This window comes from Cydia strobilella, chromosome Z, assembly GCF_947568885.1.
Source record: "Cydia strobilella chromosome Z, ilCydStro3.1, whole genome shotgun sequence".
Taxonomy (NCBI): domain Eukaryota; kingdom Metazoa; phylum Arthropoda; class Insecta; order Lepidoptera; family Tortricidae; genus Cydia; species Cydia strobilella.
The window spans coordinates 12918641-13062819 of record NC_086068.1 but is presented as its reverse complement, the minus strand read 5'-3'; the positions used below and the strand labels follow the sequence as shown (position 1 = coordinate 13062819).

At 36.9% G+C, this 144179-nt stretch overlaps 7 protein-coding genes across 13 annotated transcripts in view; 4 read left to right on the top strand and 3 right to left on the bottom strand.

Moving 5' to 3' along the window:
• Positions 1-5021, top strand: part of LOC134755100 (uncharacterized) — a 9549-nt gene extending 4528 nt beyond the window's left edge. Inside the window, exons 2-3 of the mRNA XM_063691578.1 lie at positions 4120-4180; positions 4260-5021. Of these exons, the coding sequence (XP_063547648.1) occupies positions 4120-4180; positions 4260-4846 (648 nt within the window). The 3' untranslated portion in view covers positions 4847-5021. The remainder of the gene's footprint in view (positions 1-4119; positions 4181-4259) is intronic.
• Positions 5022-5905: 884 nt separating this feature from the next.
• LOC134754609 (sodium/potassium/calcium exchanger 3-like) lies at positions 5906-19667 on the bottom strand. The gene is made up of 11 exons (XM_063690928.1): positions 19204-19667; positions 18210-18331; positions 15854-15956; positions 14352-14539; positions 13652-13799; positions 12004-12105; positions 11811-11939; positions 10961-11176; positions 10380-10481; positions 9192-9313; positions 5906-7974 (listed from the first exon to the last, which is right to left on the bottom strand). The coding sequence occupies exons 1-11, from the start codon at positions 19364-19366 to the stop codon at positions 7762-7764; spliced, it is 1608 nt and encodes a 535-aa protein (XP_063546998.1). The 5' UTR covers positions 19367-19667; the 3' UTR covers positions 5906-7761.
• Positions 19668-24901: 5234 nt separating this feature from the next.
• On the top strand, positions 24902-40107 carry LOC134754610 (sodium/potassium/calcium exchanger 3). The gene is made up of 10 exons (XM_063690929.1): positions 24902-25125; positions 32777-32965; positions 34235-34422; positions 35004-35190; positions 35335-35397; positions 35701-35999; positions 36246-36408; positions 37148-37249; positions 39384-39505; positions 39692-40107. Exons 1-10 carry the CDS (start codon positions 25107-25109, stop codon positions 39917-39919), a joined length of 1560 nt encoding a protein of 519 aa, XP_063546999.1. The 5' UTR covers positions 24902-25106; the 3' UTR covers positions 39920-40107.
• A 4163-nt stretch (positions 40108-44270) lies between these two features.
• Positions 44271-62113, bottom strand: LOC134754475 (sodium-coupled monocarboxylate transporter 1-like). The gene is made up of 13 exons (XM_063690809.1): positions 61807-62113; positions 61558-61717; positions 61133-61250; positions 60920-60987; positions 59439-59593; positions 55193-55333; positions 51879-52097; positions 50961-51088; positions 50724-50866; positions 50460-50644; positions 50060-50180; positions 44978-45118; positions 44271-44426 (listed from the first exon to the last, which is right to left on the bottom strand). Exons 1-13 carry the CDS (start codon positions 61989-61991, stop codon positions 44346-44348), a joined length of 1845 nt encoding a protein of 614 aa, XP_063546879.1. The 5' UTR covers positions 61992-62113; the 3' UTR covers positions 44271-44345.
• Positions 62114-62648: 535 nt separating this feature from the next.
• On the bottom strand, positions 62649-96179 carry LOC134754298 (voltage-gated potassium channel subunit beta-2). Of its 7 annotated transcripts, XM_063690534.1 has the most exons (19): positions 96162-96179; positions 93072-93166; positions 92487-92588; positions 92113-92241; positions 89865-89988; positions 87513-87651; positions 76620-76693; positions 76313-76546; positions 76012-76105; positions 72287-72429; positions 72129-72208; positions 71116-71248; positions 68692-68828; positions 66838-66934; positions 66621-66736; positions 65718-65854; positions 65338-65497; positions 65178-65244; positions 62649-64879 (listed from the first exon to the last, which is right to left on the bottom strand). In XM_063690534.1, the coding sequence occupies exons 2-17, from the start codon at positions 93078-93080 to the stop codon at positions 65389-65391; spliced, it is 1857 nt and encodes a 618-aa protein (XP_063546604.1). In that variant the 5' UTR covers positions 93081-93166; positions 96162-96179; the 3' UTR covers positions 62649-64879; positions 65178-65244; positions 65338-65388. The 7 variants fall into 7 exon arrangements, with proteins under 7 accessions (XP_063546604.1, XP_063546602.1, XP_063546603.1 ...); XM_063690532.1 differs by lacking the exons at positions 87513-87651; positions 89865-89988; positions 92113-92241; ... (1 more) ...; positions 93072-93166; positions 96162-96179 and adding exons at positions 72552-72578; positions 80171-80363; positions 80679-80768 and having other exon boundaries at positions 72287-72414; XM_063690533.1 differs by lacking the exons at positions 87513-87651; positions 89865-89988; positions 92113-92241; ... (1 more) ...; positions 93072-93166; positions 96162-96179 and adding exons at positions 72552-72578; positions 80171-80378; positions 80679-80693 and having other exon boundaries at positions 72287-72414.
• Positions 96180-103422: 7243 nt separating this feature from the next.
• Positions 103423-112691, top strand: LOC134754703 (uncharacterized). The gene is made up of 3 exons (XM_063691039.1): positions 103423-103588; positions 111463-111711; positions 111986-112691. Exons 1-3 carry the CDS (start codon positions 103516-103518, stop codon positions 112243-112245), a joined length of 582 nt encoding a protein of 193 aa, XP_063547109.1. The 5' UTR covers positions 103423-103515; the 3' UTR covers positions 112246-112691.
• A 10956-nt stretch (positions 112692-123647) lies between these two features.
• Positions 123648-143440, top strand: LOC134755033 (uncharacterized). The gene is made up of 11 exons (XM_063691511.1): positions 123648-124557; positions 127366-127515; positions 128886-129018; positions 131585-131747; positions 132237-132349; positions 132426-133183; positions 133574-133739; positions 134661-134824; positions 138061-138185; positions 140022-140234; positions 141124-143440. The coding sequence occupies exons 1-11, from the start codon at positions 124162-124164 to the stop codon at positions 141194-141196; spliced, it is 2454 nt and encodes an 817-aa protein (XP_063547581.1). The 5' UTR covers positions 123648-124161; the 3' UTR covers positions 141197-143440.
• Positions 143441-144179: the final 739 nt, after the last annotated feature.

The following is a 144179-nucleotide window of genomic DNA, read 5'->3' as shown; positions in this document are numbered from 1 at the left end:
CGATCGAATTCAGTCACGTCAGAAGCAATTAACATGAAATACTCGCAAATTGGCAATTACCGTGCTGTTAACGACGCAAGAATTATTCGCAAGCACGAATGCTCGATTTTTTACACCGCTTATTATCCATATAGATCACAATGTTATCATTCACTTGCGATACTTAGCGCAATAGGTACGTACTGATTTCCGTATCGAGTGTGTGTGTGCGTGTAGATTATAACATGTAGTAGACACGATATTTTACAATAAATAACTGTAGGTACCTACTTACGAGTGTAGGTAAATATTGTTCATTAACGAACAAGTACCTGAAGTATCAAGTACCTAACGTAACTAAAAGACCCCCTTTCTCTATCAGAGTTAATTTGCATCGCATGATTTTTTTGAAATTCGTCGATCAAAATTCTACTTCCCGTGAATTTCAAATGTTTCTAATAAACCACTTAAACCAGGTAGATAAGTACTCCTGAAACCTCCAAAATGCTTAAAATACGTGCAACGCGTGCACCGCTGCTACTATGTATATAAAAAGTGCGCAGTGTCAATTTTTATGGTAGAAATTATGAAAAGTAAGATGTTGTTAGTTAGTATATGTACAGTCGAGTTCATAAATCTGTGTACATTTCTTCACCTTAATCCATTGCAATAAGGTGAAAAAATGTATACATATTTATGAACTCAACTGTACATCTACACATAATAAAGCGAAAGAGGGTCGAAAGTCTGTACATGGAAGATATTCGAAAAAAAATTGACTGGGGATACTAAGAATCGATAACAGAACACGTTCCAATAGTTTTTAGAATTTTTGTCTGTTTGTCTGTTTATCTGTTTGTCTGTATATTTGACCGCGCATCAAATGAAAACGGCTGAACGGATTTTGATGCAAACTTTACTAATCTGTCGAAAAAAACCACGGTCAGGTTATAGGCTATAAAAAATTTTAAAATTTTATCCCTAAGGGGGTTAAAAAAGGGATGAAAGTTTGTATGGGGTTCAAGATTTATTTTAAGCTAGCAATTTGAAACTTCGTAAAAATATATATTATTGAAATACGAGTAATAATATAACTAATTTCAGCGTTTTTGAAAATTCATCCCCTAAGGAGGTGAAGGAGAGGTTGAAAGTTTGTATGGATATAAAAATGTTTTTCGAGTGCGTTACTTGAAACTTTGTATATAGGCATATTATTGGAAAAGTGATTTCAGCGTTATCAAGAATTCGTCCCCTAACGGGGTTAAGAGGGTTGAAAGTTTGAATCCATTACAAATGCTTTAAAACTTCTTAGAAAGGTATAATAGACGATTATAAAAAAAGTAATTTCGACTTTTTGGAAACTTAACGCCTCAGGGGGTCGAAAAGGGGATGACAGTTTGTCTTGGGGTGCAAATTTTATTTTAAGCTAGGAATTAGAAACTTTGCAAAAAGTTATTATATTAAAAAGCAAGAAAATTACTTTCAGCGTTTTTAAAAATTCTTCCCCCAGGGTGATGAAAAAGGGGTTAAAAACTTTATCTTGATAACTATATCATTTAAGATACTAGGCCAAGTTAGGTATCGTTTTTGTATAAATCGGGTATGCCGAATTCATTTATGATATCAAAATGACACCATTCCGGAGTGAAAACACAAAAAATATGAAAAAGTAATACCTTTTTTAATTCCTCTTCACGCTTAAACCACTGAACCAATTTAGTTTAATTTTGGTATAGAGATAGTTTGAGTCCTAGGGAAGTATATAGGATAGTTTTAATCTCAAACATCATCCCTTAAGGGTGTGAAAAGGGAGGTGGAAATTCATATGGGATTCAATAACCGCTGAACCGATTTAGATAAAATTTGGTATAGACTCCCGTAGAAGAACATAGGGTAGCTTTTATCCAAAAAAAATACTTTAAAACTGAAAAGGAAGGTGTAATATTGTAGGGGGAATCAATAACCGCCTGAACTGATTTACATGAAATCTACGTATACGTCTTTTGATTTAGTTGAAAATGATACTAAACGACTTAGAACCTAATCTTAAACATCCCCATCCCCCTACATCAGGTAGCTCCACTTCTTAAATACATCTTAGGAACACCAAGATTAATTCTGTCAAATACCTAATCGTAATTATATCGCATCCATATTCATACGTATCGCATCCTTTAAGCACTTAAGACGAAAGTGGAGGACCCGCGCGAAATCACCTTTTCATACAACTGTTAGTCTTCATTTTCCTCTCTTGATATTAACATCATTCAAAATATTTTGAAACAATTAGTTGTGTATCAACCACAGCTATGTCCCGTGTACGTTTGTGTTTTTGGAATTTTTAATTACTTATTATAAAAGTTAAAAGCATTAAAAAGTTTGTTTGAAATCAGTTTTTCGCTCCTAATTTTTACAATAATCAAAAAATCAAAAAAAGTCAAACGTAGAAAACGTACCGTTTAGCTATGGTAAATAAATATACATCAATTTATGTACCTAAACATATTTTCATAATATAGAGGAAAATGGAGACTGCGTTTGTATCGAGAAGCGGCCGTGTCCTTTCCTCTTAATAATGGCCACGAAGGTGGCTACTTTAAAAAAAAAAACATTATTCTATGTCAAAATATTTTGATCAGTACGGTTTTTACTCACTATTATTGTAGTACATCAATTTATGTACCTAAACATATTTTCATAATATAGAGGAAAATGGAGACTGCGTTTGTATGGAGAAGCGGCCGTGTCCTTTCCTCTTAATAATGGCCACGAAGGTGGCTACTTTAAAAAAAAAAAACATTATTCTATGTCAAAATATTTTGATCAGTACGGTTTTTACTCACTATTATTGTAGTACTGATCTAAATATTTTGAAATATGTCTCACGATAGTTTAAGTCTCGCAACGCATTGAGGCTACAAGGGGCACGGTCTCAGGAGTCTGAGAAAAGACCACTGTGAGAGACTCAGTGGCGCTCTAGCCAGGCAGGTCGCTTCGCTTTCGGCTGAAACGGCAAGCCAGCGCGTCTCGATTGTGATCCCAAAGACATCGTACGCAAAACATATGGAGGCGCAGATCCTGACGGAGTGTGGCGCCGGAGAAGCCGTGTTCATCCCGCGCATCCCCCTCATCCCGAACAATTTCCTGTTCCGCTTCAAGCGCCTACAGGTTCCTGTGAGCGTCTGCTTCGCCATGACCATCAATGCTTCGCCATGACCATCAACAAGTCGTAGGGGCAGACGCTGCGCGTCGCCGGCGTCATGCTTAGACTGATTTGACTGACGGCGACGGCGACGGCGAAGATGGCGACTTATCATCTTTTTCGTAACCATGCTATTATTTGACATTGTATATTTATTTCCCAATATTTATTTTACTTTGTGATGAATTTATTTTGCTATTGATATTTGACGATGATTTTTATCTGTATTGACATTTGTATATAATAGTTGACGATCATAATATAAATTCGTATAGATTAGCTTAAAATAATTTATAATGTAATTTAATATTATGAAATAAATAAATCTAAATCTAAATCTATACGTGCATATGTGGAAAATTTAAAGGGCCATATTAGGTATGTACTTGAAATACACAGTGTATTTTTCTATTGCAGCTATAACAACAAAAACCGAATTTTTCAGTAGACTAGGTATAATATATCACTGACTTCATGCTAATGATACGCATTTTATTTGTTCGATTTCCCAAACTCCGTGTGATGATAAAGAATACTGGATTGGTACGGAAACCTCGGGGAGCGATTCGACATGCACCTGGGCGGATTTTTACTTTATTAGAATGTACATATCGACTAAAGTTTATTCACATCCCACGACGATCAGAAATCCTGTTAACAATATTGGATTTCAATAAATGGCAGCAAAGTACACGAAATATAAAACTTATTATTCTACTAATTAGGATGTTCAGAAATATTACATAACAATAAGCTTACGGTTCGTTTATGTGTAGAGTTAAGTAAACTAAATGATTCAGTACGAGTATAGCCGCGTGCATCATACAGGAAGCGAAATACACGCTTGACACTCCTATTCGTAGTTTCTAAATAGGTACTATTAGTACGTTTCTTTTGTTTATTATAAGTTATCTAAGCATATATTTCTATTGTTTTAGGTCAATTGTTTGGAATTACCAAATTATAGTGCCGACACTTTAGCACGGACGTTTAATACAGGTAAATGTACTGCTTTTCCTAGTTCAATCCATTTGAATATTTATTGTATGTACTAACATGTGTATATTTGTATACTTAGGACGGCGTCTTCCGCGTCAGGTTGGCCCTATGTTTGTTCCGCCCACTACGGCTACATTTCTTAGCAGACCACTGATACACATCAACGAAATATCGCCTAGGATCGATCAACTTCTGCCCGAAGCCGACGACATAGTGAAGGAGCACGCGAAACTCGTGCAAGATATAAATAGCTTGAAACAACTCGTGTTTGTGTCCCCTTTCGCGGACGAGAACCGAGACTACGAAGATTCAATTTTCCATGAAATTATAGAGACTACTACACGGTTGCCGAGAACGAAGGCGACTACTACAACAAAACCGCCCCCAAAGACGACAAAGGCGAGCTCAATCCCCATCGTTCTTCTCGGAGGCGCCAGCAATCAGCGGCAAGTGGTTAAAAGTCAACCGATCAAGTTTCCTAAGACATCTTTAAGTTTGGTTGGAACTTCCGTATCGCCATTATTAAAACATCCCTATCCTTTTGTGATGCAAGAGACATCACGGAGACCTTTTAAAGTGTGCATGTCTACCATGCCTACCATGTACACCACCCCCCGACCACCCACTTTGTGGGAGCGGTTATTACGCTCCATCATCCCCAGATAGTTATTAAACATTAATTTTAGATTAGGTACCGTAAGATATGTATGTAAGAATGTATTTTTTCTCGTATTAATGTTATAGTAAGCTAGCCGCCGCTCATTGCTACTTGTTACCGTTTCATTGCGATGACATGGCCGGAATAATTGTGATTCAGTAATTAATAAATGAACAGAACGGATCCCATCGTTTTATTGTCGCGTTAGGATAGGTAGGAAGTGCTGCTTCCCTCCGTTATTTAATCAGCACCGATCAACTGCACCGGCGCGGCGGCGGTTACCGCACCGCCACCACCACCACCACCGTGTGCGCCGCACATTGTTGTCGCCGATCGCGTGTGCCACTTCTAATTACAGATGCCGATTATGTATTGTCTATTTTTTACACTTTTACGCGTCGGAATGGAAAAGTTGAACGTCTTATATGTTGTGACGATTGTGACGAAACTGACTTTTCAATGGTTGGTATCGATTTTAGCAACTACTGCGTTCTTTCACGATCACGATGAATGAAAAGAACGTACCGCTGAACAATTAAACTGACTCACGGTCTATTAACTTGTAAGTTTTATAATTAGTCATAATAATATGGCGCATGTTTCAGCTGTTATTTTAACGCGGTAATGAAATCATTCACTGGGAATGAATTAATCTGATAAAGCAATAATAGCGAACCGTTAGCGACGCACTGCGCGGTAGTGAAAGTCATTCACTTGTTCCCGGCTGAGTTTAATATTATAGGTACGTAGACGTAGCGTAGCTCGTCCGGGGCCTTGCATACCGAGCATCGCGGTTAATATGAGTATTACCAGTTAATATATAAGTAAGTAAGTAGCCAGTGTATTGATCCGTTTCTACAAGGCGCGCAACATATATCTGTAGTCTTAGAATATAGTGACCATTATGTCACTAAGACACATTTAGGAATGTTAGGATGTCAGTTAACACTGTTCTTTATATCACGTATTTGAAGTTATCCTGTTTACTTGCTTAATTTATTTTCAGACAATAATGTCTGAAGTATGTAGTATGATTTTGATTAATCAAAAAAAAAAAAAAACAAATATTGTTTGTCTTATTTTTATTGAAATCTTAAATTCCTTATCTGTAAATAATAACCCTAATACTAAATAAGTAAGTAAACATAAGGGTATGCCAAAGATACATTGATTGAGTAAGATGCGTAAAATCTAAGACAATTTCGTGCTTTGAATTTGACAGGTAAACGAGATGGCGCTGTACAGCTCCATACATTTTGCGGTAACTCTGATTGTCAAAAGTTGACGTTTGACAATTTAGTGACCGCAAAACAAAACATATGACGCAGTATAGCGCCATCTAGTTTGGATGTCAAACTAAGGGGGCACGTTTTTTCATAGTGTTTACCTCTCTATTACAATAGAGAGATATAATTCTCTTTGGTATGGCTAATACTATTAATGAAAGGTCAAATGGGTTTCAGGACTGAAATTTTGTAGTTTTCAATAACAATTTAAAAGTTGCCCATATATTGTCACACACGACATCTTTCATCACGCTTGCAAGGAAATTAATAGCTATAACAAAGTGTTGATTATAATATATACATATAAAAACGTCCGCCATATTGTTGAACTTATTAACATATTGTTAACATTCCAACTATTTAGCTTGATTTACAAAAAATATTCGACTTATAACCTCTTCAGACAGCATGACTTTCTTGTCATTAGAAAAAAACGTGACTACCTTGGAATCAGATATTGCTCGTAAATGGTGTTTTCCCAATATAAATTATTATGCTCGGTATAACGCCATTTACAAACAAGTTTTATGAAAAGTAATAAGATAATAAATAGGTAGGTAAGTCTCTGTATTCGTTCAGCCAAAGATAGATATAACTCCGTAATAGATGGAAAAAACGTGCCTCGAAAATCAAGAAAATTTGATTCTCGTTCAGAGGGCGCTACTAGTTTTGGCCTACAGTCGTATAGATGGCGTTGACGGTTTCGTTTGTTATTTAACAATTTTAACGCATATCAGTGACAGAACATGGGTCAAAATCATAAAAATAATTAATGCAAATAAAAAAAATCATTTATCTATATTTAAATACATTCTATCGTATTTTTATAAATCTTCATTTTTAGTTTTAAAGTATGTCGACAGATGGCAGTGAATTTACTGGGGTTACAAAATTTACTATGACAGTAACGCTTTAGTATCAGTTACTCTATGGTTCAGCTTATTGGATAATGCTTCGATATGATTTCCATTAATATTTCAATCGATTTATTTAGTTGGATAATTGTATGTTATAAGAAAAATTTCCAAAATTCATTTGGTTTACAAGAAATTGTCTATTGTGGTTACCAGAATCCTATAAATACTTGATGCATATAATTTATCCACATTCACTCCCTCTAGTGTTAGAAATAGTAACTTCAACAGCAACAATCAATAGCAACTATAAAATAACGTCGCATTTAACAGATAACAGTCTTGTCTGTTTGTCTATATATATTATTTTATATTAGTTATAGGGTGACTGCTATAGTTATTGTGGCCACTACAAAGTAATTTGCCACACCTAACAAATCAGTAAGAAACAAGCCAATAAAGCCTCTCTAGTTGCCAATAACTATAGCAGTCACCCTATTAGCATCTTATTTGATTTCTAAAATGATATTTGTAAAATCTTATAATAAAATAAAAAGAGGTGTACCGATACCGGTTATTCGGTCTCTGCATGAAACAGATGAATAAAAGAGGGGGAAATTTTACATTACAATTACATTTTACGACATCTTGAATAATCGTTTAAATAAATAGCAAATATTTCGGAAGCAGTTTAATTTTGCCTAAGTATTTTCGGAAAAGTGCGTCGAGTACTTATCTACCTTACGAGGAGTTTTAAAGAATGGAGAAGACAGGAACTTTTGTTCAATGCAGGCAGACGGGTAGGTTGACTGGGAAGAAGACGTTGAGCTCGATGAGCGCAGCGAGCACCAGGTAGCCGAGGTAGAGCGCCGCGCAGGCCACGCCGACCTTGCAGTCCAGCCGGAACTTGTTCAGCGCCAGCGACCCGTACAGGGCGAACAGCGTGGACAGCAGCGAGATGGCGCTGTACGACAAACCGCTAGAGTTTATTGCCACCTGGAATAAAACGTTCATAGTGTAGTAAACACAATTACTTACTTTTAGATCTGAGGGCTTACCGCGAACCACTTTGTTCGTTCGTTCGTCTATTTGCCTCTCTATCGCTCGGTCATGCAAAAGAACAGGCATAGAGGCATATAAAAAAAATTCGACTCGATAATCGTGGTAGGAACGGAGTTGAACCCTTAAGCTTTAGCTGAAACCGGCCGTTAAGTTATCATTATTTAAAAATATAGGTGAATCAATTACATACATTTTTTATTTTATCATGTACGTGGTCGTTTTGACGAAAATTTGGAGCAGAGTTAGAGCAAGGGTAGGTTCCTACATATAGGTCAATTTCACCAAACGAGCATTTTTATTACTTTCAGGGTACACATATTCATTAAATCTTGAAAGATATTTCAGTTTGAAAATTCATCCGGGCTAGGGAATTTTTCTGTACATGGGAATTGGACTTTGCTGGCACGGGAATCGGTTTTCTAAGATTTATATTTATTTAAACTTTGTTTTATTATTAATAAAATAATAAACTTATAGGATTATTAAGAACCTATTTCACATTTGAGATCTATTGCATGTTTTTAAAGCATAATATAAATAAAACTGATGATTTGAATAACCCCGGTGTGAAAGTGTGACTTCTTTATGAAAAAATAAAATAAATAGTACGTATTATCTTATCTGATGCTACCTTCCGATTTTCACCTCGGACAGAAAAACAATCGCGTTCAGAAAATGACCCATATACTATGTTGTACCTGCACATGGTAGAGTTCACATGAGACCGAACGCCAAGAAGTTGTTGAATAAAACTAGGAAAAATCATGTTTGAATCGATCATGTTGATTTTTCATTTCAACATTTCAACTACCTAGCTACCTACCAATCCTACCATTAATTGGTAAACTTATTCAACGCCAAGTTGCACTCGTAGCGCTACGTCGTAGACGATATTGTGTTTCCCGGAATTTCCGATATGTAGCGAAATGCTTCGTAGAGGCGTAACGACAATATTATGTCGAGATTAGCATTGACGCAAAGGGAATGACCGAATTTATATCATGACCGGGCGTAGTATCATTGCTATATCCGTATTCGCATAAGTAATTAGGTGCATAATGGTGAGAGAAGAACAAATTAATCTGGTTAAGTAATAGGAATATCCTGACATTGGAGTGTAAATCTAATCTATAAATCATTCGCCAAATTACCCAGTGATTTTTTGGTGAAGCTGGGTAGAATAGCGACTTCACGAGCCACGGCAACCCCAAACACAGAAGGATGTCGAACGTGTTCGAGCCGATCGTGTTGCTTATACCCATGGTGCCGTGCCCTGAAAGTAATTGAGAATTTTAACTATACTTACTCAATAACAATAAAATTAAATGGTACGAGTAGGTAGGCTTAATTATTCTTTAAGGAAGTTCCTACCAATCAATCCTAGGCGAAGGAATAGGGACAGGTGGGGTAAATATAAAATACGGGTAAAAATAAGACTAAGTTTTTAACACTCAAAACCTTATTCTATTTCATTCCTATTCCATTTAAAAAAAAGCCTTGTGTGTAGACTTCTTTTTAAATGGAATAGGAATGAAATATAATAAGGTACCTAGGTAGACCCAGTACCGGCCAATAATATATCACCTCTATGTTTTTACGGTATCACTTTTTTATATATTTGTGTGACTTCCACCTCACTGTTTAAGGTAGTCTAGTAGTATTCCTTTGTACGGGCGATGAGAAACTAACCTATACATATTGTTTACTCATACAAAAACACTCAAAGGTGATATATTATTGGCCGGTACTGACGGTACTGTACTTTATATAAAGTTGATGAATTATATATATGCTTATAAAGATGGTGAGAGGTTCTGCCGCGAGTTTAATGCAACCTAGGCGCTCAGGTGATACAAAACACATCTAACACAGCGCAATGAAAGCCACCTATCACATGCTTTCAGGTGCTTACATAATATGTGAAGAAGATAAGTAGGAAATATACTTGCTTTATACAATGGGATTATCAATATATTGAAATCAATTCGGTCTAGAGCAAGTTTGACTTGTACATACATTGAAGATAACTAATTATAGCAATCAACCGAAACACGTAATTCAAAATTATGCATGCTGAAGTGTGGTCTAGAGCAAGTTTGACTTGTACATACATTGAAGGTAACTAATTATAGCAATCAACCGAAACAGGTGTGGTGAGACGCAAACATTATAATCAAAATTTCGCTTCGATTTTCTATCGATAAAACTTGATGTAATCGTGTAACCGTAGGTATATTTCAGTTTTGAACTAGTGAAATGAAAACGGCTTCGATATGACGATATCCGATGTATTTTCTTGATTGCACTTTCTGCTTTCATCAAGTTTATTAGTTGTTTACCTTGTTTGGTTACGAGCACGCTGGACACGGCTTCGGGGAGGCTGGTGCCCGCGGCTAGGATCGTCAGCCCGGTGATGCTGTCGGGAACATCGAGAGTGTCACCTGACAATCACAGAATGTGATGACTGACTTATTTTTACTTAATCAATAATTAGGACAGGCCTTTAATCTATATCAAATTTATTGAACTTTTAGTCAACCGTCGACTATTCCAGTTATTTCAATAAAAATAATTGTCGTCGAATCAGAGGCTGACTGACTAACAATAAGTTTATTTATTGTATTACCTACTTAATAGAGCAAGAGATAACTTTATCGCTTAGAGTTGCAATTTATTGCAGTTTTTCTACTGCATCGTCGATTGTATAGGCTTTAGTTTTCAAGCTGAGCTAGTTGGAGATCCTACTGTAGACTGTATCAGAAACTGCAAACCGGAGGCGCTATTAAAAAGATCAGAACGCTTTTTAATGTTTATCTATTATCATCTCTATGGTCCTAGGCAGTAGATACATAAGGAACTAAAGAATAGGATTAGATTCGACCCGCTACTACTTAGCTTGAAAACTAAAGACTATACCTACCTATAATAGTGATGATCCAAGCTACTATATAAGAGACTCCGCCGATCCATGCGATGCACATGAGGAAGGTGAGCGGATAGAGAGAGCGGCGGCGGCGGCAGTCGGGCACGCTCAGCCACAGCAGCAGGCTGATGGGCCACGTCAACACCCACAACGCCTTGTGCCACCTCGATGATTTCTCCCCTGGCCACGGCCATATGGCACTGGAGTTCGACTCTGAATGAAATGCAGAATTATACTCGAAATTTCTTTTGAACTAGCTAAATATGATCATAGTCAAATTCAATCCGATCTTAAATTGAGATGTATCTGAAACGGCCTTAATGTATACGCGCCTTAAAGTAAAACTGAGTGAATATATAAAGTATAGTTGGTCAAACCAAATTGTCAGTAAGTAAGAACAAAAAGAACAATACTCTTCCCTTTCTTTTGAGTGCTAGTACTAGTGTATGACAAAGATAATATAATTCTCTCTGTCTATGTTTGAAATGAGACAGTCCTTTGACAAACTATAATTGGAATGATAATATTTTAAACATTCATCGTCATTTATATTGATTTATTAACAAATATTTGTGTTTATTTCATACATTTTGTATTAAATACAAGAAGTATATTTTTTTAATACTGCAATGCAATTGACATTTAATATCGATAATACTTGGTCTGAAAATTTGGAAGCTAATATGAGAGCTTTTAACTGAATAATATGACATATATGGCTGTTAGCCGTTGCTCGAAGTACAAATAAAAAAAATACTTTCCAACCTAGGGTGGGAAATGTAATAGGAGCGATGAAAAATATATTAAAAGTACAATCAAAATTTTTGTACAAGTACTAAGTACTCACCTGAGTCACTCGAATTGTGCCTTCTTGCCATTTCTATACCGTTTTCCAAGTCGAGACGATGATTTATTTTATTAAACGCGTTGTTGTTGTTATTGTTGTCTGTAACTACTGAATAGCTTTTCTCTGCACCTTAAACATTAAAATGTTAGAAATTGTCTCCATATACATACTTATGTATATTTGTGAAACATACCTTTAGCAAGAAGAGGGGTTATTTCACTATACATTTTAGGCTTATTCAAATAGCAACATCCACTTCTCACGAAGGATCCCAAACGCCCGTTGAATGCCATAGCTGTAAACAAATATTGTATCATTTATTTGTATACTTAATACTTATATTTAAGTCGTTAAGGGAGATCCTACATATGTGTATACACATAGTATACGCACAGGGTGTCCTTAGCCATTGGACAAAGTCGAAATGTACAGTCGAGTTCATAAATATGTATACATTTCTTCACCTTACTCCATTGCAATAAGGTGAAAAAATGTATACATATTTATGAACTCGACTGTACATATGCATTAGAGTAGGGTGCATTGGGGTAATTACGATATAAATTTTGACGAGTTGAGTAGACAACAGCATGTATTTCTGTTGCCGCTATAACAACAAATACTAAAAAGTACGGAACCCTCGGTGCGCGAGTCCGACTCGCACTTGGCCGGTTTTTTTTACTCATAATGTTATCACTGAGAATGTATCTGTGTCCATAATGTTGTTTGCATGAATTTCTTTATTGGATTGTAAGAAAAAAACACATCGTCTTCTAGCCTAACCTATCCGAGTCGGATCTGCCCCGGAAGGACTTGTTCGCTCGCTACGCTCGCTCACTGTCACCAGTGTCACGACTGTACCGATAATGTGCACCCCGATATCTCCAAGTACTGTAGGAATGTGTACTTATACTTTATGGGTTGTAGGAAAAAAAACAACCTCGAAGACTAAGGCGGGAGCTTTGCATAACCTATCCGAGTCGGATCTGCCCCGGAAGGTATTGTTCGCTCGCTACGCTCGCTCACTATGAGGGTCACTCACTTCGGTTCTGTGAGGGTCGAAAACAATATGTCGAATAATAATATATGCATAAATTTTAGTAATAGAGATATTTATGTAGAATGACATTATGAATATAATAAATTCGAAGTTCCAATGAGTATTGTTTAAAATGAAAATGTATAATGATTATTAGGATGTGAAATTGTATGAGATACATTTTCGGAGTTTAAATAATCGAATTTGCAATTTTATATGAACTTTGGCGCGCCCTTGCCTAATATAAGATAATAATAAGCCAATTATAGCCAATAAACTTGACATCGTGCTGATATTAAGAGCGATCGCAGCGCCGGGCCGTACACGTCGATGTCATGATGAGAATCTCGTGTAAGCCGAGAAGAACCAGTCAAGCAAGTATCTAGGCGAGACGAGATGGCGATTAGCTATGTGCCATATGGGACGTCGTTTATTCGAATAGTCGTGTCAGCGAACAGTCTCATAGCAAAGACCAAGACATAGTCTCGACCAACACCTAGAGAGGCTCTCGCTATATGGCTGGATCAAGGGTCAGATGTAGGCGTCAATCTTAGACACGGCGTGCGTGTAGTGCGTCGGTTCCTCTCTTTGTGGCCGTGCCGGCGGCACCCTAGGTAAAGTGTTTTTTAATGTGAATGTTTTTATATTTTACTTATATATTTAGGTACAATTATTATAAATAAACATAGCATAAGAAAGAAAATTAATAACGAGAATAATAAAAAAACATACTGGTACAGCCTTGCCAACCTTTTCTTTTTGAAATATTAAAATCGGGTAAACAAGGCAATAATTAATTTACCTAGTATGTAAAGAGTGTACATGAGCACGAGCATCAGCGCCTCGTACCAGAGCACCTTGTTGTCGAGGAGCGTGAGGATGAGCGCCACCACAGCCACGGCGTACATGAGGCAGTCGCGGGATACGGACCACCAGTCCAGCTCGACAGCCTGAATGTAGAACACTGTTAAGTTATTCGTTCTGCCAGCTTACTTTATGTTTTGATCCTTTTCGAGGATTTTAAAACGTTTCTTCATGACTATGATGAGAAAGTGACCTTTTCTTATGTTACGGTGTAATAATCCATACTAGAGTAGAGAAGACTGCAACGATTTTCGCAGTGCGAGTATTATTTATACGTCATAATTTCATAGAAGTTTGACGTTTAAAATAACACTTGCCCTGCGTGTGCTATCAAATTTTTTGCAGACTTTTGTTAGTCTAACTCTTCTAATATTATAAATACTCTTCACGCTTAAATCGCTAAACCGAGTTAGTTGAAATTTGGCGTAGAGCTAGTTTGAGTCCCGGAGAAGGACAGTAGTTTATTATATACATATTACCTACTATCAACTTTTGTTTGGTTCCAAGACAGTTGAAAACATTTTATAAACTGCGGGTTTTAACCTCCTTGCAAACATCGAGTCAGGAACGAAGAACTGCTTAATAATTTCAGGCGATATCGAATTAAGAACCACAACCATTATAAAATGGTGTGATACCTTCCCGGCGATAAAGCCGCAACAAGCGGGCACCGCGAGCACGTTGAACACGGCGGAGCCGACGACAGCGCCCACGCCCAGGTCGCCCTCGGTAACGAACGTGCCCACGCAGTTGATGAACAGCTCGGGGCTGGAACTGGCCGCCGCCATGAATGTCGCGCCGGCCACGTCCTCTTCCATCTCCAGTCCTGCCATACAAACGTTCCATATATACCAAGCCACTGCGACTACTTTTCATTTAATTTAGTTTGAGGTGGTGATCCTCGCTCTGAGTCGTACTTGGTCCAACAGGTCTCCATAGCAGTTCAGCGGGGGAACGCTGCAGGCATTATGGGGACCTTTGAGCCAGGTACGATGCAGGGGGTTATTTGTCACTTATTTTAGGCTAAGAATAAGTTAATTTTATTGGGTTTAATTATAGCTTTTTTTAATTATCATTAATATTTTGTGTATTCAGTATTTTGTAAATGTTTACTTCTTATCATTATTTAGTTTGTAGCAGCAATTTTATTTTAGTTCAATTCTTCAAATAAGAGTTTTTGTAACAAAACTTCCGTGAGAGTCGAGAGACACTGACATATTAAATATATTAAACCGGGTCACTCACGTATATTAAGTCGATGATAAACTTATAATGGGTTACATATATGGAAGTCGATGATTGCTCGACATGTTTCGCTCTATAACGAGTGCCTCGCCAACGCGTGCTCCCGTTGAATGCTCGTCGTAATGTAGCGAAACAAGTCGAGCAGTCGTCGACTTAATATACGTTAGTGACCCGGTTTAATAGAGTTTTTGTATTATTTATCTTGTATTGCATTTGGATAAAATACTTATGACAGCCCCTTAGCACTCAGAGACGTGCGTGTGAAAATATACTCATTAGGTAGGTATCAGGTAAACAGTAGGCAGCTACTTATAACTGGTCAAATATTAACTTCCCCTTCGATATATTCGTGAACGTAATCAATGTTAGGTACTAGATAAATAAGCATTTATTTACGTATATGACGATGTTGTAACATTGTATGTAATTAAGGATTGTACCAATTACCTACTGCAAAAGAGATGGCACGAAAGATCTCTGCGCGATTTTGACTCCGAATTTTCGGAGTCAAAATCTGGACATTATTGGGCTCATTCTACTCAGAATCGACAACATTCTCCATCCCACCATTAAAAAAGATGTCCCAGAACCCAAACACACCACGATCTGTGAGAATGAGGTGTTCAATACAAATATTATTTTATAAAACGCCCAAGTACTTAAAGGGGCCCACTGATTACCAGTCCGCCGGACGATATCAGCCTGTCAGTTAAAACAAAAAGTTGACAGTTTCGAACAACTGACAGGCCAGAGACTGCAGGCGGACTGGTAATCAGTGGGCCCCGTGGGTGGGTTAAATAATATACGCACCATGTACGTAACAGCGAAGTCATTGTTCAACAGTTCAACGAGCAACGAGGTTTGTTAAACTGGCGTTTTTGTGGAGGTTACTCACGTTCGCATATGATCTCGATCGCTGGCACGAAGTATTGTTCACACACCGCACCCAGCAGGAGAAAGCAATAGATCGCCAGAACACAATGTATTGCTATAAAACCCTATAACATAATTGTAATGATCTGAATCAAGTACGACACTTTATGAGGAGTATGTCAATATTATTTTAATTCGAGAAGGTATGGCATCATACTATGTATTAGGTAGGTAAAGTAGAAATACCTATTATTAGGTTACAATGAAAACTAATCTAGTTACAACACATCATACGTAAACAGCCGTCAAGCCGTTTTATTTATTCGGACTTAGACCGAGCCGTAATATATTATGTACAAATAAACTAAAGTCTTGCAAGTAAAGATTACATTGATTTAATGGAAATTGTGTGCTGTTATGCGTCAATAAACTTACTATGTAACACTAATGTTGTTTATTAAATGCAAATATGAATTAGAGGCCTAAAACATTGAAATCAAGGAAACAATACATTAATAATACTTTAATACATATTTATGTACTATCTTATTAAAATACGTACAAAAATATATGTAAAGTAAGGACGCTAGGCACGAAGCATTTCATACATTGCCCCTCTATTTCCTATCTGTATCGCAGGCGCAACATGTTGTTGTTGGTATATTGCTGATGCCCCGTCGATGATGCCGGCGCAATATAATTATGCGATGGAGATGGAAAATGGCGGGGAAATGTACGAAATTCATTATGCTGGGCGTCCAAATAGCAGTAGATTGAATGAAGAGAATCAGAATCATTTATTCGTAAAACATAGGTACAACTATTTGGTCTTATATACATGTTGTGGACATAGACATAGTATATAGTAGGTTGTGGAACGCTATGAAGGCGTATTACAATTATTTTATAATGTTTTATCATGCATAATAAAAGGTATAAATCATGTTACAATTCAAAAAACGCCTTTTCACCAGTGTCTGATCTACCAAACTTTGCTGGTATTGCCACAGATTAATAAATAGTTACTACGTGTATTGCTATTGTAATTGATGATGGGTTCCTTCTACATCGAGTGGTTTGGCAATCCTAGGAAACATGTATCTCCCAAGGCTCCCCAAAATGTATGCATACCTCCTGGTATTGCGCAAACTCGGATTAACTCATTTAGGACTAAATGAAGGAACTACTTAATAACTATTTCCAGCTTTCTGGGCATTAATTCCTCAAAACGCTTTTTTTAGGGTTCCGTAGTCAACTAGGAACCCTTATAGTTTCGCCATGTCCGTCTGTCTATCTGTCTGTCCGTCCGAGGTTTTGCTCTGTGATCGTAAGTGCTAGAAAGCTGCAATTTTGCATGGATATATAAATCAACAAATCCGACAGTCGTACAATAAAATCGAAAGAAAAATTTTTCTTAGGGAAGGTACCTCCCCTACACGTAAAGTGGGGGTGTATTTTTTTTTTTCGCTTCAACCCTACAGTATCGTTGGATAGGTCTTAAAAACGAATAAGTGGAATATTTTCAGAAATAATTGCTCCAAAAGAAAAAAAATGTGTAACCCTCCCCCTCTAAATTTAATAAAAACTAGCCAACATGATCAGTTATGCCGTTTTTGAGTTATCGCAAAAAGGCTCCCCTTTATAGTAAAAAGACGTACAGTCAAACGTTATTAAGACATTAAATGGGTTTTTTAAAGTTATTTGGCATTATTCATGTAAATAAAGTAAAATGTAAGATAAAGATAACAATTGCTTATTTTACTCATTCAATTGTTATTTCTCAAAAACAGTTTCATTGGCTTAATGAGTAATGCCATTGCCTATGGGCAGTTTTTGAGGACGACAAAGTAAAAATTTGAAAAGTAAGTCAATCTCGCTGATTTTCATACTTTATGGATCCCTCGTATTCGATATAAAAAGTAGATTTTTTAATTCGGGTGAAAGGCACCAAGCATCATTTGATCCCTTTGTTAACAATCTTCTATACCTAATTACCTACTAATAACTCCAGTTTAGCCTATTTGTGACAGAAGGGTAACGACGGAACCCTTCACTGAGCATGGCCCGACATGCTCTTGGCCAGTTTTTTGATCTAATTTGATAGGCCTAACACCTCACACTAAAGGGTTAAAGTGAAAATAGGTAGGTATCCATGCCAAATTGCAGCTTTCTAGCATTGACGATCACGGAGCAAAGCCTCGGACGGACAGACAGACAGATAGACGGACATGGCAAAAAAATTATAAATTGACTACGCTACGGAACCCTTAAATTTAACTCCGAACTGGAAAAATAATTTCCTTGGTCAATATTGTAGTCACAGATAGGTACCTACTTATTTTGTAACTTAATCGTGATTATCGTGAATACACACATACATGTTGCCTTTGAGGTCGAGTGAACCCGTCTGATGGGAACTCCAAAATGGCAGCGGGCGTGCAGTTCTTTTGCGGTTCGGCCACCGCCAGCAAGTGGCGGGACGAGTAGCTGCTGATGGACCCTGTAAACAGATTAACTGGTACATCGAGTCATATACAACATACTTAGTTGTTATTATACGTTTTACAACCAGGGAAAACAACGTTAAAATAAAGATGTTTGATGTACTTTTCTTACTAAGTATTTATTTTAATTTTTTGTTTGACATATCTGTGTCTGTTTAAGTAATTATTACCATTTTTTTAAACAGTTTTATTTAGCTTCAACGAGTATTTCCATTTCGATGACAATGTAATAATAGCTGATATGATGTGATGATGCAGTCGAAAGGTAGCCAACAGAACTACTTGTAGGAAAAAACTAACTCATCTGGTTTAGGCTCATTACAAAGGTCTCGAGGAGTAATAGTAGTGTGTGTCAGCAAAACATTTTGACAGTATAAGCGTTGCGAGGGTTTCAAGGCACGAGGGTTGAACAAGCTTTGCTACCGAGTGTAACGCATTTTTTTCACCACTTGAATGCGAGGAAACTACTAATATTAAAATATAACAAACTAAATCCGAATGAAAACGCTTTTAAATAATTATCATTCAAAATCATCATTTAAAAGTTAATTATCGCAGCCAACGTGAGGAAACAACTCCTCTTGTGCATAAAATGCAAATTACTCATCGTTATTAGAAGAAAGAGAGCCTTTACGAGTTGGTGTGGTGAAAAAAATAATATTACAAGTGAATCGGAGTTACGGAAGATTTATTTGTCTTACCCCTGTTTTCACCGTACTCCAACATAACATGAAATTACCTATACTTAGGTAGCTTGCCTAAACGTAATTTGGGTATTTGGTCCAAATTACGTTTAGGCAAGCTACCTAAGTATAGGTTATCAAGAAATAAAGTAAGTATTGTGCTAAAATGAACTAATAGGTATTACCTGAAGTTACGCTGAATTGTTTAATGGAAAGTTCTGGTGAAGTGCCCGTGACATTGCGAGCCAGCAAATAACAGGACGGCAAACCAAAGAACAGAACCACTCTTATAATTATTGCAACTCTACATTTACGCACTTGTCTAGTCCTTATTAACATGTTGGCCATTTAATATATATTAATATATAATTAGATCTTCGACTAGATAAAATTTTTGGTGATCACGTCACGATCCAAAAATATATTTAGCTTGTAGCTTTTGTCAAATAAAGAATTCAAAGAGTTTGTTGCATTTACAGCGCAACTGCATTGGTAAGGAAAGGACTAAAATGTATTTATTAATATTTATGTGTGATTGTCACAGGAGCCGAAGTGTTACTGAGACTAATTTCTTCAAGCCACCGAACGAGTAAACAAGTGTTGATATCGATAACATCATTATTATTACAAGTTTGATTCACGTATCCCTATCGCCGTTATCGATTCTAAAGTCAATAGAACCGAGGATATTCTCATGCAGGTAAATAAGTAGGTATTTATTTAAATATAGTCGATTTATGTAAGAGCAATGTTGCTGGTTTACCTATCTGCTACGCTACATTGCTCGTATCTAGAAGCGACATACTTAGGTATATTATGTACCTAACAATACATTTAATTAATTTAAATAAGGTCCATGGGGTCCCAGCGCGCACAAGTTGTTTGCAGAAATCGCGAAGCGTCTGGTTGACGTAACTGGTGACCGAAGAGCTGGCGGCTTCCTCGCACAACGTATCAGTATTGCGATACAGCGAGGAAATGCCACCAGCATCCTTGGTACAATTGGGCCTATTTTAGATTTAAGCTAGTTATTAATTTCGTTTACGTAGTACCACTGTATATATCTTGTATGTAAATAAAGCGTATTAAACTTTTTATAAGTATTTAAATAATAGGCAGTGTAAATACCTAAGAAATATGTTACTGACAATGACTAGGTATGTAAGTACTCTCGAACCGTTGGAAATTTGATATATTTATGAAAAAGCGGTGAAAATAAACATAATTATCGATCTTGTGATCATAATAGTTTGACCAAGTTTGACTGATAGTGGTAAAGCAACACAACCTCATTGACAGTGAAAAACTAGGTGACAGTCAAAAGAAAAAAAACAGGACGTGCGAGTCGGACTCGCCCACCGAGGGTTCCGTACGTTTTAGGGTTCCGTACCCAAAGGATAAAAACGGGACCCTATTACTGAGACTTCGCTGTCCGTCCGTTCGTCCGTCCGTCTGTCTGTCACCAGGCTGTATCTCATCAACCATGATAGCTAGACAGTTGAAATTTTCACAGATGATGTATTTCTGTTGCCGCTATACAAATATTAAAAATAGAATAAAGTAAATATTTAAGTGGGGCTCCCATACAAGAAACGTGATATTTTGCCGGTTTTTGCGTAATGGTACGGAACCCTTCGTGCGCGAGTCCGACTCGCACTTTGCTTACCAAAATTTGATTTATCGTGTTTCACTCAATGCAGTTCATATACTTATTTCATTGCTGCACAAAAATATCAAGCAAACCAGTGTGCTACCAAAGACAGATATAACTCCGTAATAGATGGATACAGTCTAAGGAAAAAACGTGCCTCGAAAATCACGAAAATTTGGTTCTCGATCAGATGGCGCCACTAGTTTTGGCCTACACTCGTATAGAGGGCGTTGACTGTTTCGTTTGTTATTTATAATTTTAACGCATACCAGTGAAAGAACATGGGTCAAAATCATATAAAAATAATTAATGCAAATAAAAAAAATCATTTATCCATATTTAAATACATTTTATCGTATTTTTATAAATATTTATTTTTAGTTTTAAAGTGTATCGACAGATGGCAGTGAATTTACTGGGGTTACAAAATTTACTATGACAGTACAGCTCTAGTATAAGTTACTCTAGCTACTTATTAATTGCTTATTGATTGAGTCATGATTGATGCCCGTTTCGCCGCTAATCAAATACATATTTTCATTGACCAAGTATACAAGTGTATATCGTTTGATTAAATGTTACCCATAAGATAATCTCATGAATCCAGTGCGATGATTGACATTTTTAATTGATGGTGTCAAGGATGAACTTAAATCCTATTGAAAAGACACGCTGTTAGTGTAATTATCAGTTACATGTAAAATTCCACTCAAATCATTGAAGCTTATCTGTAGATTAAACTCTTGAAGTGGGCAAGGAACTTTCCGCTGATTGAAAAGTTTACTCATGTAGTTATTAATACATTAAGCAATACCCATTCAATGTTTAATTATATAATGGACTTATTAAAATTACAATTTCTATAAGACGAGCTTTTCGAATGATAGACGACATTACACAAAATCATTGCAGGGCAAAATATGCTAAAATTACTGAATGAGTATGGCCTTAGTTTTAATGTTAATATCAACTCCATAGTTCACTAATATAATCTTACCGTGCGTGCGATGAAAACTCCGATGCCTATGACATAGGTAAGTATTTATTTTTGTTAAATTAGTAACTTAAAACATCTTAAAACGACCAAACGGTTAGCTGCGTTTTCGTGGTTGTTTGTATTTGTGTGGTTGCGGGCATGGCGCTATCTACTCGTATATACTTCTTCAAAGTATCTAGGTTTTTATTTATATTTCACAGACCGATTGACCTTCAAAATATTCTACACTATTTACACTACAGTTTTGTCTCTAAATAATAAATAAGGTACCTGCGCCAAAGAAGGCCCATCGTTTTTTAGGGTTCCGTACTCAGAGGGTAAAAAACAGGACCCTATTACTAAGACTCCGCAGTCCGTCCGTCTGTATGCCTGTCTGTCTGTCTGTCTGTCCGTCTGTCACCAGGCTGTATCTCATGAACCGTGATAGCTAGACAGTTGAAATTTTCACAAATGTATTTCTGTTGCCGCTATAACAACAAATACTAAAAATAGAATAAAATTAATATTTTAGTGTCCTATACAACAATAGTAGATTGTATGACTAGGGAATAAAATGATCCATTTTAGGCGAGGTGTGCATATCTACCCGAGCAGGAACGGCGAGGGTCGATAGGCACAGCGAGGTTAAAATGGGTTTTATTACCGAGTTATACACTCCACTCTTCACTTTGTATAAATAAAACAACAGGTATTAGGTATCTATATTTTATGAAATATTAAAAGTACAATTGGTACAATTTTTAATATGTAGAGCTATGTTTTTCCCGGGTAGATTAATTGTATTCTGAGTCAATTGGGGAGGCGAAAGAGGATTCCGGGCAGATTTATTGAATACTGATTCGATTCGGGAGTAAATGTAGGCGAAATCAAAAATATGTATACATATTTTCCCTAGGGGCTAAAATACGATTTTTGCCCGGCTTTGCAGGTCTAATATGAAGCACATTTAGAGCATGAGAAGTGAAAACGTGCTTGTTTTGCCGTTTTTTGCGTAATGGTACGGAACCCTTCGTGCGCGAGTCCGAATCGCACTTGTCTGGTATTTTATCTATGGTACGAGTGGACGCACGTAAAAATCCATTCTCACTTATAAAAGTATGATTTTTTTTAAGTAGGCAGGCTTAAGAACCGGTCCTTCTTAGGCGCAGCGCAGGTAAGTACCATAAACTGCTACTTACTGTACCTACTTACCTAGCTAAGCGGTCACAAAACAGAGCGTTAATTAAAATCGTCTAAAATCTAATTGGCATATTACAGAAATTCTACTTTATCCTCAATATTAATATAAAAACGGGCTATGTCATAGTTTGACATAGCCTATGTCAAACTATTGTTCGTTAACGAAAAGATTTAAAATATACGCAAACATTATTGTGGCCATCGAAATTATTATTGTGGCCATGGAAATTAGATAAATAAAAACCGGTCAAGTGCGAGTTAGTTTAACTCGCGCACCGAGGTAAGGGAGGGGGGTATGGTATTTTTTTTTCATATTTTCCAGTGGACTAGGACAGTGGTTTCAATTAAACTTTATTTACTTATGTAGTGATAACTGTTTTTCAATTACCTACCTAATTGTTATAAGTACTATAATTCTATAATTCTATATACATTACTCATGCTTTTCAACCACAACTTAAGATGGGTTCACCCAAAATTTTCTTGTTAATTGCTTTTTATTTCTGCGCCTTCTTAATAACAAAAATCCATGTCTGCATAAACACTAGTAGTCGAATTCGTTACTATGCAGCGCGGCGCCGGCGCCGCATACGGTCCAGCGACGACGGACGCGTTACTGCCAAATTTTCCGCACCGCATACATGTGGCCGGGCACTTCGGGTTGGCACAACTTGACGTCCCTTTGCGTGCACGACCACAGATCAGATAATGACTTGAATTTTGACAACCCCAAATAGCCGAAAGGGATAGTGCCATACATTAGAAAGGGACAACATGATTCGTCCCTGAATCGCTGTCAAACGGTAGTACTATTACTTATTCTGTGACAAAATGCAACATTCTCATCAGTTTTTGAAAAGTAAAAAAGAGCCTTTAAAGAGCTAAGTGTCTAACGCTCGAACGTCATGTCAAGGGAACTACAGACGTTGTAGGTGTACTGTTTGTTATTGTTACACAGCTTTGTTAAAAAAAATGTTTGATAAGTTTTGCATGGTATCTTCCCAATGTCTGTAAGTCAGGTTGATAAGTATTTTTCACCACACCAGCTGGTAAAGGCTCTCTTGTTACTTAAAGACTGATGAGAAAGTTTCATTTTATTCGCAAGAGTGCAAAGTAACTAGATGGAAATTTTGAGTCGTGTCCTCATTTTGGCTGGTGGAATTGACTATTAATTTTGAATGATAAATGTTTAACAGCGTTCATTTGGACTTGATTTGTAATGTTTTACAGTTAGTAGTTTCCTCGCGTTGGTGTGGTGAACATCTTTATTTTTATGTTCGGTGGCAAAGTTTGTTTAATCCTCGTGCCTTGAAACCCTCGCAACGCTCGCTACGCTCGTGGTTCAATTTTGGACTCTTTCGCTTGTTCGGTTGCTTGTTTGCTTAATATTGCTATATTAGCACGAGGGGTTAAACAACAACTTTGCACCCTTGTATAACGAATAACTAATCCTTTACAATGCGTACGAAATCCTACCTGAAGTGAAAAACCGAAAAATGGGACCTTCAAACTCCCCTCTATCCTCGCCCCCCCGGCTCAAGGGCTACAGCCTGGGACATTTGATATGTTCACCTCCTAACTAGTCCAAGCAAAGTTACGAAGTCAAAAATTGTGTTTCAAGCACATTTCCCTCCATAACTTTTTTTGTGCATTCTTTTGTCTGGCCTGGCCTACTGTGCTCATATGTGTTAAGTGAGTTTAATCATTATACCTACTTAAAGGTGCGTGTCGGCACGACATAAGACATGATCCGACAACAAAGAAAAAGGGCCGATCAAATTGACATTTGACCTACTGGATTATTGGTATCACTGCTCCGGCGGACTTAATTGTGTTAAATTTGCTCGAGTTTCATGACTGCTTTAGATTTTAGAATAAAGAGTACCTACCGGAATTTCTTGACGCGAAATAAAAAATACAATAATTATAAATCCATACACACTCACGATACTGTAATGTTAATGAGAGTAATGTAAGTATGTCTTGAAGAGCGGATAGGAGCCTGGTGTCAGCGTGGCTGCGGACACTGCCGTGCGTCCAGCTCACGCTCGCGCAGGGAGTCACTCCCGGACTGCGCCCGAAAGCCGGCCGACGTACGTGTATTGTATGGAAATAAGTAATTGGCCCCCGTATTCTTCTTTTGACGAGCTCTCCGGCGGCGGGACCATTATGTCCGTTCGAACGTGAGCGCCGGCATTCGGACGCTAGTGGCGACGCCCTCGGTCGCCTGCGCCGCGCTCCACAGTCCACACCACGTCAAAATGAATACCTCCGACCGAGGTACGACTCTTATCTTATCATCGAGGGTGACTTCGACGGCGACGGCATATGTTCTTCTACTTGACATACAAGGTTATATGGAAGGATGTCGGAAGTGCGTCCTTTTCCTCGTTAATAGCTAGGGCACTTACTACAGAGGAGTGAATTACTTAAATGCAGCTGAAGAAGCATATATCACCTGCTGTCCGAGTGGCGGCTATTGAAAGTGAATATAGTGGTTCGTGCGTGACTCCTGCCGGCCCCTGCTGAGGGCAATCGCCGTCGCCTTTGGCGGCTGGTATGTAGGGGATTCGAGGGTACTGCTACTCTTTTGAGGATCGTAAGTACAAAAGACTAAGGGCCACGCTATGTCGGACTAGGTGGAAGTTCATTAAAAATATATGAAAATGCTAATCAACCTATGTCAGGCGACCTATTCGTTTACATTTTCAAATACGAAGTTGGCGAATTGAAATAAACATTGTAACTACGAGAAGGTTATTGTTATTAATACGAGTAATTACAAAGATGTGCAATAGATCTTTTGCAATTATGTTCTGGTGTAGGGTGGGGCAACTACGATCGTATGCGACCATGCGGGCTGGCCTTTTTGTAAACGAATTAGCGTTGACGATTGCGTGGCAGCCAAATTGACACATTACCGTAGATCTATACCGGCGCACCTTTTTCAACAGCGTATTTGCTTTATTTATTGTGATGATTTAAAGAGGAGCGCCCAAAAAATAAGCGTTAACATTGCAGCATTGGTAAACACTGAACAGAAGCATATATCGCTTGTAGGTATTGGGACCATCCATCATCTTAACTGTATAAAGTTGATTATGCTTAGATTACTTGTTTCCTACTTTGGAGCAAGTCTTGTTTTTCCAATGACTGACACGCGAGCAGACCGCAGCCTGGCGTCCTGCTTCAGCTCCTAATTGCCCAGCCGGGGACGCTATTTCTAGACCAGGTTCGCTTCGAGTAGTTATCGGTGATGAGTGACTTCTCCAATCATACCTCTGAAATTTAGTCATTAATATCTACTTCCAATTGCGGCTCTTGGGGCCGACCGTGACCCAATTTGCTATATGAATTATACTACAAACAATTATTTATTACAATTTCCATGAGGTAAATTGAATTTTTATTGTAAAAACTTTCATAACTTTTCATTCTTAAATACGTATGTTATGTTCTTATCGCATATATACCTTACTTATTTGCGGTTTATGTTATAATTTACGATTTAGATTTTAAAATCCAAATTTCTTTTGGGCTATGGTAAATAGGTCGCTTTCATTATTAATTATATGTTTTCAATTTAAAAAAAAAACGAAATTCTTCACTGTTTGGATTGGAAATATCTAACGGGAGACAATTATTTTTCATAAAAATTAATTAAGGATTGCGGCATGTTTGTTAAGTCGAAGACGTGTCTGAGGTGGCAAATGTCTCAGTAAGGTAAATGTATTTGATTTGGCGCGATTAGGCCGACGCTCCTAAAGTCAGAAGGGGAGCCTCATCCGGTCGGTGCTCGCGCCAATTGTCAATTGGCTATCGCCGCCTCAGGGCTGTCAGCGCGCATGCGCAATGCTGAACTCCGCTGTCCTCACGTGACCTGCTCAACATTTAGAAAGATCAAACATCAAATTCCAGAATTTGCATGCCAGTAGCACCGTTAAAGACCACGGGGATCACCCACTACTGCTCTAGACTCATATAGAGCAGTTGACTACAAACTTTCCCAGACCAAAAGTCAAATTTGGGGACACGTTTTTCCCTTAGACTTTAGATCTTTGTAAATGACTAAACGGAAGGAGAATCATTCGCTTTTCAAACCGAATATTACTAAATATTAAAATATTATATTCAAATAATATCTTAATTTTACATATTATTTGACAAGATCAAGACAATCTTAATTTTACATGGTCTTGATCTTGCTTGCCTGCGCTTGGAACAAAATGCACTGCGAGTTTTTGATGTCAATTCAATTTGTCATATACATCAACATTTTCCCCACATTATTTAGAACTTTATTTCAAAGTGGTAGGGTTCAATTTTGCATATATTCTTATGTCGAATATAAAATTGGGTGCATAACAATGTATGAAGGTGCCATATGTTGGCTCCGTAGGGAATTTTCCTTACTTACTACTTAGTAAGTAGGTTATTTTGGTTTGAGCCAAAAATTAGAAAACGAAACCCTTAAATAGTTTCTTGTTTCTACCCTTTGATTGTATGTATATCTCAGCTCGAGCCTTATATTCAAAATCATGTGTACAATGTAAATGTATGAATGAAAACCGATTTCTATTCATATTATTCTTCTTCGTTATATACAGAACAACATATATACTCGTATATATTCTCAACGACTCTCAATTTACTCTTAATTCTAATCAAATCAATTAATATGAAACCGTCACCTAAGAAGTTACACTTTAATTCGGTTAAAATTAAAAACTAAATAAATATAAGGGCGCCTGCGCTTTCGTCTTAAGATACATGCTAATTAAAAGATTATTCATTCAGCCAAACCAAGCTCAATTCTCTGCAGTACATTGATTAATAATTTTTTCATCACACTTGCTCGAAAAGATCTTATTTCATGCAGGTGTACTGAAGGACAAATGCCTATATTGTTCCCGCGTGAGTTATGGATTCTGAAAAAAAAGCTATAACTCACTCGTGAGTTATAGCTTTTTTTAAATTATGTCACTAATGCATACGAACCAAGTAGGTATACCAGTTTTTCTTTGAAAATACTGACGTTCACAAATATATTTTTTTGTTTATGCTTTAAAAACTATTAAATATTTAATTTGGTCAATTTAATTGCCGTTTCAAATATTTTTACACATTTTTCAATTGTGGCTGAATGCCGATGGGTCTCCGATGCCTAAACTGCCAAAAAAAAATCTAAATGGCGGACAAATGTTTGAAATGTCACCGTATTTAAGAATGATTTCGCTTAAAATTTAGTTTTTTTTTCGCAAGTGTGATGAAAAACATTGTGTGTAACTCTGGGGGTAAGAATATTGTTACTCAAGTCTGTAATTCACTCCAGCCTGCGGCTGTCGTGAATATATTTGGCTCGTAAATTAATATTTCACTTACCCCCCACGTTGCACAATGTACTGATGTGAACTTGTTATTTGTTTTACAAGGGGGCAAAGTTGTTGTTAAACCTCTCGTGCTAATATTGATAACTGAGCAAGCGAAAAATTCAAAAATTGAACCACTCGCTTCGCTCAAATTTTGTGTTTCACCACACTAACGCAAGGAAAATACTAACTGTAAAATATCATACAAAATCAAACCAAATCCATTCGAAATGAATGTTATTCTCATTTCTACCAGCCCACATAAGGAAACTACTCAAAATATGCATTTGATTACTTTGCCACACATGTGGATAAAATGCTACTTTCGCATCAGTTTTTGAACAATCAATAGAGCCTTTACAAGCTGGTGTGGCAAAAAAATTTTTTTCACAGCATTCCATTATCATTTTCGTTGTAGATAAAGATGAGAAAGCATTCCATGGAATAATCTTTTAAGTAAGTCATCCGATCCGTTAGGCCGGTTAGGCATACGAGTTTAATTAATTTGCGAACTAAATTATTGTATTAAGGATGACTCACGCTAGACCGGGCCGGGGCCGGGCCGGAGCTTCTGGCGCTTCGTTTTCTATGGAAAGCACCTCGTGATCACCGATCAGCCGTCATAGAAAAGGGCTCGGCCCGGTCTAGCGTGACTTATCCTTTACTATCCCTCAGATTTAATAAGCAACATAAAATTGCAATCCACATGAACACCATGTTTTAAGCAAGCCAAGGACCGCACCTTGGAAGGCAATATACAATTTAATACTTTGTTGCTAGAGATCGTAGCATATACGAAGCCATTATAAATAAATATTAAGTATGTAGTTAATTACACAATGATACAATATATGTCGAATACTACTCTTCTATATTGCCAATTTGCCGTAACATTTGCACATTAAAGTTATCAATAAATCCTCGAGACGTTCTAAGGCTAAGTGTATGCTGACCTGCTGAGACGCAGGCGACGCAGTTCACGCAGCGCAGAGCAGATTTTGCAAAGTATGGAACGTCCTTGCGCTACCGCGTGCGTAACTAAAAGACGTTCTATACTTTTCATTTCTCATGCTCTAAAAGTGTGTCGTTGTTGTTCTAAAAAGTGTGCAGAAAATGATACGTTTGTGCTCTAGAGCACTGTACTCTCTTAGTACTTTTTTTACGATAAGCAATTAACATTAACATTTTGGTTTTGAATGGATTTGTTGTACAATTTCCATTCTGATAATTAACTACGCATTCCATAAATAACGATATTTTTACCTAAATTGTTAATTGAAAGTACCCTCAAGAAATACTACTGTAGTTTATACTTAGCCGTGTTTTTTTTAAATGCACATGTATTTTACTTTTCTCACCATTTCAGTCTATTGGTGCTCTCACTGCGTTCGAGCGCCAAATTACCTCGACAGAAATGGGTGCCTTTTATCCCTTGGTCAACAATCTACTATTACAAAATCTGCTTTGCGCTGCGTGAACTGCGTTTCCTGCGTCTCAGTATACGCTTAGCCTAAAGAGTCAACACGCTGTAGCTGCATTTATCTTAGCTAGGTGTTAAATAAAGTTCCTATGGCTGCCTTCTGACTAACATAAATCAGCTCCTTGTGTGAGTATATACTCTTATTATTATTGCATTGTCACTGAAGAATATCAGTTTGATAGTCATTGACATACACGGTTTTTGAGGCTGACCGCGTACATAGGTACCTATTGCCAACTACAACCTATATTGACAGTGTTAAATGAGATAAAAGGTAAATATCCTGGAAATAAGGACTCGCAAGAAGACGTTCGCAAACACAAGCTAGAATCCTAAAATCAGTTAATTCAGTTAAGCAGGACAGTGCAGTGGTAATTTGAGACAATTTGTCCACGATTGGCTCGTTTGCTCTTCGTTGGAGTCGGTTCTTAACAGCAGGAAGTGTTATTGATGGTAAACTCTGCTATGAGCAACATGAATTGGCCGTAAACATGCTACTCTTCATTGCATCTTTAAGACTGACAGTATGTTTAAGTGCGTACTTGATTCCACAGCAAATCCCAATGTCAAATCAAGTTATATTTGCTGCCTCAAATTTGCCACTTAGACATTTTATTTCCATAAGGTCATGAAAGGTCAGGTCGACTAGCGACCAAAAGATGGCGTCATTTCGCACAGATTACGGTCTTTCACCGTTTTACGCAAAACCTAAACAATTCTTGAAGATGTGTTGAATTTGCGATACACGCAACAAATATTATGACTAAATTGCGATTTATTTCGACTGAAAAGTGTTTCAACAAAACAAGAATATATAGTTTATATCAAATATGCGAAGTTGTTAATAAAAATGTCAGTAGATTTCGAATGTTACACTATTATAATATAACCTAGACGGCGCAGAGCTATAATAATAAGAATTAAATAAAAACCTTTATTTGGGACATGGATAGTTTACCTATTGAGAACCAACCAATATTTTCACCCACTTGTTGTTATGGGATCGTGTCATCCACAACATGTTTTGAAACGAGTCTAGCAGACTAGCAGGATAAAGAAAGAAATATGGGCCCTGTGAGGTTTATTGTTTGAAATAGTCTATGCTATGCCAACTGATTTAAATTCATAACTTTTAATCACTCCAATGTTCCTGAGTAAGTTAATGCCTAACTAAATACTAATAATTTCTCCTAATGACAACTGTCACAACAAAGCTAGTGCAAAAATGTCATACTGTGAATATTTTTTTCTACTAGTTCTTAAATATCGGAGCCTTCTTGGCGCCCACTACTATCATAGTGTTTTGTATGTCTATTGCACATTGTCCTGTGTGCCATCCTGTATATGCAATTTCTTCAGTGGTACCTTGAAGACTAAGGACTAAGTAGTTTCTGCATTTGAGAAAATTCACTTTCTTCGATTACCTACCTAGATAAAATACATCTACCTGATCTACCTATATGTCCAAAGGTCAATGAAATAACAACAGATAATTTCCGATGTGTATGAAATAAAGTAATTTATGATTCTACTTGATAAAGTCAATCAGTTGACAATCTCGGGTCAAGTATCTCCATTCCAGTTACTAATAAGTGTAAGTGTGACGTTGCTAAGTCAAAAATAATACCTACCTACGAGTAAATATGTATTCATGAAGTAGATGTTAACTCACAGTAAGTTTTGTTACTTGTAACCATCGGCTTATACATGTAGTTACATTTAAGTAGGTATAGGTAAAGTACTCAAGCCATACGGTTTTCCGATAAATACGTGAGTATCAATTAAAAAATATTTAAAATAAAGATCGACGATATTCTGTATATAACCGCTTTAAAAAAAAACTTATTCTCACAGATCCTGATTTCATTTAGGTTCTTCCAACTCAGAATCTCTAGCATATTCAGTGTGTATGTCCTAAATATGTGTATGTATTTTTTTTTCCACTGCACGTTATGCGCATGCAAGTAAAACACTTTTCACACTTTGACGTGACGAAATAGAACGGACATTTGGGCATTTTTTTTAAATGGAATGCTGACGAGTCTGAGTAGAATGAGCTCAAGTCCAGATTTGTAAGAACCTTTTTCTAAGGTCTTCAGTACTTTTTTTTGGAATACGCTCATAAATCTAGCTTAAGCTACACGCGGTTTCTCAACTTTAAGGGCCGGTACAGACGGACTGCAACCCGACTGCTATTTGTATGGCAACTGCACGCCGGCTGCACGCCAACTGCAACGTCGGCGTGCAGTTGCCATACAAGTTGCAGTCGGGTTGCAGTCCATCTGTTACTGTACCGGCTCTAAGGGGATAAACATACCAAGTAGAGGCACATGGAGTTGTGATGTGGACCTAGCTTTATTTCGTCACATGTCGTTTTATCGCCGTGTTAAGTTAGGTATCGTTTCGATGCCTTACGCTGAATATGCGTGAAGCTACATGGATTCAATTTTGAGCGTTTAGCCTGAAAAGCAGGGCCTGGAATCGAAATAGCCCAATATTTTGAATTATTTTATGCTCTTTACGTAGGACTGAAGCATTAGATAACAGCTTCGTATTATTAGATTGTCTCATTAAAATGAAATAATAAACGAAAGAACGAAAAAGAACGTAATAATACCGGTATTTTTGTATGGAGTAAATACCGGTTTCTGATTCCTGCTGAAAAGTTTATATGTAGGTATAGTCGAAGACATATTATTTGCACCGATGAATGTTATCGCTAATGGCTCTTTTACAATAGGGTAACAAAACAATTAGCAGCCGGTTTTGAGCTAATTAATCTTGATTCCGGTTACTTTTTCTACATTTTGATTTCTAAGTTTCAAAATTCCAACTTTTCAATTCGTAGTCTATTATGTACAGGTATTTAAAAGTGTAAAAGACTTATGTAAAAAAACATTAATTTCAAAGTAAATTCAGTTATTTCCGCAGCTTAATGAACATACATTTATGTCGTGCAGTGGAGAAATTTAAAAACCAGTATGAGTTTGACGAAATGTTTATTACCTACATACATATCTACAGTCCACATGTATAATACACCGATATTATCTACTCTAACATACTACTTAACGTTTTATAGACGGGTACCTCCAGGGGCGCAACTGCACGCCGCCGGCTATCGATGACTTCCCCGCCGAGTTGTTCACGGAGTCGCAGCGGCAGCACGGCGCCGTCGTCATACACATCCTCATATCGCTCTACCTTTTCATCGCGCTCGCGGTCGTCTGCGACAAGTTCTTCGTGCCTGCTGTCGACAGAATATGTCACGGTCAGTATCGTATTATGTTCTGGTATCTGGGAGACCGAGCTTTGTTCGGAAAACATGTAAAAACTATTATAGCTAAGTTATGCATGTAATATTTTATTTTCTCACGTAAGTGAATTATTGTTATTCTTTTGAGAAATAAAGATCTTTAAAGGATGACTCACGTTAGACCGGGCCGTGTCCGGGCTGGAGCTTCCGGCGCTTACTTTTCTATGACATGACAGGTGATCACGTGATGCTTTCCATAGTAAATGAAGCGCCGGAAGCTCCGGCCCGGACACGCCCCGGTCTAACGTGAGTCATCCTTAAACCGAAAACTCAAAAATGCGCGACGTCCCAGATCCCAGAGATAAGAGATCGATTTTTCGCCCCCGAAAACCTCTATATAGCAAACTTCATCGAAATCGTTAGAGCCGTTTCCGAGATCCCCGAAATATATAAATGTGTAGTATATATATTACCTGAAGCGCTGCATGGTGGCCTAGCGGTAAGAACGTGTGACTTTCAATCCGGAGGTTGCGGGTTCAAACTCCGGCTCGTACCAATGACTTTTCGGAACTTATGTACAAAATATAATTTGATATTTACCAGTCGCTTTTCGGTGAAGGAAAACATTGTGAGGAAACCGGACTAATCTTATTAAGGCCTATTTCCCCCTCTGGGTTGGAAGGTCAGATAGCAGTCGCTACCCCAGGCTCCCATGAAGCCGTGGCAAAAGGTCGGGATAACGCGAGGAAGATAATGATGAAGCATGTCAAACAAGTGAAACAAACTTTCAAGAAGTATCAGTTAATTTATCAGGATACCTATAGCTACTACCTAGTCACATTTTCCATCGTTAACCGACTTCAAGAAAGAAGGAGATTATCAATTCAACCGTATTTTTGTGTATGAATTATTTCCCCCGATTTTCCTTCGTTTGGTGGCCTCTAAATACCCTTACACAACTGATGGACAGCTTTCTTTCTTTCTTATTGAATCGCACTGGGGTCGGCATTGGGTTGAACAGTAAACGCTTTTAAGACTTGGCTTGGCATACAGACTTGAAACATTACTAGTGCATGAATTAGGGGTAGTATTTTATTTTATCCTAAATGAAGTCGGTTGCCTTTTTTTTCTAACATATACAGCAGAGATGAAATAAAAATATTGTTCACAAAATATTTGTTTTGAAATTGTCGTACGCTCCGATTTTGTAATCATGACAAAAGGGGTAAATTTATCTAGCTATAATAAGTAAAATAAGTAAAATCTTGCGTTGTTGTTTTTCAGCACTAAACATGAGCAACGACGTGGCGGGCGCCACGTTCATGGCGGCGGCGACGTCGGCCCCGGAGCTGTTCGTCAACGTGATCGGCACCTTCATTACGGAGGGCGACATCGGCGTCGGCACCATCGTCGGCTCCGCCGTCTTCAACATCCTCGCCGTCGCCGCCTGCTGCGGCATCGGGGCTGGAATGGTCTGATTATTCACAGTTTATGGTGATAGTATGGTCGTCCCTCCGTAACCGTCGGTCGTCAGTTATAAATTGCACTTTCCATGTACCTAAACCTGAATAGTACGTCTAGCATAATAAATATAGTTCTTTACTTAAGTATGTGGTATCAAGTCGCATGACTTCAGTTTTTTTGAAATCGCACCCATCGAGTAAGGAAGAAGTGTTTGACATGCAGGCGCTGATAAAAACCTGTCCTCCGAAAGTAAAAAACTGGTTTTTGCATTTATTATAATGACCTATATTTATAATGATATATTGTTTACCACTGTAGCGAGAAATTAATATCTTTAAAGAAAATTTTTCGAGCGCAATAAAAAAATACGTTTACTAAGATTTCGCCTAAAAATATATGTATATTAAATGTCCATAAAATACTCGTATCATACGTAATTAAATGCCTAATAGTAACACATATACAACTAGTTATAGCTATTTACCTACCTAGTAAGATATTTCTCAACGGGGTCCCAGTCAATCGCCTTTTTTCGATGTAAGTATGTAGGTAGGAACCGTATTTGAAAGGCTACATAATTGAATTGCAGGTTGTGCCTCTCGACTGGTGGCCACTGACGAGAGACTGCCTCGCGTACGGCATCACAGTGTCCATCCTTATCTGCATCATGCACGACGAGTACGTTCTCTGGTACGAGGCCTTCCTACTCGTCCTCTTGTATGGAGTCTACATCTGTATTATGTATTACGACAAATCCATACAGAACTTTGCTAAAGGTGAGGCAACAAACAGTGCTATTCAAAGTCAAGTGGGTTACAAAGTTGCCCTCTCGTCTACGATTACATTTGAAATATAAATACTATGTTTAGTAAACACATTAATCTGTATTTATTTACATAGCGATAATGTTATGATTCCAGGTAGCTGGAAGTGCTTGAAGAATTTTATGAATAAGACTGACGAAAAGTCCGATAATATTATAGGTAAGGTAATTTAAAAACATTTTGCAACTATACAATCTTTGAACTATTTATGGTCTTTATTTGGATGATGCAATTAAGCCAGACGAAATATGTATTTCAATAATTATAATAATAAAATCAGACATCACCAAAAATTATATAGGCTTTAGGTTTGCCGTAACATTCTTGAAAATGTAACTACATATCATACATGTGTTGGCGTAAGTTGTAAACTTAAGTATGTGTGTATAGAAAATAACTAAATAAAATGAAATTTTAATACCAAGAGTAAGCGGTTTATTTAACATATTTGTTAATTTTTAGAAATAAAAGATACCAAAACCGCAAGTTCGACCAAAATTGAATCACCGGAGCACTGTCAGCACAATGGGAATGTTAAAACAATAATACCACTTTACAATAACGATAAAGAATGCGGAAAACCACTAGAAGTTGATGAACAGAATAAAGTAATCAGCGTAGATATTGAGAAAGCAAGTGATGATATTGCTTACGCGGATGATAGCCCGCACCATGTGCCCCCGGAGACCGCAAAATCCGTCTCTGATGAGTATGAACACTCTTTATGGAAATTCCCATTTAAAAGGAGCTGGTTTACGCAGGTAATTACAAGTATTTCTCCTAGGTACACTTACGCTACGTGTCATCTGTTCAATTAGTACTTGGAATACATTTGTCCATAGCACATTCGCTGCAACTACGAGTACATATTCATCATATTATTTATAAAGATATCAATAAACAGCCAAAATTAAAGTATATATTATCATGTATTGGCATAAAAGGAAAGCATATGATGATTAGTATCGTGTCAAAATGGTAAGATTAATTATTCTTTATCCTTTCAGACAACATGGTTCGTCACGTGGCCGATCCACTTGGTGTTTTTGTTCACAATTCCAGATTGTGAAAAGCCACGTTTCAAAAGTTGGTTTCCTTTAACTTTCATTATGTGTATCGTTTGGATTGGCTCACTGTCTTACGTAGTCGCTTGGATGATAACTATAATAGGTACGTATGTCAAACTTGATATGTGAGATAGTAAAGTCCATCATCATGTATTTATTTACGAGCTGGGCTCTTGTCGCCGCCAGCTCTGAAAGCCGGTCTTTATTCTTTGGCAAAATCGCTTTTTACTCACAAGTGCTAAGTTGGTGGAAATTTTGAGTTGCTTCTTCATGTTGGCTGACCTTTAACGAATGATTTTGAATTGAATAATAAAGACCTCTTTTTATAAGCTTTAATTTAGATTCGATTTGTAAACACACACAATTTTGTGTTATACTCTGCAGCAAAATTTGTTTGCTTCTTCTACCTTGATACCCTTAAATTACAACTCCACTTTTTGATTCAATTTTGGAATATTTCTTTGTTCGCGTTTAAAAATAAGCACAAAAAGTAAACAACTTTTATCCGTTGTATATAGAACAATAATTGCCAAAAGGCGGCGGCTTCCTCGCACAACGTTGCGCACAACGAGGAAATGCCGTCAGCATCCTTGATACAATGCCTCAAGGGACTATTTTAGATTTAAGTTAGTTATTAATTTAGTTTAGTTTCCCTCTCTATGTAAATAAAAAAAAAAGCCAAATAATATTAAGATGTCATACCATGAAAGTTCATACTCGTAATTCTCACCACGTCGTGCGTTGGCGTCGCTTGTATTTCTCCCACCACCAATTTCGCACTTTGTTATTATGCTAATGTAACGTAAATATGCACATAATGTAAATTGATTGTTATTATTTAGGGGATACATTAATGATACCTGATTCCGTGATGGGTATAACGTTCCTCGCTGCTGGGACATCGGTGCCTGAGGCCGTGTCGAGTGTTATTGTCGCTAAGCAAGGTAACTAATAATTATTCATTTATCATGCTCTCAAAGTGGCTCATTGTTTATCAATATAGCGGGTAGAAAGTGCTATGTTTCAGCCCTAGGAAGTTTTACTTTTCAAGTACTTTTTTTATACGATAAGCAATGAAAATTTGTTGTATAATTTCCATTCTAATATTTAACCAGCGACTCCATAAACACCGATCCGATTGGTTATTGGAATTACCCTCAAGAAATACTAAAAAAGTATAATCATTCATGTTTTGTTAAATACATTATGTACTTTACTTTCCTTGTATTCGAAATGAAAAGTGGAGTGTTTAACTCTCACTTCCTTTGAGCGCTAAAATATATCATATAATGGGTGCCTTTAATCCATTGGTTAATAATCTACTTAACAATGTGTGTAAATAAAAAAGGTTATCTTAGGCTATAAAAGGTTATCATTATTTTGGTAGCCCTGTCGATTAAAGGTATCGATGCAAAATATATAATTATTGGTGCAATAAACAATATGTACTTACTGTAAATACTTACATACAATATAACTGAATTTGTTTCGTCATTTAATTATGTAAATTCAATATAACTATTTAGAGGTGAAATTGAACACATTTAAATATACGAGTAGTTACGCTCTTCTAGCGCCCAAAATTAGATAGCGTTAGACAAGGATAGCATACCGTAAGAAACACAAAAACACTTGTATACAATTTGTTGGTGAGGACCATTCATTCAGAAGCGACCGCTTAGTTACAGTTGTCCTAATTTTTAAGAGGTTGTTTTGTAAATTAAATTGTATGTTTAATGATTTAATCTTTAAAATAAAAGTCTTACTTTGATAATTAATTAGCAATTACTCCTATACTCCTATCATCTATAATTTTTATGGTGGTAGTCATTTTTGACAAGGAAATTGGAAAACTGTAATTCTTCTTGAATTAGATTTAGTCTTGCCAAATAATTTAATTGCTATATTCAAATAGCCCATTTAACGGTGATTATAATATATACTTTCAAACATAGAAAAGCTTAAATCGACGATTTTGTAAAATTCTCTTAATCTGCGCTGACCACAGTGACCACCCATCGGGGCCCCGCCACGTGACTACTTTTGCACAAATCCGCGGCGCCACGACTACTTTTCGCTGGCGCCATTTGAAGGGTTAACAGAGTGAAACACTTTTTACCTGTTAAAACAAAAAATAAATAAAAATAGCAAGACATTAATTCTACCCGTAATTCACCACGGTGATGTGTGTTATCAGACTTAAACGTATTGAGTAATTCGACAGGGGTATTATCACACTTTGTAATAAAGAAAAAAAAAACTAAATGTAAATATTTTCAAAATGGCTTCCTTGGGGTTAGATATGACTTATACGAATGTTAGGTATTATTTGAGGTATATTTTATTTAAAAAAATTGAACGGTATTGTATCTGCTGGAGGAGCCCAAACTTAGTATGTTTGAAAGTTATTTTTATTCTTATTTTAAAAAGCTCACGGAAATGTAATGATGTGACATATTTTTAGAATCGGCTTGAAAAGCCCTTTCATTTGATATCACACACGATAGGTTTCTCAACAAAACATTTTTCACCTCAGCAGCTCGAACAAGGGTACTTTGCTATTTACTATGCGATTTAGCTCACTGAGTGAGACAAAATGACATTCAAGTGACCTTTATATTCAAATCTCACTACACCTAATACAAATTCAAATTATGTGGATTCTATTTTCTCTGTCCCTTTCACGTCGTTAGCATAAAGAAAGAGACAAATAAAGTACAAACGACATTCAACGGTATACTGACGGTTTATAATAGACCCCCGAAAAACGTCAGAACGCATCGTTCCAAAACACGAGTGTGAATTCTTAATAAATAATTAATGAAAATAAAGTTAAAAATTTGATAAAAACACCATATTTTACACACACAAGTACAATTAATATAATGAACGTAAAAATAAAAAGACACAGATTATCAGTATTATCACGAAAAAAAAACCCAAAAAGTAAAACTATATACAAACTACAGGTCTTTCGAATAACTCATACATAAATCGTATACCAACGCTGTTACGAAATAGCTACTATGAATTATACTATACAATAACTACAAGTAATATTAAATTTAATGTACGCAGGTCACGGTTCAATGGGAATCAGCAATTCGATTGGTTCGAATACCTTCGACATTCTGCTGTGCCTGGGCCTTCCGTGGCTCATCAAGGCGTCACTCACACCTGCCGAGCCTGGACTCTATCTGGTCAGAATTTAACAAATAGTTTTGCTAAGGCGATAATCAATTTAAAAGCGATTATTTGAATTTATTTAACTATTGTCTGTGCGAAAGTAGCTATGCGCGTCGGCGTCAATGATAGCGTGAATGCGAAGCGATTTTTTTGTTATTTCTATGATTATCATGTATCTTAAAATTGACTATTGTTACCAGGTAAAAATTAACTCAATGGGGCTGGAGTACTCTGCCATATCGTTGCTTTCAACGCTGCTGATGCTGTACTTGACGTTTTGGTTCAACAAGTTTAAGCTCGACGCGGCGGTGGGGCGCGCCTGTCTGGCCATGTACGCTATGTTCCTCGTGTTGGCCACTCTCATCGAGCTGAACGTCTTCTTCCCGGTCAACGTGCGGACCTGCAGGAGAGCGGAACTCAAGTCCTAGACCAGTGTCGGAATCCGAACCGAACGATAATAACAAGTGTGTTTGTACTGTACTATTCTAAGTTACATATCATGCGTGCCTACCGACGACGGGAGTTCTTTCGCAAAGCAACTCGACAAGTCAAATCGCGTGTCATCACTTTTATTGCTAAGTGCCAATATTTTAATTGCCCGAATAGGCTCATTTCCTCCTTGTGAATTGTGAATTACGAATTAAAATTTGCCTATGATAAATATTATTGCTATAAGCAATCAGTGTTAATTGTTGCAAGTTTCTGCATTATATCAACTATTTAAGTAAATAAATATCTTCAATCAGAATCTCAATGAATCGAAATAGTTTGACTAACACAAGACAAATTATGATAATATTCCTCAACATAATCGAATCTCATAAACTTAGTTCGTTACTGGCGAATTAGTTTCGTGTTACTTATAATTCAGTAAGTTTAATATAATAATGCACTTTATTTAATAAACTTTGTCAAGCAAGATGTTGTAAATAATTAATTCGACGTAATTATAACAGATTTAGAGTAACTAAAATTATAACAGTTTTATGGTCTTGTGTATCGAATACGTGGAAATTTTATTATTAACCTGGGCTGTAGTTTGATATCGATTAAAGATTATTGAGCGATGTGTTAGGTAAAGGTAGTAAAAGCTACGAGTAGTAGTGGTCGGGGAGCTCAAGAGGGGATTTTTGGAGTCACTCGAGCGCGTCAGATTAAGATATGGGGGATACCTTGCATCCTGTTGAGGTGTTGAGTACCTCCACCAAGTATGCGTCCTTGGCATTGAGCAGGGAGTCAAGGACAGCCCGTCAGAAAAGTAAATAAAATCGCCACCTTGAAATACTCGAGCGCGTCAGATTAAGATATGGTGGATTAATTACTTGTTAAATAGTTCCTATTTTCATAATCTGACGATTTTAGCGATCCGTCAGCGAGTGGCAGGGTCACAAATTGCAAAAAATAATCTCGACCTTGACTTACTCGAGCGCGTTCCACTCTAGCTGGCCAGTCAAGGCAAGCACAGAGGCGAGGGCCAGATGAAAGGGCCCTCTGGAATAGGGGTCCGAGGTGTCGCCACTCACCATCAGCTCGCCACAAGCTGCCCCCGCGGGGTTATTATTATTTCGTTTCAGACAGGCAGCTGATGCTGGTACGCCTAAAATCATAGTTCACTTAGCACGATTTCACTGTTCAGATAGTTTGTCAAGACAGTTATTATCTTGAGAAAAAAGAAATTAAGTCGTCCGAATAAAGATACTGCTCCACATTATCCTCAAAGGTTTTACATAACCGGGACATCAATCTGAACCTATCTGACATGCTCGAGTATTTCAAGATGGCGGTTTTTTTGCAACTGTGACTGCCACTTGCTTACGGATCGCTGAAATAGTTAGATTATTGAAATATACACTTTTGTAGGGTCCATTTAACAACCCCTTTGAATATCTGACGCGCTCAAGTAAATTATTTTGTTCCAAATTTTCCCCTTCCGTATGACCACCGTGCCTAGGTAAACCGGCAGATTAACTTACCCTTGTTATCAGAGTCATGTTGCGCGACTGACACTACCAATATCTGTCGCGCTCGAGTAACTCCACATATGGTGTTTTTTTACATTTAAAAATAATTGTAGACGTTTGCCTGCCCGCTAAAAAAGACAATATTATATAAAATTTTATTCTTCTTATCTATATAATCTTTCGATTCCAATAGGTCTCTACGAGTACGACCCTCGAGTTACTACACATTTACCATCGTAGCCTCCCCTGCTATAGGTATTTAATTTAATGCAAGGTTGCCTGCAGCGATACTCGTCAATCGTGCCTCTTCAGTACCAGTTGCGTCCCCGTCTAGTTAACTTACCCTTGTGCTAGGAGATAATTAGCTAGCATCATGGTTAGTTAACTAAATGCGGTGTTGCAATAGTCTTCAGATCTTCCGAAAGCAACTACTAAGGTAAGTACGAGGGGTTTAGGTTTAGGGGGGGAGAGGTTAACGGAGGGGGTTAAGCAACTTTTTCAAAAAGAACCTAAAATATAGCATATCCTGGCTCTGTATAAACCTAGAAATATTTTTTCATTATAGTTTGTTTATTCAAGTTTCCATTTTATTATTTTCTGGCCTTGTTTTGGACAATTAAAAAGGAAAAAAATAATTATTATAACAAAAATGTCGAAATCGCCTATTACCGTGGTAATTGAGCACTGTTACCTATATGTATATCGCGGATGAGGGTTCCTATTTACGAGGGTGGATAACTCGTCGCATTTTTAGTTCCATATATATATTATTTATTTTATGTTACTTTGAAAACAGCTTTAAAATTAAAATTTCATTAATTAATGTAACGTCGACTTAAGTTACGCAATTAAAAACTGTAATTTTGACATATACTGGAACTAGCTATCTCTGTCAGCGCAATAGAATTACTTTTAACCTTTTCGACGCCGTGCCAAACACAAAAAAGCTGTCACTCGGATGCCACGTCACCGAAGTGTCAAAAGTTTTGACTCAAAACAGAAATTAACACGAAACTGAACGTTATGCACATGCATGTAGGTCTATGTTGCTCTGTGGTCTGTGACGGATTAATCCGTCTTGGGCGTTGCACCTGCGGTACCGCGATATATCCGTCATTGGCGTCCAAAAGGTTAATAGAATTCATTTTGCATAAGGTACTTGCCGCATAACCATTATGTAGCTTAATGCAGTATTAGCTTAGTTATGAAGGGAGCGTCAGTTGTATCGTACCTGTATCGTACATAATTCAGTATCTTGGCTACAATATGCACGAAGATATCATTCTGGAATTAAATTAACTTAGTCAAAATGTATTTTTACGAAGTGACCGCCATCGATATGATTTAGCCCACGAGTTGGTTAAATCGGACCATCAACATTAAACTTGTATTAATGAAGCATTTTGTTGCGTTTGATGATATTCTTATTTAGTACGTAAGTACTTCAACTTTATCTAAATCCTAAATAGTTATAGCAAGAAACCGAAATCGCACTGATACAATGATTTAAAATTTCACATTTTTATACATTATTAATTATAAAATGGGACTTAATAAATTACCTCCGTGGTCTCGGAGCAAGACTGGCTAAAGTTGACATCAACATATAGTTGCGCGAATTTTTCGAACTACCCGCACTTGGTCTTGTTTAGAGTCTGTGCGGAAAGGGAAGAGTCGTGGAATGTATCCATACATATCCATGGGGCCACATACATTCCACGACTCTTTCCTTACATACCAACTTGAACGTTTTGCACACTAGGGAACTCGGTCAACACAACAGTAAAGCCCGATTCACATTTCTCTGACGTGTCGTGACGTATATCGGTTTCATATATTTAATATGGTTGCGTTCACATCTGTCTGATGCACGCTGCGTCGACAGACAAATGTGAACCGGTCGATATTATAGCCGTAACACACCACCGCACCACACCAAGGTCGCGGTGCGGTGCGGTAGTGGTTACGGCTATTAGATTTTTCAACTCTACGGACTCCAGTAAATGCTCAGCCACGGCAGACTTATTCACCTGACGATTTTTGACAGCTGCAACGATGTCGGAGGTAAGTTTAAAACTGCGCGACTGCTGCAGCTGGTTTATACGCGAGGTTTTAAAATTTAAATTTCGAAAAACTTGATCAGTAAGCCATGGTAAGATTTAAACAAATAGATACGAGTATACTTTTGTAATGTAGGTATATATGAATAAAGAAGCATAACACTTAGACATTTTTTTAAACTCACGCAATATCCTGTTTATATTTGTAGTGAAATACTTTTAAAGTGATTAAGCTTAGGATAAATTTAAAAGTGGAAGAATTTACTGTCTTAGGTGAGACTTGAACTCACGACCATTGGATTACTAGCCCAATGCACTGCCATCTGAGCTATCAAAACCTCACCCAAGGACTAGCGAAATGTAACCGTAAGAGCGTTACCTGCGGTTCTTAAACGGCTACTGGAGTTCCAAGTCATATTGGAAATTCACCAGTAACGATACGCCATCTCATACTAAATTCATTTTGTATGAAGCAGGTTAATATGTAAGTAAATAAAACATGTCGTTTAATGGGAAATCTAGATGTGGTAGGATTTAATTGGCTGTAGATATAGGTAGCTGACTCTCCCCAATTAGTTTTAGTCTTAGTTTTAGTCTTCTTAACTTTCGGAAATAAAGAGGTCATTTTTTGTTTGCTAGTAGGTACCTATACAAATTGCTCTGTTAAATGCTCTGTAAATTAAACGCAAAATATATACGTAAATAATAATTAATAATTTATAATTTTATTTAATCAACATGGAATGCTTAATTTTACTTACAGTACGGTACAATGAATCTTATTACTACATTACATACTTAAATGAATCTAATTAATTATGATTTATGTTTATTTAAGAAGGGCGTAACCTAGCTGTAGCTGGGTCCGAGTTGTTGTTGGAGAAATACCCCGGAACTCGAACATCAGTCGCCTTCTGTAACAAATACCTTCAATATAATACAATTGGTGATAATGATCATCAACTGCTCTTCCAATATTACAAGTCCTTGATCAGAATAAAAGTTTTTTTTTATAAAATAAGATGACATCCATTAGTTTTAGGATGTCATCATCTTCCTCGCGTCATTCCGGCATTTTAGCCACGGCTCCTGGAAGCCTGGGGTCCGCTTGACAACTAATCCCAAGAATTGGCGTAGGCACTAGTTTTTTACGAAAGCGACTGCCATATGACCTTTCAACCCAGAGGGCAAACTAGGCCTTATCGGTATTAGTCCGGTTTCCACACGATGTTTTCCTTCACTGAAAAGCGACTGGTAAATATCAAATCATATTTCAGTTCAGTTCAGTTCAGTTCAGTTGATTTATTTCGTACATAAGTTCCGAAAAACTCATTGGTACGAGCCGGGGTTTGAACCCACGACCTTCTGATTGAAAGTCGCACGCTCTTACCGCTAGGCCACCAGCGCTCCTATTAAGTTTTGGATGTAAAGATAAACCTGTCAATTCTAGCAATTAAGAACTTACAGGAAAAGCGTGTGCACGCAGGTGAGGCATCTCTCGGGCGCTGAGTTCGATGTCGTGCTGCGTGAGCCGCGGCCGCCGGCAGTACGGGTGCTGCGGCGGCAGCCAGCGGTGGATGATCGGCGTCAGGAGATCCCGATGAACCTACAACGGGGAAACAATTAATACCCTAATGATAAGATATTCAATTATGTATAACATCAAAATAACCTAATAATACTCGTAGCAACACTTATAAGAGGGCCCCCTCAAAGCAAAAGTTTTATATTGAATTTTTACACATTTTAATCAACGGCAATAAATGCCATGAAAAAAAAACACACGGAAACTAGACTATTCGTTGTAGGCGCAGACTCCAACCAAAACTTTAAAGAGTTCGAGTTGGCTTGATAGAAATAAATCACGATAACATGTCTACTTTTCATATATTTTCAATAGGGAATATTACGTGAAACTCTGCGTAGGGGGCTCCACTACCACAATCTGAGGGTCTATCGCGAATGATCGGGAAACAAGAAAATCGAAATTTCGTTATCTAACATCTCTGTCACTCTTGCAAATTCGAGCGATAAAGAGGCAGATAGCGAAATTTCGGATTCGCATTTCCCGGTAGGTCCTCTGTAAACAAACCGCATTGATATTGTATATCGTTACCCAGCATATCATACATATTATCAGAGTAGTATGAGATAAAAGGTAAAAACTTGCGCGAACGCAATATTTTCTATCGCAAGTTTGGCGCGGCACCGCGGCACCGCAGCACCAGGGCATTTTGTTCCTTTTTAATTTCTTGGCTTTAAATTATCTTAGTCCATCATGTCCACCGTGGGTGGACATTATGTCTTAAGCTCTGGTTTTCTAGGATAGCAGTGCCGTCTCATAGCGGCCGTCTCCATACAAATATACCCCTTTAATATCTCATTAAATATAGATCCTAGCGAAAAAAATGTGAAGAATATTTTTTGTAGTAAATTTTATGGTTATTATCTGTGTATAACGTTTTTGTTACGGCCACCGTTTACGAGTTATTTACGAAAAACTAAAACAAAGGGACCTGAGAATTTATTATTGTAATTAACTTTCCCCCTTTAATATCTTTTTAAATATTAGTCCTAGAGAAAAGTGTTTTACGTGTATTTTGTAGAAAATTGTATGTAGAATATTTTTTGCTATAGGCTACCGTTTACGAGTTATTTATGAAAAACTAAAGAGAGACGTTAAAATTGATTATAAGTAACTTTTCGCTTTAGTATCTTTTTGAATATTGTTCCCAGTGAAAGTATTCTACAAGTTTCTTGTAGATAATTTTGTTAATTATTTATTATAAATCAGATTTTTTTTTGCTATTGGTCATACTTTACGAGTTATTTACGAAAAACTAAAACCAATTAACCTTAGAATGAATTATAATTAACATTCCCTCTTTAATATCTTTTTTAATATTGATCCTTGCGAAAACTGTACTACACCTTTTTTGTAGAAAAAAATTGTGGAGATTATTTACGTTTTATAATTTTTTTTGCTATTGGCCACTGTTTAAGAGTTATTTACGAAAATATAAAAAACGGACCATAGAATTGATTTTAATTAACTTTCCCGCTTTAATATCTTTGTAAATATAGATCCTAACAAAAAGTGTACTGAGTCTTTCTTGTAGATTATTTACGTATAAGAACACTTTTTGCAATGGGCCACCCTTTACGAGATATTTACGAAAAACTAAAAAAATGGACCTTAGATAAACCGACTTCAAAAAGGATGAAATAAAATATTATCCTTTTTAGGGTTCCGTGTTTAAGTATATGCATTACCAACTGATATGTTTGAAGTCGGTGCCAAGCCAAATTTTAAACCATATATTCATAGTGATTTTGGTGCAATTCGATAAAGATGCGGCTATATAAGTATGTACGTTGGATTACCTAACGCAGCGTACTACGTAGGCGAACAACACGCGAATGCGAAGCGGCGCGGCACGGCGCCTTAATTAATCCTTTGATACCTATATGTAAGACGCAGCGTTACACGACAACAATAAACGAACTTTCTGTACACCTCAGAACAGAACACACGGTTGAACCTTCTTGGCGCAGTTCGTACCATGCTTGTCGGCACGTTAGTGTAAATCTAATACGTTTTGTCGTCGTATTTTTTAAAGAGCATTTCTTACTAATTCTTGAACAGTCATAGCACGCAAGTGTCGGATTGGGACTGAGTTATTTTCTGTCGCTTATCCAGAGGACTACATTTCAATATATAAAACAATTCAAGGAACCTTCATGCAAAATTTCAGCTAAAGCGGTTCAGTTGTTTAGCCATGAAAAGGTAACAAAGAGGCAGACATAATTGCTTTCACGTTTATAATATTTGTACAGTTGTAATGGGATTTATAGACATAAAGCTGATTATTTTTGACTGGTATTGTTACTACTTGGAGTACTTGGCTTGGCACCGACTTCAAACATATCAGTTGGTAACGCATATACTTAAACACGGAACCCTAAAAAGGATAATATTTTATTTCATCCTTTTTGAAGTCGGTTTATCTTTTTTTTATAAAAGTTTTTATTTTTCTATTTTTAGTTTTAAGAAATTGTTAAGAGCGTGACGCATGAATGAAAAACATAATCATGTTCAACTATAAATTCGTAAACTTTATTAAATAATCAGAATTTTCCTCGAGTCCGTCTGGGAAATCATTCCTGTCACTAAATCCATTCCCCGCCCCGCCACTGACCCAATCCTGGCATATTAGTGTACAAAGTAAGTTACGAAGAATATTTAGTGTCAAACTCGTGGTTAGGCTACAGTTGCACTACATCAAATTGGTGGTTTCGGGGAGGAAATGCTTGAGTTACTTTAGAAAACACCGAAATTACCATACACGTGCCTTTAAAAATTGAGTAGTTCCCTCAATTCCTCACGGATTCCATCATCAGATCAAAACCAAAAATATTACGAAAACACCTTGGAGAGGTAACTTCTTACAAACAGAAAAAGAATAACTCAAATCGGATCATGGGTGCCGGAGTAATCGCTGAAATCATTATCATCAAAACAATCATCATCATCAGCTCCACTTCATCAAATTGGTGGTTTTCGAGAAAAAATGCTCAAGTTCAAGCTCAAATCACCATACATGTGCCTTTAAAAATTGAGGAGTTCCCTCAATTCCTCATGGATCCCATCATCAGAACAGCACCAGATTAATGTGGGACCACCTTGGAGGTAGTTCCTTTCAAACAAAAAAAGAATTGTTCAAGTCGGATTGTGAAGGCCGTATATTTCTCGCATTTTCACTCCTTGATGTCATATGGTGCGGTTATTTGGGGCAATTCCACGGATGCAAATCGTGTATCAATACTCCAGAAACGTGCAATATGGTTACTGGCAGGAGTTAAACCCAGACACCCTTGTAAGGAACTATTTAAGAAAAATCGATAATGACGCACTACTCACTATACATATTCGAAATATTAATGTTCGTAAGAAAAAACTTGCCACTGTTTAACCGTGTTGAGGTCACGGGCAAATTAATCAGATCCACGGGGAGACTCAGAACAGTGCCGCGACGCATGGCACTTTCATGCAAAAACCCCCGAGTAATCGGCCCGACATACTACGAGCGTCTACCCGCTACATTACGTACTGAAACATCTGACGAAATATTTGAACGTCAACTGAGGGTCCTTTTATTGGATAATCCACTTTATTCAGTAAATGAGTATATGACCTCGACACTTGAAATTGTAAATTGAACTTTGTAAACTTGACATGTTCTCATTTATTGATTCTTAACGAAATATGTATATAACTAGTTATTATTTAGAACATGACGATCAATAGGAGATACTCATACTTAGTTAATAATCCCGTATTTTGTTTTTGACATAAATGCATAAAATTTAATTTTTAATTTAATTTAAAATTTGTAAGACATTTTTTTGATTTGTATCAATTAGTTTATTAAATAATGTTATGTAAATATCTAGTCAATGACGATCATAATATAAATTCATGTAGATTAGTCTAGCATAATTTATAATGTTATTTCATATTATGAGAATAAATATCTAATCTAATCTAATCTAATCTATCTTCAAAACAATCATCATCATCAGGTCCACTTCATCAAATTGGTCGTTTTCGAGAGAAAATGCTCAAGTTGCTTATGAAAACACCCAAATCACCATACATGTGCCTTTAAAAATTGAGGAGTTCCCTCAATTCCTCAGGGATCCCATCATCAGATCAGAACCAGATTAATATGGGACCAACTTGGAAGTAGCTCCTTTCGAACAAAAAAAGAATTACTCAAATCGGACCACGGGTCTCAGAATAATCGGTGAACATACATAAAAAAAAAAAAATAGCCACAACCGAAAACAGAACCTCCTCCTTCTATGAAATTGAAGTCGGTTAAAAACACCCATGACACAGGAACAAATATTTATGTTCATCACACAAATAAATGCCCTTACAGGGATTCGAACCCAGGACCATCGGCTTCACAGGCAGGGTCACTACCCACTAGGCCAGACCGTCGTCTTATAGTAAACCTACTTAAGTCTATTTTCCGGACCGGCTTAAAGTCCAGGGACAGAAGCGCGTTCGTCCAATATTTGAAGGTATGTATTTAATGCTAGCTTCTGTCAATTATGAATCTCTATGATAAATTGTGTCGTTCTCAAGTAAAAGGTACCACATTGTCGCTTACCACAAGGATCCTCTGACAGGTTATTCGTATAGAGATGCAAGCAAATTACATCACCTTTTACTTGAGAACGACACAATTTATTAATATTTTTGTGGGGAAAACAATAACAGCATCAAGAGTCTGATAGGAATCATTTAACGTATACATATTTACATAAATACCTAAGCAAAATCTTTAAGAATCGATATTGATTTCTATGTGTGTCATTTGGGACTGAAATATTTGGATGCCTTTGTTCGCATTTTCCTACTCTACTTCAGTCCTAAATTTGTCCTTATAAACGGCTCAAAACAGTTAAAATCTAAACTGTTATTTCTGGATGCTACACTTGTATTAACTAAATAGGATAAACGTCTGAAGACACTTGCCATCGCCGGATCATTTGGCCGCGTGAAATATGATACCACGACGCCCACCATTACGCAGACAATCATCCCAACGAACGTGTAGTATAAATAGCTCAATCTGTACAGGAAGAATGTCCCCGACCTGTTGGCAACAATAAGTTCAGTGACACACCAAGTTCATAAATTTATTAATCGTAGGTATGTTTTGACCGCATTAACAACCGTTATGCACATACGCGAGGGTAGACATGTTACGGGCAGAGACTAGTAAAATATCTAAGACGAACAACCTCTATGCAACACCGCGTTCCTCGCGTGCCGATTGTCGTCTTAGAAAACTTACTTTTTAATTAAAATATTTATAAATCCGATATAAGTACTAATTAACAAGATGCTCTTGAAATCCGAGCTAAGTGGATACCGGTCAAATTCCACGGTGTGCGCCATCGATACAGGTGATGTCGGCAGTGTGACGTTTGCCTCGCACCCAGCGACAGACACGGGCTTTGTAGGAAACACGATGTCTCCTCTCATCATCGCGGCTTGCGTGCCGATGGACATCCAGCCGACAAACATAGTAGAGACTAGACCACCTGCGAGGGCCCCCTGTAACGTTCAAATAATTGAGAAATTAGAGAATTCGCACCTGACGACTATGGATCATTCAACATGAAAAGGTATTTACCGTTGAGTTAGTCCAAGGTAAAAACAGACCCATAGAAAACAGTCCTAGTAGACTGCCTGCAGTAATTCCAGCCAAGCTCTTACCAGCCTGAATCAAAGCGCCCATGTGTTCTACCAAAAACACGAGCACGACACAAATGGCACCTGTCAAGTAATTAAACACCGCTTATTCTGTTTCTTATAATTTTGTTCTACAATTTATTTAAAATGTAATTTGTATAGTGAAATATTTTTTTACCAATTACTACAACGATGATTTTCATGATGAAGCTTGCAGTTTTTTCTGATATTGGCTTGTTGTATGCGGGTCTGATAAGATCCTCAAAAATTACACCGCAGAGTGAGTTTAATCCAGTTGACATTGAACTAAAACGTAATTTCAATAATAATAAACACTTGCAAAGGAAACGCGGTAAAATTGTGAAATAAGTTCAGAAATGTTTTCTGGTATAAAAAAAGTTAGATGTATCCTTATATTTTTCCTGTAACATTTATGATAATGTCTGTGGTAAACTTCGGAGAAAGTCATAAATCAATTTTATTACTGTATAAAAATATTTAAGAATATGCAACTCTAGCTCTTTCATACGATATGATACCCCTTTGAAAGACTTTGAAATTTTGATATCAAAATTGAGTTCAAGTACAATTCCTTTGTTTTTCATAAATCATTATATAATCTATAAATTGTATATACAGATGTCAATCACAATGAAAAAATCAACGATCCGTTTTTTATTGTGGTACGTCCCACAATAAAAAAGGAAAAATATATATTAACATTTAATCATTATATACTTAATTTAATTTTATGTATTATTACACAATAATTAATACATTATCGCAGATAAGAAATTTGTTCTAGCAAAACAATTTATCTTAATTCTGGCCGTAATTTGCGGTTTTTAACCCATCATATATGCGGTTTATGATGATAGTATACATAGATAAAATACTTTTAATCTTTACAGGGATAGCATTAAAATAAAAACTTAATGTAATTAGAATTTGAGCGGGATTCTGTCTAACTACGAAATCGTGTCAAGGTCTAATATAACAATATCAAAATATTAACATATTGTTAGGGCAAGGTCGTAGTGCTACATATAGCAATAGTTTTCCGGTATGTAGTGAAAAATAGTAAAAAAATACATGCCTTAAAGCTGCGCTAAATACCCCACTCATAAAAATTCCTGGCAGCGCCGGTATTGTTCCGGTGAGCTGCATCACGAAGTATGGAAGCAGCTGATCACTCTTCCTGATCGCCCCGGTCTGGAGCGGGTCGCAACTAGAGAACGTGGCGTAAATCACTAGGCCGGTGTAACAGCAGAGGCTCACAATCATGTAGATACCAGCGGCCATTATGAATATAGTTCTGCACCAAAATACGGATAGATTATATTTTCTTCGGTTACCGCGATAGTCACTCATGAAAGTCATAAAATAAAACTATTAACACATATATCGCGTTGAATTGAAAATACATCCCGCGACGAATATATTTTTTAATACAGTTGCTCAAAAAGTGCTACTTTACGTAGCTGTTTAGCGTGCGGAAAGTTGGTTTTCGCGAACTAGTGCTTTTTACTTTTCCAATTTTTTTTAAATTTATTATTGTTCCAAGTCATGACTACTTATTGATGAGTGTTAATATTAGTTTCCTTTAAACGTCGTAATCAACATAAAAACCTACTGTTAATGTAAGAATACGAAAAATATACACATTTCATATTTTATTACTTTTCATCATTATAACACGTCTTTTTTATATATTGACTATTAAAAAACCGTTCTTAATAAGTTGTCTGAATGGAACGGAACGCCTGTCAAAGAAGAGGCGTTTTTTCATTCTGCTTTAAGTTTCCAAAGGCAACATTCGATATTGTTTTTATAAATGTACGATACACAAATAATCGTAATTAACGACATTTGGGTAATAATAGTACAATGTTTTATATTTACAATTGTTTCTGTCTTATAGAAAATGCATAAAAAATATATATAGAATGCACTAGAGGCCAAGTGGAGCGGAAAAACATTTTAGGAAATATTTTGGACAGCGCATTATCCTTGAATAACCGCTATCAGAAGGTGCTGAGAAAATGTTTACATATTATAAAAAATATCTGGAACTTAGGTCTGAAGGTTAGTTACACACGTGAACTCCCCTATGAGGCTGGCATCGTCACCACGAGTGTACGGAAGCCTCTATAAAAATTAAGAATAATAAAAAAAAAAAAACTCATTGAAGTGGGTTCAATAATAATAACACCCAGATAAAAAAAAACACCTCTTCATAATGTCAATGTCACAGAATTAATAATATAAAAGTTTCGAATTCCTTACTTGTTGTTTTTCTTATTTTTTCGCAACTGTATTAAAAACGTCGTTCGATACACGTGCGGAAATGTCATTATTCACTCGTCCCGAGTCTCGGTACTCGTGAAATAAAACATTCTTTCCGCACTAGCATCGAAATGTACTATTTCCTCAGTCTTCCGTTGACCACGAAAGCTTGTAACGGTTCTCAGGATGTATTTTTAAATTCATTATACACAATATACTCCATTTCAATATTTTTAAATATTTCATACAGATAGGCCAATCAAATTAGATCCAAAAATAGCATTTTGAGGAATTAAATCCCAGCAAGCTGGAGAATGGTTTTAATACTTTCATTTGGTCCTAAATGCGTGTAATCCGAGTTTGCTCAATCCCAAGAGATGTGCATAAATTTTGGGAGGTTTAGATTTTTTTTTTCTTGGATTGCCAAACCACTCGATGTAGAAGGAACCTACAATCAATTACAAGGGCACTACCAGCAAGTTTTGGTGGATCAGACACTGTTTAAAGGCCGTTTTCGGATTTTCAACATGATTATACCAAAAAAAAATTGCCATTTTTTACAAACTTCGACTACGAATTCATATTAAAGCACCTTTCGGACCCTCAGATATCAATTTTAAACAAATCCGTCGGACGTACCGTTTTCGATCTTGTACAAGCAAGAAACTGAAAAAGAGCAATAGATTATGCACACCTCCTGGTCCATCCCAAACTCGGATTATACGGATTTAGGACCAAATGAAGGTACCTATTAAAATGATTTCCAGCTCAATGGGAATTAATTCTTCGAAAAAATCTAATGCCTATGGTAAACTATTACAAATTCATTTGTCATTTCAGCATGGATTAAAATAATGAAAACTAGAGACTGAAGCTATTTAGTCCAAGGCCGGATCTACACTTGTAAGTTTTACTCACGTAATTAACTTACGCGAGCAACTTATGGTGAATTTGCAAATGTAAACACCCTCGTAAGTCGCTTATCATAATTTTCTCCTAGTTACGGTAGTTGTAAAAATTATAAGTGTAAACTGCTTTGAGGTTGCTCACGGAAGCATTTCTCGACTTATCGAATTAAAGTTACTACGTTAAGTAAAGTTACTTACGTAGGTTTTTGCTGTGAAATATAGTTTAAGCAAACACGAGTCAGGTTGCCATCTGAGGTGGAAAAGCTAATTATTTCTTTTGAATCATAATTATATTTGTAATTTTTAGCTTATATGATTTTTATTGTATGTAGGTTAGTTTGTTTCAATGGGCCTTAGTTGCCTGAATATGATATTTCACTTAGACTATAAAAAGTAAGACTATGAAGATCGGATCAAACAAACTTAGTGCATAAATCATTAAGGCGAATCAAGTGGACGACCGCCCCGAAACTGTCTGTCTTTCCATACAACTATAGACCCCAACTTTGGGTACAAATCAAATTATTTTATTAAATATTTTGATATGTGTTTGTGTGTGTGAGATGAGATGATGTGCTTTCAGTTTTTAGCCATAATACCTATTTTCCTCTCTCGATGGACATTTAAGAAAAAAAAAAGGTTTAATTTAATGTATTTAATCGTATTTATGTTGATTATATGAAATTTGCATGGAATTTGTTTTACGCTCCAAACTCTTGTACCTACAACCAAAATTTCCAAATCCGTCGGATTTCATTGACTAAAAGTTGGTTTCGGTAGGTACTTACTCCATTCTTAACTTAAAAAAATACAAATTTAAAAATGCACCTTGTTCCTCTCTGTCATCCATTTAAGTTGACTTTTAAAATAATATTATGCAGCTGCTAATTTGACTTTACGACATGAGATGGCATTTTAAATTATGATTTCAGTAATTATGGTGTAAATGGTCTTGTTATAATTTACGTAAGTAGATCTCACATAACTTTTGTAAGTGTCACTTACTGTAATTTTATTTTTAGGTGTAAACTCAGTCGTAAGTTACTTACATACATTTTACGTTAGAAGCTTACAAGTCTAAATCCGGCCTAACTCAATTCACATTACAGTTGAGAATTTGTCGAACATTTTTGCAAGTATGGATCCATACTCTTCTTCCATTCATTGCCTTACTGTGTCAGTACCGACATGTGTTGAATTTTTAAACGTAACTTACATTCGCGCCCTTTTCAATGACGATAAAGCCAGACATCTCTGCATCATCGCCTGATTGACAGAACATGACGCGAGCCAACTGAAGAAATTGCCGAATACCGTTGTCCAGAATGTGTGCCTTATAGTTGGGTCGGGATCCATACTAAAACAATTATACACACGCAGATCTGACTACATTTAGTAGTGATAGCGGTTCGCCAAAAAACGCTGCTAATGGTGTTAAAGATATAAAAATCGGCACGATTGATCTTTAGTCCATATAAATTAATTTGACCCAAAGCACCAACAAATGAAATAAAAAGGAGAGGAGTTCAGACGTCATCTTTTTTTGTATGGATTTTTTTTTGTTTAGAAACCTATCGTGTGTTATATTAAATGAAAGGGCATTCTGAGCCGGTTCTAAAAATGTATCACATCATTACATTTTATTCACGTGTTTCAAATTAAAATAAAAATTTTTCTTTCAAAAACGGTTCGGCGGCCGGCCTGGATGGGATCTCGCCCCAACATTTGAAGGATCTAATTTCTCATTCCGTGGGCGACGCAGGTGTGCAGCTTATCAGTTCCCTTACTAAATTAGTAAATTTTATGTTTTCAGGCAAAATTAACACTGAAATCCTCCCTATTCTATACGGTGCAAACCTGATCGCCCTAACCAAAAAGGACGGAGGGGTGAGACCCATTGCTGTGGGGTCTACTTTACGACGTCTGGCATCAAAAATTGCGGTTAGACACGTTAGATCAAAATTGCAGTCCCTTTTTGAACCAATACAGCTAGGTTTCGGCACGAAAGGTGGGTGCGAGGCAGCCGTCCATGCCCTAAGGACCTACCTTTCACTCAATGATTGCGAAATTGTAGTCAAAATTGACGTTAAAAATGCTTTTAATTCGGTTAGTAGGGACACTTTGCTGACAGAAGTAAAGGACAAAATTCCTGAGCTATACAATTACCTTTTCTTTTGCTATTCAAACTCATCTAAATTAATGTACAAGTCACATGAATTATCTTCTGAGGTTGGCTGTCAGCAGGGTGACCCTCTCGGGCCAGCAATTTTTAGTTTGGCTATAAATCCAATTATTAAAAATTTAAAATCAAAATTCAATGTCTGGTATTTAGATGACGGAACTCTAGGAGGCGACGTGAATACTGTGCTCTCTGATTTGTCTTTTATTAAGAGTAGTTTCGAAAATATTGGTTTAGAACTGAATTTCAGCAAATGTGAACTCTTTATTCAAAAACCTTCTTGTTCTTTGGCAGACTTACAACCCAAATTTGACGATCTGGCTCCTGATATCAAATCAGTAGACAAGTATTCTCTTTGCCTCCTGGGATCTCCTATATTCGAAGAATCTTTTCCCGGTTATATTTCTAACTCTATAACTAAATTCAAAAGTCACACGAATCGCTTACTCGAAATTAGCCCTCATTATGCTCTTGTGATTCTTAAATTTTGTCTTTTTGTCCCTAAATTTACATATGTGCTCCGCTGCTGTCCTTTTTGGAAATATCAAAATTTATTGTCGCCTTTAGATGATTTGATCAAAATTAGTTTAGAGACTATTCTAAACATTCAGCTAAGTGAGCCTTCCTGGTCTCAAGCGTCCCTCCCTATTCGGTTTGGAGGTTTAGGAATTCGCAAAATTTCCAGTGTGGCTTCCCCAGCCTTTTTGGTGTCCACTCATAGCACGTCTGGTCTCATAGGAAATATTTTAAGGGCTTTGCCCACAAACTGTGAGATTGCGGGCTTTGAGGACGCCAAAAATGCTTTTAAAATTGCTTGCCCGGGAAAACAATTTCCAGACAACCCAAATTCACAAAGGAGTTGGGATAATGTTTACTGTGATTTAACTTACAATATTCTCCTAAACAACTGTACAGGTCCAGACCGCGCGAGGCTTTTGGCGGTCGGAGCCCGGGAAGCGGGTTACTGGCTACATGCCCATCCTTCGCCTAATACTGGTACTTTCTTGGATCCGGCCTCCCTTAGACTGGCGACTGGTTTGCGACTCGGGGTTTCGGTGTGTACGCCACACATATGCTCTTGTGGCACGGACGTGGACCGACTGGGACACCATGGATTATCTTGTCAAAAAAGTGCCGGCCGTTTTTCAAGACATGCGTCGCTTAATGACATAATCCGTCGGTCTCTTGCCACCATCAATGTACCCGCTCTTCTTGAGCCGACTGGCATTATCAGAGATGATGGCAAGAGGCCCGATGGGATGTCCTTGGTTCCTTGGAGCTTGGGACGGATGTTGGTGTGGGATGCTACCTGCGTAGACACACTGGCACCGTCCCACCTCCAACGGACTAATGTAAAAGCGGGCGGAGCGGCGGAAAGCGCCGAAATTTTAAAACGTAATAAATATAAGAGCCTCGGTAGAGAGTATCATTTCGTTCCATTTGGAGTTGAAACTCTAGGTCCATGGGGTCCCAGCGCGCATAAGTTGTTTGCAGAAATCGCGAAGCGTCTGGTTGACGTAACTGGTGACCGAAGAGCTGGCGGCTTTCTCGCACAACGTATCAGCATTGCGATACAGCGGGGAAATGCCGCCAGCATCCTTGGTACAATGCCTCAAGGGCCTATTTTAGATTTAAGCTAGTTATTAATTTCGTTTACGTAGTACCACTGTATATATCTTGTATGTAAATAAATGTATTTAAACCCTCTATAAATAAAAATAATTTTCAAAACATACCAAGTTTGGGTTCCTTCAGATACGATACCGTTGAATTATTTTTTGTAAAATATACCACAAATAATACCTTATATCCTAATCCTATGATATTTAATCCCAAGAAAGCAATTTTGAAAATCATTTCATTTTTTTTATTTTTCAAATATTGAAAAATTATACACAAGAAATATTTAAAAAAATTCTTAATGAAATTATTTTCAAAATTGCTTTCTTGGGGTTAAATATGAAAATACTACGTATCATTTGTGGTATATTGTACAAAAAAATCTGTTAGGTATATCGTATCTGAAGGAGCCCAAACTTGATATTTTGTGTGAAAAAATAAACAAACTATACCAACTGATGAAAACGCGCAGTTAAAGGATTGTGTGGTTATTACGTATAATTTTATGATTTATATATCAATTGGAAAATTAAAACAAAAGTACTTAATTAAATTATTTTCAAAATGGCTTTCTTAGGGTTAGAAATTTTTTTTCTATACAAAAAAAGATGACGTCATAACTCCTTTACTTTTTATTTTATTTTTTGGTACTTCTGGTCAAATTGAGTTATATGGACTAAAGTTCAATCGTGCTGATTTTGATAGCTTTAACACCACTTTGACTATAGTTTTTGTTGCGTTTAACGTAAAAACGAAAATAAGGTAGTGGGGTACACTGAGGCCATATGAGTAGCTTAACTTCAAATACGGGTAAATCCGTGAGATTATGCGATTTTGGTATTAAGAAAAGGTAATAGGGCAGATATTTGCTGAGAGGGTCGAATGGATTTACCCGAGTTTGAAGTTAAGAGACACATATTGAAGTTAAGATTTGATTTACTGTCAAAGGTTTAGGTAGGTGATCGCTTATTTTGTGTGAATATTAATATAACATATAATATAACTGTTACTAGTTCAAGTCCTTAACACAAACCGAATTAATCACATTGCTATATGGTTAGGATATACATTTAGGAAACCGGCCTTTCTGGATAAGTGTTTTTCATCGAAAAGTTAGCAGCAACAGCAGACGCCAAAATTCTGGATAGGTTTTTCATTAATGCAGTATACAGAGCGTCCCAAGACTATGGGACATGAAGGGAAAGTACCTCAAATATCGTAGATAGGCTATTGAGGCTTTTAAGATACTATGTTACTTAGGAAGACTTATTTTTTTTTTAACTTTATTGCACAAGAACAAGTACAAAAGGCGGACTTAATGCCTTGACGCATTCTCTACCAGTCAACCACTGGGCCAAACAGAAATTAGTTAAGGCGGGTGCAGTGCGATGCGAAAAAAAATGTTCTAAACATAAATTCTAATACTAACGCCAATATACAAACTAGTAATATTTTACAAACTAGTAATATTACTTATTATTTTTTGTCCATTAAGTCGGTTTGATTCCCAGACGAAGCAAGTAATTTTTAGAAAATTTTTGAATGCAGTATTACTAACTTTTTAAAATAACATAAAGTCTTCTTTCAGCAAAATATCCTATCTACGACATTTAAGGTACTTTCCCTTGACGCCCTGTATACCTGCTAATACAATATTAGTTACTTGAAAAACTCCAGTCGCTGCCCTTCTTCGTTTATAGCAATGACATTCTTCACCCCACCGAGTCTCCATGTTCCGTATATCAACACGAATATGACGCCAAAATACATGAGTACCGTTTGAAGGGTGTCCGTCCACACGACTGCTTTAAGTCCCCCCTGAAATCATCCAATAAGTAATAAATGGGTCTTGTAAAACTTGCAACAGTTTTATTTATCAGTTTTATCACTAGCTAGCAACTGACCTCGTCTTCATCCACGTGGAGCTCATGATTTCGTACATGACTATATCCTTACTTTTATAGGATAGGTCAGGCAACGAATGCTTAAAAAAGTTATAGAGAGAAATGCTTGGAACACAATTTTTGACTTCGTAACTTTGTTTGGGCTAGTTAGAAGGTGAACATATAAAAAGTCCCCGGCCGTAGCCCTTAAGCCTGCGGGGAGAGGGGGGTTTGAAGGTCCCATTTTTCGATTTTTCGATTATATCTCGGAAACTATGGGTCTTAGCGACATGGTCACTTATAAAAAATGATAGTTGATTTAATTTGTTACGTTTTATTTAGTCAAGTTTTTCGATATCTTGTATAGTTTTTGAGATATCCGCTCTTGGAAATTATTTAGGATTCTTAATTTTATCTTGATATCTACATCAGTGAAGCTGCTAGGCCGTGTTTGGTATCGTTTTCATATAAATCGGGGGTGCTAAATTCATTTATGGTATCACATTGACACCATTCCGAAGTAAAAACAAAATTTAAAAAAATACTTTTTTTTAAAACTCCTCTTATTAAAATTATACCATATTTAAATTTGGTACAGAGATAGTTTGAGTCCCGGAATAGGACCGGATAGTTTTTATAACCGAAATCATTATTTGAGGGTGTGAAAAGTGGAGTTGAAGTTTGTATGGGGAATCAATAACTGCTGAATCGATTTAGATGAAATTTGGGATGGTCTCCATCTTTGGTTCAGATGAAAATGATACCAAACATGACTTCAAACCTAAACTTAAACAGTATTAACCTCAGGAATTCAGCTTCGGCGAAGAAGCTGAATTCCCCCTACACCCCATTTCACACTGAACATGAACATCATATAAAATAACAAGAACTAAATTTGCCTGTAATGCGTGTAATGAATATATAACCGCACGACATGTAACATTTTTGTATTTTTACTACAAGCAGGAAGATACCTAGTACAGCGAGTAAGATCCTATTGTGCATGACCTTAATCCGTATAAACTTCTAGCGCCCTTCTTTGTTACTGCGAGACTTTTTCAGTGAAAATGAATATTGATTTCTTGCACTCGCTCGCTTTAGCGCAACGCAAGCCTGCGAAAACTGAACTATATGGACGAACAAACTAGTAAATTTAAATTATATTCGCATTAACTTGTTACCGCTGAATAAAGGACTTGACACTGTAGGGAACGTACGTGGGATTGTGCGGTATACCTACCTTCGTATTGTATATACTTACTACAGTGGTGTAAAATATGCAAACGATGCATACTATCGGTGTAATTAGGTGAAGATTGATTCCGGTAACTGAAAAAAAAAAAAAACAATACTTACATAGGCGCGTGTGTAGCGGAATACGCATTAATTAACTATGCTTATACTTTTTAAATGTGTGTTGCTAGTCTTCAACTATTTGATATTTTTTACCAAAAATAAAACAACTGATGGATACCTTGACTAAATGCCAAAGCCGGCACATATATTACTATTGGAATGTAGAGCATCATTTTCACAATAAAAATTATTGATCCCAGTAGCCTAACGTTGTGGCAAAATCGCAGACGTAAGTACTGAAAACAGAGGAGAATTGGAAACTGAAGTTAATTTGCCTGTTTTAGTGTAGTGTTGTGACTGAGATATCAGATAAGCGTAAAATAATACGTGGTACTGACTATAAATACAATGTTTACATTTTCACGCATAAATATTTAACTCATACACAACAAAAACACTGTATTGTGTTCAATATCTACATAAATCATGTACTGATTAAAAACGCAATGCATGCACGGTAAAATTCGTTTATGTTTAATTTTGTCAAAATGGAGCTTCTCTTTTAGTCAATATTTGATTTAGTAATGTGTACGTTAAACTGACCTCATAGGTAGATGTTATTTGAAGATTGTAGAAAACAGGAAGATAAATGAAGGCAATGGCAACAGATACTGCCCATTCTGAAAATACTACAGCCCATAACTGTGTTCCGTATGTGTACATTTCTGCAGGCAATCCCAACAGGGAGATACCGGATACATAACTGCAATAGGAATAATATAACTTCTAAATGTCACCTATAAATCAGTATACCTAATATAAAACTAGTGAACGTATTTAACACTATTTTACCTGGCTATCAGCGACATAGAAATTGGGAACATGCCCATAGTTTTGCCTCCCATCAGGTACTCGGCCGTGGTATTTTGCTTCTTGCTAGCAAAGCAAGCAAAGTAAATGCCGATAAATGCTGAAAGTAACAGCATGGCCCCGAACACCAGATAGTCCAGCCAGTCGAAGTAAACCATCGACGACATATTGCACAGGTCTCGTTTCGGCAGTGGCACGTCTGATCAGCGGGGCACTTAAACTACATCTCAGAGTAGAATGGACATTTACCGAGCGGATCTTGCAGCTTGGACGAGCTATATTTATACTTGGAAGGATCTCGGACAGGCACGGAGGGATGAGGATGTTAATTGGCTAGTTACCGGTGTCGCGGCGGTCGGCGGCCGCTACGCGGCTCGCGCGCACGTCTCTCGGATCGCGCGGTGAACGTTGCCTGCCACCTACCTGAGGTATACCATCTACCGTCACATAATATAAACGTTATCCGCTAACGTATCTTTCTGATTTTTTAGGGATCGGTACCCAATGATTTCGCTGTCCGTGTGTCTGCCACCGGGTTGTACTTTTCGTGAACCGTAATCCGCTATGATAAGGTGATTATTAGGCATTTTCTATTAGCGGATTATATGTAATAGTTAAACACAGATCTAATCAAGCGTATGTATTATGTTACGGAACCCTTAATTTTGAGAGGTCCCACACATGTACATGGACGGTCATTAAAGTCTGCCACGATTCTGGAACCGCCGGAACTGCCGGTATGAATTGAAATCAGAATAGGTACATATAATTTTTTTTCATTATATTATAGGTAAATAATATTTCCGTCTCAATAATACATGATATTGTTTATAGCAGTTTTAATTATAAGGATGATTTAAGTACAATAATCTGGCTTAAACATTAATAACACGTAAAATATAAATATATACAAGCTGCGCTTGATGTACGCTTGTAATAAACTTTCAATGACTAATAACAGTAGGTACAAAAATTGTGTGACCTTATGCCTAGTGATATGAAATGAAGGAATATGTTGTACCTACCATGCTACATTTCCACTTACTAAGGTAGAAGAACATAAGGCCCAGTCGAAGGAACCAACCCTTTTAGTTACAGTTCTGTAAAATAGCTGTAATCATCAATCTAAACTTATCATTATTCATTATCTTCACTTCCTTCTCGATTAGTTATTGTAACAGGTACATGACTCTACAATTTTAATTTTAATAACTAAATCTAGCAATAAATCTGAAAGTAATCCCCACTAACCTAAAACAGAGTTTTCGAAACTCATATAATTTAATATACAATAAATATAATTATTCCGGTGTTCATCACCTTCATATCTTTGAGTCATCTCTATGCTTTACTTATTAATAAATAACTATTTGATTTACTCATTGCAATTAACAATAATATTGTCTAACAAGTTTACTTAGGTACGCAGACCCATCCAATACACACATGCGCCTACGGGTCGTCTAAACGACACGTCAGACGGGGAAGTGCCTACTGATCATACTTGGGATCCATTTCAGAAACAGTACCTACCAGTCTAGTATAACGAGATTTACGAGTGTGCTGCCATTGCAACCTTACAACACAACGGTCAAAACACACGTGTAATAGTATTTCATTTGTACGGTTACGCGGAAACGAGCCAATGGAGCCCTATAACTTGTTTTTAATTTTACATTACAAAAAGATTTTACAGTTGTTTCATGTACAATTTCGTGATCCAATTAATTCTAAATTCAATTATATTTATTATTAATAGGAATTTACCAAAATTGTAGCTATACCGACAAAGAATGTACCTACCTAGGTTTCTTAAGGACCGCGCACTAAATTCCGCAGTGATTTGCCGGATAGGAATACAATAGTAAACTATTATTACATTTATTACTCTGTCGAAACCAGGACACAGCTCTGGCCCTACTAATACTGTATCACGTTATAAGATAAGATACCTGCTTATAAAGTGGACTCTATAGAACGGAGGTGCAAATTGAAATACTCGGCGGAAACATGACAAATATACTGGTATGCATAATAGAAGGCTTAACTTTCGAGCAGGTGGTGTGAATGGCTTGCATAGGTATATGACCAAATAAGACCTCAAATTGTTTAAGCCAGACGGCCGAAGTTAATTAATATTTGCGTATCAGAAAAAGCTTAATAGGTTATGGCATTTTTTTTTTAAATCTTCCTAGCCTAGTATTTTCAAAGGAATCATGTCTACTGAATACGACTATCGTGTCGTTATCGAGACACCTCGATCACAATTTTTGTATAATAAAATAAATTTTAGTATTAAAAGACACTTCTAAGATGCACTGGATTAATCGCTTACATACTTTAAATCCATCTAATTAGAACTTCGAATCGTACCCACTACGAAAACAGTACGAAAAGTAAGTATTTATTTACCTTACTTCCCTGTTTGGCTGGTCATATATAAACAACTACATGTGCAAGAGTGACAATCCTTTTTTACAAATCTAGATCTCTATCTAATAAATCTATAATCTGTCGATTCGAAACAAGGTAGGATCTACAATAAAGATTTTTTTAACACTCACTTTACTAGATAATATATCCATCAATTGTTTAGATCCCGTACAAGAATTGCATTGGTTAACTTCATCACAGGTCTGTAAATCACTTCCAGTTTATATTTTCGTATATGTTTCTGAGGTCGATTCGCACTGGCCGCACGCACACCCCATCTGTTGGGAGGTCGCCGGGGCCTGGGTGTCAAACAGGCGATGACGGCGGGGTGGTTTCGCAACAGTTTCTCTTTCGTTTTCATAGAATAAGCCAGGCATGTTAGAGGTGATGCAGGCCATGTTCATCTCGTGTTATATGTCTGCCGGGGAGGAGAGGTCGAGACGGGAGCGGCGACGGTCGCGCGTGCCCGCCAGCTGGCCCGAGGAGGATCGCTGCAGAGACGAGGATCGGGCGCGCGCCGGCTCCGACTTTGACTTCTTCACCTTGCTGTCACCGCTCGCCGGTTGCTTGCCTTTCAGCGATGACACCGACACAACCACGTCAGTTGATACACCGTCATGTTCTGAAACACATTCGTTTTTTGATTTTATACGTATTCAGTTTTAGACATGATACCTATATATGATACTAGCGACCCGCCCGGGCATCGCATGGGTAGTTCAACTAATTTACACAACCCCTTAACAAAGTTTACATATAACCTTCCTCTTGAATCACTCTTATCTATTAAACCGCACCAAAATCCGTTGCGTAGTTTTAAAGATATAAGCTTGCATAGGGACAGACATACAGACAGCGGAAAGCCACTTTGTTTTATACTATGTAGTGACGAATGTAAGGCTGTTTCTATTGGTACCGACCTGTTCGCTTGATGACTTCGCCCGCATTATTCAAAAAGAACTTTGGCTTCGATTCCTTAAGCGATTCCTGTGTAATTAGTAGAATAATTTAGAACAAATAGAAGTAACAACATGTACATACACGTATCTACACGTAAAGAAATAAGTTTTTGACGTGTACCTTTGATTTACTAGATTTGGAAGCAGAGTCAGTGCTTCCGCGCCACCACGGTCACTGAATCTCACAAAAGCCCCTCCCGGGCTCCTTGCCGGGGGTGGAGGCTTCGCCCTCGATCGCCTCGCCCTCGGGCTTAGGCGAGCCCGTACCAGACGTGGCGCCGCTGATCAAAACAATTTTGTATTTTTAATAAAAATGTTTTAATATAGGTAAACAATATTATTTTGTGAGGCACTGACATATTAAATATAATAAACCGGGTCACTCACGTTTATAAAGTCGTTATGGAGCGAAACGAATGAATGTATGAAGTGACCCGACATTTTCGGATAATTCGGATTAATCAAATTAATTGTATATTATTAGGAGTGTTTAGTACTTACGTCATATCTACTCGCACAGTGTTATTGTTCTGTTGGTTCCGCATGGCCAGCGTAGACACCATGGGTGGCCGTTGTGGCTTGTTCGCTAACAACCTTTCGATTTCAGCCATTACTAAGGGCGTTAATTGCGGGACAATCTGTACCAAAAGTGGAAACATTAAACATTAACTGGCACTGAAACGACTAAACCTTTGGCGCCGAATGATGGTCCCTATGACAGTATTAAAATATGGAATAGCTGTCACGTAAAACTAACATTCCAAATTTCAAATCAATAGCTTCAGTAGTTCTCGAGATATTTATAGGTAGTAATGTGACAGACAGACAGACGGAAAGAGTCGCACCATAAGCCACCTTTTTGGTACCAAGAGGATATAATAGGATAGAGCGGTACTGTCATAGTAAATTTTGTAGCCACAGTAATTTCACCGCCATCTATCGACACACGATTAAAACTAAAAATAAAAATTGCATGCAAGTTCTTGCTAGTCTAAACCTCGCTTAACGTAAAATTATCAGATACTCAAAACGACGGGACTTAATCGCGTAAAAACAGTTTTTAATTTACCTCCGACGTTTCGAGGGCGGCGGACAAGACTCCGAGACCACGGGGACAACGCCGTCCTCGAAACGTCGGAGGTAAATTTAAAACTTTTTTCGCGATTAAGTCCCGTCGTTTTGAATAATAATGAGTAAAACTCGTGAAAGTTTAAATCAGTATAGATACGTTCATGAAGTTATACATATGGATACGTCAAAGCCTCGAATTCTCAAAATTAACTCAAAAGTCTGTAGTTGTGCGAACCCTATAAAAAGTAGACTACAGTCATCACTAAATAGAATAGGTACGTTAAAATTATTAAAAGTTACTTATCACAAGCCTCATAGTAACGAGTATCGTACCTGTAACGCGTGAATGTTTTCTTTAAATTGTTCAACGCTAGTGGCGCCTAAAAGCAGGCAATTGACTGACTCATTTTTCAAGCACCACGCCACAGCCAGCTGACTCATCGAGCAATCTAAAATAATGCATGTTTATTTAGACACTTCTTTGACAGTCTGATACGAGATCAGACCGTCCATTTACCAAGGATTTGTCAACCAACATAGAGGTACATACTTAGTGAATTTGCGAGATTCGATAGGTCACGTAACTTGTCTCCATATGTCCGAGGTTCTTCACCTGTCACCTGCTCCTTACTACCGGAGCTTCTCACCTGGCAACAGTAATACAGCACAAATTTAGATTTTTTTGTAGATACCACGTAGAGACAGACAATACATAATAAAAGCTCTTAGAAATTGCAGAGTTTTCGTAAGGCAACGACGAGACGAGAGGCATATCGATTGGGAACACTATTTCCTTTATTTACTTTGTTCTGGAGGAACAGAAATTTCAATTTACAAAACAAAATCCTTTTTAGAAGATAAGAATCCTTATTCTATTCAATTGAGTCGCTTAACTTCAAACTCGGGTAAATCCATCTCAGAGATTATGCGATAAATGCGATTTTTAACCGACTTCCAAATCTCAAAAGGAGGAGGTTATCAATGCGGTTGTTTTTTTTTTGTTTTTTTTTTAAATGTTTGTTACTCCACATCTCCGTCATTTCTGGACTGTTTTAGAAAATTCTTATTTTGATTGTAAGTACATACATACAGATTGGTCCCGTTTTTGTCAAAACGCAGTTCTGATGATGGGATCCAAGAGGAATCGACGGACCTCCTCAAATCGTAAAGGCATACTTATAGAGATTTTTGTATTTTCATCAGAAAATGAAGCATTTACATTAAAAACTGTCGCATTTGAATAAGTGGAATTGCTGATGATGATCAGAACGGAACTCTTCAACGACGCATAATACACGTACACGTTTGGCGATTTCGATTTCGACTTGGACTGGGACCCGGACACGGACCCGGACTCGGACTCGGATCCGGGTCGGACCCGGACCTGCAGCGGTAGCACGGTCGCATTTTTATCGCTGGTCACTATGACTGTCACGTTCTAACAAGTATGTAAATGCGAAAGTGACGGGCATAGTACCAGGCGATAAAAATGGAACCATGCTGCGCCGCGCCCGCTGAACTCGGACCCGGAGAGTTATATTAACTGCGACCCTTACAAAAACGATATGCTACTATATAAGTGGGTTAGGTTAGGTTTGAACTGCGGTCCTCACAGAACCGAACTGCTATCAGAGAAGTGGGTTAGGTTAGGTTAGAACTGCGACCCTTATAGAAACGAAATGCTACTAAATAGAAAAACGTGACGAAATGGATTAATTATACTATATCTGGTGATCAATTAAATACCAGCCAATAATTTTAATGGCATTTTAAACAGTTTTAAGATGTCTACGAGTTTTTTTCTGTTAAAGATTATGGTATTAAGAAAAGGTAATAAGGTAGACATTTGCTGAGAGGGTCGAATGGATTTACCCGAGGTTGAAGTTAAGCGACAGAATTAATCATTAAAATTATATTAATTGTGTGTTTTTTTTGCGTATTGGTCAACAAAATTTGTCATTCTAGTGGACAATAGTTAACATCTCATACCCTCCTGGGGCCCTGCGTAATTTTTTTTGTACATATTCTACAATCTATTTTGAACTTTTATTGAATAACTAAGTAATATTCAAAACAAAACAGCTGCTTCAGTGTCTCAGGAGGATACAGCTTAATAGAAAAAGTAGATAGGTACAGTCGAAAGCAAAAATATCGATCCAGACAAATGGCTCAAAATATGTGAACACGACTTTATTGTCTAAGGTGTAAGAGCGTACACATATTTTTGAAACTTTGGGAATGTATATATATTTATGCCCTTGACTGTACTCCTTTAAGCGGATAAGTTCTTCAATCAGAAATTTAGAGTTTATAGACCTTAACTTTGACTATATCTACAGGGGACAGGGACCTAAGTGCGATGTAACACGTTAAGAATACTAATAGGTAAGTGCAGGCAACTTACGTCTGGTACAGCCAGGTCCTCCTCGCACCAACTGAACGTGCTGTATTTCCTATTGAACCGCGACTTGGCGAAGAGCCCCGTGATCTCCTCGCGGCCCAGCCCTTTGCCGGTCGTTATGGCCGACCACGCCATCATTCCTGAAATACGCATAAGCCTTAATAAAGTCTAAACAATAGGAAATATTCATATAACCAACGTAATGAGCAGGTATTTGTTATACTTGTGTTACTTTATATTACTGTGTTAGAGAATATTCATGAACAAACTGCATGTCATGAGTCTTCGTGAGTTTTCATGGGTACGTATAATTATATTGACCTCATGCACGTAACACAATATTGTATACCACGCATTAAAAACTGTAATTTTTACCGTATTCCTATGCAAAAAATTCTAAATTCGAGGGTCTATTTTCAAATGAGCATCTTTTGCTGTCCCAGGGCTATAATTCCAAATACATTGAACAAACAGTATCGTTATGGGTATATTTTCATTACATATGTATTTAAGTAATAAAAAAATATACTTAGGTATGTATTGTTATTGTTTGTGACAAAATCGAACTTCAAACCCTAAAAACGACGAAATCTACCGCTATTTCGAGTGTCCCACATGCGGTTTGGCGCGGAAAAAAATCATAAGTTTGGATGTAGGCAACGGACCTATTATCAAATACTTGATATTTTAATATAGAGAATTATTTAGAGAATCGGTTTACTTATTTATAAAAAAATGCGTTATTTATTAAAACCAGGAAAACCTTTTTGTGGATGTCTCGCGCGGCACTGTTTTTGTATCACTCAAGGATATCTCCCTAAATCTGGTTTGTCCATTAATCTACCATTACATTTTAATTAACGATACAATAGTACATTACTTGGGCTTCTATCTTCAACGGTAGTGTAGTGGATACAGAAACGGTATTTTCGAACGGCCAGGCTACTACGACATGTGTATGGGTCATTATTTATTGATATACAATTGAAATAAAAATGTGTTTAATAATGATACAAGTTAACAATATGATGTAACAATGTTGTGTTTTATGAATACGTGAATCGGGTACATAATGTACGAAAAATGGTCAAAAAAACATTATTGTCGACATTTGTATGGCAACATTTGTACGGCTACTTTGACCGTACAAAAGTCGAATGTGACATACAAATGTCGACACAGTGCCATACAAATGTCGCGAAAGGTGCCATACAAACATCGAATGTGACATACAAATGTCGACACAGTGCCATACAAATGTCGCAAAAGGTGCCATATAGTCAGGGTCTTACAAATGCCACAAAAATAATAAATAGTGCCATACAAATTTTGATACTGCCATAAAATGTCGAAAAAATACTATTATACATGTCAAACGCGCCTTGCAAATAGCTGAATAGCGCCATACACATGTCGATATTTAATCGTCCAAAACTATAAAAAGTAGAGTGGTGCCTCCTACAGTAGGTATATTATTTTGTTGTTAAAACCCTTCCTAAAACTATAATTATAAATCTGATTTTCCAAAAATAAATAATTGCCCAACAAATGTCGAAAATCACCCTCTTCAATTCAATTCAATTCAATTCAATTGACCCTCGAACTGATTTCCCACCGGTTTATTTAGCTGTTACCGCTGTTATACGTACGAAAGTACTAATAACAATTCTTCTTCTTCTTCTTTTAAAATTATGGCTTCAGCCCAGTGGGACTATTTCGCCAGTATCAAGGTATTGAGAGGTTTACAAACGACAAAAATTGTACGGTTGTACAAGACAGTGTACGGTGATTTGTTAGCTCTTGTAAATCGATAGCTAGACTTTACAAGAAGCACGTGGACTACCGGCCGTTGACTCCAAGATGGTGGTTAAACGCGCTTCAAAATTAATTCTCCATTCACTGCACACTACCACATTAGTTTACTGTATAATAAGCTATCGATATTACACTTTAAACAATATTAATAAGCAAAAAACAAAGTAATTAATCACGATGCTAACTATCAAGATGGCGCTCGAACCGGAAGTCTCACTAATAACAATTAAGTTACAATGTGTATCGCTCTCGTGTGCCGATAGCGCTACCGACACTTCTATTTGGGTCAAAAACTTTTTAGTACCTAGCTATGAGCATATGCGAGTTACCTGAGAACATCATAAAATATACGAACTTTAAAGCCTAATTTTCGTACTTTATCCTTATCGGCCTGTTAAAACCTTATCCTTATTTAAATTTATAGGATGTCTTAAAAAAAAACAACCAAAACGTTTAGAAAAGACGTCCGTTTTCCGAACGTTTTTAACCATTTGTTAAGGCCGCTCCAGACTACGCGGCGCGAAGCCGCGAACACGAGTGTGGAGGGAGCTTTAACATACTAAAAACTTAGATGTACGTTGAAGTGAAATCATCACAATAGTGTGTACTCACCTACTCCTATTTTATGGTATAACTCAGGCATGTATAATTCTGGTTTCTCCCTGCAGAACATGTGGTATTCTGTCTGTTCTACTATCGGAGTGATACAGTTAAACTGTCTGCAATTTGTGTAGGCGTCCATTATCTAAAAGTGACAAGTGGCAGAAATTAGTTCGTCTTACGGCTGTTTATGTTGAAGCTTTAAATGTTAAATAACCAACTCCAGATGAAGTTGGCTTTCATATTCATCTTCTTCTACGCTATTTTAGGTACTAATAGACTTGCGACATAACGATTGTCATGATTGAATAGTATTTTATGAAACAGTTATGTAAATTCCAGGGTAGAACTGCAGAATGAGAGTTTTATAGGACAATTTATTTCACCTAAAAAGATTTTTGTGACAGGGCTGTATTTCTACGTGCATTCATGCCTCTCTTAAATTATACCTAATTAAAAAAAAAAAGAATCATTAGAACATTGCCATTGCCAATGATTTACTAAAACGAATATGTCTAGTTTAATTACAGCTCTCAGTCATTCAATTGTCAGTTTGCAAAGATAAAAATAAATACTTATACTACCCTACTAAGCCAAAAAGCGCTATCTCAAAAGAAAATTCATTGCTAACTTATAGGTACCTACTTCTATTTTTATAGTTGAAATATTTTTTTTAATTTTTCGTTTTTGACATAGCGCTATTTGGCTTAGGAGGGCAGTATACACGATTTATTTCAGTAGTAGAAAACCCTAAACCCTTTTGTTACGCTTACGCCTAGAATACACAGAGGAGATTAATTTACAATTATTTATTGGTCGATTATTTTTTATTTACTTTAAGGCCTATAGAAATCATTTAAAAAATATATTGCATGAAGTTTATCTAGTTTTTGTGCACGCTATGGGGATAGGTAGGTACTAAAGATAGGTAAGGGTTTTATGCACATGATAGGGGAAAGCGCACAAATGACCATGAAAGCGCAGGTGTGGACTTTACTGTACGACAACTTTCAAATTAGTCATACCTCAGCAGGTGACCAACGAGCCGTTCCCCAATACATGACCCATCCTTGGTTTATAACAAAATTCATAGCACGTACCAATTCTGTAAAGGATAAACAGTTACTTCACGAATGTCCACGTTATAAATAAAAATATAAAATAAATTTCATGAACTACTGACCTTCCATTGGGCAAACAGGGTCGACCTTATGCAAGAGTACCACGTCGATATATTCCACCTGAAGTCTAGCCAGCGACGCCTTGATGCTTTCGATTATATGCTTACGAGACAGACCTCTCTCATCCGACCTGTCATTACCAAACCTAATGAATAAACAGTTGGTAACACATCAACAATTAAGCAAAAAGCACATTAAAGCGAGTGTAATAAGTGATAGCAAAAGTCTGTTGAAGAGCTAGTTAAAGCGTTAATCACTCATCTGTACTTAAGAAATAATTCAAATCCGTGGAAGCTATTGAAACACATGACACTCGTTAGCATAGGTGACATGCAATTGAAATAAATGCAAACAGTTGCATATACCGGTACATATACACCGTGTTTTTATTGAATTCCGTTAACTTCGGGGTATGTAATTAAATGTTGCAAAAAGCGTTGTAATACGGGCATTACATTTAACTCAACCAAACAATTGAAAACTGTGACATATCAATGTCATTTCGAACATCGCTCGTCCGAGATAGTACTTAAGTTTAGTAGCAAATGTATGAACTCGTACTACTCGTAAATACTAGGTAATCAATATGTAAACAGGCCCTAAGGCAAGTGTCGCTCGTACGGGCCTTATCAGAAAAAAATATATATTGACTATCTCCGAAATGGAGTTAATTATAATACCGGTGTCTTTGAGAAAGTTACTTGATTTAAATTCAGGAATGCACCCCTAAAATTAACAGAAATCAAAAAATTACGGTGTATAATTAAGGTGTCAATATATACATATATCGATAAATTCGTATACACCGTGTTTTTTCACGATTTCAATATTATGTATAAAAGAATTAAATAATTTTAAAAAAGACTACGCGAGATTTCGGGTGACCCTCGGGCTGGCTCATTCCTCGGCCAATGAATAGGAGGGACTTATAATAAGGTGGTTAATTTTACTTTATACAAAATAAAGTTCGTTTTAATTTATCCCTGCATGTAGTTATAGTGTAAGACGATATTACTTGCCAAATTTCGTAGTTCTAGGTCAAAGGGAAGTACCCTATAAATTTTGGATTCCCTTGAGAGTGCGAAATATACGTTTTTTGTGGCATAGACGGCCGTATCTTTTTTTACGTTAACTTAGAAGTTTGATTTGTTCACAGCTTCAAGGGACTATAGACCTGAGTATATGGTTTTTATTTCAACTCAATACCTCAACGCCTTCCCGAGATAAAGGGTATTGACAGACAGACAGACGGACGGACAACAAACTGATCCTATTAAGGGTTCCGTTTTTTCCTTTTAAGGTACAGAACCCTAAAAATCACCTATTTATTAGTTAACAATAATTGGCCTGATGACAAATTTTGAAATCCCTTTTAATATTGTCGGTACACTTGTATTGGTTCCGAAAGTGGACGTATGGATTACGGTCAATGAGGTTGTATATGCTGCTCAAAGAAATATAGTTGGTCAAACCAAATTTTCAGTAAACAAGAATATAAAAAAAAACTATACTCATCCTTTTCTTTTGGGTGACAGTCCTTTGACAAACTATATATAGTTTGTCAAAATTGTCTCATTTCAAACATAGAGAGAATCATACTATCTTTGTCTTACACTAGTACTAGCACCCAATAGAAAAGGATGAGTATAGTTTTTTTGTTCTTATTTACTAACAATTTGGTTTTATCAACTATATCATGGAGTGAAGATGTCAGGGTTTTGCTCGCTTCTGATTGGTGTTTCAGTTAAAATGGCCAATTGGAGGATTTTGCACTTTTATTTAATTCAAAATATTAATAATCCTAATGTTTATACTAAAATTGGACCATTTTCTAGAATCATATTAACATATATGTTTCTTTGAAACCATTATTTCCATGATTTTCGTTACTGCCATCATGCCAATTGATTAATTTAGCTTTCCACATTTCTCTCAACATTTCGTGAATGTATGTAATGACTACATTTTTATTAATAACTTATCATTAAGTGTCGATAACTTATAGAGTAATAAATATATTAATTCAATACATATCAAATTGAGATGATTCAAATTTATTCCTGAATGTTGTCATAATAAAAAAACACGATGTATACACATAACCATATTAAATACTAAAATAACTACACACCCAAGCCTTCCCAACGAGTAAACGGGAAAAAAATAAAATTATACATAATTATTTTTATAGTGTAAAACTACGAGTATTGATTTGCAGATATATTTATTTGCAGTTTGCAGTCGGTTGTGAACTGACTGCGGGTCTAATTGTGTATGTTATAAAACTTATAAACATACGAGTGCTGACTCGGGATACGAGTGCTGACTCGGGGCACGAGTACTTATGTAGCAAAATATTTTAGGACTAAAATTTTTTTTTATAGTAATAGAGGATATTCAATGAGCACATGTTTCTATATAAGTACTATACTTACTATACTCTTTGGCCACGAGTTAGCACACGTCACACGTATGGCTATACTCTTTGGCCACGAGTTAGCACACGTCACACGTATGACTATACTCTTTGGCCACGAGTTAGCACACGTCACACGTATGACTATACTCTTTGGCCACGAGTTAGCACACGTCACACGTATGACTATAAGGACCTAAGTCGTGGTTTCTTTTTTTTATTTGCGAATTACACTTGAAAAAAAGTTAGAAAAACAGAATATACTGCAGATTTATAATAATAAATATAAGTAAGTTTATAGGAATACTAGTCGCGTGCAGGGTGTAGGCATTCCTTGGGTAGATGTTCGAAAGAATATCAACGCAGGGACTTAATATCGGTAATACTATCAATTGTCTTAGTTTCAATTACTAATATTAATTAACTGGTAAGTTTTATTGATATCCTACTTAAGAAGATATTTTAAGTACCATACTTAATTTTTTAAGATTATCTGCCCTGTCAGTAGAGACGGTCAAGGAATTGTATTTCAGTACCATTTCTCGCACCTTGTCGCAGTGACAACAGTATGACGTTCCTAATATAGTTACTATAGTAAAAGGTACGGAAATTAAATTCATTGATTATCTACTTTAAGTAAGAAATTGAGACTGGCGGTGTTTGTAAGTGATTTTACGCGGTTATCACGCTGATGTAAAACAGCACGCCGCTCATGTGTGTGAGCGAGACAACGCTGTGCAATTAAATAGCGCGAACCGGAGCGGTGTGCCACCGGCCACCGCGGCAACGGCAACCAATGTGAACACCACCTTAGAGCTTTCATTGCTTTTGGGTGACAATGACAAATCAAAAGTGCATATCAAGAAATCTGAAAGAGTGAATTTATCTCTTTAAATGACAGTTTGCGATAGTGGTCCCTGGGTCGGTTGTGTCGTTATGATTAACCAGTGGTGAATATCATCCATATTTAGGCAAAGACCAATGAAAACGAAACACGTTTTAAGTATGAAAACTTCAGTACCAATCGACCCATTTTCATTGTTCTCAAGTGTAGTAGTGTAGTGTGATAGAACACTTAGTTTTAATTACTATTACAGCTTATAGGGGGCAAGATCAAGATACTTAGAACCATATTATATTACACACACAGGTATACAGGTAAGTACCTACTACTACTTTTAGATCGCAGATGCCAACATACATTTACTTAAACAATTCAATACCTAACTGCCAAAACGTTATCTAAACATCCAACATACATCCAAACCATCATACCATGAAAGTACACCACTAGGTACATGCAACACTTACTTGGTACTCCAGTAAATCTTTGTCGTTATAATAATACTCGTTCGTCTAACGTTTATTTTCTTTAGAATCCTCCCCAGTTCAGCTTCGCCTTTTGCTGTTAATGTAAGGTTAAAAGATTGATAAATACTGGTAGAAGTCCATCTATACGCATTCATAAATATTATTATATTGAACGACAGTTAAAAACCAATAAATTGTTATATTCAAGTTATCCGTCTCACAATTACTCATAAAATAAAGCCTTCCGTGAATTACATTTTTCGAGGTTTCATAAGACCTCAAAGTAGTCGTACATACTTACCACAATGAGCCTCCGACAAGTCGAACAGATTTATACCGTTCTCCAGAGCAGTTAATATAATGTCCTCCGCGTATTCTTCATTAAGCATAGTCCAGATGCCTACCCCAATATTGGGCACGCGCAGACCGGATTTACCTAGGTTTTTGTACCGTAATCCAGGAGTTACCACCGAAGGCATGTTGGCGTGATTTCCCATATACGTTGACATATGCCGAGACACACTGATTTCTCCAGCTGCAAAGTATTTCAGACAATTTTCATGATATATATGTAACGGAAGAGGTTTTTTTTTCTAAAATTTACTTGCCTTGATCTAGCATCTGCTGAGAATTTGCGCTGAAATCATCCATGCAATCCAGGGATGCAATCGGAGCACGACATCTGAACAAACCAAACATAACAACGTTAGTACATTGTACAACTTATGTACGAATTAACTACAGCTTAGATTATTTCCTAACACTTGGACGACTATCAAAATACATTGGTATTGAGCCTAAATAATTAAATGGTACAGTCGCTGTTTGCAATTTAAGATGTAAGTCGTCATCAGAACTACGCTATTTATGATGATGACGATATGTTTCTACTGACATTACTTATCTAGTGTTTCTAGTGCTAAAGGCAGTACTTATCTACTCCTAATCTGCCCTTAATATCTAATAACTAATCTCTATTTCTACTTATATAACGTTCTCTATGCACCATGGTACCTACTACTCAAAATGACACGTTGCAATTATTAAACGCAAGATATAACGAAATTATTAGTTTAAACATAATAATTAATTAATTACAACAATGTAGTTAGTACCTATACATACTTATTTTAAAAGTAAAGCTTTTATGTTTAGGTATTGATTTAGAAGATTACCTTACTTTTCATAAATTAATTTGAGCCAACCTACCCTGTTGTTATTACGCGTTCGTATTGTTTTAAAATATGTATGTATTAAAATTGCATCTTCAATATTTTCAGTTCTGGCCGGGACTGTATAGTACTACGGCGTTTAGAGAACGAGTTAGGTACATTGGTTTTAAATCTAAATAATTATCTAGTTGGTATATTATCATTTAGTCGATTTGCACATTTTGTCATAAGGAATTGTTAAATTTACACAGCACTTATGTAGAATTGAATGAAACGGATGTAATTTCGCGCTTTTAAAAAGCTAATAAGCAGTTTACGTAAGTAAAGTAGATGGCAGCCGCAAGTTGGACACAAGAAGCTTGCAGTCACAGATAGCGAGGAGGAAGTAAGAAACGGTGTCGATGTATCAGTGCGAAGAGTACAGGAGATCACCTTACCTGTGTTGTGGTTGACAACTTCCCCAATGAACAGCATGAGTCAAGCCAAGCCATCATCATTTATCTAAACAACAGTATCTATTAATCTGCGATCTCATTTTGTCCTTACACTATTGAAAACTAAGTGTTTAACAGTTTTTCTGATACATGGTTAAATTGTATGCGACATGATTATAGATACTGCGTTACGTTTTGGAAGGTACCTAGTGGCATGCGACGATCGCGGTGCGCGATGTGTCGGAGTGCGCTGTCAGCTTTACGGGCCTTAGGAGAAGACATAACTTCCTATTGTTTTAAATGAGTAGGTATATATTACAGAATGATTTTATGCAGTTCTTTCAATTTACTAGCTCTAGAGAAAATGGACTGGTCCGTTCAGAGTACGACTTTTAAAATAAATTACTTATACCTTTCAGAGCGCATGATACGAACCCGTATGCTCAGCTCACATACAACATACGAGCAAAGAGTTATTGATTGTAATAGAGAGGTTAAAATCTAAAAAAATAACGTGCCCCGTAAAATAAAGTTTAAAAGCCGAAACAGATGGGGCTGTAAGTACTGCGCCATTAAATGAGGGCTACCGCGTTTAATTTCGCCGCTAGGGACGCTAGTGTAGATGCAGGTCTTTCGAAGTGTCAAATGCATAGAAGTTTTGGGGGTTTCAAGCTTTTTCATCGGGAATTTTCACTCCTTATTCACAATTGTGGTAAATCTTTGTCCAGCTTTGATTAATCATGATAAACAATAGATATAGCTCAATAGATGTTAGTGGTTTAAAAAAATGCTACTAAAATATTTGCAAAATTAAACAGGTTGAAAAAATGGCACATTTAGACGTTAAAATACCTTTGTGTGGATTAGAACGTATTGATTTTATAAAAAAAATAAGCATAGAAGTATTATGAGATCTGTTTTTCTGGACCTACATCTACAGTGGCGCCAACTGGTGAGCACAAAAACGGTAGCGCTCATTGTGATCACTGAATTGTCAAACGTCAACTGATGACAATCAGACTTAAGGAACCATACAACGCCATCTCGTTTAACTATCAAATTCAATATACAAGTTATACAACATCGTCAGGCGACAACCAAAACTCACTAAAAGCGACGCACACAGGATTTTTATTTGTATAAAACAGTATTCTTATGTATTTTTTCCTTTTTCTCTACATATTATGTAAAAATCGGTGTGACTTATTTGTTGTTGTAATTTTTATTTATTTTCTGGATTGTTCTGTGTACCTATGTCATTTCTGTATTTGAATATTTTGTGTGTATTGTGGCAAACAAATAAACAGTTATCTTATCTTATCTTATCTTAAAATGACTATCACAAGTTTAGAGGCGTAGTAAACCGTAGGGAGGTACTAGTTAACAAGACAACGTTGATTTTTAGGGTTCCATACCCAAAGGGTAAAAACGGGACCCTGTTACTAAGAATCGGCTGTCCGTCTGTCCATCTGTCTGTCACCAGGCTGCATCTCATGAACCGTGATAGGTGTCAGTTGAAATTTTCACAGATAATGTATTTTTGTAGCCGCTATAACAACGAATACTAAAAACAGAATAAAATAAATATTTAAGTGGGGCTCCCAGCTCCCATACAACAAACGTGATTTTTTTGCCGTTTTTTGCGTAATGGTACGGAACCCTTCGTTTTTGTTTTATTATTAATTAGCAATTATATAGTGACTTTTGCTTGTTACCTGACGATATTGTCTGACTTTATAATTAATAATTATGTACATCTTACTCAATCAATGTATCTTTAAGATAGGTTATTTGCTACGATTGGCGTAGCACTTAGTAGGCTGCTTTACAATAGTACGATATATATAGGTACATTTTGTTTTATTTTTGTATTAACATTTCAATTTTGTTTTAACTTTGAATAATACATATCAATTATATATTATTTTTTATCTGATAGGGTTAAATCATATAATAAATTACCTTTTACCAACAAAAGTTATATTCCGCAAGAGTTTAACCCACTATATAACCAAATATTGTCATGTAGAATGCACTAATAAGATTGAAGTAAATAATATTCCTGAAACATGAATCAGAATACGCTTCCAAATGTTACTGCATAGGAATCCTACGAGAATATATAACAAAGGCTCGAACAGTGCTTTAGCTCCCGTGGTCGTAATGAAAACTAGGCAATGGAAACGTAAGCATCAACGTTTGCCGTCCCAATCCAATCCCAAAACCCCAATCCAATATCAGCCGTACCGTGCGCTCATTAGGCATGCAGCAGGCGAATATTGCATTACCTTACCTAGTTGCACTCTAAACGTTGCAGCCCGGAAAAGGCTAGTGAATGAATCGATCGCATAATTGCACAAAAGAAGATTCGTCGTGTGTCGTAAAATGAGTAAACAAATGATGTTTTGTTTGTATTGCCGTGTGCAACTTGGCGGTTTTTCCGATACACCGCTACACACTGACTAGTTTTGTTGTTAGTTATTTTGTCGGAAGGGTATGTCTTCTCCCATGCTGGGCAGCGTGGACCACGGTCTGGTGTCGGTGTGGAGTTACCGATAGATGGTGGGCATGTGGCTGGAGTCGACGGAGGCGCTGTCGGGCGGGCCGAGCGGCGTGTGCGGCGTGCAGCTGGACTCGCTGCGCGACATCTGCGAGCCTTCTTTGCCGCCACCGCCGTCCGCCCCCTTGTACTGCATCTCGTGCCGCCTCATTCTGCTCCTACGCTTAGCAACAGCATCTCAACACCCTACAAACGTCTTATCTGTAATGAAACGTCATACGACTCCCACGGCAGCCTCGAACCGACCCTCGGAAAGGACGTAGTGGGCACGATTTCGTAACACTCAAGGATAGTAACGTAAACATAGAGAAGCATGCATGCCGTACCGCTAACATCTAACGCTAGTCCGCTAAGGGTACACGAATTCGAGTGACGTCACATCGTTTACATCTAAGCACTCAAAAACCACAATTAAGATCATGAAGTAGTAAAAGTAGGTAGTAAGTTATTAGTGGTTGACACGTAAGGGTTCAATCGGTGGGTGACTGTAGGTGCACTCACCGGAGCAGAGGTTGGTGGTCTACGCACTGAACATTAGTTATCGCTGCGACGAGCCGTCGGGCAGCGGTCTGACTGTATTGCGGCGCGGGGAGGGCAGGGGTCGCGCGGGGCAGGGCACAACCCCTGCGCTCTGCGAGCTCTACTCTCCGCACATGCGCGCACTGTCTCACCGACAACTCGGTAAAAGACGCGTGCAAACTTACCAACAACGGCATATACAGCCTTTGTCACTTGGAAGATAACCCGCTTTACTGACCCATTTCGAAATTTGGCCCGGATAACAACGCTCGCGTTATTTGTGATGCATAAATCTGAGCAATTATCAAAACTTACTTTTATAACTTTACTTGCAAAGGAGAATGCTGACGTATAGATTAAATTACTAATAAATTAGTAATAAATAGTAATAAATAACTAGGGATAACATTATTTATATGCATTAATAACATTTATTTGCTTCTAAACATCCAAAAAGTACGCACGGATAGAAAATTAGCTTACAGTTCAGTGTTAATCCAATTATAAATTCTCACCATGAATGCCAATTAGGTCAGCAACAGAAGTCAGCTAAGTGCAAAATACAGTCACCTGCGAACATACCTGATAGTAGGTAAGGGTTCCTGTTAGGTACTGATATGATATGATTCTATCCGGCAGAAACATGGTTAATAAGGCCAATGTGTGCCTCCTAAACATTAATTTACGAAAAAATAGAACTGGCAAGAAACATGTCGTCAAATGATTATAAGGACTTTTCTGACGGAAATTGACCGTCTGCACTTCGTAAATGTTGTTTTATTTTTGTGTTGAACCCCATTCACTGCTAAGCAGTCGCAGTCGCAGCTTATAATGAGCATGCTGATACGAACCGAAATTAATTTGCAGAGGCGAAACGACAACGTGGTCATCACGTTAGATGCAAACTGGAGGCCAGCGCCTGTGTCTGGAGGCCAGCGCCTGTGTCTGGAGGCCAGCGCCTGTGTCTGGAGCCCTAGTGAGGCCAAGTACAAGCTTTTGTTGGAAATGGTCCAAAAAGCATTCCTGCGCTTCCTTTACAAGAAGTTGTATGGATATTACCCTTTCATGTACCCAACTAAGTTTTTACTTGGCATCCTAGGTTTTAACTCTCTGGAGGTGCGTAGAGACTGCGTGCGCTTGGTTACTGCGTTTAAGCTGCTCCACAATAAAATTAACAGCACGGAACTGCACAATATTATCAACTGTCTAGTTGTACCTCCTAACAAATCTCGACGGCGAGTATATATCTGCAGCTGTGGGATGGAACAGAACCGCGCGCGACCGTCGCGCGTCGCCACTCACCGCTGTGCGACATGCTACACTTACTGAACGGACTCCTGCGCACGGATCAACAAGTGGACATCTTCGCTGATCATTGGCCTAGGCTAACGTCCAGGTGCCTCGTCTACTGTGAGAGTAAGTAAATGACCGTACGACAGTGTATTAGGTTTAAGATTCTTTATTCTCACTAAGAATTTGACAATTCACTTACATGAGAACTTAAAACTACACAAATACATTTATTTTGCATGAAATTAGCGAAAGAACTAATAACATAGAGGGTATTTAAACATACAGTAAAATAAAATCGGCCGACTTTTAACAAAACAAGGTGATTAGTGGTTAACATTTCGTCTACTTGAGATGTACACAAAACGTTTTGTAGTTGACAATAAGCTAAGGCCCAGTTTAACTTATTTCCGAGATTAGTAATAACTGTGCGTCAGCGGGGATCATCCCTGTACTGGTCAGTATAATGGGTAAGTAGACCGTAGGTGTCGCGAATGTCGGGACTGGTTTTTAGTTGCTATGAGTTTATTAAATATTCAACTATCGATCTTATCACCTAGTTATGTTAGGGTCTTTTTTTGTAATGGTCATGTACATAATTTATCGTATGAACGGTACAATGCAGTGCAGCAAGTACGCTAACTTACAGATACTGGAAGTGGCAATGTTTTTATGTATTATTACAATTATATTATAGTTTTATTACAGTTATTGTTTTTATTTTATTTATTAGGTGTTCAATTTTATAACTCTAAGCGTTCTTGGTAATGTGATATGTAGATTATATACACAATGATATATTACAAAGGTGCTATTTAGGTATATACAGACAAGATTAAATTTTAAATGGTCAATTTTTTTTGGTAATGTTATTTTTAATTTATATAAATTATATAGGTATGCGAATTTTTATTTTATTTTATACAGCTGCTGTTTATGATTGACATTTACTTTCCGAATATTTAAATTTATTCTATGGCGAATCATTGCTTACGTGTTTTTTCAATTGTTTTTTAAAGCTGTACATAGACTTGATTTCTTTTATATTTTTTGGCAGTTTATTATACAGCTGAGCGCCTTCATATAGTATACATTTTTGTCCGAATTTTGTTCTGGTTTGCCGTAGAATTAGGTCATTGGCATTTCTGAGTTTCATTTTTTGTCTAGTATTCTTTTGCGAAAAACCTATTTGAGTGTGTATATTTTTATTGATTATTTTTCGTACTAATAAACATGTATTGTATGTATATGTCTGTTTGATATTAAGTATCCGAGTTTCTTTGTATATTTTTGTTGTTGGTGTTAAATAGTCATAATGAAATAATGCTTTTATTAATTTGTTTTGGGCTACTTGTAGTAACTGTAGATTCGTTATGGCTGCCGAGCCCCAGACTTCAATCAAATAATCAATATGTGGCTTAATGAGGGAGTTGTAAATCATATAACGCGTTATTTTGGGCAGAAAACGTGCAATTCCCCGTGTGGCTGCTGTCAAGGAAACTATTCGGTTTCTTACTTTTTCAATGTGTGGTTTCCAACTTAAGCTTTTGTCTAAAATTAGGCCAAGATATTTCTCTTTGTCTACTTGTTCAATTATTTGGTTATTTATTGTAAGCGGATCAAATTCATCAATTTTCTTGTTTTTTGCTAAGAATATAATATAGTTAGTTTTTGTAGTGTTAATGGTAAGTAAATTACTCTGAAACCACGCATTGAGAAGATCCAGGTCACTTTGTGCTTTCGTTATAACATTGTCTATAGTGTCTCCAAAGTAAAATAAGGCAGTATCGTCAGCGTAGAGTGTTATATCTCCCGTCAGACCTATCTCTTTAATACCATTGATATAGACCAGAAACAAAAGAGGCCCTAGAATTGAGCCTTGCGGCACGCCACAATTTATTTGTTTAGGGGTACTCGTGTGATCTTCTATTTTAACAACCTGATAACGATTTGATAGGTATGACTTAATAATATTGTACGCCGGCCCATCAATGGCTATGTTAGTTAGTTTATTTAGAATGATGTCATGACTAATCGTATCAAAGGCTTTTTTCAAATCTATAAACACTCCGAGTACTATTTTCCGTTGATCAATATGAACTTTAATATTCGTTATAAGATCTATCGTAGCTGACAACGTATTAGATTGTTTTCTGAAACCATATTGTTTTTCGTATAGAAAGTTTATAGAATTTAAGTAGTTTATTAGGCGATTATAAATTATTTTCTCAAAAATTTTGGAAATAGTTGGTAGTACCGAGATGGGTCTATAGTTGCTTGGATCACTCCTATTTCCTGATTTATATATGGGAGTTACCTTTGCTAATTTAAGACTATCTGGAAACATTCCCGCTTCAAGGCACTTGTTAATACATGACACAATCTCATCAACAATTATATCCCTTACACATAATATACATTTGGTGTTAATGCCATCTAACCCAGAGCTCGTGTTTAATTTTAAGTTATTTATCACATTATTTACTTCATCACTCGTTGTTGGAGTCAACACAGAAAGGTTGTAGCTTGCTTCCATAGGTTGAGTAGGGTGGTCGGTCTCTCGAACAAAGTCTACATTAGGAATTTCTGCAGCCAGCTTTGATCCAATTGTTGAGAAAAAGTTATTGAAGCATTCACATATATCATTTGGGTCTGTAATCATCAGGTTATCATTTATCAATTTAGCGGGTGGAATATCTATCCTCAGTTTGTTAATCGCTAGGCTATTTATTAGAGTCCACATTTTTCCAGAGTTATTTTTACATTCCATGAACTTCTTGTAGTAGTACTCTTTCTTAGTTTGCTGTATTTTTGTTGCTACTTCATTTCTTTTCTTTCTGAATTGCTCTTCCATTTCCTTATTCGTTGGGTTTTGTTTAAGTTTCTTCCATAATTGGTTTCTTGCATTTATTTCTTGAATAATTTCTTTATTTATCCAGTCCTGTTTCGGTAAGTTAAGGGTCTTGACTTTAGTAGTTTTACTTTGCCGGATGCTTGCTAGTAGTTTGTTTTCCAATAGGGTATAATCATGGAGTTCATTTTTGCTTTCAGTGTCTGCAACTGTCTTGTATAATATTTTGTAATTTATCGCTTCATATTTAACTTTTTGATGAAGATTAGGTTTATACTTTTTTAACTCAAAATATATTTGCTTATGGTCTGATAAGGCTGAATCAATAATAGCTAAATGAAAATCATTTTCGTTCAGGTTAGTACAGACATGATCCAGTATTGTTTTGCATTCGGGTGTTTCTCGTGTACAAAAGGATTTGTCTATTTTGTTTTTAATTTTATACTTGTTCTCTTTTAGCATCATTTTATAATCCATAACTTTCTTTTCTTTGCTGAGTAAGTTTAGATTAAAATCCCCGAATAGTATTGCCCTTTTACTTCTTTGTAGCTGCAGTGACAGAGTTTCATGGAAGTCATTGATATTTGAGTGATTCGTCCTATAGATAGCGCCAATGTCCACAGAAAATTTATCGATATGTATCCATAGGTAGTGATTTTCATTTAGGGTTTTTTCTTCGATAATGTTATGTTTAAGGTTATTGTGCGCAAAGATGGAAACTCCGCCACCTCGCATGTGAGTCCTAAAGTTATAATAATGGGTGTAGCCAGGTAGTTGATATCTCTTCGCCTCGTCTTCGGACTTAAGCCACGTCTCTGTCAGTATTACGATGTGAATTATATCTTGAAATGTTTGCACAATACATTTAAGTTCATCGAACTTCCCAGGCGTTACTATACTTCGCATGTTGCAGTAAAAGAATTTGAGTGCACCTTTGTTGGTTATTATATTTTCATAACAAGTAGCTAGTTGATAAGTTGCGTTGTTAACAGTAATTACTTCGGGGTTGTTAGTGTTGGGTTCCACGCATTGGAGTTTTTTGGGGGTATTTGCACAATTTTAGGTACTCCCTTGACGTATTTAATTCCCAAATCTGATTCTCCGCACGCTACTCGCTGATTTAGTTCATCTTTTAAGTTCTTAAAAAACGCTTGCTGGGAGGGAGTTTGGTCGGGAAAGATTCTGACTGTCTCACTTTCCAGCTTCTTTTTCTGCTTTAATATAGATATGGCAGTATCCTGAGCTGCAAAACAGACTTTAGTGAGTCTATTTTTATTTGGATTGGCTTTTCCAAGGCGATAGACTTTAATGGGTTCTGGACAGTTAGATGAAATAGCTTTTATAATTTCTTTGACCGCATTTTCATCTATTTCTGCTTTTTCACTTTCCAGCGATGCGACCGCTTCAGGAAGCCCTGTAATGACTATGTTTTTGGCTCTTTGGTTACGATTCTGCATTTCAGCCATTATGTCTTCATAGTCAGCTGTGTTTTGTGTTTTTTGCTGCACGCTTGCTTCCAAGAGATCGATCCTTTTTTCGGTTTCCTTGTTTGATTGAAGACAATTTACCAAATCCAATTTCATTTGATTTTGTTCACCATTTAATCTTTCCACAGTCGACCTAATGTCGCTTACGTGGTTCTTAATCGAGGTAATATCATCACGTAATTTGGTAAGGTTTTCTGTTTGACTCGTAAGTGTTGATTTTATATATGACGTCAGTTCAGACATTTGCTTGCGCATTTCGGATATCTCATTTGTAATTGATTCGTTCTCATCATATAGTTTGCGTTTTTGTCTAATAAATTGTCGTAAGTGAGGAGTCTCCGTAAGAAGATTTATACTAGTTAACTCCGGATTAGATCCACTGCGCAGAGTGCGCTCACCATCTCGGCCACTTCCAGTCGGTGAGTGAATCATTGATCTGTGGTTACTCACGTGCAGATAAGCCAGAAAGCCGGTAACTCGACGTGTGCAGTAGAACAAGGTCGTAGAAAACTCACTTCTTCACTAGGCAAAAGCTACTATACTAGCCACCATTTAAAGATGAAAATTGTTTGTCGGCAAATATTTAAATTTTAGATTTATTTAGCGACGCGTCCGCTCTGTACGCTGTCTTCACGCAGTTTTTGTATATGACTGGGTAACCGATAATGTATTAACAAAATGTGATATAAATATCTAGACATACTTAATTACATTTTGCTAATGTAGCAATTAATTAGCATATTACTACTTAGCAAAGTAGTTAGCATAGTAGCAAGTGTAATTGGTGTAAACCGTTCTTGTGAATATAAATATAAATAAATTTGCCTTTGCCCAGCAGTGGGACACCATAATGGGCTAGTAAAAAAAAAATCACTGAATGTGTTAAATTGCCCTAGACTTGATAATGCTCGCTTACTCAATGTGTTTAAAAAAAATATGTTTATGTTATATTTGGGAACAGATGCCGCTGGATAAGCTGACGACCTCAGTAGCGAGCGCCTAGCGGGTTCGGCGTTCGGCGGGACGTGTAGCGTAGAGCGTCCACTCCACTTACCCAGCTTACCCGGCGTGAGCGAGACTATTACTCGTCACAACATATTCGGCGCGGAAGTTGCTGTACACATGTATTATGTATAAGAGAAGAATATGTACAGGTATATACCTGTGTGTACATAAATATGTACTTGCCCTGGACATGACGGTGCTCGATCTCTGTCGATTCGCATTTGAGGGCAGACGTCGCTTGCCGAGGACCGCCAGGCACGAGCGTCCGAGCTTTGCTCGCACGCCGACGCTTCGCAGCACACGTCACTGTCTATAGAGTCATCTATGGAACATTCAATATATGTATGTATCGGAAAAACTTTTAACAGCACATTGATCTAAACTAAAGAGACGCGTTCCCTATAGATTTTCGTACATTGACCAGCCTGTAGACATCTCTATTGCACTCGCATTATTATATAGCTGTCAAGGTTGCACAGTGACATTTAGAACCGCCATCATGGGCGGAACAGCAATATAATGAGTGTAATAGAGATGTGATGTCAACAGGCGGGTCAATGTATACGAAAATCTATAGGGAACGCGTCTCTTCTTTACATATAAGCATTTGTATTATTTGTGCATACGTTAATCAAGTAAAAAAGTTTTAACTCAACTACTAGCACAATCGGATTAAGACTAAGTGCGAAATCTCTAGAACAGTCCTGAAATTTTATGTACCTAATAAATTTTATTAAAGGCCCCTTTTTCATGTCCACACCATTTGACATTTGGAGACCTCGAGGAATCCTGGAGAAATTCTCGTTTTACTCTAAATCTACGTTCTCTATGAAAATATGGTGTAAAGCAACATTAAAGCTTATTAGATTCTACGCAAAAAAGTCCTAAACAACTTTGCGGAAAAACTACATCTTGTTTATAGAAAATACTTGCTGAATCCAGATTTAGCCCTTATACCATTTCAAGGGAAATAGGAAACTTGGAGGAATATGAATTCCACTTTTGTCTATTCATTTGTACACGTCCTACCCCAATATCAACATTTTACTCGACTGCGACTTAACCAGAATGTAGGGTTATGGGTTTAAGTACTGATGATTCAGTACACCCTGTATAGCTTATGATACTGGACGGATTTTTTATAATGACGTATTGGTAGATTCCCCTTGCTCTTCAAAACCTGTTTACACTTATTTCACAGCTGCCTTGAGAGGACGTCGAATATCAAATCATATTTGTGTCGTCTTCAAGCAAAAGGTGCTACTTTGTCGCTTGCCATAAGGACGCTCTGACAGGTTATTTTGTATAAAGATACTAGCAAATTTCGTCCTTATGGTAAGCGACAATGTGGTACCTTTTACTTGAAAACGTCACATTTTTCTTCTAGCGCCGAGGCCTAAACTATTGAACGAATTTCAATAAAATAGACATCAGTATACATCCATATTTCTATGAGATGGCTTCGGTTTAGGGACATAGTGTTGTAAACCTTTTTGGTGTGGAATTTAATAAGCTTTCCCTTTGCCATACCCGATAATCATATAAAATCCATAGCTACAGAGAAAAAACGGCAAAACCAAAAAGTCGTATATTTTTTCATATTCCGTCTGATCCCCGTGGTCCCCGCAGCTCAAATTTTACGAGTAAGACACGCAAACAGGGATCCCAGACATTGTGGGTGTCATATTTGATTACTGTCATGATTTTCAAACCCCATTTATGACCTAAAATCTGTTTTTGCGATCACATTATTTAGCCCTAAACATTTTTTCTTCGTTAATTTTAGTAAATTTGTATTGCATAGCACGCGTGTAGTAACCTATGGATCTACTGATGTCTATTTTATTCAAACTCATTCAATAGTTTAGGCGCTAGAAGAAAAAATATGATTTAATATTCGGCGTCCTCTCAAGGCAGCCGTATTGTTATTTCTTTAATAAAACAAGTGTCAACAGGTTGTGAATTTTTACCAAAAAAAAGTCCAAATATTAAGACAATATTCCAAATAAGTAGATAGGTTTTTATAGGACCTTTGAAGATACATAGGTAGTTACATACTGAAATGAATTTTTGCGCAATTTCATTCTACTTAATTTGAACCATAAATCGGATTACTACGGTTGTAATTCTATGAACACGTATGTGGTCGATATATTTTACTATAGGGACCGTGCGCGTTGGAGGGTCTGCCATCTTGTGGCATATACATCTAAACATATACATCACATGTACATTGACACTTCACGCCAAAGCAAGTGCTGCCATCTTGTGGGCTACTTTGGAAGCATAAACTACACATTTACGCCTCGCTCCAAAAATCTGATGCCTCCTGTGCTGCCCCCTACAGTTTATGCACGCTCCCTATACCCTATACCCATACCCTGGAAAAGGGTTAAACAGAAACCAGACCGCTTAGTTAGAGGTTTGCGTTGTCACGCGCGACTCCGTACGGTACTTCAAGTACTGACATATTCTATTATGAAGTCGCGCGCAACAGCGCAAGTGCTAAGAGGTCAGATACAAACGGATACTAACCTCTGCGAGTTCCTAGGCGGGATAGGTTGATCCAGTTATCACATTCCGTGATGCTTTGTATAGAGTGAGGCGTGGTCAACTGTGCACTGCACGCCTTCTTCAGCATATTCTGCGCAATTATATTCTGTGAAAGAAATTACAAGTGCTTAAAAAACTGTCAAATTTTTGTCGTTATTCATTAAGAATCAATGGGTCATTGGGAAATAAACAAAATTAATTATTTTTTCATCGAATGTTAAGATTGGGATAGTATAGGGGAACTTAATTTCTGGATTTGAATTGCACTCCAAAAACTGATTAGAACGTAGTCTTCGTGTGTGTAGCTCAGGTAATTTATACACTAAGGTGTACAACATATCCGTGGTCAACTTCCCGCCATACATAGGTATAGTTAAAGTTTAAAGTACTAGGTAACTGTAGTCAGTATGGGGTTAATTTTAAATCTCCGCCATAGCACGGTAACGCGTAGCGTGTTCAAAAATGAGATACAATCCCAGAGGCCTTTTTTTAGGTTCACATGATCCAAGACTTCGACGTATGATTACATTGTCATAGCATTGTATTAGGGGTGTGAGATTTTTTTGGCATCATGAAGGGTATCAGTAGAAGGTTAAGAAAACAAAGAAACACCGAAATTCGATGTCTTTTTTATAGGACTGGGCCGCTACCTCGAAAAAAATAGTTTATCCTCAGATTGTGTATTTCTGAATTTATTCAAATAATTAATGTGCCATTACGTTGATTTAAGGATGACTCACGTTAGACCGGGCCGTGACCGGGCCGGAGCTTCCGGCGCTTTGTTTTCTATGGAAAGCATCACGTGATCACCTTTCATGTCATAAAACAGTAAGCGCCGGAAGCTCCGGCCCGGACACGGCCCGGTCTAACGTGAGTCATCCTTTACCCCGCTTCTATAACATATTTGAAATATATCAGAATTAAATAACGCATTTCATGTAAAATATTATTACAAAAAAATTTACAACCTACCTTTGCCACATGCTACCAATAATATTGGCCACAATCAGCTTATTATCTTACTTTGACTATTGGATTATAAAAATACAGCGTATATACAATGCTACAAAAGCAGTGGAAAACTAATAAACTTGAAAAATTACGTAACTAATAGGCACTGAACTCAAGCATACCGATTTTTAGGGTTCCGTAGCCAAATGGCAGAAAACGGAACCCTTATGGATTCGTCATGTCTGTCTGTCTGTCGGTCTGTCCGTCCGTATGTCACAGCCACTTTTTTCCGAAACTTTAAGAACTATACTGTTGAAACTTGGTAAGTAGATGTATTCCGTGCGCATTAAGATTTTTACACAAAAATAGAAAAAAAAAATACATTTTGGGGGTTCCCCATACTTAAAACTCCACGTTGTCGACACCTCATCATTGTTTTGGATATTACGTCAAAACTGACAGATCATGTTAAACAGATCGACATCTATAGTTTGTCAAAGGCAGTCCTTTGGAACGGATATGTTAGTCGTTCTTGTCTACGTGACAGCGTGATAAAACGGTGTCCGTCACTTTCAATCCTGCGGTGCTAAAAAGTGACAGTTATTTTATCACGTGGATAAAGCCATCCATGATACGCCTGTAATCCGTAATATGTCCAAATTCGTGGCAGCAAGTGGCAGTTACAATTTAAAAGCAGGCATAGAGTGATCATCTAACAAACGCAGGAGCGCCTGCACTAAATAAAATGAAACAGGCTCCAACTAAGTAGCTGATGCTAAATAGGGGTCAACACCAGGGTGAGAGAGAAAGAAGGAGGTATATGTAATTACCTACCCTATATGTTCAACTGCTGCGACAAATATTAATTACATCACCGCACAGATCTAGAATGACGCTTACGCTTAAATATACCTAATTGAAGTGCGCAAAAGGGAAGCCATCACGTTTACATATGTGTGAAAAAGGCAGACTACAAATAAACAAACGCGACCACTTCTAAGCTTCATAGCGGCCGCTAGCAGCTGCTTGAATGTACACAACGTAAGGTTAGCGGACTGGAAAAGAAGAAATTCTGTATTCAGGAGATACAATTGGTGGTTATATCTTGAATAATTCTGTTACAGAAGCAAATAATTTACGCAATCACATATTATCTGAATTTATTCGTCGCTTTTGATGTTTGACAGGCAATCTTGTACATTCTAGACCCAGGCATCACCCCCAATAATTAAGTTCAAAGATACCACGAAACACTCACTTAAGGGTAGGTACTACTCACTCTGTAATGGGTGTCCGGTATGGACGGTCTACTATGACGCCACCTGGTAGCCATACGCGGCAGCTCACACAGGCCGTGGTGCGACCACGATGTGTTCATGCCACGCACCGCTCCTGCCGCGTCGGCGATCTAAATAATGAATCCTTAACACATACAATACTAAAAGCAAGACTGCAAGGGTAGACGCAGCCCTTACATTGATAAGCAGTGCTCATTTTAACGAAATGAATACGAGTGTACCTACTAAACATTTAAAGCTTTACAACTACTTAAAACAGCCCCTTTTTACTTCCTGTTTAAAGCATTAGCTCTTTATTTCCTATGGTGCAAATACATATTTAGAGAATAGAAAAGGATAGAGGAGAACAACTCACCTCCCTCTTTTGTTCGGCCTCCGCTTCAATGGCCCGCTGGTGTAGTAACTCTATGTCCAGCTTCCGGTCCTCCTCAGCCTCCCGTGCTTGGCATTCCTTTTCCTGATAAAAAAAGTTAAGTAACTAAAAAAATAACTATTAAAAAACCGATCATCATCATTCGCTTGCCCTTGTCCCATTGAGTTGGGGTCGGCGCAGCATGTCTTTTTCTTCCATACCTCTCTGTCGCCCGTCATCTCAATCATCTCATTATCTACTTGCGTGCGTTTCATAACATATCCAAAATGCTTTTAATCAAAATATATCCCTTTTATCGTTAGCAACTGATATGTTTGAAGTCGGTGCCAAGCCGAATCTAAAAAGCGTCAACGCACTGTCGAACTGAGTGCCGAACCTGGCGCAGTTCGATAAGAAAGAAAGAAAGCTGTCCATTAGTTGCTTTTATTATATTATTAATCGGAATATGTTTACACTTTTGCACCTTAACTACTCCTATAAGGCGAAAATTGTAAATATATTTTTGACATTGACTAGCTGTACTTAAATGTAAATGTACGGACGGAATATACGAAATCTACGGATAACCTTCTGCATTTGACGTTCGTGTTCAATCTTCTGCTGCTCCAATTCCTCTTCTGGTATTGGCGGAGTCTCATCACCGCTAGATGTATGCTTCGCCCCTGGAATAGGAAAATATTTAATAATTACGAAGCATTATTAAAAACCCAGAATAAACAACCCGCCCATATAATAATAAGTATTTAACTAAAATATGTACCTACTTACCTAACCTTGAAATAATCTGTTTTAAGGGTTCCGTAGTAAAAATGGTTAAAACGGAACCCATAAAGTTTTGTCATGTGAGTCATGTCCATCCGTCCGTATGTCACAGCCATTTTACTCGAAAACTATAAGCTAGGTATATTTTAATAAAATTTAAATCTTGTAGTTTAGAACATTATAGTATGGTAGAACCGGACCAAGGTAACTCTGCATTATTTTGAACATGTAAACTTCTCTTTTTAACCGACTTCCAAATCTCTAAAGGGAGAGGTGATCAATTCGGTTGTTTTTTTTTTAATGTTTGTTACTCTATATCTCCGTCAATTCTGGACCGATTTTGAAAATTCTTTTTTTGGTGTAAGTAAAGCCTGACCAATAATAGGTATATGATCACGTGCCATGTTACGGAATTTGACTGGAACTAATTTTTTCATACTAAACTGAACTGTCACCCCATACTTACATGAGAATAATAGCGCCCTCTTGACAATGATTATATATACTGGTCAGGCTTTACAAAAACGGGACCAATCTGTATATATATACAGATTGGTCCCGTTTTTGTCAAAACGCAGTTCTGATGATGGGATCTATGAGGAATCGAGGGAACTCCTCCAATTTAAAAAGGCATACATAAACATATAGTGATTTTGTTTTGACTTTCGTTCTGTCTCCGTGCTTGTACTTCCGTATCCGAATATCGTTTAGTTAGGTTAGGAACTAAAGAAAGTAAATAAAAATCACAAATTAATGAAAAACTTCATTTTTTTCAATAGGTACGTAATAAATAGCATTAGTACATCAATTTACATACGAAAAAAATAGGTAATATCATTTCTATCTATGAGTAGGGTAAGTTGTGGAACATTGAAACACCAAAAGTTCAAACCTTCCTATCTCTGGTGTTTTTAAAGTTATGATTGTGATATTTCGTATGAAGATAAACAATTTAGTTGGCTATCGTATGGCATTCTTGGTTTCTTCTTATCTTTAACAGTTTCTGTATTATAATACTTTTTCCAAAAAATGAGTTTTGTTTCATTGTGTATTTATGCTTGTTTTCAATGAAACACTCCTATTTTTTACAGTGAAACAAATGTAATAATTATAGTCTACCATGAAACATGGTCAATAAATATTAAAACGGTGTAAAAATAAGTGACATTAATACATATATGCTTTCAATCAATTAATGAGAAAGGAACTGAGAAAATAGTGGTAGGTTGAAATTGGTTATTTAAAAGGTTTCCGACTTATGGAATGATTATAATATTGCTGAAATATATAAAAGCGAAAGAGTTGTTTCATTCTACACACACCAGAGTTTCATTGTGAATCGAAAATCTGGTCGGTATGTACGGCATGCTGCGAGAAAGGTACGCCTTCTATGTCCACGGAGCATGATTGCCAACTAGGTGGACGCCGGAGGGTTTCGAGCATCTCCATGCTTGATATCATACACTTTCTAGCAACATAGTGTTTTATAAATATCGTGATGTTTCATTGTGTACGACTGTTTCAATGTTAGACATTTGACCAATACCTTGCCATCAATGATACATTTAACATATAAACCATCATATCTCAATTCTCAGCCGTTTCTAAAGTTAAGTATCTTATGTTTTGCCATATGATAGACAAATTATTATCAATTTTCATGGTATTATACTTTCACAAATTTCTCACATATGCTTTAATTATTTAAAAAAATAATGAGTTTGTTTCATTGTGTACTGGTAAATGGTGTTCAGTGAACATCATGTTTCATTAAACATGAGACCTGTTTCATTGTATAGGTATACTACATACAAATGTTTCATTGTGAGACTAGGGGGTGTTTTTTTAAACAATAAAAAAAAACTGATCGCACTTAAACTATCGTGAGACATATTTCAAAATATATTATATATATATATATATAAGAATCCGAAACATGTCGCCAAAAGCGACTAAAAATAATAGTGAGTTACAACCGTACTGATAAATATTAAAAAAAAAACTGCACCAAAGAGTGAACGAAATTTAAAAATCTTAAGTTCCAAATAAATTTTAAAACACATAGAACACAACAAGAAATTAAATAACGCCAAACTCGATTTATGAGGTTAAAATTGTGAAACATACATGAAAAAATTTACTTTTGCCGCACGAATTCACAATAATGCTTATGGCGGTCAGCAAAATATTATCGGCGCGTGTCGATAACTTATTATAGGTTAGAGCACGCGCTGATTCGGTTAAGGTAGTGTCTGTACCGCCGTAGATTAGAGATGTATAAAACACTTGATTATGCTTTAATAAATCAGTTTAAGTCTACCCGTAAACGGTTGCTTTTACTCACCCAACCACGTTCCTCTAAAATGCTCGTAGCAACGTGCTCCTTCTCCGAGGCGCGCTCGCGTATTGGGGAGGTGCTGGGGGTCCCTGAGCCTGCCTTTGCTTGACAGACGGCACTAGCTAACAACAGCTAGTTTCCGAGAAATCGCAAAGTTTCATTGTGTACGATTGTTTCAACGTTGGACAACTAACCCTACTATGTGGCGCCGCTGGAGAGTATGCTCCCCAGCGGCGCCACTTTCAATGCCCATTATTTCGTTTCCTATCACAGGTACAGCCATAAACATTATAGGTACATGATGTACCTTTTAGGTACATCATTTCACCATATAACCCATTGATATTCATTATGGTGGCGCCGCTGCAGAGTAGCACACGAAACCTTCCATAATGCGTGGCCAGACACACACTTGGCCGGTTTTTTATTTCATTTAACTAGTACTATTGGAAATAAAAGCTTCGAAAGTCCAAAATAATGTTTTGTTTGGTCGTTAAATTACACGCTTTCCCCGAAACAAAACATAGAAATCAACATCAGTCTAAACTTATTCTTACCGGTAGGCGGATGATACGAAATCCAAAATTGGTGAGCCAGTTTAACACAATTGTCCCACGAATAGTTGACACCAAAACTTTATGCAGTGGCTCTATGGTTACGGAGTTGACTGAATCGCGTATCTATAAACTGTGAAAATTTATTCATAGATGTTTATTTCCATGGTTATGTGCAGTGTAGTTCTATATGAAACTGTTTTGGCAACGGTCCAAAACACGTCGCAGCCGAAATCTTACGATCGAGGCAAAGTAACCGAATGTTAGATTCAAGGACAAACACCGGGTATTAAACATTACCTAACCTATGATATGAGTTGAGTAAAATTTGTGCAAGTGCAAATGCAAAATCAGGTCAACCTACCCGGTCTAGTGACAACCTAATGTACGAATGGCGCTCACGGCACTAACTGTCCTAACCGTCCTAACTGACACTGTTGTGTAGACGTGAAGGTGAAAGGGGTGTTACCTACTTAAGTAGATTTAATAAAATTTACTTACACATTGCCTACTTCATGAAGTACTGCTTAGGTTTTATGATAATGGTAGGTTTCACCTTCGCCCCAAGAAACCGAGTTGAAAACAACTCTACTGTACGTGTACGTAAACTTAAAAAAATAAATTGGTAACCCAACTAGTGCTCCGGATATTTTGTCGCCAAAATCCGGTGTATTCCCATATGTCCCCACGTGACCGCGCCGCCATACATACGGTGACGCTGACGGTGACAAATGGGAATGGTTTATATGTAAACACCTATTCCCATCTGTGCCGACTGTGCCCGGCAGCTCCTAAAATACAGGTGCAGGTCCTAAAATACGGCGTTGCGTAAACAAAAAGATTTCACCAAGCCACCAAGATTCGTGATGTAAATATGTAAATATGTCTCAACTTTATCTTGATATCTATATCATTTAAGCTACTAGGCCAAGTTTGGTATCGTTTTCGAATAAATCGGGAATGCCGAATTCATTTATGATATCAAAATGATACCATTCCGAAGTATAAACCCAAAAATTTTGTTTAAAAAAACATACTCTTTTTGAATTCCCCTTCACGCTTAAACCGCTGAATCAATTTAATTTTAAATAAGGGCGAAAAAAACTGTTGATTTTGGACTGTAATTTTATTTAGCGGTACCTAATTGTAATAGTACATTTCGATGCTAGTGCGGAAAGTATGTCATTAGTCCACGAGTACCGAGATATCGAACAGAACGAGTGAAGAATGACATATCCGCACGTGTATCGAACGACGTTTTTTAATACAGTTGTGAAAAAATAAGAAAAACAACAAGTAAGGAATGGAATTCGAAACTTTTTTTATTTTATATTTGTCCTTCTGGATAGGCTAAGACCATAGGCCATACTGCCTCTTCTTCAGTAAGATTAAATTTCATAAGTCAGTTTCAGATATAAAGTCTTCCTTTTTTTTAATCCATAAGTCAAATCCAATAAAAAATGTCTTCAGTATATTTGTCTTCAATCATTTGTTTTTTATATAGTCCAGTCCTTTTTAAATAGTCCACTCCTTTTTATATAGTCAGTATCAGGGTTACCATATCTTGGTTTTTCTCATGTTTATCTCCGTAGAAATTAGAATTTCAAGTTACATCCAGATCATATATAAAATTAAAATATCTCACATAAAAAATCTGTGAGTATTCAAAATTCCTATTCCAACTGTATCTTGATATCTATATCATTAAGGCTACTAGGCCAAGTTTGGTATCTTTTTCGAATAAAAACAGGGATGCCGAATTCATTTACGATATCAAAATGATACCATTACGAAGTATAAACCCAAAAAATATAAAACAAATACTTTTTGAATTCCCCTTCACGCTTAAACCGCTGAATCAATTTAATTTTGAATAAGGGAGAAAGTTGGAGTGTAGTTCTATTTATCGGTATCCAATTGTAAAATATTTTCTCTGGACTACAATCCTCTAGTGTATCCATCTGTCAACTTTACTTTAAGTTCCGCCTCCAGGGGAGAGTGAGAGAAATTAGGGGTGAATTAGCAGTTTACTGACACAGACCGAATTCCACGCGGGCGGAGCCGCGGGCACAGCTAGTTTTAAATAGTATATAATTTGAATATACTTATCCAATTACAATGGTGACACACTCGCATTAAAGACAAATCCAACGACACAATTCCTCAAAATCGGTTCAGGTATTTAATAGCTGGGGAGCTAGGGAACATGAGGATGGGCATTAAGTGCTTGAAAGTCCTTACTTAATTCAGTAACTAACGACAGGGACGCAGCTATACCTACGATAAAGATTCAATTCAATTCAATACAATTTATTTTTCTCATATTAGTTTACGTTCGCTTACACGGAAATTTTAATATTCTATATATTTTGCCCGAGACTTCGTCTGCGTGGACTTAGTAACCCCAGCTAGAGTAAGAATATCGCCTGGAGAAAGTCTTATAGCAATTATTCAATTTGAGCATATTATGCACACAAATTAGCAGACACTTCATTAATTATCTCAATTCCACCCCGCTTTTTACTTTCTTAAGGGATGATTTTCGGGTTAAAAACTATCCTATGTCCTTCTCAGGGACTCAACCTATCTCTATGCCAAATTTCATCTAAATCGATTCAGCGGTTTAAGCGTGAAGAGGGAACACACAGACAGACAGACAGACAGTCAGACAGACAGACAGACAGACTTTCGCATTTATAATACTAGCTTTTGCCCGCGACTTCGTCTGCGTGGACTTAGTAACTGCAGCTAGAGTAAGAATAGCGCCTGGAAAAATTCTTATAGCAATCTAAATTTAAGCATATATTATTATGCATACAAATTAGTAGGCACTTCGTTAATTATCTCAATTCCATCCCGCTTTTTACTTTCTTAAGGGATGGTTTTCGGGATAAAAACTATCCTATGTCCTTCTCAGGGATTCAACCTATCTCTATGCCAAATTTCATCTAAATCGGTTCAGCGGTTTAAGCGTGAAGAGGGAACACACAGACAGAAAGACAGACAGACAGACTTTCGCATTTATAATATTAACTAGCTTTTGCCCGCGACTTCGTCTGCGTGGACTTAGTAACAACAGCTAAAGTAAGTATAGCGCCTGGAAAAATTCTCATAGAAAATTCAATTTGAGCATATTATGCACACAAATTAGCAGGCACTTCATTAATTATCTCAATTCCACCCCGCTATTTACTTTCTTAAGGGATGATTTTCGGGATAAAAACTATCCTATGTCCTTCTCAGGGACTCAACCTATCTCTATGCCAAATTTTATCTAAATCGATTCAGCGGTTTAAGCGCGAAGAGGGAACACACAGACAGAAAGACAGACAGACAGATAGACAGACAGACTTACGCATTTATAATATTAGTATGAATAGTATGGATTAGTATGGATAGCCTTTGCCCGCGACTTCGTCTGCGTGGAATTAGTAATTTGGGTAGCTTATTTTTTAACCAATCAGATATTTATCTGTACTAAAGGTAGGACCTTAAGCCTTAGGAGGACGTTGACGTAAGTATAGGTATATGAAAGGTATCCTGGTAGACACTCCCTATAAGGGGAGGGGAGAGGAGAGGTGAGAGGAGAGGTTGTTGTTAAGTCAAGCCGAGGCGAGGCGAGGCGAGGAGAGAGGAGAGGAGGCGAGAAGAGAAGGGAAGAGAAGAGAAGAGAAAAAAGAGGAGAAGAGAGGATAGGAGCTGAGGAGAGAAGAGAAGAGAAGAGAAGAGAAGAGAAGAGAAGAGAAGAGAAGAGAAGAGAAGAGAAGAGAAGAGAAGAGAAGAGAAGAGAAGAGAAGAGAAGAGAAGAGAAGAGAAGAGAAGAGAAGAGAAGAGAAGAGAAGAGAAGAGAAGAGAAGAGAAGAGAAGAGAAGAGAAGAGAAGAGAAGAGAGAAGAGAAGCGAAGAGAAGAGAAGAGAAGAGAAGAGAAGAGAAGAGAAGAGAAGAGAAGAGAAGAGAAGAGAAGAGAAGAGAAGAGAAGAGAAGAGAAGAGAAGAGGAGATTTTCTACCTCCATACCCAATTTCATGTAAATCGGTTCAGTGCTTATTAATTCCCCATACAAATTTCCACCCCCCTTTTCACCCCCCTAAAGGGCGATTTCTGGAATAAACACTACCCTATGTCCTTCCCCGGGACTCGAACTATCTCTATGTCAAATTTCAACTCAATCGGTTCAGCGGTTTAAGCGTGAAGAGGCAACACACAGACAGACAGACAGACTTCGCATTTATAATATTAGTATGGAATAAGTATAATTTATAATATTAATAAGTATTAAGTATGGATCTATAGTTGTCATAGGACTGTCTCATTTCAAACATATTATACTATCTTTTTAATACAGTTGCTCAAAAAGTGCTACTTTTCGTGGCTGTTTAGCGTGCGGAAAGTTGGTTTTCGCAAACTAGTGCTTTTTACTCAATTTTTTTTTAAATTTTACTTGTTCCAATTCATGACTACTTATTGATGAGTGTTAATATTAGTTTCCTTTAAACGTCGCAATCGACATAAAAACCTACTGTTAATGTAAGAATACGAAAAATATGCATATTTCATATTTTATTACTTACCTCTTCATCATTATAAGCATTACCTATAACACGTTTATTTTTTAATGTTGAAAAACCGTTCTTAATAAGTTGTCTGAATGGAACGGAACGCCTGTCAAAGAAGAGGCATATTTTCTTACTGCATGAATGATTTAAGTTTCCAAAGGCAACATTCGATATTATTTTTATAAATATACGATACACAAATAATCGTAAATAACGATATTTAGGTAATAATAGTACAATGTTTTAATATTTACAATTGCTTCTGTCTTATAGAACATGCATTTGAAAAATAAACTTTAATTGAAGTGGGTTCAATAATAATAACAAAATCTATTCTAGTCGAATAAAAGCTAGAAAAACACCTCTTCATAATGTCAATGTCAATGATGTCACAGAATTAATAATATAAAAGTTTCGAATTCCATTCCTTACTTGTTGCTTTTCTTATTTTTTCGCAACTGTATTAAAAAACGTCGTTCGATACACGTGCGGAAATGTCATTCTTTACTCGTATCTCGGTGCTCGTGAAGTAATGACATACTTTCCGCACTAGCATCGAAATGTACTATTGTCTTACACTAGTACTAGCACCCAATAGAAAAGAATGAATATAGTTTTTTTGTTCTTATTTATTTACTGACAATTTGGTTTGACCTACTATATCTTCTATATATTATACATATATATCCCATCAAGACGAACTAGCTCTGCAAAATGACCCCACAGTCCCCACACATTTTGAGCCACGCTGGGTGGGGCGTAAATATTGCACCACGGCGCTATTTAGTTCGCAAATGGCGGCCCGTTGTCACAGTCGTAGTAAGAAGTATTTAGATTATTTCTTTAAGGAAAAGATATGCCTTACTGTGTGGTTAAATGATGTGCTAGCCGTTCCAACAAACACTGAAAATATTATGGGATTACCTTTCACATATAATTTGGCAATAATAATATTATTTTGATTTCTTTTGCTCATGACAGATTTTATATGGGGATGATGTCATGCAGTTTTAAACATCCTATTATTTTAAATTTGTTAATATGTTGTGGTTGTTTTGATATAGTCCGTTTAATTTAAATTAGTGGTAGTAAATACTAATCGCCGTTGTAGGTGGCGCTTTTTTAATGTGTATATTTTAACATGTCCCTGGCATCTTGGCTCTTGGCTCAGCCCCTTGGCTAAAGGACTGATGTGGCTAATTTTGGTATAGAAATATTTGTGGCAGACCAGTAGTAGGCCTAGCACAAGATTGGCGCGACAGTACCTCAGATGATGATGATGATGATGAGTTAGTGCCTTATATTTTTTAGATAATTCAAGAAAGTACGCAACAATAAGTTTTCCGAGAATGATACTGTTTGCTTTTCTCGTTTCCAGTTCACGAAATGTTCATAGGCAGCAATCAGCAATGTATAATGCTTTCGATTTTTCCGGTCATATACTATCACTTGCAACAGATGCCTTTACTTTGATATCTGGTGGCATTAAATTAACTCCAAAATCGTGTGAATCACTTCATTTCTATTTAATAACTTATGATATGTTCGTGGCAATTACAAACATAAATCACTTAAATTAGCTTAAATGTTGAATAAAAAAGTTTTACTTTTAATTGCCATTTTTTTTTTTCAATGTGGATTCTGTTTTCAGTATTATGCCAATTGAAGAGAAATTGTATTAATATTATAGTTGGTCAAGCAAACCTTGTCAGTAGAAAAACGCGCAAAATTCAAATTTTGTATGGGAAGATAATCCTTCGCGCCTACATTTTTTAAATTTGCCGTCTTCTACTGACAAGATTTGCTTGACCAACTATATTTCAGAACATATTTATGTAAAAAAACATGAATCTTTTTTTATTTCTTTATATTGATATTGCTCGTTTAAAGAAAGGTAAGTATAAGATTTATATTCTTAAGTGCAGTGTACGAAAGACAGCTTCATTCAATCGTGAAATGTTCAAGTAATACTATTGGGTCTCGCATAATACTCTTTTATGCCCAATCGCGCGTTGTTCAGGTGGGTCATTTATAAGCGGGTCTCGCATAATACTCATTTATTTAAAAAGTATCAATCAGATTACTTTTTAGAACTAGTGTAAAAAATCAAACTTTACGCACGATTTGCAGCTACATTAACTAAACTTTTTGAGGAATAGTTTGAATGGGGTTAGCCGGTCGAAATAGTTAGCAGATGGCGCCAGCATAGCTTGCCCTGTCAATCCCTAAGCTCCCTCCACACTCGTGCGCGAATCGCGGCGTGAAGCCGCGAACGCGAGTGTGGAGTCGATGTCGCTGATTAGCGAATTAGACTCCACACTCGCGTTCGCGGGGCGCGCCGCGATTCGCGCACGAGTGTGGAGGGCCCTCTAGAATTGTGTCAAATTTTTGTTTTTTTAATGCCCTGGATGCCAGCTCTTTAAGCCAAATCTCATAGAAAAAGGGGCAAGCTATGATGGCGCCATCTCTGCAAACCTGCTCGTTGATTAGCGAACTAGGCTCCACACTCGCGTTCGCGGCTTCGCGCCGTGATTCGCGCATGAGTGTGGAGGGACCTGGACAAAAATACTATAATTCTCTCTGTTAATGTTTGAAATTGAAATTTAATCTTACCGAAGACGAGGCAGTATTGGCTATGGTCTTAGCCCAATCTTAGCCTGTCCAGAAGGACGAATAAAAAAAAAACATTATTTCTTGATCCCTACCCACTCAGGCCACTCGATCACAATCATACCTGCATCGAAGGTCGAGAAAAGACGAGTATAACTTTGTAATTTTAAGCTGCAATTATTTTCAGGAAACATGCAGGCTCCTCACAATGATAGATGGGAGAGGACGAAGCTGCACCTAATACGGAACTTCCTGGTGAAACCTGGTGAGTGGGTTATCTCGACTTTTTATTTTAGTTATATAAAACATAGACTTTTGGGGGTTTGCTTGTTGACCGCCATCTTGGTGATATCGGGTCGTGATTAATTTCTTTGCTCATTATCGTTGTTTAAAGTGTAATACTGATAGTTTATTGTGCAATAAAGTAATGTGGAAGTGTGCGAAAGATGAAGAATTAATTTTGAAACGAGTTTATCCACCGTTCCGGCGTCAACGCCAAGTAGCCCCACGTGGTTCTTGTAAAGTCCAGCAATCTTGCAAGCAGAGCTAACAAAATCACCGTACACTGTCTAAACTGTCTTGTATTAACCGTACATACAATTTTAGTCGTATTGAAGAAGCTTAAGGCGGAATAGTCCCACTGGACTGAAGCCATAATTTTAAAAGAATGAATGAATGAAAATGATCAAAATGGAATAGAAAATTTTACGTCGCTTTTATCGCAATATAAATTATATGACGTTGGTCCTATATACTTACTATACTCTTTGCGTAGGTCGTCGAAAGGAAAATGGTCAAAAATGCAGGGGACCTAAATATATATGACATTTTTAGGGTTCCGTACCCAAAAGGTAAAAACGGGATCCTATTACTAAGACTCCGCTGTCCGTCTGTCTGTCACCAGGCTGTATCTCATGAACCGTGATACCTAGACAATTAAAATTTTCACAGATGTATTTCTGTTGCCGCTATAACAACAAATACTAAAAAGTACGGAACCCTCGGTGCGCGAGTCCGACTCGCACTTGGCCGGTTTTTAATCGACATCAAGATTTCACAAGCAGAGGTTTTCAATTCGGTTGTAGGTATGTTCTTAAACCGACTTCAAAAAAGGAGGTTATCAATTCAACCGTATTTTTTTTGTATGTATGTTACCTCAGAACTCCGTCATTTATGATTATGAACCGATTTGGAAAACCCAGTTTTGATAAAGGGATCCATTAGGAATCTAGGGAACTTCTCAAATCTTATAGGCTTACATACATGTATATCGGTTTTAGTATTTTCATCAACAAAAACCGAGCACTTTCATTCAAAACAGTACCATTTGATGAAGTGGAACTACTGATGATGACCAGAACGGGACTTTAACAACGCATATTTCAATTTTGGCGATTTAAGTCCTCTTCGTTATATTAAGCACAAGTAAGTTCTCAAGGGTCCATGAGGTCCAACTCCTAATATCTTGATGGCTTCAGATCCAGACCTTGAAACTTACCCGAAGTGCAGAAATATTTAGTGACATGACAGTTTGGCCAGACAGATAAAGAAAAACTAAAAAATAAAATTAATCTTTAAAAATAAGTAAAACCGATTTCAAAGGAATATAATAAAATATTATCTCGTTTTATATGCGCTAGCAAACTGATATGTTTAAAGTCGGTGCCAAGCTAAATAGTTACAATACTGGTTCATTTGTTCTTATCAAACTATACCAGGGTTCGCATTCGGTTTGAGGGCAACTTGACGCTTTTAAGATTTGGCTTGGCACCGACTTCAAACGTCAGTTTGCTAGCGCATATAAAACGAGAATATTTTATTTTATCCCTTTTGAAGTCGGTTTTACTTCTTAAAGATCATTTTTTTAATGTTTGATAGGTACTTTGTTAGCCCCATACATAAATACCTAAGGATCAATTCGTAAATGTCAATTATTATTATTAGTGCCATTTTCAACCAAAAGGGTACTTATTGTCGCTTGTCAGTAAGGCGCTATTTCCATATAGCTTCAATTAGAAATCAACCTTATCAACAAGCGACAATGTGGCACCTTTTGGTTGAAAACGTCACAATTATTTTTTCATTTCTCATGCTCTGAAAGAGGGTCATTGTTGTTCTAAAAGGTGTGCAGAAAATGATACGCGTCTGCACTAGAGCATTTTACGTTCGAAGTACGATTTTTTTGATTTTTTTACGATAAGCAATTCAAATTTGAGTTTAAATGGATTTGTTATACAATTTCCATTCTGATATTTGACTCTCCATTCCATAAATAATGATACTTTTGCCTAAATTGCTAACCGAAAGTACCCTTAAGAAATACTATAAAAATGTATACTTGGTCATGTTTTAAAAAAAACACATGCATTTTACTTTCCTCGTATTCGAAATGAAAAGTAGAGTGTTTAACTCGGGTGAAAGGCGTCATTTCAGCCTCGGACTGTTGGCGCTCTCACTGTGTTCGAGCACCAAAATACCTCGGCAGAAATGAGTGCCTTTCATCCCTTGGTTAACAATCTACTATAATTCTTACGTTGCGCCGACTATATTGTTCGATTTGTGAAAGATTGTCCAATATTAAAAGCAACAGTGGACGTTTTTAGGCTTCCGTACCTCAAAAGGAAAAAACGGAACCCTTATACCTAGTCGGCTCATAAGTTCTGTCATATACATAGTATCAAATAAAATCAAAAGTTTAAGTTTATTCCGTATAATTTGTACAGCGTTTGAAAGCTTATAAACTAGAGAATCTAAATGTATAACATTTATTCAAAATGACCGCCATAATTATCTACACAGGCTTGGAAGTCTTCGTGGCCAGTCGTCAATGGATTCACGGACCACTTTCATGTCGATATTGGTCACTGCCGTAGCAAGAGATTTTTTCAGCGAGTCTAGATTTGCATGAGGTTTTGAGCACACCTTTTCCTCTAAATACTGCCATATTTTATAGTCTAAAGGATTAAGATCTGGGCTAGAGGAGGGCCAATCTTCATGCCGTATAAAGTCGATTTTATTGGAGGCGAGCCAGGCTTGTGTAGACTTTGCCTTACGGGCTGGAGCAGAGTCCTGCTGGAAAACCCAATGCTGGTTTAGAAACATCGTATGGGATAGTGGTTTCACAATATTAGTCAACACCGTGTCTTGGTACACTTTGGCACTAGTTTTTACTCCTTTCTCACAAAAATGCATACTAGTGACGCCCGCATAAGAAACTCCCAGCCAAACCATCACAGATGAAGGGTGATGACCTCTTTGAATACGGGGAATGCTATTAGACGCTTCTTTACTATTGCAAGCGTACACTCTATCATTTTGTTTATTACAGTTTTCTTCTATGTCAAAAATTTTCTCGTCCGAAAACAGTATACAATGGTGCTTATTTTTAGCGTACTTCTTCAATAAAGCTTTAGATCTTTTAAGCCTTAAAGCTTTAAGCCGACCATTGAGAAGATGGCCAGTTTTTCGTTTATAAGCACGAAGTCTCAGGTCTTGATTAAGCACTCTTTTCACCGTGTTTTTGCTCAAACCCATCTGGAGGGCCATAACTTTTTGTTTCCTAGCGGGATTTCTGGCAATGTGTGCCCTAATTGCTTGTACAACCGCTGGAGTCCTAGCTGTACGCGGACGACCGCTTCTTTTCTTGTCATTTAAACTAGAGACCTCACTGTATCTTTCTATGGTACGATACACAAATCTTAGAGAGAATTTTAAATTTTCAAGTAGCTTAAAAATTTTAGTCGGCGAGTGACCACAACGATATAGTGCAATTATTGCGGTACGGCTATCTTTAAGCGTCCACTCCATGTTGAAGAAAACAGAAAATTGCAAAATTATACTACTCAAATATTTAATAGATTCGAAATTCAAATGCAGAACGGTTTTTGTTTTAGGAGTTCCAAATTTAAATTTTAAAGGCCAGTGACAGAACTTATGAGCCGACTAGGTATATATTATAGGATTACTTTGTTGTCCATCCGTCTGTCTGTCAAAACCCTTTATCTGGGGAACGCGTTAAAGTTTATCGAGTCAACTTTATCGAGTTGAAATTAAAACCATAAATATGTACTTAGGTCTACAGTCCATTGAAGCTGTGAAAAAATCAAACTTCTAAGTTTACATGAAAAAATCGGCCAAGTGCGAGTCGGACTGGCGCACGAAGGGTTCCGTACCATTACGGAAAAAACAGCAAAAAAATCACGTTTATTGTATGGGAGCCCCATTTAAATATTTATATTATTCTGTTTTTAGTATTTGTTATTATAGCGGCAACAGAAATACATCATCTGTGAAAATTTCAACTGTCTAGCTATCACGGTTCATGAGATACAGCCTGGTGACAGACAGACAGACGGATAATCGGACGGAGACGGACAGTGAAGTCTTAGTAATAGGGTCTCGTTTTTACCCTTTGGGTACGGAACCCTAAAAAAGACACTAAAACTACCTACAGGCAAAGATGATATAATAGGATAGTAAATTTTGTAGCCACTGTAAATTCACTGTCATCTATCGACACACGATTAAAACTTGAAATAAAAATATCAAAAAATATATTTATATATGGATAAATGATTTTTTTAATTTGCTTTAATTATTTTTATATGATTTTGACCCATGTTCTTTCACTGAAATGCGTTAAAATTGTTAAATAACAAACAAAACCGGCCACGCCGTCTATTCGAGAGTAGGCCAAAGGTGGTAATACGTAGTGGCGCCATCTGTTCGAGAATAAAATTAACTTTATTTCCGAGGCACGTTTTTTCCTTAGACTGTATCCATCTAATACGGAGTTACATAGTCTTTGCCTCAGGCGACAGTTCTTTCCACCGTGCTTTCAGGATTTGTTGCTAGACATGTACAGTCGCCGCTCCTGTCCCCTCTCACCTTGCGAGAGGGGAGGGAGAACCTGGCCCTACCCACTAAACCCACTCCGGCGTCTCATCCTACCTCTTTGCCGTTTGCGAGAGCGCCATGGGATGGGATCGAGTACACTCCACCATGAGCATAGGTATATGTGCCATCAAGACGATCTGATGATGGAGATAGGAGATGGCCATAGGAACTCTGTGATAAAGTGATAAAACAACGCAAGCTAATTGTGTTTGCGTTGGTTAGAAATAACTAGATCATACTAGATGAGTAATAAACTGAAATAGATGTCTAAATATATAAAAGAAGAAACTGACTGACTTATATGACACACAGCCCAGACCTTCCAAATTTGGCACGTAGGTTTCTTATAATATCTAGGGGTGCAAGAAGAAAGGATTTTTCAAAATTCACCCCCCAAGGGGGTGAAATGGGGGTCCAAAGTTTGTACGGGGAAACAAGATTAGTTAGATTATTTTATTCGAAACTTCACAGGAGTATTCCTAACGATAAATGAATAAACACGTGTTTCAGGTTTTTCGAAAATTCAATCCCTAAAAGGGGGAAATGTGGTCACAAAGCCTGAAAATCAACAAGGGTATTGTTTCTATGGTTTATCGGGTCGCTGATTACGAAAACAACAACGATTTTAAAATCCAACGTGGCGGACATGAAAAACCATCTCCCCTGTTGGGGTGCAACGGGGTTGAAATGTCTATACTCTGTATCTTTAGGTATTTAAATAAAAGTAAACAAACAATTTGTATATTTTCGGGTAGTTATAACATTTATTAGTTAACCAACCAAAAAATACAAAACCGCTTGGATCTGTAACTGAACGACCTGACTTTAACCTACATTATTTGATCATGAAATGTTTTCAACTACCCTCTACTGGCTTTAGGAGCCATTTGAGGGTAGATTTTGTTTGATTTTGTTTCTTAAGCGTGAAGAGGAGTTTTAAAAAGCATTTTTTATTTTATTTTGTTTTTACTTAGGAATGGTGTCAATGTTGATAACATAAATGAATTCAGCACCCCCGATTTATACGAAAACGATACCAAACCCGGCCTAGCAGCTTTACTGATGTAGCTAATCAAGATAAAAATGAAAGCCTTAAATAAACCTTCAAGAGTATCTCAAAAACTATACAAGATATCAAAAAACTTGACTCAATAAAACTTGTAACAAATTAAATCCGTTTTCATTTTGTATTAGTGGCCATTTCGCTCAGACGCATAGTTTCCGAGATATATTCGAAAAACCGAAAATTTCCTATTTGAAAGTTAAAAAAAGAGTTTTTTTTCGATACTGAGGTATTTTTTTAATATTCCCATATATTTTTTAAGTTTCCAATTTATTGTGATAAATTGCTCATTTTCTATCTATTTAACTATATTTAGTTATAAAATTCAACATGTGTCAACTACCCTATTTAGGCTTATAGCACAATCGGATTAGGACTAACCTCGAAATATCTTCCAAAGTTATGAAATTTGGTATGTTAATTAATGGTCTCTTTTTCATGTCCACATTATTCGACATTTGGGGACCTCCAGGAATCGCAGCCATTTTGGAAAATGTGTACCATCCTGAAGAAATTGGCGTTTTACTTTAAATCTACGTTCACTGTGAAAATATGGTGTAAGGCAACATTAAAGCTTATTAAATTCTACACAAAAAAGTCCTAGATATCTTTGCGGAAAAAATACATCTTGTTATAGAAAATAATTGCTGAATACAGATTTAGCGCAAATACCCTTTCAGGGGATATTCTCTTAAAAGGAAACTTGTAGGAATATGAATTCCACATTTGTCTATACATTTGTAGACGTTAACCCTATATTAACATTTTACTCGACTGCGACTTAAGCAGAAAGTAGGGTTTATGGGTTTAAATACTGAAAATCAGTACACCCTGTAGCTCAGGATACTGGACGGATTTTTTAAAATTACGTATCGGTAGATTCCTCTTGCCCTTCACAACCAGTTTACACTTGTTTTATTAAAGAAATATCAATACAGCCGCCTTGAGAGGACCCCGAATATTAAATCATATTTCTACTTCTAGCGCCTAAACTATTGAGTGGATTTCAATATAATAGACATCAGTAGACCCATAATTGGTACACGAGTGCTATGCAATACTAATTTACTAAAATAAACGGAGGAAAAATGTTTAGGACTAAAAAATGTGATAGCAAAAACAGATTTTAGGTCTTAAATGAGGTTTAAACAATAGTGACCGTAATGAAATTTGATACCTACAATTTCAGGGATCCCTGTTCGCGTGTCATAAAATTGAAGCTTCGGGGACCACTGGGATCAAAAGCCATCTTGAAAAGTATGTCTTTTTTGGTTTTTCTGTGCGGTCACATTTTTAAGTCCTAAACGTTTTTCCTCTATTTATTTTAGTAAATTTGTATTGCATAGCACTATGTACCAATTATGGATCTACTATTGTCTATTTTATTGAGATCCACTCAATAGTGTACGCGCTAGAAGTAAAATATGATTTAATATTCGGCGTCCTCTCAAGGCGGCTGTATTGATTTTTCTTTAATAAAACAAGTGTAAACAGGTTGTGAAGGGCAAGATGAATCTACCGATACGTCATTTTAAAAAATCCGTCCAGTATCCTGAGCTACAGGATGTGCTGATTATCAGTATTTAAACTCATAACCCTACTTTCTGTTTAAGTCGCAGTCGAGTAAAATGTTGATATTGGGGTATAACGTGTACAAATGTATAGACAAAAGTGGAATTCTTATTCCTACAAGTTTCCTATTGAGAGAATATCCCCTGAAAGGGTATAAGCGCTAAATCTGGATTCAGCAATTATTTTCTATAACAAGATGTATTTTTTCCGTAAAGATATCTGGGACTTTTTGTGTAGAATTTAATAAGCTTTAATGTTGCCTTACACCATATTTTCACAGAAAACGTAGATTTAGAGTTAAACGCAAATTTCTCCAGGATGGTAAACCTTTTCTAAGATGGCTGCGATTCCTCGAGGTCCCCAAATGTCAAATAGTGTGGACATGATAAAGAGACCTTTAATTAACATACATACCAAAATTTCATAACTTTTGAAGAGATTTCGAGGTTAGTCCTAATCCGATTGTGCTACTATGTTACCGGGAATTAACGTACGTTGGGTCTTGTGTCTTGAAGGTAAATTTATTTTAAAGTACGTAGTGTAAATTGGACAGTATACAGGAAAATTGCATTTTAAAATTAACTGTATTAAATTATTTTGTTTTTCAGGTGAACATATTAATCATCTTCCAATTCCAACACACATCATACTACACGACACACACACTAGCGGAACTGTTGAAGGAGATGCTGTTGATAAGAGTCACGAAATAAATACTGGAGATAATTTGCGAGAAATTGATAAAGACCATGATAATGAGAATGAGATGAGAGAAGCTCAGGGATCTGGACTTAATGTGCCTAGGCATGGAGAAACGGAGCAGACAAGTCCTGTGCTAGCATGCAAAACAAAGAGAAGTAAGTTAAATTATGATATATCCTTAAGAAAATTAGTTTTACTAAAGTAATCATATTACACACTGTAATTCAGACTTATACACGGGGCGCCTGACTGTAAGCTTTGCGCGCTCTGACATACATATACTCGTATGGCGCCGTTCACACTGTACTACACAGTGTTCTAGATAATGTTCCGTGTCTGACCACTAACCTGGACGCTTCTGGCCTTCGGCCCTACGTGTAGCTCGGCTTGTCTTCTAAACTGACTTCATATTAAGTTGTATATTTCCAGGTGCAGCTAAACTTAAATATGTGTCCTCTGTCTCCACTGTCTCTGTCGAGGAAACGAGCGTAGAAGAACAACATAATTCAAAGTCGCATAAAAGAAGATCAAATTCAAGTAATGACGCAGCGTCGAGAAAAAAGAAGAAAGATGCAGGCACCCAAATTACTGCAGATGAAAAACGAAATTTGGAGAATGCTAGGCGGATATATCTCCGCTCACCGCTCGTCTTTAGATTGTGTAGGTGTTCGGACCATGTTTGTCTGTGATTCTTTTTCTATTAACCATGCGTAGTATGCAGCCTACACATCAAAAAACTATTTTTTTGCATAATTAGGTAAAATTGATAATACCTGTATAATTATTTTTTAATCGTAAATTATTTGATTTTAAGATGTTTTATACAAAGGCCGTGCCAGGATAAGCTAAGTGAATCTGCCCCCAACGAGTTTTGTCTTGTTTTTTTTTGATGATGTGGCTTTCTATTAATAAGAAGTATGCAAAATTTCAGAAAAAAAAACGAAATATGATTTATCTTTAATTTTTTTTCTACCAAGCCGATTTTGACGTGCGTGACGTAAGTTGTGCGTATAGTAATGACAATTATATGACATATAATTTTCATTACTATACGCACAACATACGTGACACACGTCAAAATAGGCTGGCTAGAAAAAAAATATAGAAGAAAAAATCCTATTTCGTTTTTTTTTTTTACAAAAAACTGTTTAGTTTTGGGGTCTGAAATTTTGCATACTTGTTACTAATAGAAAGCCACAGTGCCACAGCCACAGCATCAAAAAAATTACAAGCCAAAACTCGCTGGGGGCAGGTTCACTTAGCTTATCCTGGCACGGCCTTTGCGCAGTATTTTAGTTTAAATAAATTACATTTGTTTTAATAGGTCAGGAACTGAATGCCCAAAAAAGGTATAGGTACTTTCTTATTGCTTGACCTATTAAGACGAAATGACGGAAAATATGGATAATTTGGAAAAGTTATCCATAGTCATATTTTTTTTAAATTCAGATTTAGTTCTTGTCTTGATTATGTAACCAAAAACTGGTAGATAGGTACTGAATATTTTTATTGTACTTTAAATCAGTTATTGAATATTTTTCTTGTTTTTTTTTATGTTTTGCTATTTTTGTTATTAATCGCTGTAATTATTTTTTAATTAAATATATTACCAATTATGCAGTGTTATATTTCTTTACTAAATATACAGGATGAAATTTCTAAATGGGTCAGTGAGGGCAGCTACCAGATCCCGTGCTGCTACGCGGAAACATTCATTGTCGCAGTAAAAAAACAGAAGTAGGTACAATAAGCTTAAATTACAGCAGTATTATACAAGTACATAGTACATACATATACAAGTAGGAACAAACTACCCTCGATTTTCTTTTTCTCGGTCTTAGAAGACCTTCCCTCGATTTCAAATTAATGAAGATTGCCGTTTACAGATTTTGGAAATAACATACAGGATGCGAGAAAGGTCATTTTTGACAAACTTTTTTTAAATGTCAATATATCCCATTCTTATCCAGGATCAACAGCTTGTATGGGACAAAAAAAATAAACGGCTAGAAAAGCCACAAATCGAGGAAAACTTTTCCCATACAATTTGTATGAAAATGAAAACTTTTATTTTTCACATGCTATTTTTTATGCCAATCGATTCCATTCCTATCCAGTATCAATATATAGATTCCTAGGGATCAACTTACGGTAATGTATAAAATACATTTACTATAAAGAAAACGTCAAATTTTATTCGCAGTTTTCTATCTCGCCAGTTTATTTATTTTTTGGTCGCATGCAAGCTTTTGATCCTGGATAGGAATAGGATCGATTGGCATAAAAAAAAAGTTTGTCATAAATGACCTTTTTCTCGCACCCTGTATGTTTTTTTTTAATCTGTAGCTGTTTAGGCTGTAGGGCGTGTCATATGAGGTGTGGTTGAATTCGTCGGAATTATGGTAGTAACAAAGGCTATAGGTATACATTTTGAAAATGGCGCCCGCTAATGAAAAAAAGGAAGGGGGGATTGCTTTTCTTTCTTACTATAGCAATATGGGTACCTACCAAATGAAAGCTAGTGAAAAAACCATTTTCACTTCTCATGCTCGTAAAGTTCTCCTTTGTGCTAGATGTAGGCTGCACAAAATGCTACATAACATATTCTAATCTATGCCTCTGTTGACGGTGGTCCAAAAGACTAAAGATCAGCTGTCAGTCATTGAAGTGACAATTGACATTTGACATTTCGAACTATGGAAAAGACCACCATCTACACTAGCGCCCCTAGCGGCGAATTCATACGCGTTAGCCCTCATTTGTTGCTGTTTTACGATTGTTATTTTTAATAATGTCGTCGAGTAAGGAGGAAATTACAGTTTCGCCTAATACTTTAATGGAAAGGAAAGCAAAAAATGTTATTGAGCAGTTATTGCCGCAGAAATCCAAACAAAAATATCTTACTGTATACGAAAATTTCATGAGTTGGAGAGCCGAAAAACTAGTCGATACTTCCTCGGAAGGTGTTTTCTTAACATATTTCGACGAATTGTCCAAGAAATTGAAGCCGCCTACATTATGGAGTGTGTACTCTATGCTTAAGAGTACGTTGCAGGTGAGAAACGACGTGAATATAAAACCCTATATGAAACTTAGGTACATGTTTTTTGAAAAGACTTACTAATGGGCACAAAACCAAAAAATCAAAGGTTCTCACGGCAAACCATGTAGAAACATTCTTAAACACCGCTCCCGATGCTCAATATTTGGTACAAAAGTACGTAATATTAATTTCCGTTTATTCAACATCTCATACTTTGCCTATCGAAATTCAAAAAGTAATTTTTAGTTAAAAGTTTGCAACGTTGTAACAATTACTGTTTTTATTGTAGGTAGAGCTCATATTTGGAATTAGCGGTGCGAGTCGAGGCATAGAACTGGCTAATATTACCGTCGACGATGTCAAGTTGGACACGCAATTACAAGCTTGCCCAATACAAAAACCAACCAAGAGCGTACATTTGTCGTAAAAGGAGAATATCTTAATATAGTTAAAAAGTACCAAGACTTACGTCCACAAAATGTTACAACAAACAGATTCTTTCTTAATTACAAAAACGGCAAATGTACACGACAAGTCATAGGACGGAACAAATTTGCAACATTTCCAAAGCAAATCGCAGTTTTCTTGAATTTAGAAAATCCGGAACGTTACACAGGGCACTGCTTTCGGAGAACTTCCGCTACCCTCTTAGCCGATTCCGGAGCAAACTTGACGACTTTAAAGAGATGGCGGCTGGAAATCGGACCAGGTTGCAGAAGGATACATAGAAGAATACTGTTGACAAATTAAATCTAGACCTCTTACATATCCAGCGATGGTCTGAGAAGTTCGGTCTGTTTGTTAATCCGTCTAAGTGTCAGGCCATTGTCATAGGTAGCGAACGCCAGCTCGCGAAAATAGATTCTACACCCCCCGTATATTTTAATGGCACTCCGATTCCTTACAGCCAGAGTGTAAAAGACCTAGGCGTCTATTTAGACAGCACCCTGAGTTGGAAGATACAGGTAGCTGAAATTTGCCGAAAAGTCACTGGATCTCTACATGCCCTTAACAGACTTAAACACTTTTTACCCGTTAAAACAAAAATATTATTAGCACAGACATTAATCCTACCCATAATTGACTACGGTGATGTGTGTTATCCAGACTTAAATGAAGAGCTCTTGAACAAGTTAGATCGTTTACTAAATAACTGCATTCGTTTCATTTTCTGTCTTCGTAAATACGACCATGTCTCCTCTTTCCGCTCTAAACTCGGCTGGTTTCCTATACGTGTTCGTCGAAATATTCGCATGCTTTGCACCCTCTTTTCTGTTATTAATGATCCCCAATCTCCCGAATATCTCAAATCTTTCTTCAACTACTATGGTGTTTCTCGTGTCCGTCAACTTCGCTCTACTGGCAACCTTTCTTTGTCCATACCATCTCACCGAACAGGTTTCATGTCCTATTCTTTCTCTATTCAGGCAGCTCGCCTTTGGAATAGTCTCCCTGTTAAAATTAGACAGTGTCCGAATAGATTTGCATTTAAAAAATCCTTACGTGAGTACTTTGCTGGCAGAACGATTAATTCCTAGTGTTTCTGTTTTGAAAGTTTCATCTGATATCTTATGTATTTGTATGTATGTATATTGTATGTATTTATATGAATATTATATATACAGATATATGTATGTATGTCTATGCCTATCCATTATTTAACTATACTTGTATATATGTAATCACTATGTTGCACCGCCTACAAATTATCTGCTTTGCCCGAAGGTTGACTGGTAGAGAATGCCTCATAGCATTAAGTCCGCCTTTTGTACGATTGTATTTTCTTTTGTGCAATAAAGATTAAATAAATAAATAAATAAGATTCCATTGGAAATAAAAGATTTCCGACAGTATTACAGAAGCCATCAATTTAGTTCCAAATTGACCAGGTCCATCTAGTAGTAACTGTAATTTTGAACCAAACAATCAACTTCTGAATGAAGACCCAGAGAGGCCGGAGGCATCACGATTGCCCAATATACCATCGTCATCACAAATCCAAACAAACACTGTTAATATGCCCGATAAGACCATTACATTAAATATATCTATAGGTAATAGTTCAAATTTCACATTAAAATTTAATATACTTTTTCATACGTTGAAACAAGTTTAAATAATTTAAAACATGGGAATCAATTAATTGAGTGGATATAAACTTACCTATTATTATTATTCAATTAAAAGTAAAACTAAAAGTAACTAAGAATAACAACTTATAAATAAAAAAATAAAAAAAAACTAAACTACTCTTAATTAAAAAACATCTAAATAAGGCCCCCGCGGCATTGTGCCAAAGATGCTGGCAGCATTCCCTCGCTGAATGGCAATAATTATGCGCTGCGAGAGAAACCCGCCAGCTCTCTGGTCACCGGTTGCGTCGACGAGCTTTTTGCTAAGTTCTTTAAAAAGAACTTTTGCGCTTGGACCCCACGGCCCCAGTGTCTCGACACCAAAAGCCACAAAGTGGTATTGTGGGCCGAGACCTCGGTACTTTGCGAACTTTTTGCCTTCAGCCGCCTCGGCAGCCGCCCCAGCCCTGAACGAAGTTCTTGGTAGATGGGACGGAGCTAGTGTATCGACGCATGTGGCGTCCCAGACCAGCACCCGTCCCATCTTCCACGGGACCAGGGTCATACCGTCCGGTCTCTTGCCGTCGTCCCTCAAAACGCCGTTTGGTTCAAGGATAGTCGGCGCGTTGACGGTGGCAAGAGAACGGCGGATGATATCGTTCAGGGCAGCGTGCCTGGAGAGGCGACCAGCGCTTAATTGACAAGAAAGGCCGTGGTGTCCAAGCACATCGACGGTTGCGCCGCAGGGGCATCTGTGGGGGGCGCAGACCTTTACCCCTAATCTAAGACTTACGGCTAAACGTAAAGTCTAGATATGTACCAGTGGGGGGGAGGGATAGGCATGCAGCCACTGGCCGGATTCTTGTTCTGCAACTGCGAGAAGCCGTGCGCGTGCAGGGCCGTCAGAGCTGGAAAGTAGTTCCTCATACTTAATTTTGCACAACGTGTCGTCCCAGCAACGTTGAACGTTTAATTTTAAGGGTAAATTTTGACCCGGACAAGCCGTCAGACAGGCGTAAATTTAATTAAATGTATTTATTTGTTTGCCATTGTTTTATTTTACTCACAATCGAAGTGAAAAGCAATGTTGTTAACTCAGGCACAAACGCCTATTTTTATCCTCGGCTATATTGATAGCTGAAAAATGAAAATGAAAATGAAAAAATGAAAAATGAAAAATTGTTTCTTTCGTTTAAGAATTACTTATACAGGTAAGTGTTGGTGCCTCTTTTTAAGTAAGAAAATACCTGTGTTGAGAGGCACCGCTCTTCCTTAAAATTGGTACCTAATAAATGGTTTTAAAATATAAATATAAATTTAAAGAAATAAATATGAACACAATATCAGAGAATAACAAAAGTAATTACTTATAGCTTAATTTAACCTAATGAGAAGATGGACTTGCAAGTCCATATGAGTGTGCGTGTGTGTCTGTGTGTGTGTAATGTGTGTGTGTGCGTGTGTGTGTGCGTGTGTGTGTGTATGTGTTTAGGTTCCTAAAACATTTTGAATTAAGTTTTCTGTATCATAATTATCATAATTATGTATCATAATTTTACCGTAATCTTAGTACGGCATCTTTTGACATAATAATTCTAACGGAGACGTGGCTGGTGGACGGTGTGTTGGACTCGGAATTGTTCGACGACCGGTATGTGGTCTGGCGGCGGGACCGGGATCTCGCCCTGACCGGTCAAAGCCGCGGGGGCGGTGTGCTCATCGCCACCCGTCGGGAACTACCTGTGACCCCGCAGCCGACGTTCCAGTCGTCTGCTGAGGATTTGTGGGTTACACTTTCGCTTAAGGACACCTCCAATAGGTTAGTAAAAGTTCATTTGTGCGTACTATATTTGTGTAATCAAAATAATGGTAACTCATTTTCACAACAATTAGCTAACTTCTTAAATAAATTAAGTGAGTTGATGTTACATCGTCCAGATGACAAGTTTATAATAATTGGTGATTTTAATATGAGCGGTATCCGGTGGATAGGTCGAGACTCGGTGATGGTTCCGTCTTCCTATGCTAGTAATGATGAATGTAGCCTAATCGATGAAATTCATACTCTGAATCTAAATCAATATAACGGTATTTTAAACCGGTTTGGTAAGTTACTGGACTTAGTATTATCTAATGATTTTGTACGCGTTAGTAGTTGTGATGTACCCCTAGTTCCTATTGACCCGTATCATGACCCCTTAACTATTCGAATTAAGTTAACCACTGTCCTCCCGCTTCATACAGCCCCTCGGGTTAAATATTTTTACAACAAAGGTGACTACACGTCTATTAATAACGAGCTAGCTACCATCAATTGGGAGACTGAGTTTTCCGACCGTACTTTAGACCAGGCTTTGGATTTCTTTTACGTAACTTTTAAGAAACTTAGGGATAAATTTATACCCAGTAAAATAATTAAAAAGGATAACTATCCGGTATGGTATTCCGTTTCCTTGAAGAAAGTAATTAAAGAAAAATACAAATATTTCAGGAAATATAAAATATACAAGAATCTATCAGACTTAATTTCATATAACGTTCTTAGGGAAAGAGTACGTAAATTAGAAGATACATGCTTTACTTCGTATATACACCGGGTAGAAAATAATATTGCCACTAACCCTAAACAATTTTGGTCTTTTGTGAAGTCTCGTTCATCCTCTCAGAGTTTACCCAGCAGCCTTAAGTATGGAAACAGAATATTTAATTCAGGCTTAGATATTTGCAATGCTTTCTCAGATTATTTTTCTACCACCTTCAGAGCCTCAAATAATAATAATACCGATCATTCACCCTATCCCAGGTATGACTCAGTGGCTAGTTTAAATAGCATTGAAATTAATCCGGACGTTGTCTCTAATATACTACTAAAATTAGATCCTTCTAAATCAGCGGGTCCTGATGAGCTACCTGCCCAGTTCCTAATTAACTGTGCTAAGAGCTTGGTGTGTCCCATTGTTTTACTCTTTCGGCGTTCATTCGCCGAGTGCTCAATTCCCTCAATATGGAAGTCGGCTTTTATCACCCCCGTTCACAAAAAGGGTCCGAAGACGGAAATAACTAACTATAGACCAATATCGAAATTATGTATACTTTCAAAAGTGCTAGAAAAAATTGTGTTTCAACAAGTATACGATACTTTTAAACTTTCTTTTAGTGATTATCAGCACGGTTTTTTGCAACGAAGGTCAACTGTATCCAATCTTGTTTTACTTAATGATTATGTCACTGAAGCTATGGATAGTGGGCTTCAGGTTGACGTCATATATACTGACTACAGCAAGTGTTTCGATAGAATTGATCATAGGTTGCTTATATCAAAGTTATATGACATGGGAATACATGGGGATTTACTGAGGTGGTTCTCCTCTTATATCAATAATAGGTCTCAGGCTGTCGTGGTCAACAACTATATATCTGGATGGGTATCAGTCCCAAGCGGCGTCCCGCAAGGGTCACTGCTCGGTCCGTTATTATTCAACATTTTTGTTAACGATATAGGCAAGTGTTTTTTGCACTCTAAACTTCTCTGCTTTGCAGATGACATGAAGATCATTAACGAGATAAAATGCAACCATGACTCAATATTATTGCAGTCCGATCTTGAACGTCTCGATGAGTACTGTGAAGTGAATAAGTTAGAGCTTAATCCCTCAAAGTGCTTTTCAATTTCATTTTCCCGTCAACGCAATGTAACCTCCACATCATATACAATAAAGGGTCACCCGCTTGAGAAAGTAACTTATATGAAGGATTTGGGTATTATTCACGATTCTAAACTTATATTTGACAAGCACATAGATAGTATTATTAGTGGAGCACTAAAAGCGCTAGGCTTTATAATGAGAAATTCTATATACTTCACCCAAGCTAAAACCCTGAAAGTGCTTTATTGCGCATATGTGCGGAGTAAACTGGAGTACGCGTCACAGGTCTGGAACCCCTGCTATAATACTTACGTTGACCGAATCGAACGCGTTCAAAAAAAAATTATAAAATATTTATGCTTTAAACTGAAATATCCCTATAGCTCATCTAATTATTTAAGTATTTGTAAGAAACACCATCTAGTCCCATTGCAAAAAAGACGTGACATATCTGATATTACCTTTCTCCTGAACATCACCAGTGGTGTAACTGACTGTTCCGAGCTACTTAGTAAACTTTCTTTTATTACCCCCTATCGCTCTAAAAGGTACCATCCCCCAATATCTGTTAAGACTGCATCCTCCAAATATAGACAGAATAGCTTCCTGGTTCGCGCGAGTCGAAGGCTAAATGAGCTATCGAAAGAACTTGATATCGATATATTCAACTGTAAAGTTCCTAATGTGAGGCATAGTTTGGTTGAGCGGTGTTTTATGTGAGCGACATTTCTATTAATGTAATGTTACTCGTAGATGTAATCTTTTTTTCTTTTTTTTTTTTTGTTTCGTTTTCATTACGCGATGAAATGCATGGAATTTATCAACTTAGTGTATTGGCGCCTTGTCACTAAATATGTATTCTTCATTTGAATCTGATCAATTTTACTTTAGAGTGTTTTTTATCTGGAACTATGTGACCTCTGTTGTTATTGAATAAGTATACCTATAAGTAGAAGCCCCTAGAGGGGCTAATGAACTAAGTGTTCAAAACTTAGGATTATTGTAAGGCTTCCATCGCCATTAATTTTCAATTTGGTATGTTTTTTATTTTATGTTATTTTTTCTCTCTTTTTTGTACGCATGTGTGTGTGCGTAAGTGTTAGCATTAGTTTAAAATTGAATATTTTGTTACTACCTGTGAGTTCCTGTAATTGGCTTCCTGTTTTAATCTTGTTGTTTATTGTAAGTGTATAGCTGTTGGTTCTCCTTAACATAAATAAATAAATAAATAAATAAATAAATAAATAAATAATAACTTACATTTAAGCCAGTCTGTTATATTTTTTTACATTCATCAAATGGTAAGTGATATATATTTAAGTGCTTATGTATGACATTGTATAATTTGCCGGATTTATAGACAAATTGTCTACTAGCGTATGTGGTATTTATTGAAGTGGTTGGAATTATGTTACCGTTTCTCATTCGATTTCGTGTGGTAGGTGTATATGGTTTAGATTTGTGTTTTTTTAAGGTTGCAAATAATATGTAGTTTTCTTACAGTTAGTACATCAGAAAGCTTAAATAGGTCTACAGTTGGAAATCTAAATGGTTTAAAATGCATAACTTTTAATAATGATCTCTGGGCTCTTTCGAGCTCTAAAAATTTGGTTTTAGTAGCCTCTCCCCATACCGGTATGCAGTAACTAATTATTGATTGAACTAAGGTTAAATATATTTGTTTAAGAAGTTGTGAAGTAGCGATATGTCTTAAATTTTTAAAGACCCATATAAGATTCCTGACACGGCTCATGAGCAGCTCTATTTGCAAGTGCCATGTTAGGCGTTGGTCGACTAATATCCCTAAATACTTAACGCTTTCAACTTTATTTATAACTATACGATGTTATATAAATTGCCTCGTATGCCAATACATCGCTTTGTGCCCTTGTTGTACAATCTACTATTTAAAAATATAAGTAAACAGTCAGGTTTTTTATTTGTTTTATTAATAGTTGTAGTTTAATGTACCTAACCGAAAATTATACTGTTATTCAACTTGATGTACTTTTTTTATTTTTGGATATATCTGGTAATTTTTTTTAAACATTATATAGAGGATATTCACAGTCAGTTGGTATTTAGTATGTATCTTAGAATAATCAATTCAGTAATTTTCAATTTAGAGCAGTTCAGTCAATTGTGGATTGTAAAATTTTTGATCGTTTTCTAATAATTTGTCAGACCAAGTAGTGAAAAATGTTACAGTATGTTGTATATTCGTAATCTACTCGCAAATCCCTTTCATTTAGTACTCCATATGGTATGTTTAGAAGAAGAAAGTAAAAATAAAATTGTACTGCCGACTTTATGACGTCATAGCAACTACCCCCACCACTTTCGCGCTTGTCATCTCATAGTGTTCAGGACATTATATGTATACTGAATGCACTGATACCAAATATACCCATGTCCGAGACGACATGACGATATGAGCGAAAATCGATTTCTAGAAAACTAGACCATAAACCGACCCTCTAATTTTCCACGTCTACGAAGAAAAATATGATCATAGAAGGAGATTTTTCGCCTTCTGGCTCAGGGAACCGCCTTAATAGTATTTTATACAATCGTGATAATAAGATATAACAGTATACGGACTTGAAAACACTGTCGTGCTTCGGTTCGTTCGATAGTGGCAAATGCTACTGAAACGAGTGTTGCATTCACCACATATTCACCATAAAACCGATCGCAGTCTCGCTTGGTTGTATAGTGGTTATATACTCTTTGGTTGTAGGTATAGTTTGTTAAGCATAGACATAGTATAATATACAAGTAGTTATGTCAAGGGACTGTCTCATTTCAAACATAGACAGAGAGAATCATTCTATCTTTGTCTTACACTGTACTAGCATCCGAAAGAAAAGGATGAGTATAGTTTTTTTTTGTTCCTATTTACTGACAAGATTTGCTTGACCAACTTTATTTGCCCAAATATTCACACTACATCTCTTTCAGTATCGAAATCGATATTGATGCAGCCATAATACGCAAATACAAGGGCCTGACACTCTTTGATAGAGAAAGATAGACTTATTGCGGTTCCTATAAGAGGAAAAAAAAATAGTCCTTATCACCGACCGGGTGGCATCATAGGTAGGAGGCGAAGGCAAAATACCGAAATTTATAAGAGTGCAAGAGAAAAAATCCCATGCTGCCCAAATTTGATATGAATATTCTTTCTCTTACCCCCGGTCGCTCGATAGCGCGTCTATAACTACTTGTATACACTAATGTGTGGAGGGCCCTTTACGCAAATACAACAGCCAAGTGTGCTTGGGCAGAAATCAAGCAGAAACGCAGAAAATCTAGTTTACATTTTTATGACTGGCAACAACTACTCATGTCATGTCTACACTACGTCAGAGGTTAAAAACAAGAAAAAAAAAGAACTGTCTATGGTTGACGCCTTGATTGACGCTAGTTGTAGATTTTTCTTAAGATTTACGCCGTTTTATATCGTTTTAGTAACCATTCAAACTAATTATGATCGATGTTTCAACTATTATAATTTATTTCTAATTAATTGTACAAATGCTTTACCTCGTAATTAATTTAGAGCATAAAGATAGTGATCGGAGCAGAAGCATACCAATTATGTGCGTCTTTTATAATTTTACATGTGCGTGAATGAAATGTCAGAAATATTACGCATTTACTTAGATTTCTTATTGTTTTGACCATGTAATACCGCGTCAACGCGAAGATTTAGTTTTGCATCACCGCGAAGCAAATATGCAATTCTGTTGTAATGAAACGAACAAAAGTGTAGTGTCGGTAGGTAGGTTTTGACAGCCGGCTGGCTCGTCGAGAGTGACTTACGGTTGGCTTCCTATAAAAATGAACAGTCGTAGTAGTGTAAATGAAACGAATTTGGTGAATTTCTCGGCGGATCTTTCAACATTGAATCAATTGGAAACTAAAGACGGCCTGCTGAGTTTTCCTTTTGATCATATATACGCATGTCACTCTGAAAGTTCGGATCGCAGATCGAACCTTACGCTCGACAAGGAGGTTGAAATCACGACACATTGTGTGGTTGCTGAAGAAAAAGAACTGGTCGTCAGTACAAGCCCAGATGTGACCAGACTTACTGAGCAGCTGTCAGCTTCGGAGGGCCAAAACAAGAGACTCAAAGACCTCCTTGTATACCACTTGGACCTCATACAACAACAGAACGAGCTGATCACTAAAAGGGACAAGTTATACCAGGCTTTAAAACAAGAGAATGACACAGTGAGTACCCTACTGGCTGGTACCATCTTATACTGGTTCCTAGTGGCTGTCATGTTAAATTATACATATGAATATTATCAAATACTTGCCAGGTTAAGTTATTACATCATGAACAGTGTACAAATTGTTAGTTTTAATGTGCTGTGCGAATGACTCATGTCTCCAGCATGCCTATGAGATATTGATCAAAATAGGTGTCTTTGCTAGATCCTAGTTATAATCTTCATTCAATTTGCCAATTCATAAAAAATATCATGTGAAGAATATGTTGACAGCTAAACTGCTAGGCTGTATGTTTTTGTGGTACTAAATAATAATTATACTTGTAGCTAAATAACACCAAAAAATACATTAGAAATACTCGGTTAGCATTTTATAATCCATACACATGAGATTTTGTACATTATTAAATGATGTAATATAGGTAATGTTAATACTGACATATGAATATTGTCAGAGTGCCAAACATCATCAACTTGTTTGCAAACAAACTATAGCTATGTAATTTTAAGTGTAATTAATAGATGGCGCTGTGCAATAACTATTGATTAACCACATGCAGAGCACTTTATTACATTGCTTCTTGTTTGCATATAATAAGCAATAAGCTTTAATGAATTATTGCTTATTCTATGCTAATGAAGTAATTTTCTCTTTATTAAAATGTATAATATAACTTTATTTACTACAATAAATGTATTTTATTTTTCTTAATTATGTTAATAATATCTGAGGTAGCAAAATAACAGATTTGCATACAATATATGTAGTATGAAGTTATGAATGATAATCTGCAGAAGGATTTGATATAGATAAATAAACACTTCAAGATTGAGACACTCATTTGGCACCTTCACTAAAGAAATATAGCTAACTCAATCACCATTTATACTTACTTCCTTTCGGTAATTTTGAATCTGCTTTTATGCTGCAGTCTGCAGTGAATGTGTTAGAGTATATGAGAAGTCTACATTCTTCAGATTTATTATCTCAACTATTTCCCATGTAAAAGAAAGGGATGACAATACTAATTTACATGAATCTAATGTATTTTTGTAAAGGAGTTCAATAGAAAAGACAAATAATGTAAACAAATAGGTATGACAGATAACGTTTGAATTTGATGTATAATCTAAAAGTTGTACAGTGGTTGTTATCATTGAAATATTAATAATTAACATATTTAAGTATATTAACTGTTAATAAAATCATGGTTCAAAATATTTAGATCAGTACGGTTTTTACTCACTATTATTTTTAGCCGCTATTGGCGACATGTTTCGGATTCTATGGGAATCCTTCCTCAGGCACTAGTGTCTGCGGTGGTTGTACGTTGTGCACTGCCAAAGGCGACTATAAATAAAAGTGAGTAAAAACCGTACTGATCTAAATATTTTGAAATATGTCTCACAATAGTGTAAGTGCGAATAAAATCATGGTTGTTCACAAAAAGTGCGAGATTACAAAGAAATTAACATAAACTGGTTTGTTTACATTATTTGTCTTTTCTATTGAACTCCTTTACTGTCTTACTTGTTATGGATGCAACAAGCCAACTTTTTAATTAAATTTAATTAATTGATTGAGATTTGGGGTAACTGATGGTTTGTACATTTCTGTACTTAATATTTACCTGGAATAAAAATTTTTTTTTGACAATACTTAATAGAAGAATTCTGATTTACACAGTTAGATTTTGAAATGGAAAACATTGTGTGTTCCTAGTGCCTTATAAAGCATTAGCTCTTATCATACAAAAGAACATACATGGACTTGGCTTGGTACATTAATTTCATGTGCGTTTATAATTTAAATATTTACCAGCTCTACCAGCACTAGACTGCTATTGCAATATGTTGTTTTTGGCATTTAACCTTAATCTAATGCATTCTCAATCTTTACCTCTCTCTTTCTCAGTTTCTGAGAAAATTGATGAGGAAAGCATAAATGATATGTAGTTGGTTAGTAAACTACAATGACAGAATACCTAAAAAAATTACAAATTTGGTAGTTTGATCAACTGTGTGAATATCAAGTTTTTAGGGACCCTATTACTAAGACTCCGCTGTCCATCTGTCCGTCTGTCTGTCACCAGGTTGTATCTCATGAACCGTGATAGCTAGACAGTTGAAATTTTCACAGATGATGTATTTCTATTGCCGCTATAACAACAAATAATAAAAACAGAATAATATAAATATTTAAATGGGGCTCCCATACAACAAACGTGATTTTTTTGCTGTTTTTTTCCGTAATGGTACGGAACCCTTCGTGCGCGAGTCCGACTCGCACTTGGCCGGTTTTTTAATTTACCTCAATGAATAATAATAATAAATATTAGGGGACATCTTATACAGATCAACCCCCAAACTAAGCAAAGCTTGTACTATGGGTGCTTGGCGACAATGTATAATATACATACTTATATAGATGAATATTACATACTTATATAAATAGAAAACACCCATGACTCAGGAACAAATATTGTGTTTATTACACAAATTAATGCCCTAACCAGGATTCAAACCCAGGCCCATCAGCTTCACAGGCAGTCAGTACAAACACACACACACACACCCGTTTAATATATACACTTTATACATTTAGTGTTTGCATCAAATCCGGTAGTTCAGATTTTTTTGCAGACTTGTTAATGATGTTAGCCCAATGAATAATCCAAGTTTGAGACCTCGAGTACCACTAACAAGTACTACGGGATTATACGCAAACAAACCCCATTTCAAAAGGCGACAAACTTACTTGATAACAATTAAATGTGTGTACAAATAAGTATTAAATCATTTCCAGCTTAAGTCCAAGCTGACTCGCATGGACAGGCGGCTGACAGTTAATCAGAGACACTTTGCTAACCCCCCGCCTCTGGTGCAAGTGCCATCCTCCAGTGTGACCAATGTGACTTCAACCATTGTCAAAAGTGAACCTAGCCCACCATCGCAGGTATTACATTAATATACTTTGGTTAATTTATTTTAAAGCCGTGACAGCAGATGAACTGGCAATTATGTTTGAAATTAGACAAATTGTCATGTTGATCAAACAATTATGAAAGTTTTTTATAGAATACATAGTTTATACCTATAGTATAGTATAATGGACATTGTTTATAAACTTAAGAATCAGATTGTATAGCCGCCGCTATACAATCAATGTCTCATTTGAAATATTCTGAAATAACAGGAACTTTGACAAGAACATTCAACTAACATACTAGTATTATCTATGTTTTCGTTTCTAGAAAATGTAATAAAAATATATTAGAGTGATTAGAAGTTTTGTATGCAAAACTACTGTAGTACCTGCGCCAAAGAAGAGCCATCATTATTTTTTATTTTCTTTATAATATGTTTAACATGAACTTGCAGTTTTCTCTATGGTACTAGTGAACATGGACGCCAAATTTAATATGAACCCATTCGTACTTTTATGAAATTTTGAAAGTAAGCAAGCTTAAGAACCGGGCTAAAGAACTTCTTAGGCGCAAGTGCCTTTTTTAGGGTTCCGTACCCAAAGGGTAAAAACGGGACCCTATTACTAAGACTCCGCTGTCCGTCTGTCTGTCTGTCACCAGGCTGTATCTCATGACCCGTGATAGCTAGACAGTTGAAATTTTCACAGATGATGTATTTCTGTTGCCGCTATAACAACAAATATTCAAAAGTACGGAACCCTCGGTGCGCGAGTCCGACTCGCACTTGGCCGGTTTTTTCTTTGTGTATAAATGTTTATCAACGATAAATAGTACCAGACATAGCTATACGTTACGTTATGTTGATGCCAAGTTTCATGTAATTTTAAAATTAAATGAACTTCTCATTGATCTCTCTCATCATCATCATCATCATAATTTAAGAGCATGGCTCTTGTCGGTGGAGTATGCGCCAGTTTTCTCGGTCCTCGGCCAGGTTCTTTAGGTCCCTGTAAGACACGACATTTGCTTTCGCTTTCAGTTGTTGTGTGTAGCTTGCTCGTGGTTTTCCGCGGCCTCTTCTCGCTTCTATCTTGCCTTCTAATATAGTGTTAAAGAAAGTGTCGTGTCTTATCAAGTGACCTATCATTCTGCCTCGTCTATTTTCTATGGTTCTCAGCAGGTTTCTCTTCTCTCCCACAATTCGCAGCACTTCCTCGTTCGTGATCTCTCTACCTTACTCGTATATGCTAAATTGTAATTGATTTGTATTTTGACGTAATGAACTAATGAAATATGAGCTGTAAATAGTTGTAGTAATTATATTTTACATGAACTAATTTGGCAAAAAAACAGTTAGTGCAGTAACCACTATTTAATAATTAATATGGTGTATTTTCAGATAATGCTCAATAGTTTTACGGAGCTCCTGTTGACAGATAGTAGATCAAATTCGTTTATATTTGAAAGTGATATTAACAAAGCAAAGCCTTTTGCCCAGGAGCCTTTTGAAATTGCCAGGACTTCAGAAGCAGGTAAGGTACTATTATGTTTACCACACAGGTATATTTGAGCTAACTAAGTGCCAGTTGCACCAAACCGCCTGTCACCGTTTAAACGTTTGTTAAATTTTATTGTATGGAAGTTTCATAATTCACTGCTGAGTGACGTTGATCAGTCTGTTAAATGTGGTTGGTGCAACTGGCCCTAAGAACGGCAGAAGAGGTAAACAAATAAAATACCAAATTTTTATAATAAATTGTTTTTTTTAGGGCTCCGTACCCAAAGGGTAATAACAGGAGCCTATTACTAAGACTCCGCTGTCCGTCTGTCTGTCACCAGGCTGTATCTTATGAACGGTGATAGCTAGACAGTCAAAATTTTCACAGATGATGTATTTCTGTTGCCGCTATAACAACAAATACTAAAAGGTACGGAACCCTCGGTTAGTACTATGCCTTATGGGAAACGGCCAAAGAGATAGTTTAGATTCGGAAACCGCCACCAACTTTTAGTATGTTGTTGGGCATGGTATTGGATCTCCAAAACTGCCGGGAGACAGCGGCGCCGGCCATCTACTTTAGCGGAATGACGTCATCAAAATTACTCCCGTCTCGTTGCGAATATTGCATATTGCACCCAAACTATGCATTGCACATACACGTTTGGGGTATTAAACGAAAGCCAATAAAATATTATACATTTCACTAATACACTATGTACCAAAATATACAATAGTTTAAGAGAAATTTAAAAATAAATCAAAATGATTAAAAAACGATTATTTGGGTTTTACAACCAAACCAAAAGTCGGACGTTAGAGCAATGTACCAGAACATTAAAGCTGATGTCTCAAGCCATGCACTGATATCAAAATAATCAAAATCAGACCAAAAATGTGAAAATTATGCATCAAAATGTAGGTATTTGCTAGAACAAATGCATTAAAGTTAAAAAAATCGAAATTGGTAATTTTCAGGATAATCCGCATAAGCTTATAATATATTATTAGCAATATAAAAAGGATCATAAAACTGCCGGGAGACAATTTCTATAGCGTCTGAGTGACAAATAATGGCGTCATACATGTGACCGCTGCCGAAATTTGCAAAATCTAAATTATAACTATACCATGAGTCATATATACACGTGTGCTACATCAGACGAAAGGTTATTAAATATAGTATGATTCGTTAATACATTGTTTATAAAAACAATGTATATTTTAAGAGCTACAAACAAAGAAAATACACTTTTTTAGAAAAAAGTGCATGTATATATATTTAATAACCCAACTAAAAACGTTATAACAATGTTGCATATAATATAAAAGAAACCAGTTATTCAACTATACGTCAGAGCTTAAATTTTTAATTTCCGATAAAAACTGTGGAAGTTGTACCAAAAAAACTAAAGTGCGTCAACAATTCTACCTTAATGCGCTCATATTATGCAAAGAATAGTCTTAATTATTGGGTATTAAATGAAAGAACATTACATGAAATACGACATTTTGGAGTGGAATCATAATTTACAAATTAAATTTGAAAAAAAAAAATTGACAGAAGCAAGTACAAAATAGGTGTTGAAGTATCCCTGACTTCTGAGTTAGGTAAAAAACCTGTGTTACAGAAGTCAGTGTTCTTTCCCAGACAATAGAAATAGGCAGAATTTGCTGTCTACGTGTGATGTACTGTTTACATGGAACGACTGAACTGATTTTGATAAATGAGGCTTTAATTCATTCGCCTTTGTAGCCCAGGTGCACAAAACTTAAATTTTAACCGACTTTCAAAGGAGGAGATTAGGTACGAAAAGAAACTGTTGTTTTGCTTATTTATCAAACAAATTCAATTTATAAATTATGATTCCACTCCAAAATATATCGTTTTCGTGTGTTTTATGTAATGTTCTTTCATTTAATAGCCGATAAATAATTAGGACTATTCTTTGCATAATATGAGCGCATTAAGGTAAAATTGTTGGCGCGCTTTAGTTTTTTATGTACAACTTACACTGTTTTTGTCGGAAATTAAAAATTTAAGCTGTGACGTATAGATCATTTTGATTTCTTTGTAAATTTCTCTTAAACAATTGTATATTTTGGTCCATAGTGTAGAAATGAAATATAGAATATTTAATTGCCTTTTATTTAATACCCCACACGTGTATGTGCAATTCATAGTTTGGGTGCAATATGCAATATTCACAACGAGGCGGGAGTCATTTTGATGACGTCATTCCGCTGAAGTAGATGGCCGGCGCCGCTGTCTCCCGGCAGTTTTGTAAACCCAATACTATGCCAAATAACATAATAAAAGTTGAAAGCGGTTTCCGGATCTGAACTATATTCCCATAAGGCAGTGCACTAGGTGGGCGAGTCCGACTCGCACTTGGCCGGTTTTTTTAATATTACGTATGACATCGTGTTGTATATATACCTTTATAATGAGAGTGCTTATAATTCAAAAAAACTATTTATTTAAATCATATCAGATTATTAGTTTATAATAGGACCGCACGTTCCTTTATTTACATGATCACTGTTTGATATTGATTTATTTCACAAACATTTCTTAGGCTGACTAACACTTTTTACAGATGTAATTAGCTATTTACCAGATAATTTGGGCGTCCCAACACTCCTGGATACAAACCTCAGCTGCGAAAATTTCACAATGATTGAAAGTAAGCGTTCGTTTGTCAAAAAAGAAATCAAGACTGAAAACCGTTCTGAACCACTGTACACGGTCACATCAAATAGGTGAGTATTTATACTTTATCGGTGTAGATACAAAACTTGCCATGATATGTTTGTATGTGTTAATAGAACAACTAAGTAAAATTCGCGCCACAATTGAAATATGCAATGATAATTTGGTCATACTTTTACATACACAGGAATTATTTCTCATGAATATACTTATTTTACTTTATAAAGTAACAAATATAAGAACACAAATGATTTTATGATTTTATTTTCCATTTCTCATAGTTTCATAGTCACCGTTTGTACCATTTTTAAATACCTTAAGCCTGGTTCACATTTGTCTGTCGTGTCGTGTTGTGTTGTGTTGTGACGCATATCGGTTTCATACATTTAATAAGGTTGCGTTCACATTTGTCTGATGCACGTTGCGTCAGACAAATATGCACGCAATCATATTAAATGTATGAAACCGATATGCGTCACGACACAACAACAATATGACACGTCAGACAAATGTGAACCGGGCTTTGTTGTATCCCGCAGTGGAAACCCGGTTATACAAAGAATACAGAGGAATAGAAGAAGAACTACTTCTGGAATTAGCAGCTTAAATCGAATGAAAAGTCCTGGAGCTAAAGTAGAGCCTGTAGAAAGTGGTAAGTAATACTGACCGTGTGTTATTTATTGTAATGTTTTATTTCTACACTATTTAACACTTTGTATAATTTCTAGCAAAAATATTGGAAGAAGAAAAGCCATTTGAGCGTAATTTTAGTGTAAATAAAAAATCAAAAATGATCAACACATACGGGAAATCCAAAAGTAATTTTAAGAGAGCCAATCAATTCGGATCCCTGTCGGACCGGCTGCAGCTGATCGACACCACGCCCACCGGCGAGGACCCCTACCAGCTGGGCGAGGCCGACATGCGCGAGCAGTCGCCCATCCCCAAGCTCATGCTGCAGAAGACCAACCACGGCCGCATCAAGATCTGCACCGAGACCGTGGCCGGCGGCCCCGCGCCCTCGCGCCGCATCTACGAGCCACCGCCCGGCGCCGCCAAGCTCTCCAACAAACTAAAGCTGGACAACCGGTACAACCTCACCAACACCAACTACATGCACCCGTCCGAATTGAAAGCGGAAGCGTCACCAAAGACGCTCATCGTGGTCGAACCAGATTTAGATATAGTTAAAACAGAGCCGGAGATTGATTGGCGGATGTATAATCCAAACAAGCCCGGAAACGAGACGAGCCTGTGTGACTTTTCCTATGGCGAGAATCCTAATAATTTAGCATCTAATATTTTGCCCTCGTTGGACGCCGTTGAATTTCAAGATTTATTTTCATCTGATCCATCTTTGAACTTGGACAGTCTGAACCCAATAGACTTTAGCCCTACAACTTCTACTACCGACAAGAGCTCACCCGATAAATCCAAACGACGAGCGGGTCGAACTACTAGTCTCGTGGGACCTAATACTATAGTGGTGTGTATATTATTACATTTTCACTATAACCTGTGTTATTTCCTCCTCTCTTTTTGCCACATTTATACTTTTTTACCTCAAGCTACGCAAAACAAATGTTATAATGAAACTAGTCCCGCTAGGCCATTGCGATTCATGACAGCGCACAGTATTAGAAGTATTCACCGCGAATCAGTTGTCAATGTCATTTGCTCCGCGAATTTTTGTTTTCCAAACCCATTAACTCAGTATCCTTCGAGCTCCTCTCTTGGATCGAGGTATATATCGAAAGATCCATTGCTCTCAACACCTGCTTATTCGTACCGCGCTTCGGCTGATCGGTGCATAACCAGCTATTATTGTAATTCTTTATTTATGATAGAACTAATCATGTTTGTTAATGCATTGTAGGAAGAAGTAACAGTGGCAAGTAAACGTGGAGGGGACAGCAAACGTGGTAGAAAACGAGCCCTCTCCAACGGAGTACTCAAAACGAAACGTGAAAATCCTCCGAAAGTTCCCGCCGTACTCCCACCGACCAGTACAGCCTCCAAACCAAAGTTAGTTAAGGGAAAATGTAAGTAATAAATTTGGAAACTCCTTAACCTTTTCGACGCCGTGTCAAACACAAAAGCTGTCACTCTGACGCCACGTCACCGAAGTGTCAAAACTGAAATTGAACTTTATGCACATGCACGTAAGTCTATGTTGCTCTGTGGTCTTTGACCAATGAATCCGTCTTTGGCGTTGGACCTGCGGTGCCGATATATCCGTCATTGACGTCCAAAAGGTTAATAGCTTTTGGTTTTTACTAAACAATCTCTCCCTCTCTCTCTCTCTTTAGCCTTTTTCTACCCTTTGGGTGTAGGCCTCCTTCATTTTGCGCCATTCGTCGCGGTTCTGTGCGACTTGGAGCCACTGTTTCCCCGCAGTCTTCTTAATGTCGTCGTCCCAACGCATCTGGGGTCTACTTTGAGGACGCTCTTCCCCCCATGGTCGCCACTCGAGTAGTCGTTTGCTCCACGAATCGCTCTTCCGTGCTATATGACCAGCCCATTCCCACTTCAAATTGGCTACGCGTTTTATAACATCATTTACTTTGCTCTGTTGTCTCAGCCATTCATTTGTTTTACGGTCTCTCAATGTGATCCCCACCAATTTTCTCTCTAACGCCCGCTGGGCTAAACAATCAATAAACATTAAACAGAAACAGCCGGGCGGGGGCGCCCCAGCAGGGCTGGCAGTTTGTATGGCAGATTTTGGACTTTATTGCTAAGTCAATATATGATTTTACTTTATGCTCTAGAACATAATAAGCAACTTTATGTCGTCTACGCACGACTTAGTCGAACTTTACTAGCATGAGAAGTGAAAATGTTATTTAACGCAGTGGTATTCAACATTTTAAGCTCAAGTGTATAAAACAAATATCAGTAAACACGAAAACAGGTCACGTGCATTGCGTGGCAATGATAACGTATTTAATGTACATTTCCAGCCGTTTTGCGTGGTAAGAAATCGCCGCTGCCAGGCATGGTGACCAAGAAACCGTACCATACGCTCGTGGGCGACCCAGACGTCTCGTGGTACCTCGGGTTGGATCCCGAAGTCAAACCTGAAGACGTGGATCCTCCTGCTGACAGCAAAGTTTCCACTGTAGAGGTAATTTTTTAGACCGCGCGACTGTCACTCTTAAGCGACGATGTAGTGAAACAATATATAAATAGTTGGGTCTAGTATTGCTTAATTAATTTAAACGAAAGATAGATAAAACTCCGTAATAGATGGATAGTCTAAGGAAAAAACGTGCCTCGAAAATCAAGTAAATTTGATTCTCGATCAGATGGCGCCACTACCTTTGCCAAATTTTTTTAGCCTACTCTCGAATAAATGGCGTTGACGGTTTCGTTTGTTATTTAACAATTTAACGCATATCAGTGAAAGATAATATAAATGATAAATGAAATGGGTCAAAATAATATAAAAATAATTAATGCAAATAAAAAAAATCATTTATCTATATATATAAACGTAAAAGTCCGGACTGACTGACTGACTGACTGACTCACTTAAATCAACGCCCAGCCCAAACCATTGGACCTTGAGAGCTGAATTTTTCACAACAGGTAGCTTTTATGACGTTAGTATCCACTAAGAAGGGGTTTTTCAAAATTCATCCCCCAAGGTGGTGAAAAAGGGGTTGAAAGTTTGTATAGAGATCATAATTTTTTTTAGTGCAAGACTTGAAACTTCGTATAAAGGCATATTATTAAAATACAAGAAAAGTGATTTCAGCGTTTTTAAATACTTTGAAACTTCCTAGAAAGGCATAATAGCCGATTACAAAAAAGTACTATTTACGTTTTTGGAACTTCAACCCCTAAGGGGGTTAAAAAGGGGATGAAAGTTTGTCTTGGGGTTCAAATTTTATAATATAAATGTTTATTAATTATAATAAAAAACAAGAAAACTCATTTCAGCGTTTTTAAAAATTCATCCCCCAAGGCGGTGAAAAAGGGGTTGAAAGTTTGTATGAAGATCAAATATTTTTGTGAGTGTGAGATTTGAATCTTTGTATAAAGGCATATTATTAGAATACAAGAAAAGTAATTTCAGCGTTTCTATTAATTCATTCTTAAAAAGGGGTTGAAAGTTTGTATAGGGTCCAAATTATATTTTAAGCTAAGAGTTTGAAACTTCGTAAAAAGGTATTTCATTAAAAGTGAAGAAAGCTAATTTCAGCGTTTTTGAAAATTCATCCCTTAAGGTGGTGAAAAAGGGGTAGAAAGTTTGTATGGAAGTCAAACATTTTTTTAAGTGCGCGACTTGAATCTTTGCTTAAAGACATGTTATTAGAATATAAGTAGTGATTTCAGCGTTTTTAAAAATTCATCCCCTTTAGTCATTTTCATTTATTTTTCATTTATTTTATTCTTAAACAATACAAGCATTGTGTCAGAAATTACATTAAATACAATTTATAAATAACAATAATAATAAACACATTTATACTAATACTAAATAACAATTATAAATACCTTAAATTAGCGACTTATCAAATATTTCATCAATACTATAGGAGCATCTAGTCAATAAGAACGACTTCAACCTACGCTTAAATAAAAACCAATCCGTAATGGCTTTTAGGTCAGTAGGGAGCTTATTAAATAGAGTGACTGCCTGGTATCTTGCGCAATGTTTGGCTACCTGAAGCTTCGGAAAGAAGCTACCCTTTATCTTTTTCGTCCTTGTGGCTAGGCGAGACTCCTGTTCTTCTTCAGTACAATCTTTCGCAATATTTTTAACAAACTGGGTAAGAAGAATAAGGACGTACAAGCTGGGACCCGTGAGAATACCCAATTTTTCAAAATACTCCCTACATGAACCAAAAGAAGGAATGTGTACCATTGCTCGAATTGCTCTTTTCTGGGCAATCAAGGCTCCGTTTATATTATATAAAAAGCTATTTCCCCAAAACCTTATGCTATACCGCAATCTTGACTCTACCAGGGCATAATAAACAATTTTGAGTTGATCTAGTTTTAAAACATCTCTGAGACTTCTAAGGGCATAACAAGCAACAACAGCAAGCAGAAAAGTTTGTCGTGGTCCTAATTTTATTTTAAGCTAGGTACTTGAAACTTCATTGAAAGATATATAATTAAAAGAGAAAAAAACTTATTTCAGCATTATTGAAAATTCATCCCCCAAAGTGGTAAAAATGGGGTTGAAAGTATGTATGGAGATCAAATATTTTTTTGAGTGCGGGACTTGCATCTTTGTATAAAGGCATATTATTAGAATACAAGAAAAGTAATTTAAGCGTTTTTAAATATTCATCCCCTAAAAGTTTATATGTGGTACAAATTTTCTTTTAAGCTTGGAACTTGAAACCTGGTAAAAAGGGCATTATATTAAAATAGACGAAAACTGATTACTTACACCGTTTTTGAAAACTTTGTATTAATAGTTTCGGGAGCGAATATTTTTTTTAAATAGTGGACTTGTAAATCTTCTAAGAGGGTCGAGAGGGATTATATCGGGAACAATTTTTTTTCAGTTAGGGTCTTGAAACTTCGTAGTTTGTAAAAGACAAATTTCATGCGTTGTATAATTATTAACAAATGATTAACCGTCCCTACTGATATCCTTTGCTGCATAATGTTCTATATTATGCTCATGTAGAATATATAACCACCAACATACAAATCCACGCGTACGAAGTCGCGGGCAACAGCTAGTCCATATATAAATACATTTTTTGATAGTTTTATTTTTAGTTTTAATCGTGTGTCAATAGTTGGCAGTGAATTTACTGTGGCTACGAAATTTACTATGACAGTACAGCTCTATCCTATTATAGTTTGTCAAAGGACTGTCTCATTTCAAACATAGACAGAGATAATCATACTATCTTTGTCTTACACTAGTACTAGCACCCAAAAAAAGGGATGAGTATAGTTTTTTTGGTTCTTATTTACTGCCAATTTGGTTTGACCAACTATATATATTATCCTCTTTGATTTAAACACAAAAAAACAGTTGATTTGATAAATCCGGACAAAAAAATAATTAATAAAATATCAACCTTGTTTTGGTATTTGGAAATTCGGAATGACATAACGGTAGATCGACGATATGCGTGTTTTTTTTTGTTTATATCTTATCAATAGATAAAATGCATCCATGACTCGAGAACAGGGTATGCAAACCGGTTAAATATGTATAGAAATTACCGGTAAACAGGCAAATTACCGGTATTCCTCATACTAATTTTACCGTTTGCATTTCTTACAAGAGAACAAATATTGTCCATTATCCGTACTTGAACTCGATTTATTCATAGGTCGGGTTAATACTGGTACCTGTTATCATTTGACTTTAATTGTACATTTTAGGTGCCGCGGTGGAGAGAGAAGCCCTACACGAGCACCTACACCTTAGAGGGGACAGAGAATTTAGATGACAAGGTTTTTGAAAAACGCCACCAGAAATTAGAAGCCGAGGAGAGGCGGCAGCTCAGGTAAACTACCAGCAAATTGGTTATATTATTATATGGCCACATGCACACATAATGTTATTTATTTATTTATATTGAATATACGGACTATATTTGGGGTAGAAAAGTTTCTAATTTCGATATGGTGATGTATATATGTTCTATAAATGACAGATAACAGTAGAGTAGTAGAAAATAGTAGATTGTGTCACAAGGGAGCAAAATGACATATTTACGGCGAGGGTGTACAATTGAATCCTAAACGAAGCGAAGGATTCTATAATAGAATCCTGAGCGTAGTGAGGGATTCAAGTGTTAACGCCCAAGGTGAAAATAATTTTGCTACCATGTGACACATACTGCTTTTCACATCACCTATGAGGAAATTACATACATATATTAGGTTTCAAAACATTATTATTTTAAGCAAATATCGATACGGACAAAGTGCTAAAAATATGTGTACACGACCTTAGTATAGGTACATACTTCTGGCACTTTGTCCGTATCGATATTTTCAGACGTGACTGTACTGACAAATTAAAAGTACTTACAGCTCATAATTATGTACCTAATATCTTTTCAAAAACAGCAGCAAACACATAAAATGATACAATGAAAATCAAGTACATTATATTTGTAGATTTTTCTGATAACAAATTAGCTCTTACCCCTTTGAACCAAATCTTCGGAAGAACACTATGAAGACTGATATCACTTATTCTTATTATTATTAGTGTCGTTACCGGGATGCTGCTTAAAACATCTGACACAGATGAAAAGGCCTATTATTATTGATTTAAACTAAGTATTTACAAATTTATACAGAATACAGACCCGCATAATGCTTTGTGAAATATTTGTACAAAACTTTTTAAATATAAACTTTTAAAATTGCATAGACAAGTATGGCTGCGTTTAAGGAGACCTAAAAAAATGTCAAAATAAAAATTAAATTATTAAACTAAAGTTTTTTTACGTTTCTTTGTAAATATTACGCTAATTAATTAATTTACTTAATTTAAATATGCTATTAATTAATTTAAAATACGTTAATTACATTTATTATTTACAATTACAACAAAATATTATTTAAGTTTGAAAAAGTGTATGCACGTAATCGATTATAAAGAAATTGTAATCGATTATATGCATACTAATTTCATATGTCTTTGTGTCAATATTTCATACTGGCAACAAAATGTCCTTGAACAGAAAAGTGCCACCTTGATCCCTCCTAGCAGGGAAGAAAAGTTCCCTTTTCGAATAGGTGATGTGAAAAGTACATTACTACAGAGGCTGCGAAGGAAGTGGTTGCCGGCCGAACGTAGTTATGAGGCCGACATCTTTGATTATTTCGCCTTGCATCCGTCTAACTGTCGTTTTAGCCACATAACTAAGTTTACATAGTTTTTTATGTTGATATTATGCTTCACATACATATTGCCTTCGCATGGAGTATAATTCCCACAGTGTTGACGATTTTATTATAGTTACATTAAGTTCTTTCAAGTATTCCACGAAAACTTTCTGATAAACTGAGCATTATTCTTAGTTCAATTTATAAAATTTGGCGCCTTTGGTTTTGGCGGCAGCAAGCAAAAACCGGCCAAGTGCGAGTCGGACTCGCGCACCGAGGGTTCCGTACTTTTTAGTAATTGTTGTTATAGCGGCAACATCATCTGTGAAAATTTCAACTGTCTAGCTATGAGATACAGCCTGGTGACAGACAGACAGACAGACGGACAGCGGAGTCTTAGTAATAGGGTCCCGTTTTTACCCTTTGGGTACGGAACCCTAAAAACGAGGGCAGTTGATGTGTGTGTGTCCTAACAAAGGTTTTATGATTGTATGTCGCAGATGGCACATGAGGCGTATCCGCGAGCAGCGGCACGTGGAGCGGCTGCGGCAGCGACAGCGCGACCCGTGGGGCAGCGCGTCGCCCGCGCACGCGCAGCCGCCCGCCACCTTCACCATCTGGCCGCACACGCAGCGCGACGCGCGCTTCATCGAGATCACAGACACGCTGCCCGTCATGGCTTTCGGCGAGATACTCCCGGCGATACCTCCGGCGTAAGTGCATGCCTTTCTTTTCTACTTAAGAGGCCGGTGTCGATTTTAGTCGCAAAAATGTAAAATTGATAGATTTAGTCAGTGAAATTTTACACCTTTTGTTACCTCATTGAAATAACAAGTACTGGTTTCTATTAGAACGTCTTCTTAACTTACCTTTTATAAGATCAATTTTTTGAAAACTGACTAACTAAATTAGTAATGTTTGCTTTTCTGATGGACGTTTAGGTAAACGCGCGTAAAGCACTGATTTTGTCGCTCTTATTTGTAAATTTCGTAAAGTTTGGACGGCTAAACATGGTAATTTTGTATTACACATATCCTGTACTTGACGTTTATCAGACTACATTTTTATCATTATGACTTTGAAGTAGTGTAAATGAAAGTTAAGACGAAATCAATTTTCTCCAGAAATTACTTCAAAACAAGTGACAATTTCTCTGAAAATCGACTTAATTTCAACGTAATTTTGATACTTAAACAATCTACAGCATTTGCTGAAACTATTCTTATACATCAATTTGTATAATTTACCACCATGATTTTTTTAAGAATTTTTAAAAACTGCCCCTTCTCTTCATGCATTACCGGTGACGCACGCTCGCGACCTCATTATTAAAAGGCAAGATGAGAAGACGTGCTAATAGAAATCAATACTTGTTATTTAGATATTACGTAACAAAACGTGTATAATTTCAACGACTAAATCTATCAATTTTACATTTTTCTCCAAAATCGACTACGGCCTCTTAACTCCTCAACTCCCAGCCCTTTGAAATGTCTATTCGGCTCTTTATACTTACCTCCTTAGTTAAACTGTTAAAATGACACGATATCTATAATGATTAATGCAAAATTATTTAATAATATACTATTTTCTACGTTTCAGAGACTTCGTGTTACCTTGGGTGAGGTCTTCAAAGGCTTTGAAGAGATCTAAAAGATCCAAAACATTGCATTGAAGTGTCAGACTTATAAAGCGTGTTAATAAAAACTTTTATTACAGTATGAATTAGTAACCACAAGGAGCCCTACTCTAAGCATACAATGTATGATGGAAGTGTTATGATTTAATCAGAGCTCATTATGACGGGTCATTGTAAAGATAACAGCGCAGCAAGTTCGTAACTCGTGCGAGTTCTCTAAATATGATAACGATGGTTTGTCACTTATCTTGTATGTTCACAGTTTTTGTCATTAAATACAGCGACTTATTATGTTGCAATATGACACTGTCTTTATTGACAAGATGTTAAGCGTACAATGTTGGTGTTTTAAACCATAGATAAGGTCTTTGGGTACAATAATTTTCTAATAAATTGCTTGCCTAGATACACAATCGGCGCGTTACTTGGGTAGCGCAATAACGGAAAGTTTCCACGCGTTTGAATGTTATCGTTCGCTTGTTGTTATTTGATGTCGTAATTTTAATAAGGGTGATTATTGTACCGAAATAGTTATCTGGAATAATGCTTTAATTTTAGTACGGACTGAGTAATAAGTAGATCTTAGGTAAAGGATATTGGGTGTATCGAGTACCTGTATACGGTGCTCGGGAGCAGACGTGTGCGGCTTTTATGCCACGCCGCGCCGCCGCCGCCGATAAATGATCGGCGTGAAATCTGCGTGACCTTGAGTGTTGTTAATTAGCTATTCCAAGTTGGTATTTGGATTATAATATGGATTTTTTTGTATATATATATATGTTACAGTGTGCAAATATACATCAATTATTAATTAAATGAAGCAGAATAGCCAGTTACACAAACTGTTTGATTTACACCGATTAAAGTAACTGAGTAATCCTCAGTATTCAGCGTCTAGAAAGATGAGGTATTTTTTCGTGTTAATTGTGAATCCACATTGCCTCACATACAAAGGCAGAATGCTCCGTGATTACAATGACAAGAACGAAAACACAGGGCTCATGTACCATGGGAGCAGGATGGAACAGAAAAAGAAAACTAACTGGCTCTAATGTTGCGACCATCATTCTTGCTTATTTGCTTGCGTCTTAAACTGTAGTGGAGTCCAGCAAAAATCTGAGAACATTGATGTGCGAAAACTCGAGACCCTGGGTTTCCTTAAAAAAGTCGTGTGCCAAAAATGTCGAGAAAAAGAAAAAGAGAGACAACATTGTAGATTCAGTGTCAATCTGGCGAACCAAACATTATTGTACTAGTTATAAACTTATAAGCCCTTTCCGTAATGGGCCATCTAACAAGAATGAATGATAATCATACATCGTAGTTTTTGATTTGGGAATGATTTGAGTAAAAGTAGAGATAAACAGATAGGTTAGTCTGAGAAAACCTTATATTATGCCTAATGAATAACGACCTCTGTGAGTTTTATACTTACTATGATACAATTTTATTTGCACCACACAAGCTTAGCTCGTAAAGACCCTCTTTATGTATCTAAAATAGAAGAGAAAGTTGCATTTTATCCACAAGGGTGGAGAAGTAATTTATTATTATTATTATTTGTAATGCAGGCAGGCAGTTTAAACAACTGATAATGCCTGTATCCAGAGTCATAAACCAAGTTCTCAGTGTTGAGTAGAATTTGCTTTGTGCTTATCTAATTTATTCTTAAACTCATTGACACTTTGGGCCGCTACTACATCCCCTGGGAGTTTGTTCCAAGCGTTGACCACTCTGTTGCTCAAGAAGTGTCTATGAGGATTATTGTAGGACCTGTGAGACACCAGCTTATACTGATGACCTCTCAGACGGTTGTTACTATTGCGTTCTAGCATCTTATGGAAATCTTTAAGGTCGTAGTGTTGGGTTAGTATTTTGTATGTCTCAATCAGATCTCCGCGTTCTCTGCGCTCCTTCAAGGTTGTGAGCTTTAAGAATTGTAGTCTTTCTTCATAGGACATGTTTTTGAGTTTCTTCGGTATCTTGGTGAAACTACGTTGAACTTTCTCCAACATCTCAATATCCTTGATAAAATAAGGGCTCCATACTTGAAATGCATACTCCAATATAGGCCTAACATAGGTTTTGTGAATTTTGAGCATCATATCCGGCGTCAGATTCCCAAAAGCTTTTCTTATGAGGTAGATAAGGCTCTTTGCTTTCTTCACGATTGCAGTTATATGTTCTTCCCATTTCAAGTCCTCAGTGATTTTGACACCCAGATCGATTTGTACCTTGACAGCTTTTAAGGGAGTGTTGTCCATATTATATGTGTAATGAGGGTTGTTTTTACCTATGTGCAGAACAGTACATTTTGTAGAATTCAGATTTATGAGCCATTCTTTAGACCAGTTCCATACTTTGTTCAGGTCGTCTTGTAGCAAGTCATAGTCAAGCAATGGGTTGGCAAATAATTTAGTGTCATCTGCAAAGGTACTGATATTGCAGTTTAAGCAGTGAGGCAAGTCAAAAGTATATATTATGTACAGAACAGGGCCCAGAACTGACCCCTGTGGAACTCCGCTGTGTATGTCTCGTTGCATTGACATTGATTCACCCACTCTCACTTTGAGTGTTCTATGACGCAAAAACGCCTCGATCCATTTTAATAGCTTTCCTCTAATGCCCAGGTGTTCCAGTTTGAAAATAAGCCTTGTTATGGGAACCTTGTCGAAAGCTTTTTCATAATCTAAGTAGATTACATCGGTAGGCTCTCTTACATTAAAGCTATTTGTCCATGAGGAAAGGCAGGATAGCAAATTGGAGACAGTCGAGCGGTGCGGACAAAAGCCATGTTGTTGGTCACCTATAATAGTGTGCTGGGTAAGGAAGCTTCTGATGTGTTTCACTATTAATTTTTCCATGACCTTGCACACTACACTGGTAAGGCTTATTGGTCTATAATTTGACGGTTCCAATTTGCTACCTTTCTTAAAAATCGGGGTCACATTAGCCGTTTTCCACTGTTCCGGTAAGACACTAGTGTTGTAAGATAACTGCATCATTATAGATAATGGGC

Coding starts and splice junctions, on each gene's coding strand:
- LOC134754610 (XM_063690929.1), top strand. Junction 32,966..34,234: donor TGTCGACAGAATATGTCACG/GTCAGTATCGTA, acceptor GTTGTTTTTCAG/CACTAAACATGAGCAACGAC. Junction 37,250..39,383: donor TGTTATTGTCGCTAAGCAAG/GTAACTAATAAT, acceptor TAATGTACGCAG/GTCACGGTTCAATGGGAATC.
- LOC134754609 (XM_063690928.1), bottom strand. CDS start 19,366: ATGGCCAACATGTTAATAAGGACTAGACAAGTGCGTAAATGTAGAGTT. Junction 11,177..11,810: donor GCACAATTCGAGTGACTCAG/GTGAGTACTTAG, acceptor CATTTCATTCAG/AGTCGAACTCCAGTGCCATA. Junction 9,314..10,379: donor CGTGCTCGTAACCAAACAAG/GTAAACAACTAA, acceptor AATTACTTTCAG/GGCACGGCACCATGGGTATA.
- LOC134755033 (XM_063691511.1), top strand. CDS start 124,162: ATGAACAGTCGTAGTAGTGTAAATGAAACGAATTTGGTGAATTTCTCG. Junction 127,516..128,885: donor AACCTAGCCCACCATCGCAG/GTATTACATTAA, acceptor GTGTATTTTCAG/ATAATGCTCAATAGTTTTAC. Junction 134,825..138,060: donor GCAAAGTTTCCACTGTAGAG/GTAATTTTTTAG, acceptor TGTACATTTTAG/GTGCCGCGGTGGAGAGAGAA.
- LOC134754475 (XM_063690809.1), bottom strand. CDS start 61,991: ATGTCGTCGATGGTTTACTTCGACTGGCTGGACTATCTGGTGTTCGGG. Junction 60,988..61,132: donor GGCTTTGGCATTTAGTCAAG/GTATCCATCAGT, acceptor TTTTTTTTTCAG/TTACCGGAATCAATCTTCAC. Junction 50,867..50,960: donor AATCATCGTTGTAGTAATTG/GTAAAAAAATAT, acceptor ATTACTTGACAG/GTGCCATTTGTGTCGTGCTC.
- LOC134754298 (XM_063690534.1), bottom strand. Junction 76,106..76,312: donor CTTGTCGGAGGCTCATTGTG/GTAAGTATGTAC, acceptor TTACATTAACAG/CAAAAGGCGAAGCTGAACTG. Junction 65,855..66,620: donor AAAACATTCACGCGTTACAG/GTACGATACTCG, acceptor CTTTTGGTACAG/ATTGTCCCGCAATTAACGCC.
- LOC134754703 (XM_063691039.1), top strand. CDS start 103,516: ATGCAGGCTCCTCACAATGATAGATGGGAGAGGACGAAGCTGCACCTA. Junction 103,589..111,462: donor GAACTTCCTGGTGAAACCTG/GTGAGTGGGTTA, acceptor TTTGTTTTTCAG/GTGAACATATTAATCATCTT. Junction 111,712..111,985: donor AGCATGCAAAACAAAGAGAA/GTAAGTTAAATT, acceptor GTATATTTCCAG/GTGCAGCTAAACTTAAATAT.